This window comes from Pyxicephalus adspersus, chromosome 4 (genome assembly GCF_032062135.1).
Source record: "Pyxicephalus adspersus chromosome 4, UCB_Pads_2.0, whole genome shotgun sequence".
Lineage (NCBI taxonomy): Eukaryota > Metazoa > Chordata > Amphibia > Anura > Pyxicephalidae > Pyxicephalus > Pyxicephalus adspersus.
In genome coordinates this window covers 129,534,905-129,675,541 of record NC_092861.1, presented here as the reverse complement: position 1 = coordinate 129,675,541, position 140,637 = coordinate 129,534,905, and the positions used below count along the sequence as shown (strand labels likewise).

The window sequence follows — 140,637 nt, the reverse complement described above, 5'->3', positions numbered from 1 at the left end:
CCTCCTATTGTTTGTTAATTCCCCCAGCTCCTAGATTGTAAGCTCTTCGGGGCAGGGTCCTCTCCTCCTGTGTCACTGTCTGTATTTGTCTGTCATTTGCAACCCCTATTTAATGTACATCGCTGCGTAAAATGTTGGCGCTATATAAATCCTGTTTATTCTTATTATTAATAATAATAGTAATAATGATAATAATAACAGGCAGGTCCCTCTCTATTGATATAACACAGAAGATGTCAGCATATGCTTCAGCCCTCTAATGTATTTTTTAGGTCAGTGGTCCCCAACTTTTTGCAGCTCGTGGACCACTAAAGCTACGGACCTCGAACCATGCAGGCTTGTGATGCCAGAACCCGTCCACTCTCATATCACAGGTCTTAGCCTGCGATGAGAGAGTAGGCAGAATGTGTCCAAAGACACAACCTGCCCACTGCCCTGAGCCTACGATCTGTACAGGGGACATGGTCTGCAGCTCTGACGGTGTGCCCCCCCGGGGTCCCTTTCCTTCTCCTGCACTCACCAGAGCTGTGGACCACTGCTGGTCTCCGTACTCTTGTGGCCTACCTGTCAGACGGCCAGACCGGGTGTTGGGGACGTCTGCTTTAGGTGATACATTAAAAGTGAAAAAATGATTCACTAATTTATTAAATCTGTCAGGTACTCTATTTTTAAACCTGTGCACCTGAGTTTCCAAAATGTGCTCTCTGTGATTGGATATTTACTCCTCAACTACAAATTGCATATATTGCCAAAAGGCAACCTCCTGATAGTACTTGAAGTGGTTTGAACCTTCTGAGAAATTTGAGACAGTAAATGGGCCATTATGGGGATCCATACAGAAAACCAAAACCAGGTGATGAAACAATAACAGTCAAGGGAAGGCAAGAGGTAAACCATAATATCAGGATAGCCATAAATCAAATCGACCTCAGTAAACGTTAGCTTGTAGTATCTCCTCCCAGTTCAGTCTAAGGATTTTCAGCCTTAAGGACTTGCTTTTGTAACTTAGCAAGTGTTAAATTTATTGACCTTCGATACATATGATTAGTTACAGAAATATTGGTTTCAGCATTATTCCAGTTGTGTCCTCAGCATGATCTATGACCTAAAGTCATCCTTTGCATTGCAATTTGCTGAGTTTGATAGTTAAAGACGTTATGTACAAATGCAACATAAATATACAGTAATATGCACAAATGAAGTTTATTATTGCACAACTGCTTTTTGCATTGGCATGTTAAATGCCTCTTTTCTGCATTGCTAGCAATTGTAAACCAGTCACATGTTAAATGAAACATTGTTATCTAATATTATACAGCCTCACATGATATTGAATGTGCAAGCCCAGGGTCAAAGCACAGCAGTCATTATTTGAACTGCTGTTTTACAATATAACATTTTTACCACCTTGTCCAGCCCTATAATGTTTACAGCGAATGCATTACATCATCACCCATACTACTGTCAGTGGCCTAACAAAATAGAGACATGTGAAGTGTATGTGTTTGAAGGTTATCTATATAGACTTTAATTGCCTTTTAATACAAGCAGCTCCGATACTTATCACTGTTAGAAACAAGCTTGCAGTGGTTTCCTTTTTTGCTGAAGAAAGGCTATGAGCTGAGGCACCTTAATGCTGACAGCAAAAAAATGGAGAACTAATCATTCATTTATGAATAGATAGGTATTGGTGCCCTGTACGTCTGCCCTAACATTTCAGGAGAACGTCATAAAAATAATGTTGATGAATGTGAACTGGGTTCCTGTGGCCCACCAAAAAAATTAAACGTAACGGGTTGTCTTAGTCAAACAATAGGATAAACCATGAAAAGTAAATATGGGATTGGCTTGAAAAAAAAGCCCAAGGTAAATGATTTTGGCCAGCAAATTGCAATCCTGGATTTTTTGTGTGCAGTTTATCATTACCCGGCACAGTTTTCCCCACTGTGAAGACATTTATCTAATTCTATGCACCACTCAATATTTAATAGATTTAGGTAGAATCTGATCAAAGGAAAACCAGAGCACGATTACCTCCAGTTTAGTATGGCTCAACTACATAGCCCTGGACCCTCTGCTTCAAAAAAAATGGCCTTTTCTGATTAATATTTGAATTTTTTGATGAAAATCAATAGGGAAGTGCCATAACTCCACTTGATGTCTTCATCTATTATCATTATTATTATTATTATTATTATTATTATTATTAATAAACAGGATTTATATAGCTTCAACATATTACGCTGCGCTGTACATTAAGGGGAAGGGGGTTGCAAATGACAGACAGATACAGACAGTGACACAGGAGGGGGAGAGGACCCTGAAGAGCTTACAATCTATGAGGTGGGGGAAGTATCACAAAATAGGTCTAATATAATACAATGTCTATTTATTGAAAACCTTGCATGATGTATGCCTAGCATTACATCTGTCAACTAAGACAGGAGCAAATCAGACCACCAAGAGGTCATAGTGAAAGATCTTCAGCCTTAGGGTAGTCTCTCATTAGACAAGGCATTACTAATAAACAAAAAATATCATACAATAAAGAAATCTGAAAAGAGTAATTTTTAAAATAGTAACTAAATTTACATTCGTATAGTATTAACTAAAATTATTTAGGAATGCAAATTAGATTTTGTCTACCTAAAGCACACTAAATTTACAGATTATGGTCCAGGAACTTTTGCTTTAATATTTTCTGCTCCTAAACCATTAAATTGCCCTGGACTATGTCATTGGCCAATCCACTGTGACTGCTGTATGTTACCAAAAATATCACAGCATTTGACAAGTGAAGAAATGAATAAGGAATGCAAAAATATTATGAGGTTGTCCCTGCTATTTTGTATTATTTACCTGTGCAGAAGAAGCTCCCCAGGACCCAGAACAAGAATTAGGTTTATTATTTTAAAGTAGTGATATTATTCTTTATCTTAATATTTTATTGGTTAATAGCTCATATTAATGATTTAACCAGAAAACATTTTCTACACATTCAGCATTTTATTGATCTATTCAAAGAAAGTACAACATGTATTATAATTGCTGCATTTATGGCACTGTATGCTGTAAACAGCACCTTTGGTATGGCTGGCTGAGCAATGCACAACTGTGGCACTGATGTGGAAATATATTAACTTTAAGGAAGTAATTAAGATAAGATGTAGTAGTATATTTCATGTAAAATATTAAAGTAACCTAAAAACCCTTGGAGGCTGAAATGTGTTGGGAAAGTACTGCATGTAGTTAGCATATGCCTTAGCTTTTTTAACTTTTTTGATTGTATTTAATTATTTATTTTGCATCTCAGCTGATATCATACAGCTACTTTCGATTTATGTACAATTCACTCACATTGGTCAGATACACATCATTGCTGTGTTTTTTTACAGTGCCAAGAATGGACCATATCTAACCAATGCATGTTAGAATGGCTGCCTGTATTCTCCACCAATATAACAGGTTCACAACGTAGGAGCACAACTTGGAGACAGTCATCACACTATAACAGGATATACCTGCGTAAAGACCTTCATGGCAAGATTTCCAGGTATTCATTTAATGAATGCTACATTAAATAATAAAACCATATATTTGTATTATTTGGTAATAATGTACCAAATGGAAAAAGTAGGAAACCAAAAGTTTTTACATAATGTAAAACAAATAATTTCTTCTATAGATAAAAGCAAGGGAAATTTAAAAATAAAATTAGAGAAATGGTAAATTCACCTGTATCTCTCTTTTGAATTTACAAAAAAACTGGAAAAAGGTAGTAGAATGAAAACTACTACCATTTAGAGTGACAAGATTAAAATTAGGACATGAAGTAAAAGGATAAGTGGAATTTATTTGATTTATAGAAGAATGAAACATTATAACACATATTAGGGGAAGAGGAAAAAAAATAATGAAATAGCCAAGGCTTGGGAAGATTTCCCAAGACCATAACAAAAGAATTTGGAACACCAGATGATCTTTTCTTAAGTTTTTAAGTCAGCGAGCGAGGAAGAACACAACATGTATTCTAAAACAATAAATATATAGAGGACAAAAACTTTACACATGAATCAGAAAACATGGAAACATGGAAGGTGTTTTAACTGATCTGTTATAGGGGATCAAAGAAGAAGAAAAAGAAGAATACAAAAGAAAGAATATGCCATACAGGAAGGTGCTAAAACATCTATACTCCACTATGCAATAATCAAAATCAAAATAGTAAATGCTACAGGACATGAAATGATGAAAAACTTGAGAGGAGAAAGGGAAATAATGGCTGTTAAAATTTTTTAAACTTGCTTGGAAGAGCAAAAGGGTCCTGAATTATTAGAAAATATCAATATTAGTGTCTGTTTTTAACAAAGCTTAAAATCAAGATTGTAATAATCACATTTATAGGTATCCCACGTCTTGGTGGTACCTGGGAAAAAGACCAAATATACTTGATAAAAGCTATCAAACCTAACAGGCACTGTGGAAATGACATCTGAACCAGCTATTGTAGATCTGACATATTTGGTGAAAGATGCCCATCAAAGATGTGTATTTATTCTCATGTTTGATGTCATTGTAAAGGTTGAAACCCAGAGTAAAAATGCTTTTGGGATGCTACAGAATTTAACTGGTGCTTATGGTTGAGTTAGCATTTTTATAAGGTTTGGTCAGTCAAAAAGCTACAAGAATACTTGAATAATCTGGAAGAAAGCCCTGCTTGCATATAGCATGAAAATATTGTAGCCAAATAAAAAGCATGGCTATAGCAAGGGATGTCGTGCACCGCCAGAAAACAAATTAAAATATATTGATTAAGTAGAACTAAACATGTTGAAGATGAATTAAATGAGAATGTTGGCTTTCTTTGGAAAAAAGAGATTGGAAAGAATTTTGGCAGTGTATAATTTATTTGTTACCTCAATTTAAAAGTACAGCGGTAGGTCATGGGCAAGAGGCGCTAATCAAAAGTTTAAGCAATGTAGATCCCATTCCTGATGAAAAAAAAGGGATGGGCAAAAAGACAAAATAAAAAGAGCCAGGGAATCAGTAAACATTTAGAGGTTGAACAGTTGTTGAAGGAAATTGAATGACAGCTATGTTATTGTGGGTACTTACAAAGGATGACACCTGAAAGACTGCTATACATTTAAAAGAATGGTAATAGACATATGAGTTGTATGCAACGCTTCATGGAAAAGCCTCAACACTGACAGGTAGAAAAAAACTACTAAAAAGGTATGCAACATAAAAAAAGTATTTAAATACACTGAAAAGTAAAAGCTATATAAGATTTTAGTGATTATTTTTTGGCCCATTCTCCAGTTCAGACCTTGTCTCTGGTCTCTTCTCTAGCTTCCTATTTGTCCCTATTTGTCTTCCACTTCTTGTTAACTTAAAATGTTGGATTTTAATTCACCTTCTGTCCCAAAGACACCTGGTCTATATTTATTAAAGCTCTCCAAGACTGGAGAAGATGGATTATCATGGGGAAACATAGGTTATCCAGCAAAGCTGAAACATTTTTTTTTAAAAACATTCACAAATGTTTTTAATCCTGGATTAGATCCATTCCAGGTTTGGTGAAGCACCCAGGTTCTTCCATTTTAGTCTATCTTCTCAAGTCTTGAAGAGCTTTCATAAATCAGGCCCACAGTGAGAAAGTAATTCTCCAGCAGAGATACAAAAGTTGTAGCTTACCAACCAAAAGCCATTATGAATATAAAGTTAACATACTGAACAGAGTTTATATATATATTGACCTAATATTCCCTCTCACATTTTTTGGAGTGGAGTGGCACTTTTGGACAGCAGTGCAACAAAACAAAACAAGATATATGCTACAAAAGGTTTGATCATCAAATTGTAAATACATGAAAGTAAATAGAAATCGTAGGTAAAATCTTTCTTGTCTTCATAAAATGTGCATATTAAAGAGCGCTATTGTGCAAGGGTTTGTTGATAGATTTTATTGCGTAGTATAATTCCAGATGGCCTTTTTATTGATGCTGTTATGAACCTGATCCAGGTGGCTGCCTAGTGAGTTTTATTTGTTTGCTTATCCAGCCATGGATTTTAATGTGACTAAATGCCTTTTTTCTAGGATTATGTGGGTAACATTTACATTACTATTTACCATTAAGGGCAGCACAATGCCCTTCCAACAAATGAGTCAACAAGTTTGAATCTTGGCCATGACACTATCTGCATTCATTTTGTATATTCTCTGACAGTGTTTGAGTGGGTGTCTCCAACATTTCATACAGATTTTGGTAGGTTCACAGAAAATTGACATCAAACCATAGTATAAAGTAAAAAACTGGGTAATATGGTGGAAAGCTATAAATACATTATGATGATACTATTTATCATAGGGCTCCATTTAGATCAGTAACACAATGCAGTGGGTTTTGCAGTGGGTTTTGAATAACAACTCAAATGCATTTTAGCACACCACAATCTGTGTATACTTAAAACAGATATATTTCATCTGCATATTCTACCTATGAATAAATGCCACATCGCATTAATTCATTATGTTGAAGAAAAAAATAAAACTTTTCAAACATAACATGGACTTTAAAGGCATACAAATAACTTACTGGGAACCAAGCAAATAAAAACTCATATACAAAAAAGAAAATCAACACAAAACAATAGTGTATTTTAAAAAAAAAAACATCAATCATTTGGTTGTCTCAGTTTCTCACATATGACCTGAAACAGGCTCAATGCGTTTCGCGGAACAAAATGCCTGTTTCTTCAGGAGCAAAATAGGGTATATCAGATCTATGTCACATATTAGTAGTAATTATTACTATAGTAGTATTATTGTTAGTAGTAATTGCTAGGGCACATTCTAATGCAGTCAAACAACTATTGAGTGACTCCCTATAGATGAATGAAGATGAGTAATCTAGACCCTGACCTTGTCTGTCTCTGTTTTAAAGGAATATTGTTCTACAAGGTTTATATGTGCTACAATTACTCATTCTCTTCTAAGAATACATGTTTTCTGTCTCTAGATTCAGTATTAGCAGAGTAATGAACCAAAAAAAAAACACGTGGGTGGCTGGTCAGAGACTTCAAATGTTTCAAAATCACTGGATCATTATGACAGCTTGGGAGCAAGTATTCTCAAGTAAGCAATACTAGCTTTCATATTGTCTCAGTACAGGTCCCATTCAATAAACTACTATCACCGAAATCCATCAACCTCTCACCGCACTGGCTAGTTCTAAATCACTTCAGCACTTTGCTAAATATTTTCTGGCATGCATGCAGTTCTTTAGAGGCTCCCTCAGGACACATATCATAAGATGGTTTAAAAAATGAATGATTCCCTAGGCTAAACAGATTATTCATTGATGAATGACAGACTTCTCAGGAGTCTTGGGTGTACAAGTGAACTTTAGATGCATAAATTAAATGATTGCCCACTTTTTCTAAGTGCCTAAACCATATACTACTATAGTGTTTAAATATTAACTTACAAGCTATTGAAAAAAAGGGCCATATGTAAGGTAAGATCACAGTTTTGTACACCAGACTGAAATAATGCAGTGATTGCTTTTTTTATTCAAGATCCAGCTGCAACTGCTAAGTAATCATCTGTGGTTTGGAAACTTTCTATGTAAAATAGAAAGATGCAAGGAGTCGGGACTTCCTGACACAAATTTAAACATTAAATATGGTATTCAGCATGGCCAGGCTCTGTGCAAATTTAGCATTATTTTTCAACTTCCTGTTATGTGATTTAGACACTCCTATGCCTTGAGACTTTATACCTTTAGATCTGCAGTGTCAAATCATCTAAAACCCTGCTGCCACTAACGACTATCCTAAAGAGATCTGGAGTGGGATTTGGAGATGTTACTGTGTGGATCTCCTTGTTGGAGAGGAAGTTGTACTTCAGTGCAAGGATCTCCCTTCTTTTTTATTCTTTTAGTGGATCTGGGCTTTCTCCACCTTTCCTGTATCTTGGTCATTACACTACTTTTATTTGACATACCTGTATAGTCCAATGGTACTGAGTGTATAGGGATGAATCCAGTAACAGGCTCTGCACTTCAATTACAGATAACATGAGACTTCCCCTACTACTTGAAGACATTTTATCATAAGGGACAGAAAAAGGGGGCAACTGCAAGCTCCCAAGCAGACAGAGCATCCAAACATTTTGGTCTACGGTGAGTGCTAAGGGCAAACTTTTAATACATATCTTAAGCCTGCAAATTGTAGTATGATAATAGTATCTGCCTAAGTTGAAAGGTGATGCATGTCCAACCCTTCCTTCTTAAAGACAGAATTTCACTAAATAAAATTGCATAGCTTCATGTAGCAGATAATTAATCTTAAAATATATAACCTAATAAGTAAAATCATACCTACAGTGTAAATTACAAATAAAGTTTATTTAATAAATTTAGCTAGATGCACAATCCTGTAGACTATACCAACCAATCAATTTTCAATTGATTGGTTCAAATGATTGATTAATTTTGTACATTGTGATTTGATCCTTGAGCTAATTTATTGAATTATTCTGCAGAAAATCATATTTTTGTTTCAGCAAATGCAACCCAGAAAAAAATGACCTTAAAATCTGAAGCCCCAAATCCATTTCTGGCAAATTTTATATAGTTAAAAAGCCAAAATTCTAATAATGCTAAATATTTTGCACTCTTTTGATTATACCAGTCCTACATTTCCATTATCTCTAGTCTTATGTGGGAACACTTAGAAAGCAGTAAACTGCAAATCACAGCACTTATTTTCACAACTCTGCCCACAATACAGACAATGATTTTGGTTGCTGCTTTCCCCCATGGAAGGGGTCAGACAAAGTTCCACAACTTTGGCTGTATTATGAACAGATTTTGTGATAATAAATGCTGTGATTTGCATTTTACTGCTTGAGTGCTAGTCACTTGCTATCTGATTGCTTGTTATTCTGGAATGGCAAATTAGTGCACCAACTGACGCCTATTTTTTGTTAGAAACTTCAAGGTGTGCAGCATGATCAATTGAATTTAAGACAGTAAGGTGTTCAGAATATCTTTTCTTATTATAGTAAATGAGTAGAAGCCTGTAATTGTAATGTTAACATGTCAGAGTCAATGTTTTCACTGCTTCTACTGCTATGACTTTAAAAAATAAAGTTAAACTCAAACACTTCTATTCAAGTGAGCAAGGTAATAAAGGTCAATTTTATAATTGGCAGGTGTGTGGGTTGGCTGCCTCATATATTGTGTCTAAATCCACTACAATCATCTCTTATCACACTGTCAAAAGCTTAACAGCTTTAACTGCCTGCTGTATTTCAGAATGCCTAGCTAGTGCCGTCCCATTGATGATTCCAGAGTTCTGTTTCCTGGTGTCTGGGCTTCAAGCCAGGTAACTATTTCTAAACAGTAGTGCCAGGCACAGCATAGGACACTCCTCATGCTGATTGGCACCACGTTGAAGTTACCAGTGCATTAATCCGGACAGTTGCTGCAAACACTGTTGATGCAGTTCATGACCGTCTAAAATCTACAGTAAGCAAGCCAACAGTATATGAAATATAGATGACACTACTGCTTTTTCCTTGATCTCATGATGGTGGGCAGTTGAAAACAACGTTGGACACTGGAAAGACAAAGAGGATGGAGGGACTCCTAGCACAAGCAGAATCTTCTAATTCATTTAACAGCAGTACTATGGCAGATGATGTGATCATCAATAAGGTAGGAGGTACAGGCCCATTGCTGTCTGTGAAGACTGTTTTTACCCTTTCACCGAAATATGTTAAACATCAATGGTTTTTTGGTTCACATTTTAAACTCTAAAACATACTGGGATTAATTTACTTTTGAAAATGTAAGCTAATACAGTAAAGATCTTTTACTGTGAATACCCAATTATGTCCTTGTATTTGTCCATGGATTGTAAGAGTGGTCACTTTACTGACTAAGTGAGCATTCATAAAAGTAAAGTCAAAACTATTTTATATTTTAGATTGAGTAGAAAAGTGTTAAAGGTCCTATCAGACTTGTTTGGGCATCTATGTTCTATTCAAGATAATTTTCAATACTGTCTGTCCTGCACAAAATAAATTGACTTTAGATACTCTGATAGCTAAGATACATTGTAAGTAAGTGAATATTTTAGCAAGTAATAGTTTGTCCTTTTCTTCTGTATTGTTGGAAATGTTTCACAACTTTTCCAAGCATCTACCCAGTCTGTTGTTTTTTTCTTTTTCCCATTGTTCCACAGAAATTTGCCTATTGTTTTTGCCTATGACCCACTATATGAGAAAACAGGTCATTTTGATGCAACAATGCGAAAATGGAGGGAAAATGGGAAATTTGCATGTATAATTGCTATGCGTTTATTTGCTTAACAATCACAGCACTTTCCTCAAAGTATTTACTACCATTATAATATAGAGGGCTGCACTAATATCAATCCTGATTCCGGCCACAGCCCCCTGTAAAAGACAGTGATAGATGTGCCATTGCAACAACCTGTCACTTGATAACCCTAAGTGCGGTCACTTGTTCCCATACAATGACATCAAGCATTATTTAACCTGGAAATGGCAGTGATGAACAGTGGATGAAGGGCCCTACTGGCTTGTGGGAAAGAGTAATTTGTGTTTTGGTGGTGGTGAAATAGAACTAATACAAATATACAGTTATGCTTTATTGGCTGGATAAATTTCTATTCAAAAGGCACACACCTAAAGGTTTAGGTATAATTATATTCAATTTTAAATCCATTTCACTCCCATGTTTCCAATTGCTTATCCAAGGACTGGGCACACATTTTACATTTTTTCAAGTTTAGCTTTCTATAAATGAACATAATGATAGCTCTTAAACCATGTTATATATTTTAATTTAGATTAATACAAATTTTATATGAAAGGTACTACTGTTTTATGTTACCATTGTAAAAGGATTACTTTACCAATTTTCATCTGGACCAGCAAATTGCAAAAAAGTCACAAAATTCCTCCTACAGTAAATACATCCCATTCTCTGAGTTAAAATTATCTATTTTTATGATTACACTCTTTATAATATTTTCTATACTTTATGCAGAATGGAGTTATAAAAGCCAGCCTGCACAAGAAAGAATTTAAAGAGACTTTTGAAGAGGCACCCATGTACATTCTTGTGCTCACTTATCTTTGTTATGGAATTCTTATTCTATTTGGGTACTTACGTGACTTTATGAGAGCATGGGGACTGGAGAAGTGTCACATGGCTGAGGAAAGGAAAGAACAGAAGGTAAGGGCAAACCTAGTCATAAGTAAAATACTAAATATGCTTAAGATGCTAAGGGTAAAGCAAGAAAATCTTTGCTGTATAAAAACATTTAAAGAAAATGTGTATTTTGCAGATAAAAGCAGAGAAATCTATGTGAAGTTTTTCATTCATGCAAAACATTATATATTGAGCAGTATTTAGTCACAATGGCCTGCACTTGTTCTTGTAATGGCAAATATGTTTAATAGGTTGTCCAAGCCACTTTTTTATTTCTAATGAGTGCCAGAAAATACCCCAGTATTTATTTCAACACAGGTAGGTCAGACATTCTAATCCAAACACCATGGAATTAGACAAGCTAATGTTGAATGCCCAATATTTGGATTGGAGGTGTGAATGTTTTAGGAGTCCCATAATACCATCTTTAGTGTCAGGAAGTCTGTATAGGTCAGTCCTTCAATTTACATGACTCAAGTGTTGATTGTTCTGAAATTATGCAGCTAGAACAGTTTTTACACCTCCAACATATAACTGTAATTCATTATATGATCTTATCGGAAGATTGTTGTTGAAATGATTGGGTTCCACCAAGGACTTTGGAAGGGTGCACCCATGACACAGGATTCACATAATAAATAGGATTTTCTAAATAGAAAGTAAAGCAAATGCTGTTTCACATACCTTTTCATTCGTTAAAACTTCATACAAAGCTATATCAAGAATGAGAAAAGGAGGAGTCAATGACTCCTGTCTGCAAGGGTTTAAAATGGTGTGTGAAAGTAATGATTTAGTGTTTATTATGCCATAAATATACTGTATAATATGAGATAAACTTCCTATAACATTAAGGTACGATGCAAATACAACTACAATTTGTATATTGTTAGTTGGTGGTTTGGTTAGTGTCTTTCAACTGAATGTATGTGAAAACTGTAAAATAATATATAAAACAGTATCCCATTATTCTCTCATAATAAAGGATTTTGTGCCTCTCTACCAAGATTTTGAAAATTTTTACAAAAGAAACATTTACATGAGACTTCGAGATGCCTTTAGCCGGCCTGTCTGCAGTGTGCCAGGAGCTAAATTTGATCTAATGGAGCGATTGACAGATGACTACAACTGGACGTACAGGTCACCACTCTGCCATAACTACGATTCTATATTTGGCTCTGGTCTGCCTTCTAATTCCAATGCTTTTGTGTGTTAGCCTAGTAGATTGACACCTTTGTATTTAGAATCAAACTGTGACATAAGGTGATACGGCATAATCTACTCACCTGGCTTTGCAGTAAATAAATCCAGCAGCAGAAGATGCACATGGTGCACATCCTTCATTTGGGCATTAAACTTCACACAAGAGTAGGTACATGGTCATATTGTTACTTTTGACATTGATTAGGTAATAAATGTGTCTCTCCTGATGATCAGTTTGTCCCAAACCAAGTCATAACTGACTTGCAGAAATGTAAAGCATAGAGAACCTGTTCTCTACTCCACTCTTCTTTGCCCAGAAAAGTGCCCAAGATGAGACTTCTTTCATTTACACGAGACTTGACTTCATCCAGTCAGGGTAAAAAACCCACTTATGCAAGTTTCTAACAACTGCCCACCTGCTGGTTCTCTAATGAAAATGCCTTACTAATCTAAGCACAGAATACAACTGGGTTTTAAGGTAAAGACAACAGAGACTGTTGATCCAGAAACATTTGATGTATGTATTTGTTTCAACCCAACTATCTAACTACGGTATGTAATCTGAAATTCATTTGTTATGGTAGGCAGCCAGCTTATCCATGTGTAAAAAATGTCTAAAGTAAAGTAAGTTGCAGACTCGAAAAGGACAAGTCTTAATCCAGGATTCATCAATAGGACCTAGACAGAAAAAAGAGAGGTTATTAGAATATTCATGTGGAATATGACATCTAACAATGTGACAATTTAACTAATAAAACAGAAACAACCCAAAAGTATAACCTGCTTTTATTTATTGTTAAACAAACAGACAAAAATACTGATTAGATTTATTATTTGTTGCATTTTAGGTACACTGGAAAAGTCATTAAAGATGTGATCAACATGGGATCGTATGATTATCTTGGCTTTGCAGAAAATGATGCAGAGTCGTTAAGGGAAGTAGAAGGCGTATTAAAAACATATGGGGCTGGAATATGTAGTTCTAGACAAGAAATGGGTAAGGACAGTGACCATAGTATATGAGGTGTAGCTTTAATTAAACTGAATCTGAATCGTATTTTAACATAAATGCATGAAAATGAATTTATAAAGTGCACCATCCCATCGTAGGATGGAGTAGACTATGCCAATAAAATATGTAATTGACCATTGCTCTCACCTGGAGATTGTATTGTAGAAAATGTTGTAAATGTATTAAAAATAAAAACTAAAATATCACATTTACAGAAGTATTCAGACCTTTTGCAACAACAACAACTAAAATGTAGTTCTCATTTCTCTTGGTTGCTGCGCAGATGTTTCTGCACCATGAATGGAGTCTACCTGTGGTAAATTTAATTGATTAGACATGAGCTGGAAAGGCACACACCTCTCATAGCCTATCCGAGAAAAAAACAAGCCATGAGGTTAAAGGAGCTCAAGAAAGGATTGTTGCATAGCACAGATCTGAAGAAAGCTAAAAAAAATGTCTGTTGTACTGATGGTTCCTAAGAGCACAGTGGCCTCCATGATTCTCATTTGCAAGATTGGTATAACCAGGACTTTTCCAAGAGCTGGTCACTGGGTCAAACTGAGCAGTCGAATTAAAAGGACTTTAGTGAGATAGGTGACTGAAAACCCAATGGTTACTTTAGCTGAGCTCCTGTGTGGAGATTGGACTTCCAGAAGGACAACCATAACTGTAGCCCTCCACTGATTTGGGCTTTATGACAGAGTGGCTGGATGGAAAACTCTCACATTGTGAGGAACAAGATTCTTTGGTCTGATTAAACCAAGATTGAACTGTTTGGCCTAAATTCCAAATGTTAGGACTGGAGGAGACCAAGCACCATTCAGCACCTGTCAAATACCAAGCCTACAGTGGAGCATGGTGTTGAAAGTATCACACTGTGGGGATTTTCAGCAATAGGGACTGGAAGACTGGTTAGGGTGAATGGAAAGCTGAATGGAGAAAAGAACAGAGACATCCTCAATGAAAACCTGTTCCACAGTGCCAAGGATCCCAGACTGGGCTCAGGTCAGGGTTCACCTTCCAACATGACAATGACCCAAAGCACACGGCAAAGACAACGCAGGAGTGGTTTAGGGACAACTCTATGTGAATGGCCCAGCTGGAGCTCTGACTTGAACCCTATCAAACATCTCTGGAGAGACCAGAAAATGGCTGTCAACTGATGGTCCCCATGCAACTTGGCTGAGCTTTAAAGAATTTGCAAAGAAGAATGGCAGAAAATTTTCCAATTCAGGGTTGTTGCATCATACCCAAAAAACTTAAGGCTGGTTTTGCTGTCAAAGGTGCCTAAATTAAGTACTAAGAAGAGGTTCTGAATATTTATGTAAATTAGATTTTTTAGTTTCTTTTTAATAAATTTACTAAATTGTCTAAAATTCTGTTTTCACTTTGTCATTATAGGGGAGTGTATACTAATAGGAAAAAAAGAATGAAATGATTGTTTGCATCAGTAGAAATAAATTGATTATTATTTAATAGGCTGTGAATATATACATTTATAAATGTTAATAAAACTAAAAGTCATTTTTTAATTGATAATATTTTTTATGTTTACATTATATATTTAAATAAACAATCCTAATTCATTGGAAATTGCATTCATTAGTAGTCTAATTTCATATTTTCAAATTACATATTTTAATCATTCTAATTGAATGTATTAATAGTTAACATTTTCTATTTAATTTTCCTATTTCTGCTAAATTATTTGTAGCTAAAAAAAATTATTAATTGACTGTTTCTTTTATATGCATTTTGATTCCCACAGAAAATCACATCAACATAGTGATAGTTACCCTTGTAATAAATATAGATTTATTTTATCTCATGAAGAAAACTAATTCACATCACTTGCATTTAATTAAATTTTTAAATCACTTAAAATAACAATTGGTAAAAAATTCCTGTTAGTCCATCAGGCTTCACTGCACTGCCCAGTGCTGTATATTTACCAACCAAAAGTTGATGATTAGTGGAGAGAATACAAAGATGTTTTTTCCAGTTCCTGATCTTTCACAAGCACATACAAAGTTTTATTGACATGCCTGCTGTACAAAAAGTAGGAAACTAGGGGAACCTATACTTGCCTAATCTCTAAAATCTAATTTAACTTCTCCACAACTCTCCCTAGCAGCAGTACAGAGTTTGTGGCATTTGAATCATTGGCCCTCACTGTGGTAAGAGTGTAACTTAATGTATCACATGAGGGAACGTTGGATGCAGGGTCTTTTGGATAAAAAGAGCTAATGGGTAATGGAACTGTCTCTTCCTGTAAGAGGGCACTTTACTAAATGAAAAAAAGCCATACTTTATACAATATGGTAAGAAAACAATATACATATCTAAGATGATAATAGGACCTTTGATACCTGTATCTTTTTTATTATGTACTTTTATCTATATACTGCTATCTTCATTGAAGTTTATATCTCTGATTAATCCTCGGGTCCCAGTGACCTCCTCTGTTAAGTCACTGTTTATTCATAAGTAGGAAAGGAAAGTTATAAAGTCTTGTAAATTACATACCTCACCCCAACTGTTATCTCCAAAGAAAGCTAAGTTAATATCCAAGAACCCCATTAAGAGGTGGTCCCAATCCTTCTGGGATTGCTAGGCCATTAAAATCCCAAATAGTATGAAGCATAAGTGTATAGGCAGTAGGCATTGTGAAGGTTTGAGTTTTTGCAGAAATCCCAAAACCTAACAAAAACAAATGCTACTGATTTCAAATGACATGAGTTCTGTGTTAAGATCTCAGCTATATTTTTCTGAATATTTCACATACAAATGATGTTTTTTAGCCCAAACAACCAATTACTAGCTTATTACTGAAGCAAATAAAAAATATGCATTAACAACAGTTACCCAAAGGCAATCCTATCTTAGTTACATGATTATATGAATGCGGAGTTTGGACTTGGTATATATTAAATGCTACTTGTATGCATCTTTCAAGTCAAGTGGGGGCCTTAAATGGGCATCAACTTGAAATTTCATTTAAAATTTAGTTGATTTTCTCCACACTAAAAAAACCCTTCTTATGGTACAATTTCACATGTAAACAATGACACTGGTTTACTGAAGGAGTTTAGGATGTTCACTTAATAATTTCACTAATAACTGTAAAAAAAAAATTCACTTTGCTAAGTCAATCTCTGCTGACTCCAGCCATCCATTATTTCGCTACTGAAATTATGTTTTTTTTTTTCTTTACATTTCTTGGTGATTGAGTATTAATTGCAAAGTGATTGTTCACCACATTCACTAGGCTAAGTAAAACAAATCCTTTGCAAACTGATAATTTCTTTTAAATACATACTTTAATAAAAAAAAAAAAAAAAAGAATTGTAACAATAGAATGTGAGACACATGGCAAAACAGAGACACAGAGACACATGGCAAAACATGACAAAATATTTCAAAAGACACGAGCTACATATAATTTCTAACAATGTAATTCACATTATCAGAACCAATTCAAAGGATAGACAATGAAATTGTACAAAGTGACTGATCTAAGATCTACAATTCTTTGACAATACTATTTAAACCCTCCTCAGTTTCTTTAAATTAAGAATTTTAGTATTTATATTTTGAGAGAAAAAATCCAGTCAAATAGGAAGTAAACATTTAACGAAAATGAGAGAAAACAGAAACTGAAAAGAAAAGGAGGAGGGGAAGAAGGTAATGTAGGGAAAACCGAGGTGACACAAAAGCAAGGGTAAGGGGATCTCATGTCTCCATAACCAACCCTCCGCAATAAATAATGTAGCATATATACTTTAGAGTGACTAGAGGTGGAAGCAAAATGCTGTTAAGTCCAAAATCTGCATCTAACTGAACCTTGTCCTGTAGCTACCATAAATACCTTTAATACAGGAATTTGGATCCTACACACATACTGTATGATCTCATTGACCCTGTGCAACCACAGCTGGATAAAGGGAGGATCTAAACTCTTACAAACAGGGAGATCTAGCAATAACAATAAAATGTCTAACTATTGATTTTTTTAATACTTTGGAGAAATCGTATTGTGATGTAATAAGAAGGCAAAATCTTCCAGTATGTGGCAGTCAGTAAACTTTTGTGCCAAAAAACTAACTGTGTGCCAAAAAAAGCCTACCCATTGCATCTCCAGCATAGCATGGGAACATACCGAAAAACAATGTTACTGTGCCAGTGTTCTATACTACTAGGACCTGGTCCCAACCCCTGGAATAATAATTTTTTTTCCTAATTTTTTTTTTATATTTCTTTTGAGCAGCCTTTAGTGGGTTAACCCCCTGTGTTCTGGCATTGGCAAATGTTGCATGTTAATTCCAAACTTTCCTTTTAGGACATCTGGGTAAACATCAAGAGCTGGAGGATATGGTTGCAGAGTTCCTGAATGTAGAGGCAGCAATGGTGTTCAGCATGGGCTTTGCCACAAATTCAACAAATATTGCAGCACTTGTGGGCAAGGTACTTATTACACTTTATTGTAAGCAAGTAGAGAACCAGAAGCTGGTAAATTGGTAGATGAGTGATTTAGCAATTAGCTGTATAACATTTTATTATTTTAATCTTTACGGTACGGAATAATGTTAGATTATTTTCATCTCAGGGCCCTTTCACAACTGTGGTGTGAAACCACGTAACTGCCAGCTGACTGCACTGTGGATAATCGGATTTGCATGCAACAACTGCACTTGTCCTTTTTGGTAACCACAATGCAATCTGTCTTGACTGTGTGAAGCTGAATGCAAATAAATTGGTTCCCATTCTCTTGCATAGAAGAGATTGGAATCGAAGCTGAGCCTGCATCAGAACACGATCTGAAATGGCCCTAAAACTACAAATTGTGACAAACAAATTTAATAACTGGACACCCCACTGAGTGAGTGTAAACAATAACTCCAGGACTGAGGATAAGATACATTTTAAAATGTATTTCATTCCTAATGTTCTTACATTGTAATCATTTCACTCATCTCATCCCACTTGAGTTCATGGAAAGAAATGATCAAATGTTTAAAGATTCTCCTTGATTCAAAGCTATGTTCATTTTGTTGGAAAAGTGTCAATCAGATGTGAACTTCTGCTGCTCATTTGCATTAGGGACACCAAAACCAGCCTGAATGACCAATGTTTTTTCATGTTTATTAAAAGAGCACAGCTTTCAAGTATTCCCTAAAATGTTGCTTAATCCTTGTGTCCACAATAATGTACCCTAATGTTATTATTATTATTATGTATGCATTGTTAAAAAAATGCTATTGATTTGTGAATAATGACAGGGTAAAACTCCTAGAGCAACATTAACACAACAATTTATGGTGCCTTATATAGACTGAGAACAGGTTTTAGGGTTTAAAATATCTAGGAATATAGCCACAAATTCTGTATTTGCCATAAATCCATATATTGTAGAGCCAGAGCACAAATAAAATAATGCATTATTTTTAGGGGTTTTTTTAGCCTATACAAAAGTAAACATTTATGTGATTTTTTTTTTTACTTTTTACAAGCTATTTTTATACACGTTTGCAAAAAATCCCCTGTCCCAAAACACAGATTTTATCTGTCTTCCATTCTATATTGTTTGGCATTACAATATGTTTTGCCAGCAGGATTCTGCAAAGATAAACTGATATAATATTATATTGTTTCCAGGGATGTCTTATTTTAAGTGATGAGTTAAACCACACATCTGTGATTCTCGGAGCCAGGCTTTCAGGAGCAACTATTCGAACTTTCCCGCACAACAGTAAGTTTCTTTTGACTGGGTCTTCAGGTCATGCCACAAACTACACCATATGGACAAATTATGTAATAAATAAATATTATAATAGCACTAAATGATAGGCTTTGAATAACCCTTATGCTACAGAAGAAAGGAAAACTTAAAATTGACCTGAACTTACTAAGTATTAATTTGCTATGTTACAGGGCACATTTAGATTTTGTAAATTATCCCCAAGCACTACCCTGAAAAATGTATCTTTTGTTTTGAAATACTATGAAAAATAGCACCATGCACCTCGTCATAGCTTTATACAGCTGTACCTTTTATCATATATCTACTGTGTGGGATCATTTAAAACACTGTTGCCACTGGCTACTAGTCTTAGGAGATTTGATGTAAGGTTTGGTAATACCACTACTGAAGTACTTAATGCTGTCCTTGCTGATATAAGGAAGCAACGACCTCTCCCAATATGGTCTCCTTCGCAGAGACACAATTCTGAGAAACAAAGCACAGTAAAGGAGTCCTGGGGAAGTCTCCTGGATGACTCCAGACAATGCTGGTGACTAATTATTTCCCCTCTGCCTGCTTTTTGGGCACAACTTTAAGAGCACAGTTCCTTTCATGATAGGTTAACCTGGCAGTTTTATTAAGCTTTTATTTTTATATCCAGCGATGACTTAGTGGGTCATTACTAAGCAACAATGCTCATAAATATTAGAATTTCAAACAATTGTTGTATCTGGGGCATAAAGACAGGAGAATACCAGATTTTAACACAAATTAGAACTTGCCACTTTTGAGGATAAATTACATGTATAGCTGTTTAAAGAACTTTAAGTTGTATGCATCCTATGGCCATACATGGGCAGTAAAGTGGGTATAGTTCCAGTTTTTGCTAGGAAGTGCTAATTTTTAACAAGTTGAGCATGATGTACGAATATATAAAAAGTATGTTTCTGGATAATTACCTTTTAACTGTATTATTTTTAGTTTTAAATAGCAGATTTTATTTTGCTTTTAGATATGAAGAACCTAGAAAAGTTACTACGGGAAGCTGTGATCAGAGGTCAGCCACGCAGCCATCGAGCTTGGAAGAAAATCCTTATCGTTGTTGAAGGAATTTATAGGTTGAAAATACAAATACACAAAATCTAACATATATATTGGGCTTTGGAATATTGATGGAGACTATTAGGGGCGCAAATTTACCTAATTGGACCTTCACAAAGGCAATAACTAATACAGATTCAGCCTTAGTCCTACACAGACAAGAACCTAATGTAACCCTATATAAGAAATATAGCATTTGTTACACCAGTAGAATTAGTTCCATACGCCTGCAAAAATCCAGTACTAGCACATTAGGTTGAATTTTTCTACAGAAGCTTTAAAACATGTCCATGTCCATAGGAGAAATCACTTACAATTATTTTACATAAAGGATTACAGTAAAAAAAATGATTGAATACAGTATATAAAACACTAGATCTTGTTTTGGTAAATTATACATTCTTTCTCTAACTTTAGCATGGAAGGATCTGTTGTCCGTCTTCCAGAGATTGTGGCATTGAAGAAGAAATACAAGGCTTACTTATATATGGATGAAGCACACAGTATTGGGGCAGTGGGGCCAACAGGACGAGGGGTGGTTGAATACTTTGGGATGGACCCTGCAGATGTTGATGTAATGATGGGGACATTCTCAAAAAGCTTTGCTGCTGCTGGAGGATACATTGCTGGGAAAAAGGTAAGGAGATAGATTCACATTTTTTTAGGATGTTTGTAATTTTTTATTAAAAATGTTATCTTTTTAATAATTGAAAAACTAAGGATCCAGGTTAAAGTGTATCTATACTTATCCATGTAATGTACTAACTAAAAAACTGAAGCCTAAAAGATCAGTGTTTCTTAAGCTTTTTAATAAAGGGGAACACTTGAAATAACATTTAGGTCTTCAGGGAACCCTTTCTATAATCACTATATCCACAACTCACACTACAATAATGTGGTGGTCCATACGTGGGAATCATTTCTACACTGCTGGCCAGTGGGAAGTATACCACCCTTACAGATAGCCAAAAAGATTGTTAGTGTCAGAGTTAACAGATCTCAGAGGCACAAATTGCTCATTGCTGAAGAAACCTTTAGCAACCCCTGGAGGAACCCCGGTTGATAAACACTGCTCCAAGTCTCCAAACAAGTTCATTCATTCACATTCATAGGTTGAGTGTGTCAGGAGAAGCTTTAGCCTACTTTGGGGCTTTCATTGAGCAAGCTGCTCTTTCTAAAGATTAGATTAGTTTAGCAGTTTCTGTGTGTCATTTTATTGGTATTGTTTGATATGTCCCAGTTGTGTGCTGTCAGGAGGAGAGCCAGGAATATGAAAAATTGCTAATATACTTACCTGTAATTTCCTTTCCCGGCAACTCCCCCTGACAGAGCTTTTCCCTTCCTTGTCCTGTCATGAGCTTGTTAAGAACACCTGCAGGCACATGAGAGGTTACTTTTATAGCTTTGGGTGGTTGGCCCTATGGGGGTCGAGAGGTGGAGCTCACCCAGTTGTGTGCTGTCATATTAACCTTATCTGTGGATATTTTCTCTCTCCTATGTTTTCAATAAACTCATCTCTATATATCAACTATTCCCCATGTTTTCTCTGTCAGGAATTGGTGCAATATCTAAGAAACCATTCTCAAAGTGCAGTATATGCAACATGTATGTCTCCTTCAGTGACAGAGCAAATCCTCAGGGTAATAAAGTGTTTAATGGCACGTGATGGGACTGGTGAGTTTACCGTTTTTTTTCTTGTCATATTTGTATACGAAAGAAAATTAACACTAATCACAAGAATTGTAGATGGTTATGAATGCTTGTACCGTTTGTATTTTTTGAGGTTTTGTTACTTTTAGACAACAAAATAACTATGATTGCGGCCATGCTATAAGATGTTCTATATACAGTATAATGGTAGCAATCTAGTGCTAGACATGTCTTATAGGTGATTTATAAAAGCGCTTTTCTTCAGTGATCCCTTAGCCACCTTCACTACCCATACTTGAAAAAAGACAATCAGCATTGTATTACATTGCATCCGATACCATCAACTGTAAAATGTCTCTTTTGCTTCTCTTTGCCTGTGAGCATTCTTTCTTTGAAGTGTACACTGAACCATCTGAGCATAATTCAGAGTAATGTCTTGTCATTGTTTTATGCCAGGGCAAAATAACTACTGGGTGCATGCATGGGAGTTACATCCTTCAAGCCAGCTAAAATGCCTAAAGACTACAAGTCCAAAAGAGCAGTAGTAGAAGAATAAAAGTGGCAGCAATAGAATGACAAGTTGAACTGTGCTGGTTGCATTGCTGGAAAAAGCCACTTTGAAAAATAGGTTTGCCATGAAGACAGCTTGATCCTTAGGATCCTATTTTTTAGGTTTACTGGTAATTTATAAAGATGCTACTATTCAAGAGTTGAGGGACCTTTTTTTTTTAATCTGTTGTACAGCAATGCCATTTTCTCAGTGATTTAATAAACAGACTGTATATCTTGTATGACATTTGGGAATACATTTTTTAGGGCAAAAGAGAGTAAATCAGCTGGCATACAATACCAGATACTTCAGACAGAGGCTTCATGAAATGAATGTAATTACATATGGCAATGATGATTCTCCTGTTGTCCCAGTACTCATGTACATGCCAAGCAAAGTAGGGTAAGTGCTATAATGCAGCTTTCACATTCTTAATGATCATTAAATATATATTATACTACTTTACAAAATGGTTCATTCCTACTCCTAGGATAACTCATGTAAAATCTCTGTAATCTGATCCTAAACGCAGTTTCAGAAAAACAACACATTTTTTAAAAGAAAGTGTATTCTGCTGCTTTAGGTTACTAGACTTGGCAAGTAATTATTTGGTACTTTTTTATTTGTTTGTATTTAATATTTTTTAACCAAGTTTCGTAGCATTTTAAATGTTAGATGAGTTTTTGGCAGAAGAAGAAGTACCAAGACAGTATTGTCACCTTTAGGTCTCAAATAACATTACTGAAATAAGTTGTTTGGTTTTGACCATTTCTTTATTAGTCATATTCTAGTTTCAACATTTTTTTTTAAAGTATAACAAAAAATGAATGACAAAACATTTTAGGGCAATACAAATTAAAGGTAACAATAATAGGTCTGTCTAAAGAAATTGTCTGGTCAAGAAAAGAGCTTAAAAAGTCTGATTCCACATGTGCCCACTTCTTATCAGTAGGGGCAAGGGCATATCTAAAAACAATAGTGTTCAGGTAGTAAATATATAAAGCCAGAGGTGACAAACGATAGTGCGACCCTTCTCCAGAGTTGACATGGGTCCCCATGTTAGCATCAATAAGGGGGTCAATCCCATGCTCAGTGTAGCATTACTAACAAGATCAAGGAAAAATATTGGGAAAGCTCAAAAGAGGGCAACAAAAGGAAGAGAGGGTGAAGAGAAAGGAAAAGGGGAATTGTGGGGAAGGGGGGTTCAGGTCAACTACCAATGAACATTAACTGATGAAAAATTGTAGCACTAGGATGGTAGTGTGGCAGGCGCAGCACCATGAGGTGCCTTGTGCGCTGTGGCATTAAAGGAATTATGATTTCTGTTTCTCTTTAGTCCGATCAAACTGTCTTTACTCTATAATTCCCCTAATACCGTTCCATAAAAGCAGTAGGTTTAAAGAGCACACCAAATACTTTAGATAACTTCTTTAATAACTTCAAACTTTATTCATATAACACTGCTGATTCTGTAGCAGGAAGTCTATGTACAAACATGTGGAATAAGATATCACAAAATGTTGAAGTTGGATAGTTTGTTTGTTGGTTTGTTTGCTGATGATAATGATGATGATACTAATGCTGTTTGTTGAATGATGTTTATGATGTTTATGGTGGAACTGCAAGCAAACACATGACAGGTTCAGCAGACAGTCCCAATCACTATTAAACTACAGTAATCTATATAACTGCATTAAATACCTTTTTGGCCTTTTGTCTACTCTTATGGAACTCTCTGGCTGGAACTCTTGCTGTTCTCTCTCTCTCTCTCTCTCTCTCTCTGTTAGCACGCTGAATACAGCATGGTTTGCTAGGGAATTTCCCCATAGAACACAGTGTAAGGCTGGTTGTGATTGGTTGAGGCCTCTGCATAGTGTAAAGCTACATACACACTTCCAATTATTATCGTCGGAAAACGAACGACGAACGTTCCTGCACGATATATATGAACGATCGTATAGCACCGATACTGCACATAGAGGTAACGACACGATCGTTCGTAGATATTGTACACACAATAGATACGATCGTTTAAGCGATAGAGGAACTATGTGCACGACAGGAAAGTGAACGGACGTTCGTTCATCACGCATGCTCTGAACATGGACGATCAACGAACGACCGTACACACGAACGATGCTCAACGATCGTCGTCCAATCCGATCCGCCGGTCCGGTCGTTCGTTTCCAGCGACTTTCCTCGTTCGTCGGCGTCGTTGGTTACTTTTTTACGAACGATTTTTTGCCCAATCGATCGTTCGTCGTTCGATTGGAACGATAAAAATTGGAAGTGTGTACGCACCTTAAGACTCACTGTGACTGGCTTATCTCTCTTAGCTAGATAAATGACTCTTAAAGGTATATTTTCTTTTTCTGCCTATATTAACAAAATGCATATATAACTGTTATAAACATTCACAATCATAAAATACAGTGATAACTCTGTATCTAGCTTAAACATATGAGCATATGAGCTGTATAGTGGGGCTGTTGGCAGGTTTAGGTGTATACAGAATATGCTGCACTAATAACCTAGGACAGGTTTTAGCTGGCCAGCTACAGGTAGGGATCACAGTAGCATGAATGAGTGGTCCCATGCCATGGGCATATAATAGTGGATCCAGACCTAGTAAAACCTGCTCATGCAATCCATGAGTATGGCTCATATTTTTTAATTTGAGAGAAACCAGGCCATTTTCTGCTAACTTGAGCTATGGTAGGGGTAGATGACCACTAAGCCTTTGCTAAAACTATTTTGGCAGCTGTGAACAGGTAGGTCAATAATCTAAATTAAGTGCTGATGCAGACAAACAACTTTAAATTGAGTAGTGCTTCAGCTGGATGTTTAAAGTAGGAACAGCCCACTAGAGTGTGCGCCATTTGATACATATGGGTCCAATACTTCAATTTTGGGGCACTCCCACCAAATATGTTACAGCGTGCCTGCCACTGCACAGCCCTGCAAGCATGTTGCTGGCTAATTAGGTATAAACTTTGCGAGGTAGGCTGGCACCATGTACCACTGCATTAACAATTTGTAGTTTCCCTCTACTGCATAGCCATTAATGCTGCAGCATGCCACTGTATCTCATGTTTGTTCTCACTTCTCCTACTCCAGGGCCAAACCAATGTCCCCCTCCCAGCAGCTCACCTATGAGAACAGGGTGAAGTATTAGTCACATTCTGGACTGGGCAGGTACTGATGTTGGTCCTGTTGATTGTCAGTACCGGGTCCAAACCCACTTCTTCCTATTCTGACTCAGAAGTTGTACCATTGCTCAGATCATTTGCAGGCACCAATATGTTATCATGGTCTTTAATTAGAATAAATGGCAGCATAATGTTTCATAACATTTGTTGACTGTAAACATTTGCCTGAATTAAATAGAAATCTTGACAAATTTAAATATTTTACTCTATATTTTATTCACAGGGCCTTTGCACGACATATGCTGAAAAAGAAAATTGGTGTTGTCATAGTTGGTTTCCCAGCAACCCCCATAGCTGAAGCAAGAGTCAGATTTTGCATTTCTGCAGCACATACAAAGGAAATGTTAGACAAAGTATGTATGCCATACAGTATTTATCTGTTACATTTATGTCATAGCATATGCACAGCATTTATTCACTTTATAAAACCAAAAACTTGACCTGCATATTTGGTTGTATGATTAGAATAGTGGAAACAGAGAGTGTTTATAAGGCTCCAACATATTACACAGTGCTATATACTAAATATTACAGAAACTTTTTGATTAATATATACGGCATAACTCACACCGGTACAAGCTGTGAATTACATTTGCTGCCTATTTAGAACCGAATGTTGCTGATAAAGGATCCCTGTACCTAGTCCAGGTGGTAGTGGATAAGAAATCAAATACTTTCCATCTGTATATACATCGACTCCGACGGATTGGCAACTGATGGTGAGAAGAGCAGATAATGAAAGGGCAGCAGTCTGACCTTCAATTAAACACATAAATAGTAGAAGAAAGCACATATGTCTATCGTGTCAAGACCAGCAGGTTATTGGTTACAGCAGTCACTGCTATTACACAGGCTGGAACAATAAAAGTACCTGTTTAGTAATATATTGAATAATTCAATGTGTGCTTTGCAGGTCTTGGATGAGCTTGACAAGATGGGTGACATCCTATATGTGAAGCATTCAAAGAAATCAAGATCAATCAATAAAGAAGTTCATTAAGAGTCTAAAGCTGCACTGAATGCATAGAGATATTTGTTTGGTTTTCAATACAATCTGTATTGTTGTAGAATCTACACAATCGCAATTCATGGGCATAGATAATTTAATTATTTATTACTTTGTATAAAAAGCTGGGACAAAGGTCTGTAAAACCACTGCCTAGTTCCAATGGCAGCTGAATAAAAGTAATATGAACAAATTGGACTTATGGGACGTATTTTAGTTGGGTGCCCTAGAATGCTACTTGGGTTTAGGTATAGGATTCAGGTTTACCACCATATAGGTTGCTTGCAAGATTGGAAAAGTTTATAAATCACAAACTTTTAGTTAGCTGAAGACAGACAAAATCTGTGCAAAACTTTCCTCAATTCTTTTCAAAAACTTTTTAGACGTAATTAGGCTTTAATACCTTGCTTTAACAACTTTGTTTTCACATTCTGCTCTTTGTCTTTAACTTATCTCTTTTTATAAATTATGTTGTTAATGGTGCTGATTTTGATTTTTTTCTAATATTGGCAATTTATCACCATTTGTGTTGTTTTACATCATATTTTGTACGTTTAAAACAAAAAACTGCCTGAAGTCACTGTACAGATTTATTTGAAATTGTATTGTTTTTATACTTGCAGCAATAAAGATATGAGATTTCTGAATATGCTTTCCTCTCTTCCAGTTTTTCAGACATTGGCATCATGTTCCATTTAACAGTGTAATTTCCAGTAAAACTTACTAAAAATGTATCTAAGCCCAAGAACAAAAATTTAATATATTGCAGCCTATTGATCCTTGGATGTGATAGCTGCATTTGTTTCTTTTTTTCCTGTTGGGTGTGATGTGCAAGTCGGACTTAGGTTAGAAAGTTACACATAAAAGAAACCATATGTATTTTCTCTGATCACATTTTGAGTTAATAAACGAATTTGTGGCCAAGCTATGGACAATCAAGTAAAAAATAAAACATTTCAACAGTCAATAATGTTTATACATGGCTTCATTGACCTTTGTAGGTGTAGGATCAATTCGAACTCTAATTTACAGCACAAGCATCAAGGTTGTTCAACCTATAGGGGCTGATTAACTAAATACCAATGTGAATAATCAACTTAAACAGAATCTTTCACTTAGCTTAGTGAATGTGGTGAAAATACACTTTGCAAACAATAGCCAATCACATTCAAGAAAGCAAAATAAAACTGTTTTTTATGCAAATGGTTGGCATATTAAAGTCAGTATAGCTTTAGCTCATTAACTAACCTAAGAGAATTATCCATTGCAAGGAGATTTTTCACTTATATGAACAGCATAGGGCCTCATCCCCACAACATGACCACAGTGTTGTGGGGGTTTACAAGCCAGGAGCTTATTAAAATCTTAATGCCCCCTGTAAAACTGGGCTTCCAGTTGCCTGCCCCCTCACCCCTTAACCTATTCTAGAAGGAGTTAAAGCAGCTCTTGAAATACTGACACCACACAGGGTTAAAAAATGTTAATATTTACCTTTACAGGAAATGATTAAATGGGATGCCCAAATGACCCATCAAGTGACAGCTGTCCCTGCTGGTCAGAAAAAGGCTTTGGCAAGGCATTTAAAATGTGCAAAATGCATATATAGGTCTGGACAGGAGCACAGTGTTTTTGCCGGAATCTGCTGCCAGGTGTCTAGCTGTGGACAGTAAACACCCGGGAGCACACAGCCTTAATAATCTGCTATAATTTCAGTGCATTGGGGGTTTTTTACTGCAAATTTAAAATTTATAAATATTTGGGTACACCTAATGTGGGCACAGGTTTACTTTAAAAGACTTTAGTGATTTTATTGGGAACTTTAAGGATGATCTATCCCACAATTCCACAACATATAATGTCTATTGCCTGACCACATATTTATAAAAAATAATAATTGAAAAGCTGATAAACTTTATGATGTTCAAAAATATAAAATGTATGGCCTTGCTTTATTCAATAGTCATTATGTTATAAAGTTCAAAATATGTACAGTAAAGAATAGGTAGTCCAAAGTAGTCCATTAAAAATACAGTTTATCTGATTCACTAAACAATCTGTATAACTTATTCTTAGGAACTATGGGAGATTAAATTCTATTAAAGCCACAAGGAATAACTCCTAAGGAGACCCAAGCCCTCTTTAGAAGACCTGGGACATGTGCAGGCTACTGCTACTACTTTGAAATAAAGGTTAGTTTCTTTATTCCTCTTTGCACATGTTCACGTTAAACACATATTTTATGGTAATGGAAAACGACCACCAGAGGTCACTCAGCTGCAAGAACAGAAAACAACATAAAAGTTTTGTAACTAACTGCACCAAAGCAGTGATCATATCAGTAAATACTTCCTGTGACCAAATATTCCTAGTTGCTACTATTGTAATAGTCACTGAAAGGGAATTTTCATGTAGCATTTTACAAACTTAACAGCTTTCTATTTCTTACTCATCATTCAACAACACTGTTTTAGTAAATATAAATCAAAGAACAAAAGACAAAAACAACAAACTAATCCCCAAAATGACTACAGTGGCCAACAGGATCACAATAGCAATGGAACAGGGTTTGGGCAGTTACCCAACAGGGAAGAGGAAGTAAGGGAATAAAAGACAGATAATAGTTTACCAGGTAATAGTAAGGAGGAGATATAATATTAGAATTCAGTTTTAGAGACAAATATAATAGAAGAAACACAAATAACAGAGTGGAATTCCTTATCTATAATAAATTTACATTATCCCTGTACATCCGCTGAAATTTCACATTATTATTGCTGACAGAGGTATCTCTTATTACCAGCTATTATATGTACTAGTATTGTATAGGGCTTAGGAAAAGTGCGTCCCAGGGGGCTTTTTTTGCAACAAAGAAATCTGGAATTTAATTTGTCAGACCTTGCAGGTATTAAAATTTTCTTTTCATAAAGTTTATAAAAGTATAAAACAGCAAGCAGGTAAAATTAAGTGCTGTGAAAAAATATTATTATAACATTCAGTTCCATTACCCCTTTAGGTAACCTATACTGGACAGGGATTTAGTCTGTTTACAGCAGATTTTTATGTGAATAAAAATTTATTTTCAGCAGTTGGCAAAATCCATCCAAAGAAACATGTAGTGTTGCAAAATGCATAGGCCGTCGATGCATACTTACTTGGTATTTCATAAGTCTGAAGACCTTGAACAAGCAAGCAACCAGTAAAGTGAATATGTCAGTACTCCCAATGTGCATGCTTGATTGCAGTCAGTGAGTCAACGTATTTAAATTCAAACTTTGAGCTGGGTGGTCTTCAATGATACAGAAAGCTTATCATATCAGCACAAGTCTCTGCATCAATATTCAGTGGATGCAATGATCTGTGTTGACACCCCATGCCTCATGTCTTTTGCATGGACAGTATGTCTTCAGCCTTTCAGTTTAAATGAAAAATCTAAAAAGAATGAGGACAGTTTGTTGTGGAGAACAGTTTGTTTTGGGATATATGGGGTAAATTAAAATAAGAGTGTTGCTTTACATAATTGCAGCAGCACAACATTACAGGTTTGCAGGATCATCCAGCTTCACTGATGAAAGTGTATCCTCTCCAGCCTTGGAGAGCTTTAATAAATCAGACCCAGTGATCTGATGTCAAATTGAAGGCCAAAGTCTGTCAACACAAGCCATTTGAAGATTTTTAATACATGCCTTTGCTCTAAATAGTTGTTGGTAAATACATATCCAGGCTCAATGTATAAAAATTCTGCCAAAGTAATATTCCCCTGTTTTGCTTCTAGCAATCATTAAGATTCCCTAAAGTGTATGTCAGAGCAAAATAATTAAAAAAAATTTAAATACATCTCTGAAATACATACAAATTTTTCTGTGTTTTATCTCTTATAAGACAAGTACCTAATTAGCGATAAGGATCATATGCATGAATCAGGTAACATCCTGAGGGCTATTACCTATATTTATATATTTACAATTAGATTCAACAAGGGTATCACTTAAACTTAAAAACTTTTTGAACATATTGTAAATGATTTTTCTAGGTAGGTGGTTGTGATCATAGCGTTATTATGATTTCAAATACATACTACTTTTTGGTCTAACGGATTTAGTTTTTGCCTCTCACTGCCATTACCTATATTCACCAGCTGGTGGCACTTTGGTTGAAAACTTATCGGCAAGTGCTTCCACTGACTACCAGCAGGTGTCTCCTTACTGTCCAAGGCTTGAATTCTGCTCCAAGGATTACTGGAGGTTCACATATCAATTTTTAAAGATAAACTGAAAGAATATTTTGAAACTTTAGGGTACTATTATCATGGGCCACTATCTTGCAAGCAGGTAGAGTCTGTGCTGCTAACATCCAATTGCCTCATGGAATCAGGAAGGATTTTTTCCCCTGTTGGAGCAAATTGTAGGGGACCCAGGGGTTTTTTTTCCTTCTTCTGGATCAACTATCTCTATAGGGTTTTATATATGGGATATGTTTATTTCCCTTGTGGTTGAACTTGATGGACTTATGTCTTTTTACATCCTGACTTACTATGTAACTATGTCTATATATACTACACAATAAAACAACCCAACAACACTCCGTGAATTCAATCACATCATATTGAACAGTTCTGTTCGATTTTGAAGGACCCATGGGTCATATTTGTAACTACAAATCAAGGAAAGGACCGCCTCTAAAATCAACTATTGTAAAGCTAATTAATCTTGATATGTGGGAGAACAGGGATGTTATCTCCTGCATGGTAACCAACATTTAAAAATAGAAAAAGCCACATTAAAAGTGTTAAGAAGCAACATGCAACAGATAACACAGCTAATAAAATTATTGTGCGGCTTTTAGTTTGAGAGTAAAATAATCTCCACCATTGGGGTTAGAAGCAGCAATAGTAATTAGTAGATGGGTAAAGTCAGTGCTATTAGTGTCAACTATCCAAGAATTGGTAGTTACATTACCCGAACTGGTGGTCAGTAGCAAGCTGTAAATATAACCCTATCTCCCTCTTCGGGGGAGAGTCCTGACCTCCTTCTGTGTCCCTGTCTGTATCTGTCTGCAATTTGCAACCCCTATTTCTTGTACAGCGACGTGTAATATGTTGGCGCTATATAAATCCTGTTTATAAATAAAAATATCCCCCTTCATCCCCCCAGTATTGGTGATCATTAGCAGGCTGTAAGTGTAAATCTGCCCCAGTACTAGTGGTGAATAGAAGGCTGTAAACATAAAACCCCATGGCATTGAAGGTCAGAGACAGGCTATAACAATAACCTCAATACACACATAAAAACATTAGTGGTAAGCAGCAGGCTGTAAAAATGAACCCCCCAGCACTGGTTGTCATTGGCTGGATGTAAAAAAACACCCCTACACCAAACATGGGTGATCATAAGTAAAAATATACTTCCCACCTACAGCACTGGTGATCATTGGAAGGCAGTAAATAAATGCCCCCCGTTGGTGCCAGTGAAATTAACCCTCAACATTGCAATGCCTTATAGCAAAAATGTCCGCCAGTTATGGTCAGGTAAAGTTACATTACCCACCAAAAAACTGGCAGGATGTAACACGCCTCTTCCCATTTCAGCATTGGTAGTAAGTAGCAGGCTGTAAACATATTCCCCTTGGCACTGGCACTCACTAGTAGGCTGTAAAAATAACTTCTCAGCTTTAGTGATCAGTTTCATGCTGTAAAAACTCACCTACCGCTCCCGAAGCTGGCTGTAAGCATAACCACCATACCCACCAAAGCAATGGTGATCATTAGCAGGCTGTAAAAAAAACACCTCCTACCCTCTCAGAACTAGTGGTCATATTGAGCTGTAAACATAACAGCCTACCCCAAGCGCTGGTAGACAATAGCAGGCTGTGAAATAACCCCCCTCCCACAACACTGGTAATGTTTACCAGGATGAAAGAACTAATCCTCAACCCTAGCATTGGTGGTTAGTAGAAGTCTACAAAAATAAACCCCCTCAGTAGTGGTGGTCCTTGGTAAGAGGTAAATATACCCCCCATCTGTTTGGGGCGTTGGAGCTGTAAACATAACCCCCCACCAGTATCAGTGGTAAGCAGAATCAGCAAACATAAGCCCCCTGCAGCGATTCTCAGAAACAGGCGGCAGAAACAACACCATCCCAAGCACTGGTAGAAAGCTGTAATACATAATGTAATATAATAAACACAATTTGGCTTTTTTTAATAGTAGATTTACTGCTATCTGGGCCCAAATATACAAAGCAGTTTCACACCACGGCATAGATTCTAGGCCATTTATAAAATACAGGTTATGTAGTACTGCCAGCAGTATCTCACTAAGTTTTCTGTGTAGGCAGCAGACAGAACTCCATAACTGGAGAAGAAGTTGGTTATATGACTTGATGGGTCACATAAACAGTCACTCCTCCAAACTTTTTTTCCTTTTAGTATTAATTGCAATGTGCTTCATAAAGAATCTATCTACAGGTAGTCCCGAGGGTATTTTATTTGCCCTACCTCTGCTCTGAATCTGCTCTGCAGGAATAGAGTAAAATGTCCTGCCAGACATGAAGTGGTTAAACTTTTTATTGACTTTTTTCTTAGCAAAAGGATTGCTACAAAATAGAGTAATAGCCCTATTTTTGGCTGTAAAATGTACCTTTGGCACCTTTTAACAATGTACAGCTCTGGCACTGATGATGAATTGCAGTAATTACACTTAGTATAGAGGGCACGGCAGCATTTTAATGCTTGTGTAGTCCATACCATAACTTTATGATGCATGGACATGCTAAACAAGGAGAAAATACCATACGTGTTTTCAATGAATAATGCTTTTGAGTTGTAATGGGTATATTTACCTGGATGTAATGTTAATATGATATATTTTCATGGTCATATTACAATCTCTTGGGTTTGCCCCAAGAGCCTTAATGTGCCCAGTGTCCATATACTGCAAGTAGATTTGGGAATGTTTCCCAACTGAAAAATATCTGTAATGGACAAAGTGGACATTCAGACATGGTGGTGTACGGTGGACATACATTCAGCTGGGAAAGAGAAGTAATCCTTAATCTGAAGTCATCACTGTGCAAGTAGCAGAATTATGTACTCAACCAGCTCTGCTCCCAACTCTTGCTTACAAACCTCATATCATTATTATTTTACAGTATTTATATAGTGCTGACATATTACACAGGGCTACAAAGTCCATAGTCATAGTCACTAGCTGTCCCTCAAAGGGGCTCACAATCTAATATCCCTACCATAGTCATATGTCTTTAAAACAGTCTAAGATCAATTTGGGGTAAAGCCAATTACCCTAACTGCATGTTTTTGAAATGTGGGAGGAAACCAGGGAACCCAGAGGAAACCCACAAACACAGGAAGAACCGGCAAACTCCATGCAGATGGTGTCCAGTCCGAGATTCAAATCTGGGACCTAGCACTGCAAGGGCCAGAGTGCTAACCACTGAGCAACTGTGCAAGCATTTGCATTAATTTAGAAAAATGCATAGCTCTTTGTATGAGGAGCTCACACTTTCCCTGTCATTAAGAAGTGGGAGGTTCTCTTTATTTCATGGATGACATATTGCTGTTGCTGGAAGGTTCCCAAACGAGTTGATCCTGATTTTCTGTACATACCCTGATTGCTGTGTCTTCTCTAAATCAGCAATCCCGATAAATGAACTGAAGATTATTAGATAAAACACCTGAACACCAATAGAGTGACCACAGGTAATTAAACTTGCCACCCCCCTACAAGAATAAAGTCAAAGTTTAGATCTGTAACTGGAAATACCTGTTTTCGCTCATGTGACAGGGGAAGGTTTACACATCGCCTGCTTGGTCATACACACCTGTCCTGTCTTCCATACAGAGAGTTCCTGTCAGATAAGACAATATTATATGAGACTCTTCTGAGATAATATATGGACTGAGTTATCTGTGTGACACAAATTCCAGAGGCATAGAAAGCTAGACACTTACCTGTTACCTACTGTTCCTCGGACATGTGATGTCCCATTTATTACAGTATATCTAATCTATCCTTTATTTATCTCGTAGCACAAAATGCACTATGTTCACCCCAAATATTACCTATACCTATGGTCATATATGTAATAAACACATAAAATATTCAAGTAATAACCGTAAAAAACCCAAACTGCTCATCGTTTGGAAGAAAGATTTCTCTCTGTTTGTGGATCTTGCAGATAGCCCAGCTATAGACAGCTAATAATGGCTTTAGCTGTCACTTATCTTTTAATGAAAATGTTTTCTGTAGGTGTGGGGCATTTGCTAATGATTATATTGGGCTTAATGTTTTGAGCAACTGAACATACAACAAAAATTGACAATTTTAAAGGTCTACAAATCAAATACATTCTCTAGGACCAGGTCAAGGGTCAGTTAGAGGGTAGAGGGTCAGTTTGGTTGCAGCAGAAGGAAGGGGGTGCAACAAGGGCAATACCTGCTGAAGAAGTAATTCACAGCTTATGGAACGGGGGGGCATATTGGCATTTTTGCCTTGGGTGCAAAAGGACTCTATCCATATGGCCCCTCTTTGATTTACATCATGTTTGCTCCATGTACATTCGTGCTTTTTGGCTTTTAGGCCACTGGGCAAATTTTGTATCCGTAATGAACTTTTAGACTCTGAGCCCGATCTAATAAAGCTCTCCAAGCATGGAGAAGAAAGACTATTATAGGAGAACTTGGATGATCCAGCAAACCAGGAAAGGATTTTTTAAAACTTTAATTTGCTATTAGTTGGCAAAAATTTCCCGTCCTGGACCTGATCGATTCCAGGTTTGCTGGATCACCCAGGTTCCCCTCTTCAGTCTTGGTGAGCTTTAACAAATCAGGCTCTATGGTAGAACATATTATCTAAGAACATAGTATTTACAAATGCAGCTGCTACATCCCAATACAACAACCCCACTTTAACCAGTTATGCTTTGATCAATGTCTGAATACTGACAAATACCCCCTTTGCCGTACATTCCATTCCTCCCCTGACATCACTGGTAGCTGTGTAATGTGGGTTGAAATGGTCACCTGTTGTCTTCATCAGAAGCCAGGGTGACAACATAGGAGCCCAATTCAAGAAAGGGACATAGTGGAGTCATCTAAAAACAGGAAGGTCCTGAAAAAGGAACTCTTATATGGGATGTTAGTGATTGGAATTGCATGTACTGTAATGCTTTGATGGCACCTGAAAATATACTGGGACAGATACATTCATCACATTTATACAAACACATTCAAACTGATTTGACATTTGAATTTTGCTAATAGGATAGTTACCAATCAATACCCCACACATGGTGATTAATTAGGAATTATGTGTATAATGGCACATTCATTCATCAGAAAGAAGAAAAACAGTCAGGAGGGTTTCTGGAAAAACAGGCTTCTATGTAAAGTTCAGTGCCCATCCCCCTTCCCTTTAAAGTTGTCCATACAAAGATGGTAGACAAATATAACTACCCATCCATGAAATGTTGTGTTTTAACAGCTAGAAAGGTAAACCAACAGGTTATGCTGAGACAGGCCAAAAAGAACCAAAAAGCCTCCACTTAACCAGTGTTAAACTATCTCCTGGATTGTAAGCTCTTCGGGACAGTGTCCTCTCCTCCTCATGTGTCACTGTCTGTATCGGTCTGTCATTTGCAACACCCTATTTAATACGTTGGCGCTATATTTGGCGCTATATAAATCCTGTTTATTATTATCACTGGACAGACAGAAGGTTTGTACATGTTCCATCCCATCACAAATCCCAAAATTAAGGGGATTATTGCTCAATTTGGGATAATAGGTGAAGCCATACAAATCAACAGAGCTCAGTATTGTATGGCTTGTTATTCCAAACTGAAGCTACATACAGCAGCCTATCTCAACTTTATACATGGGAACCCTCAAAATAATTTTTAGGTCTCAGGGAATCCTGACTAAAACCAATTTATTGGGGGTCAGTAGGGAAAAGTTAAATTGGTGGTTGGTAAAAAGACTTTTTCCCCACAGTAGTGGCTAATAAAATGGAGTTACAGTGGAGTTAATAAAATGTCATTAAATTATCAGCCCCAAACACGCATGCTCGGGAACCTGGGTGTCACTCAAAGGGGGAGAAACCCTCACTCATAGTGACCTCATATTGGCATAACCCCACTCAGATCTGAGCCTGCTATGGGAGAGTGGGCGGGTTGAGTCTCTGGACACATTCTGCCCACTTCCCTGAGCCTGGGATTTGTACAAGGGAAAACGGTCCGCGGCTCTGGCCAGGGAATCCCGCAAGCAGGGTTCTTCTCCTTACCCCGCTCAGGGATGCACCCGGCCAGAGCCGCGGACCACCAAAAGTGGCAGACACTTGCAGTGGCTGCCCGCTGTTCATTCTGTAAATGCTTTATGTGAATTTAGCCTTACCTGTGCACTATTTATTATTTTCAATCACTCACACAGCCATTCTCAATCAGGATTCCATGGGTCCCTCCAGGGTTTGTTAGGGGTTCCTTGAGCTTTGGCTGATTGACCTCTTATCTGCATGGTTCTGGGTTCAATGACATTTGACACATCTAGTAGCATGGCACCAATGATCTTTTTAGCTGTCTAAAAGGTGGCATGAAATCAGGTGAAAAACCTGGCAAGGTGCTGAGGTCATCCATCAATCCACCATGCCCAATTGATGAATGACTGAATGGTAACGACTGCTGTTCACTCTTATGGAGGACAGTACAGTGGGATGCCGCTGGTTCATCCTCTCCCCTCCCCTCTCCATAGAACAGAATGGCGCTGTGTATACAGTGCTTGCTCGTTCATCTGTCACTGGAAATGATCACAAAAGATAATTTCCAGTAACAGTGATCTGACATCTGTGCATAGCCTAACACTGCATTCTTCCCACCAACTCCTGAGGAATTCCTTTTTATCAAGGGTTCCCTGGGACCTGAAGTTTATTTTAGGGGTTCTCTGGAGTAAAAAGATAGAGAAGGTGGATAGCAGACTTAGACAATTAATTGGATGTAGAATCAATCAAACAAATTGTAGTTGATCACAAATACGTTTAAAAACGATTGCATTATTGATTGAAAAAGTCAGGAGAAATCACATGGCACTAAAAGCCTTCCCCATATTTCTTAACAACTCCATATAGACGTCTTATGAAAACAACTATTCATGATCATTTCCAGTGACAGATGAATGATCGGCCATGGTGAATTAATGAATAGGGGACCGATGAACATGTCAGAATGAGTCAGACTGAGAAAAGCATGACTGTTCACCCTGAGGAACTATTATCTGACATGTGTATGTAGTTTAAAGCGAAAGTAAACCGAAAAAAAACAACTCATTTTACCTTCGTAGATCCGTCGACCCCCCCTGAAGTTTCTTGGATCAGGTCCCACGTTGTCCTGGTATCAGCCTTCATCTCAGTGCGGGGGAAGCACCGGGCGCTGCTACATCACCTGATCTGGCAGTGCGCAGGCACCGTGTCAGGTGACCTAGATGGGGAAAAAAGGAGCGCATGCGCGAGAATGACATTTTTTTTACCCCATTGATAAAAAAAGGTCCGAGATCAGACATGCGCAGAAAGAGCAGCATGCATGACGTAGGTATTCTTTGAGGCTCTGTGCTCCTATTTTGTCTTGATTGGCACAAAGAAGGAAAGAGGCTTTGCACTTCTTTTTTTTTTAAAAAAAAAAGGGTTTTAAACGCCCTCACTCCTAAAAAAGAAAGTAATTTTAACCTTACAATTAAGGGAAGGTAACCCTTTTATATAAGGTGAAAATTTTAGTTTGGGTCTGCTTTAACCCCCCCAGCAGTATTCCTGAGTGTAACTTGGGGTGGATTTTCCATGCAAAAAGTGGTAATTCCGAGTCACACTCGGGGTCACTAAAAACATAGAAAAAAAAAAACACTTACCTTTTTCCGTTGCCGTCCCCCGGCATCCTGCTGGACCTCGCAGGTCCTGGGGACACGTCTTATTCCTTCGATCTCCAGCGGACGACTGCAGAGATAATGTCTGGGGTTTCATGAGTCGGTGCATGCGTCGGTGCGAGCGTGAGGAGCGGCCAGAAATTAAAAACATTTCTTGTATTGAATTCAATACAAAATAGCTGTATTGAGTCCAATACAAAGAAATCTATATATATTATATATAATTATATTATACATATACTGTACTGTATAGCTATATTACATGTTCCACTATTTTCTTATTGTTTTCTTTAACAGATTTTTATTTAAAAGTTTATTATTAAATTTATTGAATATTTGACATATTTCGGTAAATTATGCCTAAGAATTATAGCCTACAATGTAAAATAAATTTCAATACAAAAAAATGTAACGCTTTCTGTGTGGAAATACGGACAGAATTAGAAGGCTAAGGGGGTTAAGGTATGTAGTTTTTATGAAGTTTGACTGTTGCCAGAGACAAAATCATGATCATCATTGTACAGCTGTCCCCTAATATCATTCCCTTAAGAAAACTAAATTATCGAGTGTGTAGTACAACAGCCTATCTCAAGCTTTCTAACATGGGGATTACCTAAGAATAATTACTATTTCCACAGCCCACATATGGCCAAAAAGATCACTGGTGTCAGGGGTAACTGACCTGGGCAGCACAATTTGCTCATTGCTCATACAACCCCTATCATCCTCTGGAGGAGCCCTGGTTGGGGAAACATTGTCGTCCAACCACTGCTATATCCTATGATGGTGTATGCAGCGGGGAGCCTCCCAGTCGTCCTCCCCTCTCCATAGGAACAGAATAGCGAAGTGTGTACAGTGCTTGTAGTCTGTTACTTCCAGCTTCAGAAATATAACATCTGTATGCAGCTAAATAATTAGGATTCCCCTCACTTTCTTCCAGGGTGACCCTGCCACCAGGACACAGAATAAAAATGTGAAAGGGAGATGCACAGAGTAATGTCACCTCTGGCAGCCATGGCCAATACATACACATTTATACACCAAACTTTTCCTATGAGTTCCTATGAATGAACTTGTCTGACCCCCCTCCTCAGACATGGGGCACCACCTGCCTATACCAGACCTCTGACAGGGCTTTAGGTGTACAAAGGTGACAGTTCATGGAGGATGTGAGATGAGGAAGGGCCACTCCTCCCCCCCGGTGTCACCACACCCCTCCCTGGATAAGCCTGACTGACTAGTTGGCTACCTGTGGCGGACCCATGTATCTGCTTCATGAGGGCACCACAGCTGCGGCTGACACCTTCACCTCCATGGCTGCCGGTGACACCTTCTCTTCAATGGCTGCCGGTGACCCCTCCATAGCAGGACACAAGGCTGCGGGTCGCTGCAATGGGACGCACAAGGCGCCCCGGACTCATCTCAATGGAGTTTGTAAGAGGAACGGCTTCTCCAGTCCCGTGCAGGTGAGAGGCGGCCGGTGCTCGGCCATACAGGGCGGACATCACCCACCTGTCCTGGGGGGAGTTATGGGAGGACCCCAGCTGGGCTTTATAGGGTCGCCATTTATTATATCCTGGGCAGCACCGGCATTGCTAAGGTTAATGTCTGGTTGCTGTGGGTTACCTTGTCCTGCATTATTATGGAGTTATGTGTAAAAATAAACTTGTGGGAAAAGTTCACTAACAGAAAGCAACTTTTTATTGTAAATTGGTGAAGAGTGATATCTGGTTGCTATGGTGTACAGTTTTACTAGGTAATATCTGGTTGCTATGACGTATACCAATATATGGTAATATTTGGTTGCTATGGAGTACAGAATCACTAGGTAATATCTAGTTGCTATGGTGTAAACCATCATAGGGTAATATCTGGTTTCTATGGTGTACAACTCTCTTGCTAAGGAAAGGTAAAATGGGTTTGACCATTTCAGGGTAAAATTTAGTAGCTATTTAGAACATCCTAGGGTGAGGTGCAGTTGCTATAGGTTACAGCACCATTGATGTTTGTGTTTCCTGACATAATCCCGTGGATTTAGCCCTGAATGTGACTTTGTGTAATCATTCTAAAACTATCCCTGTGAACGAGGAAGCAAATGAGGAAGTTCCAGTATTTCAGTTTTCAGCTGGTTAGCTGTAGTGTAATACAGGAAATTCCCCTGGTTGCCCATAGCGACTATTCAGCTTCCAACTGTCATTTCTGCTCTGTAGCTGTTGTGTGATTGAATGCTGAGAACTCCTGAGGGAAAAAGGGAGCATTTGATTGGTTGCAACATAGCTGGGCTGGTTTACACAAACACTTTGCCGGTATCATCCAACCAATGCTGACTGTTTAACAGATACAGAGGAGCTGATGGTTGCTACCATCAACCGCTTCACCTTTGGAAATCCAACTGTCAGATCTTCTCCTGTAAACTGTCACCGGTCTGGTTTTATGTCCCAATCCCTGACTTCTGATTGTTTTTTTGGGGCTGCTTGTGTACAGTTACCATGGTGACCCTACAACAGCCCCTCTGATGGTGACTATTCAGATTGTAATCTGTGGACATCCACTCATTTCTTGTCCTCCTGTGGTGTTTGTTGTAAAACAATCAGTTCCCTGTGTTTTGTCATCACACAAACACAACACAAAAAAATCTAAAATTTCCATTTTTCATAACACACACACACACACACTCTCTCTCTCTGCGGTTCCTTTATCTGTCCTGGCACATGCTATTTACATTCCACCGAGTGTAGCACTGATTGTATGATGTCACATCAATTGACATGGGAAACATGCAAATATGAATTTTATATATATCTCTATATTCAGGGTTCTCTTCACTTGGAGACCAACCAATATTGGGGGGGGGGGACCCAACCATTTTGGGGGTCTTCACACAGAAGTTGGCGGGTCCGGTAAGAATGACACAGAGATAATACCAATGATCGGCATGAGTAGTCACAGCTGTACACCCTGCTGCCCATCAGAACCCCCCCTTCCCCAACTTGAGTAGATGGCAGGGGGGCTGTTGTTGTCCCATGTCTGACCAATGATAGGATGGCGTGGGAGCTGCTGGCATCTCCTGATATCCTTCAGGCTGCTGGTGTTGTCTGATGACAGCTTGGCAACAAGTGAAAAGTTCCAGGTGATGCAACCAGCTATCAGACACTGGGGAGAACACTTGTGTATTTCCTGAAAATTAATCTGCAGCTTTTTTTCCTTTCCCAGTCCTCCCCCCATCAATATTTCCTTTTACATTAAAATCCTATTATGGAACCACTGATGTCATCACCGGATCTCTGTGCTTCTCCATGCAATGTTGGCAGATGTGAGAGACTGGCAGGGTGCTGTACATAGCTGTCTGAAAACATCACAACACCCTGCCTCAGTACTGTTCTCAACCCCCTCCCCATCTAGATAGGGCTTTAATATGGAAATGTTGCCAGTCTAAATCTCTCTAGCAGAGCACTGAAAAGGGGTCGTAATCCTTCTATCCGAAACAAGCTAAAAGTTTTGTCTTTTAAGACTTTGTTCTCTGCAAGTATCACCTGTTTTATCATTGTTCAATCAATACAATCCGTCGGAGCTGATTATTTCTTTGCAAGGAATGGTCAGTCCAGGGGTGTGAAGTCCAAATGAACCCATGGATATGCAATAGGTTCATGTTATGTTTTTTGACCACAGTCATCTTATGTCTGCCATTTCCCTGCTGCCATAGACCATGAGTGGGAGCAATGCTCGGGCTTCCTCATTTGCCTTGTTCTCTATTTACCATTGCCAATGGGATTGCTTGTGTTGCAGTTTTGTTTCTTTGTGTGGGTGCCTGAAGCTGGTCATAGACTGTACAGAGCAGGAATGATATGACCGGCCCCAGGCATCTCCACTATACAGAAACATTCACCCGGGACGTTTGTGTTTACCCCAAAGAACAAAGCACACTCGGTGGAAGACCTGTTTATCCAGGGGACAGCATGAGCAATCAGACCGGCTTTTCTAACCTGTCCGCCCTCTTTGCTATGAGAAGCCTCAGCTGATGTCTGCAGATGTCACCTGATCTGTCCAAAACACTGAGGGCCCCATCCATTGTATAGCTGTGAGGGTCCCAATGCTGATCAACCTTTACCTGCAGTCTGGTTTTCACTGCACATAAGAATCCGGAATTGGAATCCTAAAAGTAACTTATCTCAGCAGGAATGCCCGCACCTCGCCTAAACAAACATACCAGGGAGTTCCATCACACCAGAGACCTGACTGTGTTTGGAAGGGTTGTCGATTTCTAAATCTGTCCATACATGTGAAGATTCCATAGGTAACAAACAAACAGCGGTAAATACTGCCATACACACAATCAGAATACAAAAAGAGGAAATTAGATTGCTACACATAACAAAACTGAAAAAGTTTTTTCTAAAGAGATTGTCACACATAAATGAATAAACTGCATTGTGGCTAGAAGGGTGAAGATGGTGTTCAGTGGTCAAATTGTGCAGGTAGGTCCTAACTGCATCTCATGTATGTGTTCACCTGGAACTATAAATCTAATTCTCCCCATCCATTCATTAATTTATAATTAGTGGAGCTGAGATTCGATTACATATAGCTGTCTATGGGCAGTCTGGTGTGTTGCTGAAATCTCACATAGTTTAGAGTATGGGTGGCAAACTCTGGCCCAAAAGGTCTTTTTTTTTGGCCCCCAAAGGAATCCTAAATATGAACTGCAGCTGGCCCATCGCTGCATTGAAATAGAGCCGCTACTACAATTCCTGGCATCACTCGCGTTTATAGACCAGCGGGCTCTCTGCCTATGCGTGGCCCCACATAGGACTGTTTTATAGAGGCAAATAATGCCGGGAATTGTAGTAGTCGTGCTATTTCAATGAAGAGGAAGGTCCAGCGGCGGGCCACTTATAAGATTTAGCTCCACCTTGGCCACATCTGGCATTTCCAGTACTCCCCATCAGCTGGTACTTTTCCTTGCTATTCCAAGGCATGGACTTGAATGGTTGGATTTTCGTAGAAGAAGTTTGTTATTATTATTAGAATTATTATTATTACTATTATATTAGTAGAACATTGTTATTATTATTGTTAGCCTGTGCAAAAAGGTCACTGTTGTAGGCTACAAATTGGAACGAGGCATAAGATTTTTTCTTAAATAAAATTTAAAAAAACTTCTTATGCCTCGTTCTCAATTATAGGCTTGTTCCAGATTGAATGTGAAGCAAAACCTCTTTGTTTCTATATGAAAAGGTTTTATATCTAATGAGAAGGAAAAACTTCCTCAAATGTTTCAATAAATTTCAAGGTTGGCCCATGACTTTGTCTAAGTTTTTAATTTTGGCCCACTGTGTATTTGGGTTTGACACCCCTGGTTTAGAGGTAAGGACCAAGCTCAACAGCAGGGCCCCTTTTTTGTGGAGGGGTTACTGGGTAATTAACCTGGGGGTCCCCAACTTGTCCAGGGCTCAGAATGACAGGGGTACAGGGAGCTGCAGTGCTGTGCATTTATAACCCCCGCTATATATTTGTCCAGGGGCACAACTTTTTATAGCCTGAGTATTTAAAACAAATTGTTTTTTTTTTTTGCTGGCTAGCTTGGACTGGGGACCCCCTACGTTTTTTTCCAAGGGAACCTATCACCTACCCCAGTATAGGCAATGTGAAAATTCCCATTAGGAAGCACTGATCCTCTGCTATAGAAATGTTTTACAGTCCTATGAGTGTAAATATTTTACTGATTCTTTTATGTATGCACTGCCTTCAGTGTATACAGCTCCATTCTTTTTGTAGGTAGCTGTGTGCTGGTTTCATACATAGTTATGTAGTTGGTAAAGGTGAATAGGAGCCGGGTCAATTACGCAGGGTCAATGCCACTCCCGTACCACCCCACTGTTTACCTGGGAGAGAACTTCTTTCCTGCACTGAATGATCTCATATTACACAATCAGGCGGTGAGCTGAATCACCTGCACACATTCTATGGGTAATGTTATCGTCACTTTCCAGGAATCTCAGTTCTATGATTCTCCATGAAAATGTCAGAGATGGAAAAAAACAGCAAGAGCAAGATTACAGAAAAGTATTACATATTTTAAAAAGTACAGAAATGTATTTTCAGCCAGTTTAAGGTTTTTATTGACAGAATATCAAAGAACAAATCCAGCACCCAAAATGGATTTCTTCATTTAGTGTAGACCTGGATAGGTTTCAGACCCCTATGAGTGCTATCTAAATCTTCCCCCACAGATGGGACAAACAAGATACTAGTCATCAAACTATATTCAATATGTGTATGGATAAACACCCGGCTGTTTTTGGGAGGTTACTGAAAAGTGGGGTCACAATACAGGGGGTACCACCCACTTACAACTTCTTCCCACCCAGGTTAAACAAATTTCTGGGGAGAATACAGGACAGCAAGTAAACTGTGACAGGGGTCCTAATCTTTCTACCCTCTATCTAAAGCTTCATTCAGTCCAAAGCACATACTTGGACTTTAAATTGATCCTCTCCCAGTGCCTGACAAAGTTACAATTAAGGTAGCAAGTGGAGGAACAGCATGATACAATCCTATTCAGCTCTACAGGCTGGTTGAATAGTGGGGTCCCCCACCCTCTGACCCCCAATGGCTGATGTGGGTCCTCCTGCTGATCACTAGTAACTTAGGCTGAGTACACATGTGAAATAACTGTCATTGGAAAGGATCCTTTACAACAACAAAAGACTGCTCAATGCATGAACATGTGCTGTACATATGGGGCAGTTCTGCTTTATAGAGAGGGGAGAACAACGGAGCAGCACCCCGCTGTGCTCTTTCCCCTTCACTTTAATTACAATCGCTCCTCATTTGTGGATCTGCCAGGACACACAACGAGTGCTGTGCACACACCAGATTCCCGTGTGATATCAGCCCTGAGGCGATTAAAGGATGAGATTCATCTGGTGTTTGTACGTAGCCTTAAAGAGGAGTCAATAGGGGAGCCACAGAGGCAGGTGGGGGACATTTGGAAATGTGGAATATAGAGCAACTTTATTACCAGGTCACTAGACAGCTAGGTATACCTTCTTACTTCTCATAATACTTTTGTTACCAATAAATGCTTGTAAACCCCCTGACAGGGTCACTTTAAGTGAGGTTGGAGCTACAGACTACAGCAGGTGTGCTAGCCCTGTAAAATCTTTGTGGTTTACCTATGTCCTGGTGCCAGTCTCTAGGGGCCATTGTAGGCACACCCTGCTTCTTGCAGGGCCAGACTATTTACTCTGGAAGATATCACACAAATGTTTCTTTTAAAATTAGGCTACATACACACGTCAGATAATTCTTGTCTGATTATCGCTTAAGGGCTAGTTTTGGATGAAAATCTAACGTGTGTATGGCACTCTTCCGACAACATTTATGGATCCATCCTGGTGGATACACAACCGACGGACAAACACCATGCACGTGAAGGGGAGAGAGCACAGCAGGGTGCCGCTCACTCGTTCTCCCCTCTCCATAGAGCATAACGGTGCTGTATGTACAGCGCTCGATCATGCATATTTCAGTCTTTTGTCATCGGAAAGGATCGTGAAAGATCCTTTCCAATGACAAAAATCTAACGTGTGTACCCAGCCTTAGCTAGGAATGTAAAGCCCACAAGTATTAGACTTTTTACATTCATATGCAGATATGTTAAACAAGGATTGTCTGAGCAGTGACTGCAGCTCTGTAACCATAATACATCTTTTAATGTATTTTTAATTGCAAGCACTGTAAGCATCTGATTGTGATTTGGTTTTGACCTCTTGCATTCCTTGTACAGCATAGTTCAGACAGGGAGAGGGATAAGCAGCAATAAACCAATCGGTCATGCAGCAGTTTTGTATGGTAGAGCTGGTTGTTTCCAAAAAAAAAAAAACATGAAAGGATAATGCCTGTACTAAGTATAAATGTTACTGTGCGTAGCCTTATGTTGCTTTACATATGACACACCTTATTTTATTACTCAGATTTTCTCTGTTAACAGTGGAGAATAGGCACTAAATGACCAAACTGGCCACATGGTCCCATGGCCCCCAGGCTATATGTTTCTTGAAAACTACTGGTTAAATATTAGAGAACAAATGTTTTTTTTCTTAGAATGTTTTTTCTTAGAAATCACATGTGACAGCTATAAAATGTATGCAGAGTTCTTCAAAGGCGCGTGGATATGACTCATCGCTCATCTGATTAATTTCATCATCGATTTCAAAAGTTTTCTTTTTTTCTTGGTATTCTTGTCTCTGTTATCTTTTAAGAAGAACATTAGGTGAATATATGTGCATGTGTGTGTTGTGTATGTATATATGTGCATGTGTGTGACATATTCAGCACATGGGGGTCTATTTAAAAGCAGTGAATCTGACATTCACTAAATCATTTCCTGGTGGAGAATCAATTACTGCCATTGAAACGCATGAACCTGGAAGATTCTCCACCAGGGTTTGGTATGTATCGTATTCCTTTTTTAGATACTTGTAATGTTTTTGCCCACAAAATAAATCATTTTTTGTCGAGTATAGTGTGTATTATATAGTTACTATTAGCCATCAAGTTCTGCTTCCCCCGCCTCCTAGATTGTTAGCTCTTCTGGGCAGGGTCCTCTCTTCCTCCTGTGTAATTGTCTGTATCTGTCTGTCATTTGAAACCCCTATTTATTGTACAGCGCTGCATAATATGTTGGTGCTATATAAATACCGTTTAATAGTAATATTAATAGAAAGAGGTGGCAAGATTGAGGCAAGCAGCCATCTTTTCTATCGGCTGGTTTGCTGCTGTGATATGAATAGTGGGAGCTGAGCCTACATCTCCAACAATAGAGACATGTCTGAGTTTTTATTCTACAAAGGCAACCAACTATAAGCAGGCAGCGCTGGGCTTTTTTCATTAGAAAGACCAACTTGCTCAGCATGTCATTAGGACTCCCTGTTTTGCATTTTGCTGGTGTAACTTAGTTAAAGTTAAAAGCATCTTCGACTAGTAGGGAGGCTGACTGTGGTGATAATTTTTATTAGGCCATTAATTGAGACTTAGTATTTTTTTATATACCATGGCATCATAGATTTACAGTTTTAAAATACCAGGGTGCCTTATAACCAGAAATGTTCAAGAGTTCCTCTGCATTTAAAAGTTTGAGAAAAGCTGTCCTAGAACAACAACACTGTCCGCGTGTGAATGGGGTGTTGTGAGTGTTTTCACCCTAGGATGGAAAATGTGTTACCGGCGGGATGAAAGAAGAAAAAAACTGACAAAAGAAAAATATTGCAGCCACTTACAGCCTACAAGCAGGCTGATGATGCAAACAAATTAGAAAAAGGGGGGTATTTTTATTCAGAAATGTTTTGTAATAAATTCCTGTAATAGGCACAGAATGGTGGTGTAACAATAGGGTGTCAGTTTTGGAGAACTAAGGTTAGTCACTATATGTTATGTGTCCTGTTCATCAGATAGATGTATCAGTGACAGGTGAATACAGTGCTATTGGTTGTGTGCAGAACTGTTTGAACACCTTTGTAGCTCAAAGCAAAACTTAACCCAGTTGTAGACAACACCATCTTCTCCTTTCTTTCCTTCTACATCCCAATCTTTGGCCTGGCCAGGATGATGTACCTGCCACATAGGCACGGAGTTTCATTCAGTCCCAACACCTGCAAAGGAAGCCAGGATTACTGGGTATACCTAGCAAGAAATTTGAAAGCTGGACAGCAATCGGGCGGGTAAGAATAATTATTGCAGAAGGGACATCTCCCGTCCTTTTCTGCAATAAATAACTGCCTGATACACAACTTTCAAAGTGGGACTATAGTTGCACTTTAGGAAGCCCAGTTGGTAAAGTATTGTAGAAAAGACAACAAGGAAGAATGTTTAAATTTTGTATATTGGCATAAAATACTGATAGCAGAACAATATTTGGCAAAGCCGTATATTCCACCTTCTGAATATTTTTTTTTGTAGAAAGGTTAATCCTGGGTGTAATGGCTGCCAGGCAAGTATGCAAAAAAAAATTCTGAGGTTTACTGAACTTGTGCAAACATCAGAGCTCTGTAGAATCTGAGAACGGTGGATTACCTAGAACCAAATTTAGGTGAAAAAGGTCTTCATGATCTCACAAAGGCTAGATGTTCATTCACAACAACAAACTTTTAAACTACTAATGCCACTGCAACCTGTATAATGACAGTGTTTTACTTTAATATTGCAATTCTAGGCTAGAATAACATAGTTAAAGAATATTTATTCTTAGTATTTATTATTGGACATAGATAGATACACAAATTAGTCATAGAGTTACAGTCAAGTTACTGGATGATTCCAAATTTATCCTGGGGATTTACACTGACCTCTGGGCACTATAGGGTGGTGTTATTTGGCTTTTAACATGCAGATTGTATTTACCAGAGCATTTTTTGTCACTCTACAGAATGGAACAGCAAATGGTGGCTTGTACAAGAGGGAGTTCAAGGAGTCCTTTGAAGAAGCTCCAATGTACGTCGCTGTGCTTACCTACATAGGATTTGGCGTTGTCACTTTATTTGGCTACTTTCGTGACTTCCTGAGAGCATGGGGACTTGAGAAATGTCAAATGGCAGCAGAAAGGGAAGAACAAAAAGTAAGAATGTAACACCCTCTGGGGTAATATGTTGGTAATGTTTTAAATCTTGCAGCTTGTGCTGGTCATTAAAATGACTGCACCATCCATAGGAATCTGTATTTTCCAACTTTCAAATTTCTGTTCAAGATTACAAATTATAGCTCAGCTTTGGTTGGATGATATCAGCAGCTCATAGACGTTTCCTCTGGTCCCACATTATTATCAAATTTTGTGTTTCCTATTATTGTGTAGCAAAATCAACAGGGATGTGCTCATCTTCTTGACTTTTGTTTATGTGGTTTCCTTTTAGCAATCCCAAGTAATTATGTCTAACATGAAAGTCAACCAAAATATAAATTGTCAGCAGCGGTATGTTAAATAATTACTCATTACATGTATGTTTGTATAAATGTAGGACTTTGTGCCTCTCTATCAAGACTTTGAAAACTTTTACACAAGAAACTTATACATGCGTGTCCGTGATAACTGGAATCGGCCGATCTGCAGTGTCCCGGGGCCTCGATTCGACCTCATGGAGCGAGTTACAGACGATTACAATTGGTCATACAGGTGACTACATTTGCCATTACAAGTCTGTATAACAAACCACTAAGTCAGCCTTTCTTGACCTTTTTAAGAATTGGAAACTCTTAAAATAACTTGAAGGATCCCTTTCTTTAATTCCTATATACAACTTACAGTACATTAGTGTGGTGGTCAGTAGGAAGAATGCATCTTACATTTCTGGAAGAATGTCACTCTTACAGATAGCCAAAAAGATTATTGGTTAGTTAAACTGACCTGAGAGGCACAAATTGCCAAACTCTCAAGGATACCCTAGCAACCTCTGGAGGAAAGTTGCTAAGGTTCCACAGAACTCTGGTTGAGAAACACTGCACTATTCAGATATTTATTGTGCTGACAAATTGAACTGCTGCTTATAGTATTTTATTATTTCTTCTTTCCCTTTTCTTTTCATTTGTGAAGTTTCAATGAACATGACAGATAAATTTACTTTAGTTTTGAAATCAAAACCAATTCTTTTTTTGTTTATTTGTTTTTGTTTATTACATTTTTTGTAAAATATAACAACATAACATAAACCAACACAAAATATAAACAAAAAAAGTTACAAAAAATACAATGTACAGCAGCTCAAAGTTACAAACTATAAGTTATGGCAAGTGAACATACAGGTTCAGATGTATTAACAATATGTAGGCAATATAGAGAGACAAGTAACACATTTACAAATTTAAATATAAACTAAACATAAACCAGAGGTTTCTTCAAAAGAAGGAAAAAGGGAATTGACTGTTTAAAACTGATGTTACATGTTCAGGTCAAGTGGGGGCACAAAAACCATCAAGTAAGGAAGGAGTAATATTGGTCCCACATGACCCATTCTAAACGGGAAGATTTTTATTTGTTGTTTGATATGTCCACTTTTGTCTACGTTTGAGATAAAAATTCACAAACTCCTCACATAATAAACAAATGTTTAGTGCATGGCAATGGTGACACAATATCTAAAAAACAAAGATGTCAGAACTCTTCAATTCTTTGAAAATCCCTTTACTCTGATTCCATACCAACACTGTTTTTGGGGGGTGCATTAGTCACCTTTATCGCAGTCACAAACAGTGACCAAATACACAAAAAATCTACTTAAATACATCCTAATTACAAATGGGAAAATATTAGCCCAAGTAAGGACAGCCCACAAACAACCATCACTTTACCACAGCCTCCAGGGTTCCAAATAATACAAATAATTATAAATGACATACACTAGCAACCCTATCATTTGAATGATGAGTGGTATACGTACTTCCCTGCAGCTTTTCCAAAACTAGAATAAAGCCATGGGCAGCTGTAATGGGCCCTAAAGCCAAACATGATACTGTTGAGACTGGTCTGCATTGCCCTAAACCCACCCATTATGTATGCCAGGTAAAAACATTTGAAAAATATGGGTTTGTTTACATCAAAACATGCATCTTAGTGCTTGCATATATCACACATATGCTGACATGCCTTACAGTGTTGTGGTAATTTGCATTGCAGTGAGTTTTCCTTTTTTTTTCTTCACATTTTGATGCATCACTGCACTTTAGAAAAATCAAACACGCTCTACTTTTTTTGGCACACAGTAATGCATCACCATATGACTTCTCTACCCTACATTGCTGGTTTGCACAAAACCTAAATGTTTAAATCGGATTGGTGGGTTTGAGGTAAAAAGGATTGGTTGATCAATAAACCTTAAAATAATAGCTAATTAGAAAATGGAAAATGCTGAGGCTGTCCTAGTGTTGTAAACCTAACCTACTTTCTCTTTTCTTCAGTATATGAGGTCAGGTAGTAATAAGGGAGCAACTGTTATGCAAGGCATTGGGATTTTTATTTGACTATATTGTTGTCAAAGGATTCACTGTACTACATATTTGATATTGGATTGTTAGTACAATAATTTTCACCAGTACCTGAAATATTAATCATGACAGCAAAGGTGGTTTTGACTTTATTAGCATGGTTAACCAAGTGACAAAAAAGTGTTGCTTGTGAACTGTGGGAGAAGACAGGATAAGAAAGGTCACGATACCCACTTTTATTTTAACGGAATACATTAAACTGAGGTTTGAAAAACTTTGCATGAATACCAAACACTTTTTTTCACAAAAAAGTTGCCTATTCATCACAGCTTTAGTTTTTATTATTAAGATATATTTCTGCAATAACAGGGAAATAGTCAGATATTATTTCCCAAAAAAAACATTACATAATATTGGGTTTTGCCTATAGCATTTTCATCATAAAACCTATGTTACATGTCATCTAATACAGCTTAGGGGACCATGATTTGCCCATAGCATTGTCATAATAGGACCTATGTTACCTCTCGTCTAATCCAGTTTAGGGGACCGTGATTTGCCCATAGCATTGTCAAAATAAGACCTATGTTACCTCTCGTCTAATCTCATCTAAAATACATGACCGTGTTTAGCAGTCTGTACTGTAGCTGTAAAATATATCCTTCTTCCTCATACTTAACTTCTGTGTTTTGATACCATATACCATGTGAATGCATCCATGTTATTTATATCTTGCACGAATGTAGAGGATACAGAGTTTCCCTATTGAAATGATTTCGGAATTAGTATAGCCAGTGGTTATACCTTCGTATTGTTTATGATGATATTAGTGAACGAAAACACTATACTTTGTTCTTCCAGTATTTATGAATGTCATCTCCGTTGCCCCTCCACACATACAGCCTATTGTCATGGCTGCTCCAGCAATTAGCATGTTGAAGTTTAGTTGTCACTTAACATCAAAGAGCAGCACTGTGGCAACAATCTTTCCACAATTTCCATATGGCCATCATAAAATAGAGTGTAGAAAAAACTGAACATAGTATATATGAAACATAAGGTCAAAAAAAATCAAAGACAGAGTGTTCAACTTCCTCACAGATCTTTTGTAATCAATATTAGAAGCAAGGTTAAATGTATACCCCATATCGTTTAGAGTTTCACATTTTTCACAATCCCATATATATTCTGGATAAGTGTAGTTTCCCTTTAACTGAGGTTACTTTGAAACTGAGGTTTCTCAACCATTCAGCACTAGACTTGAATGGGGAGACTTGTCCTCCATTTACCTTTAGTGCTGAATGGCTGATTGCCTAAGAAAAGGGAAGCCCTGATGACAGCTCAAGCATTATCAGGGTTTCCCTTTTCTCAGCCAGTTGTGGCGCTTTGCTCTCCTGATTGCTCCTGCAGCCCTAGTGGAGTGGGGTTCTACTGTGTGTGTGTGTATATGTATGTGTATGTGTATGTATATATATATATAATCATGCAGTGCATTTAGCGCTAGAAGCCTAATGTGATTATCATGTCTGTGAAATAATTCTTTATTTCCTGAGAGATACAGTAGGACCTTTGCTTTGTCCCCTAATGTACGCAAAAAAAAAAATGAATGCACCCAGCAAGGACTATAATCTGTAATGAATTACATTTTCATTCCTGGGTTTTAATTATATTTAAATATATATTTGCTCGTGTTATTTTAGGTACACAGGAAAAGTCATAAAGGACGTTATAAATATGGGATCATATAACTACCTTGGCTTCGCAGAGAACAATGAAGAGTCACTGGACTCAGTGCAGAATGTAGTGAAGACTCACGGAGCTGGAGTTTGCAGTACCAGACAGGAAATGGGTAAGGAGGATGACCATGGTCTGTGTGGTGTGCCTGGTTTTTGCCCTGTGAAAAATAGCCGTTGCTAGGTTTTGTTAAATATGTAAACTGCTAATTGCTTTATGTTCTTGGCCTAAGGGAAAACTGCAATTAGGTCATGTGCACATTACATGTTAAACATTGTTACGTACAGACTCTCCTACATGCCTCTCTGTACTTGTTTGAATGATTCATAAAATTACAACAACTTCTCATACCTATAAAACAGATTTAATAGACATGTACTTTTCCTTTTCTTTTCTTTTTATAAGGCCGTAAAAAAAAAAATTCTGTGTATTATGTGTTTACAATGTTACATTATCAACAGACTTCTCAAAACTGTAGAAAAACCTGTTTGTATTGTTGAATGGTTTATTCTTGTGTGACATCCCGTAAACTCTTTGACACAGACACTGGCTAGGTATGGACATAGGTATGTCAGTCTTTCCCAACCTTTTTACCACTTAGGAACCCTTGAAATAGTTTTTTGGTTTTATGGAACCCCTCTAAAATTATTAGAGCTACAGCTGATGGCAATTTAATGTGATCAGTAGTTGTAAAAAAACAAAAACAGTGAAAATTGTACTGACATCTGTATACTGATGGTCAGAATAGAAACGACCCTGATATTGTTGGTCAGCATAGAAATGACCCTGTACATTGGTAGTCAGTATGAAAGTGGTGATGTATATCAGTGGTTATTGTGGAAGTGAATATCCCATTCATCATGGGTGTACACACAAACCCATTCATCGGTGGTCAGTATAGACACAATTGTTTACATTGGTGATCAGTATGGAAGTGATCCTGTAAGTTTGTGGTTAGTGTGAAAATTATCTTGTACATCCGGGGTGATTGTGGAAGTGACCGTTACATTGTTGCTGAGTGAAGACACAAGCCCATGCATTGGTGGTCAGTGTAGATGCAAACCCATGCAGCAAATCTATGCATTGGTGGTCAGTGTAGATGCAAACCTATGTATTGATGGTCAGTGTAGATGCAAATCTATGCATTGGTGGTCAGTGTAGATGCAAACCTATGCATTGGTGGTCAGTGTAGATGCAAATCTATGCATTGGTGGTCAGTGTAGAAGCAAACCCATGCATTAGTGGTATGTGTAGGTTGGAGAATTGTCCATGCTCTCTGTCACTGCTTTCTTCTCAAGGAACCCATCTGTGGACAAACTTCAGAATACCACAGAACCCTGGTTGAAAATGCTAGTTTATAGAAAACCCAGAATGCAAAATTTCTTTCAAAACATCTTTCTAATGAACTCAAAAGCTATTGATCTGTACAACAGCTAAACAGTATTTTCTGCAATGGTTAACAGTAGTGGCCCTATAACTTTTTCATGATCGTTTCCTTTCCTTGCTGGCAACTTACAATCTTCAGCTTTTCTATCAGCAAAAAAAGTGAAGCCCCACTTATCCAGTTGGAAAAGGAATAAAACATGTAAGTGGGTGGGAATTTCCTTTTAACTTTTTAGTGATCTTGCTGCTGATGAGAAATTATCAGCTAGTGTAACATGGCCTTAACTGTTGTTCCCATAGCATGGCACATGGCAAGGTACAGCTTGTTGTCAGGAACTGAGCTTGCTAGGAACAGGAGAGGAAGCTTAGCAAGACATATGTAGAGAGAAGATTCTATATATGTAATAAGCACATATGAACATGTATAATTATGGACCTTGTATAAAAACAAAGATTTTAGTGCTTGTTCACGTAAACAGTGAGGTTGCATCATGGTCGCTGTTTTGTCACCACTGGCAACCCTGTCCATGGTCCTGCTGCTCCTGGTGATGTCTTACTCCTCAGACATAGGGAATTCCCCTATGTGTCTGGATTGCTACCACTCAGGATCACCTACCACCAAAAACACTCCATGATGTTAAATTAGCATGGCAACAAGGGCTAGAGAGCTGCCTGGAAATTGTTGCTTTCACTGTTAAGATTAAAACTGCTGACCAAACTAAAAAACAATAATAAATGTTTTCATATGTAGTGGTGGCCACACTCTCATTAGCTCTGCTTTTTCAGTAATACACCATGGTTGTGTTTTCTGGCTCCACTGTTTGCTTTCACATACTCATCTTAAACTGCAGAACCAGCATGGAATGCTTAGAGACCATTTGGGAAACCCCTGGATCCAAAGGGCAGGTTCCATCTTTTCTTGACTAAAGGACAGAGCATACTGGCAATCATGACATTAAACCCATCCATACTCCGATGCTTGCGCAGTGTTGGCCACAGGATCACATTCTCATGGAGAGGTGATTGCAGAAGGTCACTTGCTGACTTGTCCACTCAGAAATTCAGTGGAAATGCAAAATAAGTAAATTCGAGACCATAAAGAATTGAATAAAAGCTATGTATATAATTCTGCTGCAGAGTAGAACAAACACAAAATCACGTTTTGAGTTAGGTACCCTTTACATTTCTGAACACTGAAAGGATTGTCTAGATGCAGGGGGTAAGGTAAAAATATCTTCTTATGCTCGAGGTATTTATTTGATTCACCAGTTGTTTGTCATTTTGTTAAAGGATGGAGGAGGTCTGACGTAATAGGCAAATATTTAGTTTTAGTACACAGTCTGCTTTACATAAACCTGCAAAGCACACAGTTACATTGTAAAGTATATCCAAATCATAAACTCTTTTTTCTGTTCTGGTTACAACCCGAAGGTATGTGTTTTTTTCAGTTTTGGTTCTGATAACAGTGGACACCAGGACATATAGTATAGCGGGAAGAGGAAATCCCCCTAGCAGGGGCACAGACAGTGCAGAAATCTGGCAGGAGTTTTAACTCCTTATTACATAGTTTACAATCCACTGAAATTAGTTTTTAACTTTTTACAAAATTAAATGCTGTTCTGCTGTTTTTGATCCGATTGTAACACTGTACTAATATTGTATTTCAATAGAACTTCCCCAAGTTATAATGGATGTGTGTTTATTCTTTACAAAGAACATAGTAGACCTATATGTGTCATAGTGCTGGAAGAGAATTGTCTCCATACATTTTCCTCATATTCTGAATTCCACCTCAGTGTATGTGATAGTCCTGTTGTCAGGTGTACAGGCTGAGTTACAATGTTCTGTCATGTGGAATGTCCAATTAAACTCTGTTGAACTGAGTTCACTCTGGGATAATTAGGTGAAGGGTGTTGGCTATAATCTTCCATGTTCCTATTATCCGGGATTATTAAAGCACATGTTAATTACAGTATTCTTTTTCAGGGCATTTGGATAAACACCAAGAGCTGGAGGATTTGGTGGCGGATTTTCACAATGTAGAGGCTGCAATGGTATTCAGTATGGGTTTTGCCACAAACTCTACAAATATCCCGGCACTTGTTGGAAAGGTAATTTTTATTATCTATAAAAGTTATTTATCATCTGATCTGTGCTTGACATGATTAATAATTGGACAGGAGGTATAAGCCTAAATAGATTTAGCAAACTGACAGGTTTCAGTGTTCTTACCAGACCCTTTTTAGCATTTTTCAGTAATCACCTGACTGTTTTTGGGTGGTTACTAAAATGTTAGGTCACAATACAAAAGCAGCCACCTGCCTACAGCTTCTTCCTACCCAGTTTAAAAAAAAATCTAGGGAGGACACTGGGTTTAATTAAAGGTATCATGTCAGTATGGCTTCTACTCATCATAGCCAAAAATTCCTAATGGCACTAGAGGCTGCTGACCTGATAACCTGACTTCGGGAAAAAGGCTAGCTTTATTACAAGTGTATTTTTTGTCCAGGGAGGGGGCTCAAACCCCAAACCAAATTCAGGTAGTCATTCGAAGCGCCATCATCTGATCAAAACTTTTGTTCTACTAGGTAATAGATGTACTTTTTAATAACTTTTCACATCTGCCAGCAATTCAGAGTGCTAACAACTTCCTATTAGGCTGACAGCTCTTCAGTGAAACTACATTTGTTTGAGTTCTCACCTGCTGAACTACAGAATACATTACCTTCTCTTTATTTCAATACCATAAGGGTACGGTGTTCTGCAATGCAGCAGGGAACACCTTAGGGTTGATAACACTGAGATTTCAGTGCAAAAGAGGCAGTGTTGTTAGCTTATTGAATTTCTGGCAGGAATAATAGGTAATTTCCTGTCTTGTTTCTTTAGAGATAGAACATAGGTAAATTTGAAGGTATTGCATATGTATTTTTGTCCAGGGATATACTTAAATATTAAGAATTCATAGTATTTTGGGGATACCTACTACAAATTTGAACAGTGACGGTAGAAACGCCTATAAAAGATAACCCCTCTCAAATGAAGCTAGCTTGTCACAGTAAACTTTTATGTATACACTTGATATTTGTATAACTTATTTACCATTACATACATATACTGACAATGCATTTTTTAGGACATAAATAACATATAGGCTGGGATTACACTACAGTAAGTTATGCACAACATGCATGGAACTAAGGATGCTCATTCATTTAATGGGCTGCCTATTAAAAGCACACAAAAAGGTGCGTGTACTATATTTTGTAACATTGTGCAACCACAACATAGGTACACCAACAAGTATTTTCCCCTGCACCCTTAAAAACTGCGGTAGCAGTTCCTATATCTTCATCCTTGCTGATGAAACATTCATCTTCTAATGTTAAATATAATTTTTTGGAATTTATATACATGTGCAGTTTACATATATATTTCTTGGTGGGAGGGGGGAGAGTGAGACTGAACAGATCATTTAATTCTATCCCGCAAATACGGTTATTTATGTTGTTATTTAATTTGCCTGTCAGTCTGTCAATAATTGCTTGCTGCCTTAGGATTAAGGTGAAACTAAAGGATAGAAAATTTTGTTTATTCCAAACTCCATGCAAGTAAAACTTCAGCTTTATATTTACATGCCATTACCTTGTCATACCTTGGTGTGACTAAACTGTGTTTGTCAGCAATCTCTCTAACACAAGTACTGCTACCAGGGAAATCTCTGCTGTATTTTTAGATAGATTTCCCCAGGTGACCTCATTCTAACTGCACCACATGTACCCTTTGTACACTACCTTTTTCACTATGCTGCAAACAAAGCAATTATTTTTGTTTGAAGAGGATCTGAGCATTTCTAGAGATAATTGGATACTAAAATTTTGCATTGCAGCTCAGAGTGAGCTCTCAGGGGCAGCATAAGCCTCTAGCGTTAGTCAAGCACAGGTTTGCCAGCCCCTATAATTTATTCTATTTATTTAATGCAGAATTACAGTAATAATAACAATCCTTTGTCCAATATTTTTAAGAATCTTGCTGCAATACTCAGCTTTAGTCTGGTGATGTTTTGATAAAAAAAAATTTATTCCGGCAATAGACAGCATTCCTGCTCAAGGTTGAATGACAACCAATGACGTTTGAATCACTTCCTGTGAGTCCAGGTTGTCATTGACATGCCCTTGAGCAGATCATCATGCTAGAGCTGCACTAATGCAGTAAAGAATGTAGCAATATACTGGAGGTGCAGCATGTTACAAATTTTCTGGTCAAGTTTGACCACTGTCAATCAATCACCCGGACATCACCCGGAAATTTATCAATTACACGGTCCCACTGTACCCCTACTTTTTCCAGCTGCATCATGATGGTTTGCCTGATTATACACATTAAAAAGTAATTCTCAGGCGTTTGCTCAATGCACACAGATCTTGTACACCCATCAGTTGGAAAGATTCTTTTCCACAAATCATTGGTCTTTGGTTGAGTAGAGTTAATGAGATTATGCTGATGGAGGATCTCACTTCAAGTCTCTATGATACTACAGAGAAATTTGTCCTGGTTCTACTGGACACTGTACATGCAGTCCCTGGATTACAGATGCCAAGTGGACTTTCCTTCATAGAGATGCTGGCTTATCTGTCAGATCCTTTGATCTTTTGCCTGGTCACTGGCATTTTAGTGTTGGTACAGTTTCTCCTTTAGTACATAATGATGTCCTTTCCTTTTCTGGTGTTCCCTAGATTTGGATATTTGTACATCTGCCAATATTAAGTGTGTTGTAGACCTCCACTTAAATTTTTGTTTCTAATGTGTTCTTCATTTATTTTTTTAATGGTTTCTCAGTATTGTATACTTTGTAAAACAATACACTTATTATTTCAATAAACTAGTAAAAATACTTAAATCTGACTTCGTGTCAGCCTTTTTATAATCCCCTGTACATGAACTATGAACTAGTATTTATATAATGTTGACATATTACGCAGCATTCACAAAGTCATGTCATTATCTGTCCCTCAAATGGGCTCACAATCTAATGTCCCTACTATAGTCATATATATTACCATAGTCTAAGATCAATTTTTTTGGGGGGGAAGCCAATTAACCTAACCACATGTTTTTTTTTTTTTGGAATAAGAATAAAAATTCATAATACATAAGAATTTGTATCATGTAAATCCAAGGACTGAATAAACATACAGTACAAATCCACAGCCCTCTAAATATGTAACTGTAAAGTAATTCACACCAAATAAAATTTAAAATATCCAAAATTATTTTGCTTCACTTGAAAACAGCACTGTGATGGTCATTTTTCGAAAACCGCTAAATAATTTAAAGTGTCCAGATGTTTAGTATCCAGCATTAATAATGCTTAATGTTTGTTTTTATTTAGTGATTCCCTTAAACCAAGTCATTCCATAATTAGACATAAACAACTCTTTTCTAATTTGTACTAATTAGTGACAACACTGAGGCAGAGTTTTCCCAGTAAGCCCAGTATTGTCTGTAGGGACATAAGAAAAATGACTAAGCATTTGGAAATAGTGCCTTTAATGAAAACAGATTACTGTATTTCCAGACACATGTGGTTTTAAAAGTGCATAAATATACACAGTGAGCATAATAACTGTTATGTCATCTAACAGAAAAGCTTTATTTTAATTTAAAAATATCTGAAAGAATGTACAAATTCTGTAATACTGAAATATTCATGCAAGTGGATTACTTGCATGGATATTTCTTTCATGGATACATCCAAGTGAATATAATAAAATATTCCTTATTTTTTCAGTGCAGGTTTCAATCTGATTGGAACAGCAGACTAATTCTAATACTACACTAAAAGATTCTACTCTCAATTTTATTTTTGATGGCTGTTCAATATGCTTTTAACCAATCAGTAAAAAAAGGAAAAACCATGTCTGGGTATTTTCAGTCAAGTTTCTGCAAATATTAATCCATGTGATTAATGATTAAAGCAGAGTTCCAGGTTTAAACAATAACAATAAATAATAAATGAAAACAACCTTGATTAAATACTCCCCTGATCTCTGGTGCTTCTTCTCTGTTGGGCACTGGTGTTCTTCTTGAATGACATCCACCACTCATTTAGTTCATGTCAGAACCATTTTGGACAGCATTGAAAACTACCTAGCACAGACACTGGAGCTAAAAAAGAAGGTTCATGTAACCAACCAGATTTATGGTAGGTATAAGAGAAATTGAAAAAACAAATACATGTGGCAAGGGAGTGGAGGTGAGCGGTTAAAGCAGAACTAAACTGTACGTTCTGTAGCAGGTGCCCCCATCCTATCCTATCCTTTTTTTTTTTTTTTTTCAGCTTCAGCCAATTTGGTTGGCCAGGCCGGAAATGTAGTTTCCACGCAGGTGCCCAGGAGTTAAATGCTAGGGAACCAGGAATTGGCAGGTGTCCCTGGGAACAAGCACTGCGCATGCTCAGCAAACTCTGACAAATGGGCAGTAATCAGGCAGGTAGGAACACTTATTGTGAAGGGACATCACCTCTCCCTTTTTGCAATAGCCTGCCTGGTGCAAGTTTTTAGTCCATTTTAAAAGCTGGATAGGTGCTATAAAGTATACCTACATTCAGGAAAATAATGGTAATATATTGCAGCTTACCACTTGTTTTTTTACCAATTTCTGTTTGATTTGCATAAATTAGGTATCTTGTTTTTTGAGGTTTAAATGCATTTTCTGCATCTACAGAAACATCTTGATCTTCCTTTCAAGCTATTTTCTACAAATCTCCTCACACCCATTTCTTTAAGACGTGAAGAGGAAATTATTAGGACATTGAGAAGTAACAATGCTGATACTGATACAGTCAAACTAGTGAGCATTGTCACTAGGACAGTGTGTTTTCAGGATCACCAGGTTTAAATAAATGGGAAAAAAGCCTTAAATAAAAGTGAATGCAGCCACATTATCTAGGAACTGAAAAGCTGTAATATATTGCAATTATGTTCTTGGGTTTATATAAACCTGTTGCTGAGCTAGACAAATAGAGAATGATCCTGTCTTTTAGCTTACATTGCTGGATTTCCCGTCCACCAGGGATGCTAGATTTTTAAATTGTATGTTCCTATTGTATTTGTGTGGCTTTCTGTAGGCACCCTGATTTCTTCTCACAACCCAAAAACGAACTGAAATGGAATTTAGTGTCTTCCCAAGCTTATCCTGGACTGTGTATGACTGCAGTGGGACATTAAAATGTTGGAAGCAGAGACGAATAACAATGTTACAATGTTAGTATAAAATGTTAGCACTATCTAATACGGTAAAAAAAAAAAAAAAAAAATTATCACACAATAATGGGCAATAATACATCAGCTTAAATATTTTTTTGTATATTAAAGGCTTTTGGTTTAAACAACATAGTAAGGAAATACGCAGTTATTTTAGGAATGTCTCAGTATTTGGGCAATCATATTTCCTGCAGAACATTCCTGATGTGGATCCCCAGTGTGAGATTTCCTTTAATTGTATTGCTTCGGCAGCAATATTAATTTTCTGCTCAGACTGTCAACATGTCTTGGATTCATGGATTTTGGATTTTATGGATTCTTGTCTCTGAATTTCTCTGAAATTTTCAGAATACTTTGCATATACAGTAACTAAATAAATATGTTCTTATGGCTTTATTATGACTTCTAATCTATCATCCCAAGTAGCACAAACTTTGTTAGAATCCTAAACTGCTGGGACATATTTGCTCATCTTCTTTTTCTGCTATTAATGATAAGATGTTGGGAAACAATAATTCCACACAACCTTTAATTTGTTAGAATTATGTAATTATGTACCGTATTTTTCGGACTATAAGACGCTCCGGCCTATAAGACGCACCCAATTTTAAAGGAGAAAAACCTAGAAAAAAAAGATTCTGAACAAAATACTAAAAAATCACTCTGTGTCAATGTATCCCCTTCTAATCACTCTGACACAAGCATCGCGGGATCGGGTGAGTATGATTTTTTTTAATTACCGGTATATTTAACATGTATTCGGTGTATAAGACGCACCCACTTTCCCCCCCCAGTTTTGGGGAAGAAAAAGTGCGTCTTATAGTCCGAAAAATACGGTAATTCTAGGATACAAATATGGCTGCTAAAGCCAGTTCTACCATTATTATTATTAAACTGTATTTATATAGCACCAACATATTATGCAGTGTTGTACATTAAATAGGGGTTGCAAATGACAGACCAATACAAACAATGACACAGGATGAGGAGAGGACCCTGCGCAAAAGAGCTTACAGTCTAAGAGGTGGGGATTGTAGCACATGTACTATCTCTGTTGTATCATTTGTGGGAGTACCTGGGCCAAAGCTAAGAAGATTAAAGACTTTTTATTTACCTAGCACATAGCTTAATTTGCAGTTTCTCATCTAGTTGTCTAATGGAAGACCATGTACGGTATGCTATATAACACTAACTGAACCCTGACTATGAAGTCTCTGTTTTTTGAGGATGAATTTCTGTACAGTATCTGCAGATACAGAGGTCTGTGTAGGCTTGTATTAAAGTTTTTACTTCTTTTTAGGAATTTGTAAACATTTCTGTGTCCGTAGTTTGGGCACCGGTGCACCTCTATCAGATGATGAAGTTGTGGATGATATTTAACGTGAATTTGGGCTTTGCACAGGCAGGGCAAAGCAAGTTCACTTCAATGCAGATCTCCTTGGATTCCAATTTTTTTTATTTCCCTCTGTTTAGTGACAAAGCCCTGTGTAAGATATAAGTTTCTGACACATAGCGCACACAGGGCTATGGAATTCCCTCATGGATGGCCCGGTGCTGCCATGTGGATGTGTCACTTGGACAGTTTTTGTGATTCATGTGGGCCAGTATGTTTCTAATTTATACTGCTGTATATGTTCTTCTTGGAGATTTCATATAATCTTCCATTGTAGAGGTTCTCAATGTCATCAGTCAACTTAAACGGATAAAAGAATATGACTGTAAAAAATATTAACCTGTATATATGCAGAAAATGCAGAATTCTTTAGTAAATCATTGGTTGATTCATTTTTTAACAGAAAAATGAATAGCTTTTTCTTTCACCACCTATGCAGATTTTTTTTTTCAAATTGACAAAAAGATTGAGTGGACCACGATGACACCCAATTCACTGAATGATCAATTCAATGCTCTTTACTGTCTGCATGACGTGGACACATTCATCATTAGTCTTTTGCCTCTTGGAGTTTTGAAGACTTGAAGATGGATCATTCAGTCATAGACAAATAGGCAGTATACATTTTATTTAGCTAAATGCTGAACAGTTGGTGTTCTGGAAGACTGTGGTGAATATATAGGTGGCTAAAACCTGTTTACTTTTAGTAATATTGTTGTTCTAATTAGTGTTTCTAATTATTACTTCTTTTTACAGGGCTGCCTAATATTAAGTGATGAATTAAACCACACATCTTTGGTTCTCGGAGCCAGGCTTTCAGGAGCTACTATACGTATTTTCAAACATAACAGTAAGTACTACTACTTACCTTACAGTTTGCTCTGGGTCTCTAGAGAAACCAGTCTGGTGTTGTTTTTTATTTTTAGTCTGAATACTACTGAAAGCTATGTCCAATGATGCACTTTTAACATTAGTGCGGTTTATGTCCTGCCATTTCATAAAATACATAGGATTTAGGGTAAACATATAATTACAACAAATGAACATACTAGTAGATTGTTTGAACATGAATATGCTGATGGGACGTATAAATCAACACATCTGTTAAGCTCCAATGAAAAAAAACTTGGTTTCAAATGTGGAGGTGTGTTTGGTATATCTCACTCATCTATGGCTGGAAAGCAAAAAGACACAATGTACATAATAGGCCTGAATTATTAAAACTCTGCAAGACTGAAGAAGATAAACTATCATAGGAGTACCTGTGTGATAGAATGTCCAGGAATGAAAACATTTCGCCAACTGATAGCAAATGATTTTTAAGAAATCAATTCCAGGTTTGCTGAATTATTCAGGTTCTGCCATGATAGTCTACCTTCTGCAGGCTTGGAGAGCTTTTATAAATCAGGCCCAATGGCTACCTGCAACTTATCTTTACCGTTGTTAACCATGTATTTTGTTCACTGGGGTTTAAAAATGGTTCTGCTGCATAGAGATTGACCATGAGGATGTCAATTGGTAGTATATGTAAAGTAAAACTTTTATTGTTGCTGTTGTTGTGGTTTATGGTTACTTCTGCATAATAAACCCAACGTACAATAAATTCAACAGCTCATTGGCTTGGCAACTACCCCACATAACCAAAAGTAGGTAGCAGCACTCCCTGCCAAAAAAACTGTACATCCAAAAAGACAACACTAACTTCAAGTCCACTTAAATAATGGTAACTGGATAAAAGCTGACATCTACGTATAGGTTTTTTAGCCAGTCCTGACCATCATTATTCTCTAGACTTTATCACTTCTATGATAAATTCTGGGATTGGTCAAACATGTCATCCTGGATCTCAGTTTGTACTCTGATATATGATCAATAAAATATTGAAGTGGATTTGTGTGTTACATGTTTAAATTACTTGTTTGAATAATTTTTAGGAAAGCTCTTTGCATTTTTAAACAATATTGGAGTTTGTTTGGAAATCATTTATACAAAATAAGGAAGTACAGAAATTAAGTACTAAGTCAAGGATTACCTGTTATAAGCTAACTTAGACTTCAGGCCTAGTTCACTACAGGTCCCAAAACACAGCACATGTGCAAAATTCTACCCCTCAAATTATGATTTGAAAGGTAATAAAAGTCCAAAAGATAATATTAGATCTCCCAGTTGGATTTGTTTGTTCAGTCGCACAACACAATCTGTATTTACCAGAGACTGTTGATCCAGGAACATCCGATTGCCTCATGGAATCAGGAAGGAGTTTTTTTCGCCTAGTGGTTAAACTTGATGGACTAATGTCTTTTTTCAACCTGACCTACTGGGCCTGATTTATTAAAGCTCTCCTAGACTGGAGAGAATACACTTTCTTCGGTGAAACTGGGTGATCCAGCAAACCTGGAATGACTTTCCTAAAGTCATTTGCTATTTACTAGCAAATGTTTTTAATCCTGGACCAGATCCATTCCAGTTTTTTTGGATCACCCAGCTTCACCAAAGAAAGTGTATTCTCCCCAGCCTTGGAGAGCTTTAATAAATCAGGTCCACTATGTAACTTACTATGTATTTACCAACATATTCATTTTGTCCACATCTGTTTGAAGACCTATAATTCAGATTACCATGATTTATGTATTGAATTCACTTAATTATCAGATCAAAAAAAAAAATCAACCCTTGTGTGGAGGGCATAGACATTGAATTTGGAGGCTGAAAAATACAACCTTATGACATGCATTTTAAGAAGAGCCCTTTATTGTGCTTTTCATACATTTTATATATCAGATCCATGACCTTGGCTAATCAGCTGCTGCAGTATGAAAGTTCAGGCATATCTGGCATAGTCAAGTAGTACCTAGTCCTAAAAAATATTCAACTTCGCCTTAAGAGTCTGCATCAGGTGAACATTTTCTGATGTCTTTAGGAACCTTTTAATCATCAGTGCACTTTAGTATTAAGGTTTTTCTGAGCTAAGTTTCTTTGCTCAGGTTCTCACTATTGATCATAGTAGAATGTATGCAGGAAGGACTGAAAACCTAGAAGGAAAAAAAACATCTTTAGATAAGAATGCTTTGTAATTACGTCAGCATAAATGTCAAATTTATTTGAAGAATCATTTTTCAGTTGTAGATATTAACCCATTGCAACAAAGAATTACATTGAGTTCACCTGATAAGTACTAACATCCACTAAATTCTTTTTAACGCTCACCTCTGTTTAAAGTAAGCAACGGAAAAGTTTTTATTGATTGATCAAACACGGAGTTAGGTTAGTGGCCTAATAAGTGAGTTATTATTATTCAGGAATTGAACAATGATGGTTTAGGGAAATATTTATAATACATTTTAAAACTGATTTTCTTCTCTCTTTGTCAGACCCCGAAATCCCAAAAAGCAAAAAAAAAATTTTTAATCTCTTTTTAGAATTTAATTTTGAGTTTTCTTATCATACATATTTATACATAATACTATGATTTCCTGTTACTTGTTGATCAATATATCAGTGGTGCCTGAAACGTAATCCTTCAAAAGAGAGAGTAGGAAAAGTATACAATGTACTTGGTTCTTTCATTTAAAAACGATAATGAAAGCCTTCTCTTTTGCCAGCTTACATCCTAATTTTTAGAGGTTGTCTTCACTTTGCTAATCGATAATTCCTGTTATGTACAAGGATTCCACTTACTTTTGGAGTTTTTCTTTCCTACTGACCCCATATGAGCACATTAGCCCTGTGTGCTAACATGGAGCTTTTCAGGAAGAGAAAATTACAGTACATACCTGGCAATACCGTTCATTTTCTTTTACTTCCTCTTGGGGCTACAGGACAGGAAGTGCAAGGAAATCTCTCAGAAGTGGTTTTAACCTTTCCCTATTAAATCCAAAAGGAAAAAAAAGTTTTGGCTACACTTTTTTATGAACCTTAAGCATTGGCACATTAATGACCTGGTACACAAATTCTTTTGCAGCAGGCAATTTCCCAAAAATATTAAACTAAATATATTTCTAGTAATAAAAATAAAACAAAGATGAACATTTTTTAATTTCTTTGAATGTAGTTATGTCAAAATGGCTCTTGATTGTTATGTTCTTTCTATGAAACACCAAAGAATGCTTTTTTGTGGCTTTTTGATAGAACGTTACTTTGGAACTTTCCCCAAATGGTTTTGTTTTCTTTAAATAAGCACACAATACCATTTTTTTCCAATAAATCTGAGCGTTACTGTTGTGCTAAGGCTGTCTTTCAGACTTAAACTCCTGGTGACACTTGACATTTGACTGTTCCTCCAAATTTCAGGATATGCCATTTACGAGATGTGGCTAGATAAATTCTCGTCTCTTCTGTTTCTTTTTCTTTCCTCTTTCTTCACAACTTTGAAATTCTACTTATGTTTTGTAAGACAATATTTGGACTATTCTTAAAAATAGCCATTTTTAAACAATGTCCTGAAAATGATCACATATGGGTTGAAGAATTTTCAAGTACTGATTATAGCATAGAACTTTACCTCCACGTTTTTAAATGCTGGAATAAATGAACTTGTTGCCTTTTACCATCCATTTAGATATTGGTGGTAGCTTTTTGAAATTCTTTTTGCATTTGTTTTTAATTTTATCAAACTCATTTTAGGGTATTGCTAACCAGTCATCAACGTAAACAGACTTTGTGAAACACAGTATGGGAGAATTTTAACTTGTGGGCAGTGACTGATAACTTGCATTTACCCTCTTTATGCTGTATGAGAGACAAGACAATGACACCCAATGGTGGCATAACTAGGTTTCTGGGTAGAGACCAAAACAAACTGTTCACTGAATAGTCACCCGTGAGTTCTTCTTCTTATTATTATTTCACAGTATTTATTATGCAGTGCTATACAAAGTCCAAAATCATGTCATTAGCTGTCCCTCCAATGCAGCGGTCGCCAACCTTTTTGGTGCCACGGAATACTAAAATTACCGGCTGCTGACCGCGCATGCACAGGGAGCCGGGTGTCACTCAAAGAGGAGAAACCACCTTGATAACCCTACCCACTTCCTATCACAGATCTAAGCCTGCGATGGGAGAGTGGGCGGGTTGTGTCCAGGGACACAGCCCATCCACTTCCCTGAGCCTAGGATTTGTACAGGGGGCACCGGCCAGAGTGGGCACCGGCCAGAGTCGCGGACCACCGGTTTGCGACCTCTGCCCTAAGGGGCTCACAATCTAATTTTTCTACAATCAATACAATAGTCATATGCCATTAACAGTCTAAGGTAAATTTTCAACCCAACTGAAGGTTTTGTTTTTTGTGGAATGTGGGAGGAAACCCACACAAACACAGGGAGAACATACAAACTACATGCAGATAGTGTCCTGGCTGAGATTCGAACCTGGGATCTAGCGCCACAAAGGCTGCCAGAGTGCTGACCCTTGAGCCACTGTGCTTCTCATATGCTGAATAGTTCCTATTTGACAAACATTTTCTCTAAACATTGGCAAAGTAAAGTACAACTTTAGTATAACTTTAAATCAATCCCAGTGGCCAACTAGGTAATAAAGGCAAGTTTAAAAAAACGGTTTGGGGGGGCAATTATCCTGTTAGTATGAGTGTCTAGAGGAAACTAGCGCTAATACTGTCCAAACATACAAACTGACCTGACCACTATTCAAACCTAGGACCCTAGTCCTGCATGGCCAGAGTGCTAACCACTAAGCAACTCATGTTAGTCCACCCTGCTGACCTATCCTCACAGCAGATGCTCGGCAACAATTTTAGTTTTGATGTCACAGGAAGTAATAAAAGTGTTTGCTGCAGAAACATGGTAAAAAACGAATGCCATGCATAGAGATTTGGCAGTAAATGTAAATATTGCCTACAGAACAGCTTTTATAGAACACTCCACCATTAAACATAATGGAGGGAAGAAAACCACATATTCAACATTTTATTATAACTTGCATTAAATACTTAATTACTGAGTTCCACCAAGTGCTGTACCAGTGGACATTATTTAGGTAAATATAGGTGTGTATGGGGGCTAGGAGGCTTAGAGAAAAAAAGCCAAAAGGCACATTTCTGGTGCAGCTGCTGAAAACCCTGCATCCTTCTACATGTTGAAATATAGAATATAACCTGACATTTATGCTGGTAGATGGAAAGGACAACTATACATGCAGGTTCCAGAATAAAAGCAATGTACGCTATATTATTAATTGTTATCATCACTGAACAAACATTACTGTGTGCTATCGGTTTAGTAGGTGAAATTTATCTTTATCGTACTGCAGCTTCTTCTGCACTGCATAGCACTAACTGTATTTATTCTGCAGGGTCAAGACCTGTACTTAGACTTCAATATCTGACATTGAATAGAGGGCATTGTTCTAGTAGAAAAGAAATCACTTTTAATAAAGTAAACTTTCAGCACTGACATCTAAAATGATGATGAGGTCAACAGTTAAGTATTCTGAATTAGCTCAACAATTGGATTTTTCCCAGAATATAGGAATGTTGATGTACTGCTATGATATTTTGTTCCATTATTATTCTTGGTATTATTATTATTATTATTAATATTAATATTATTATTAAACAGTATTAATATAGTGCCAACATATTACGCAGCCTGTACAATAAATAGAGGTTGAAAATGACAGACAGACACATACAGTGACACAGAAGGAGAAGAGGCCCCTGCCCCAAAGAGCTTACATTTTAAGTGGTGGGGAAGCAGCATACAATAGGAGGGAAGATATGAAATGCTGGGTGAGTAATGAGGGTTTAAGAGGCAGAAAATGACGAGTAGGCAAGTTTGAAAAGATGGGTTATTGTACTGATATGAAGCATGCAGATAGAAGACAAAGGGAAAGTAACTTAAGAGCTCATCTCTATTCTGCTTCTCTTTTTACCGTCTGGTCATAGGCTGGGGATTCATTTGGTTGTGAGCCTTGCTATTGCATGATTTATCATGCGTGATAATCCCTACCATTCACCATCATATCACTGGTTCAGTGTCACTGGTCTATTAATACAGCCTTTTTATACCTTTTTACAATGGGGAACCATTCAAATAATTTTATTGTTTTTAGGGAACCCCTCCTTTAATTACTATATCCACAGTTCACAGTACATTAGTGTGGTGGTTAGCAATAAGAATTCTTCCTACATTACTGGCCAATGGGAGGAATGTCACCCTTACAGATAGCCAAAAAGATCATTGAGAGGCACAAACTGCTCTTTGCTCAAGGAACCCCTAGCAACCATTGAGGAACCCTGATTGAGAAACACTGAAATATTTTTTGATATTGTACTGCTAAAATAACTCAAACTTTTCCTAATTTTTTCTATAATGCACTTTTTTGTGCCTCCAATTTGTATTTCTTTTTGTGTTAGATGCCTTCAAGAAATTCTTTCACACATAAAATTCTCAGGTCTATTGACATTTCTGGAGTCTACACAGCGCCTTCCTGAACTCTCGGGCATGAGATGATCTTTTACCATATTGAAGAAATCAACATTTCCAAGGTTATACTGAGGGTATATAACAAAAAAGGTTATACAAAACAGGAATTCCTTCTGATGTCTGCATGTATTTATCTTTCTTCTTTAGAGATAACTGTCATGATTGAGAAGGGAAGCTTTTGAACCAGACTGGGAGTGCGGATGTTTTTAGTGGCTGGGCCCCAGTTTGTGCCATCTGACACAAAAAACTATAGTGGCTATATCGTCCAGGGTGTTACATCTGGATTAATTTACTACGTTATTGTGCAGTCATTTAAAGCATTTAGGTGTTTTTCCATACGGTGGTGAACATCCAAAGGTTGATAAATATAAAAGGCTGGATAATAATAGTTTGTATTTTCAAGTCAATCCAGCAGGAGCAGCTCCGGGTTCTTCTCACATGTTCTCAATGCAGAGTTTACAAACTGTAGCTGATATTTCCATGTACAGCTGATTGTACAAAACTGACAGTGACCTCTCCCCCTTATTTTATGGCTGCTCTTAAGAATGGCTCCAGTCAGAATGGGAGTCCGAAGATAAACTGTTTCTGCAGTGCTCATTTTAAATCTGGGATTGCCCTGCAAATCTTGTGTCAAGTGTGCACTTTGTATTCCATATTTGTGCAACAAAGGAATAATAAAATGAACACAATAAAATACCACTTTCTCTTTCATCACAAGTATATGGGACATTAATATTATTATTATTATTATTATTATTAATAGTAATAAACAGGATTTATATAGTGCCAACATATTACGCAGAGCTGTACATTAAATAGGGGCTGCAAATGACAGACGAGTACAGACACAGGAGGAGAGGACCCTGCCCCACAGAGCTTACAATCTAGGAGGTGGGGGAAGTAACACACAATAGGAGGGGAGATATGTAGTGGTGGGAAGTAGTGAAGGTTTCAAAAGACAGAAGAAGGTGGGTAGGCAAGTTTGAAAAAAATGGGTTTTTAAATGAGCACTCAAAACCCATAAAGGATTCCAGTGAAAAATTTGTATCTTCTTCTGTATGCTCATCTTCCTAAACATTAGTCCATAGTACGGTAATATAAACATTTGTGTTATGAGTTCAACCTGTACTACGGATTTGTGCACCCCAAACTAAAAATAATAGTTTAGTATTGGGTTGAATTTTAGCTTTCTTGCTTTCAGAAGGATTTTCTTTATAAAGGCAAAATGTTTTTTTCTTCCATTTTAGAAAACCGCAATGGTTAAAATGCCTGTCAGGTGTTTAACTCTTCCTTTGTTTAACTGGGGAGATTTTTTTTTAATTCCTCACCCCAAAATACAACAGGAAGTAAGAGGTATTGGTATTCTTCAAAGTGTAACGATTTTTACCATCATCTCCTATTTCAGTAACAACTGTAAAATATTACTTTTACTCTTCATTTCTGTCTACCAGCAATGTTCATCAGGACATATAAAGAAGGAATTTCCCCACTGGAATAAGAGCGTAGACGTTGATGTGGGGGGTTCAAAATTTCAAAGCTTTCACCTAGTGTCGGATGTGTGAAGACAGCACCCACTGTTGTTAGGTTGATTAAAAATGTGACAATGTCTGTACTAAAAGGAAGAGGCTGAATGACTCTGAATGTTATCCAAAGCTAAGGCAGCATACACGTTTCATTTTTGTTGCGTGAAATGATCCTTAGTAATTGTTTCCAGCAACAAAAGAGTGACAGATGAACGAACGAGCACTGTACACACACCGCCTGTTTTGTTCTATGGAAAGAGGAGGGGGAGAACAAGCAAGCAGCGCCCCACTGTGCTTTTCTTCATTGACTTGTACAGCAGTTATTCTCTATCGATCGTTAATGGGTCCATCAAGGAGGATCCATGGATCAATTTCAGCGACTGCTGTACACATGTCAGATTTGTGTTCGATACAAGCCCGGCCATTCAAACCATCTGACGTGTGTACAAGTGGAGCAGTGACCTGAGACCACATTTACAGTGCCCCACTGTGTGGATTAGAAAGTACCACATTTATTGTTTCAGTACTACCAGAAGTGTACATTCTCGGGGATCATGGAAAGCTGGCATGGATCTTTAAAAACATTGGTTTAGAGGAGTTTAATACAGATTATAATGTGCACCGAACAATATAAGAACACGACTGCACATGATGGTATTACCAAATCACATTTTCATTTTAAACATAATAAAAAGTACCTTATTACCGATAAATAATAAACATTCTAGCTACGATCTTTGTGACCATTGTAGGTATTTGGTTTGTCTGTTCAGGTTGTCAGTCAGAGATCCTGTGTTTTTTCTAGTTTTGGATATAGTGGGGAATGTTAGGTTTTTTCTTCTATCTTGGGCTACATTACAGAGAGATCCCCTCACTTCTTGTCAAACTGACCACATTTTACCAGACAAGAAGTCAGGGTAATTCTCCAACCAAACACACAGAAATAAGAATTCTTTTATTTGGAGATGCAGGGGAAAGTTTTAACCTCTGTCAGACTTTTATATTTCTTTCTCACTTTCAGTCTGGTAAATCGCAGTCAGTAATTGAAGGGTAATCTCTCCTAAGGAAGTCTCGGATAATAGAAAAGACTTATGAAACTTTTAATACTTTTCCATTCTTTACAAAACTAAAAACAAAGTATTTTGCCTTGACATGTACTTTACCATCTGCTAATAGCTGCAGTTGTTGACAAGTTAAAGTTTACTTAGAAGCGGGGGTCTTGTATCCTTTACCTTGAAGTAGGAACAGCAAGTTAGAATATAGTCTCACATTCTGTTCTCTTTGCTTAACATTTAGTGCCATCTAGAGGTTTATTTACTTTACTAAATAGCAGATTGGAGTTTGGATTACTTTGCCAGGAACTGAAACATTTTAATGGTGATTTCTAGCTCGGTATATGTTTCTTATGTGGTTGACCACTCACCAATATTACATTTTTAAAACATATATGTTTGCTAACTATTTGGGTACATTCAGTCTTTGTTTTAATATTTGAGCCTGTGGACACGTTATTAAACTAGTGTTCAAATGATACATAAACATCTCTAATCATTCTTCTCAGTCTTCATGATCATTAAATACATTTGAACTTCATACATATGCAGCCCTTCAGATTTATTTAGGACCCCAAAACCCCTAGTTAATATTATGCCAGCAGCCCTGAAAACGTTTGCTGCTTATTTTGTCGGTGATGTATCTGGAAGCAAACAAAATAAATTGTTCTTAAGCAGAATGAGAAAAAACAGACGGAAACTTATTGTAGATGTTACATAAAATAAATCAACCCTGGAACCCCTTTTCTTTTTGCATAATTCTTTCCCATCTACCAGCAAAGAGAGCATTTCTTTTTAAAACAAAACTCATGTGTAGTATGTTTTATGACTTATGACTTTTTAATTCCATACAAGAATGTTGATGATCTAAGTGCAGCTCTTACAGGAAGGCAACTGAAAGGTAATATTTGCAAACTTGCCTGCATAACTTGTGATGATGATGCAACTACATTTTTTAAAGCGCGGCAAGAAGGAGAATAAAGGTCAAAGGTAATATTTGCAAACATACCTGAATAACCTGTATACAATATATGGGTATATTATACATCATTTTTACGTCATTTTATCTCCACTTGATAAATTGCAAGTAAAGCACAATTGAGTTTCAGTAACATAAATGTAAAAATGTCATCATTTCTGTTGGACATGAAAAAGTCTGCTAATATTTGTTGGCGTGTTCTAAAATTGACACGTTTATTTTAGCAATGACTGATCTTACAATAATGTAATGTCCCAAAATATACATGTAATGATTAGAAATTAGGAATTATTCCCTGTAGGATTGTTTATTGAATCAAGGTTCCGGATCAAAGTCATTCTCATAATTACAAGCAGATGATAACACTGAGTGAAATCCAAATCCTTCTAAAATAGGACACTTCTCCAAGTCACTATTGTGCTTTTGTCTAACCAGATGTTAAACAAGCCCACCTTTAATGGACTTGGATGTGTGCGTTTTCAGTTTATCATAACAAAGATCATTGTGGTCTCCTGTCTTGTAAAATTACTTTCACATTACTAAGGATGCCATAAGGTTTATCACCCAGGGATGGCCCTTCAAAGGCCTGAAACCTTGACCACTGGATAAAGGGTATAGCTTGTAGGAGAATGTAAGGAATTTACAGAAATATTTTTCTAATAAATATAAGACTGCCAACACACATAATTACTGACAGTCATTAGGGTTAAGGTGGAGTTAAAGTGCCATAATTATCTTGACAATTATTTGGATAAATTAACTTTCTTATCAGTTTCATTTGACTTAGACAGTGATGTATTATAGACGTATATAGACTTACTTTATATAGACTTTAGACAGTGATTTAAGATTTGGATCAAATCTGACTCTGTAACTATTATACACGTACAGTGTGAAATCTAAGGCATTACTGCCACTGATTGCTAGAATTACAAAACTGAAATATGATATTTGTCACTTCTGTATTGTTTGCTTGAGAAGAATCTGCACTTCTTGCTTTAGCCTAATTAATTTTTGGATATGGGCTTCTTGAATACTTCTTCACTAGTCATCAATGGGGTGGGGGCAGTTCTGACATATGGAAGAAAATCTGTGTTCTTCTACTTTACTTCACCTATACAAACACAGTGCAGAATAAGACATGGTAAGTCATAAATAAGGAAAGATCAGCTGCTGGAAGCCTATTTGCAAAACCAGCAATTTTGTCTTTTGTCTTTTTGGCACAGCTTCCATGGCTGTTATTCTGATCTAATGGCTTCTCAACTTTAAGTTACTGACCTGGGAACAACCATGACTTTGGATTACATTTGCTTGCATGCTTAGTTTAGATCGAAAAATAAAAAAGTATTAATGTCTGAGGACAAGCATGCTTACCAGGGTAGCATTTTCAAGAGGAAGCTAAAACTGGATGTCACTGTGTTCTTCCCAGTCAAGTTTACTTTTAGTCTACCCCTACCAGTCAACCCCTTAAAATGTAATCTTACACTACGACCAGTAAAACTTGAACCTGCTCTCTGCAAATTCTCCTCCATTTATTTTGCATCTGAATAAAACCAGCATCCCCTGTCATTAAATAAATTAATAAAGGTATCCCTAAACACAAGGTCATGGAGGCCAGCTCTTTATAAAGCATAACGTCGTTTTCCAGGTAGTTTTTGTTTCCTCTAGCCAATATTATGGTACACTAGTAATCTGAATATAAATGATTTATACTGACCTATTTTTGGACTACAAAAACTTGTTTTTAAAGGGTGATATACGAATCACAATTTTTTTTTTTTATTTGACAGTTCACAATGTTGTGTTAGAGAACATCTTAGAAGAATATTTCTGGATATATCAAGTTACTAGAGTTTAAAGGAGAAATTACAGAGTGCTGCCTTCCTTTTATCAGGAATCCACCAAGCTAGCAAGTCAATTGAGAGACCCCTGTTTGCCAGAAAATTGTCAGCCTTTTCAATCTAATTACATAGATTGTTTGAAGTTTATTGTAGCTGAAACCTGATTTATCCTGGAATTTATAAAAGACTTTTCCCTTTTGTGGATCAATGTAAACAAACATTTTGGTTAATTAACCTCTTAATTCTGTATGGGAGGAAAGATCTATCTTTAAACTGTGTTTATAGTTCATATTTTTCTAGCAGTCCTTCATTTTCACCAAAATGTATGCACTCCTTTCCCCATACTTTTAAAAATAATTTGTACACATGGCCTGTTTACCCTCACACTATTGTTGACATGGATTGTGTTAAGGCCCATTTATTTAACTAGAGTGCTTATTCCACCAAAAAAGTGCATTTACCATTTTTGACAGTCAAAAACACATTTTTATAGACTTTTGTGACCCTTTTAACAAAAAGGGACCCTTAAAAAACCTTTTAGGTCTTCAGGCAACATCTTCTATAATTACTATATCCACAGTGGGAAGGATATCATCTATACAGATAGCCAAGAAGACCATTGGTGTCACTGACCTGAGAGGCAAAAGTTCCCTATTACGTAAGGAGCCCCTAACAAACTCTGGAGTAAGCTTAGGGTGCCGCAGAACCTTGGTTTGGAAACACTGAATTAGTGCATTAGCACACTGCAATGCATGTAAATTGGCAAAGTTTGTTGGGGTCCCATTCAGAATAAATAGCACCAGATTACAATAATACATATAAACCGCTTTGCTGCGAAGCAATATTGTGAACAGACCCTTAAAGTATATCTAAACAAAAGAAGTGAGAAGAAAAGTGTGTACTCCAGGGATCATTTAACCTGCTATATACAGCTTTATTCCATGCTGGCTTTTTATCACACATTTTGGCACTCAGGCAACAAGTAACATACGTTGGCAATTTAACAAACCTGTAACTATGTTCCATTTTTAGACATTCAAAATTTGGAAAAATTATTACGAGAAGCCATTACAACTGGTCAGCCGCGCAGCCACCGACCTTGGAAGAAAATACTGATACTTGTTGAAGGAATTTACAGGTAACGAAATAAGAAAATAAAAACACATAAGGAACATTTGTGTACTTTTTAGAGCGTGCATGTGGTTATAGGAAAATTGAGAAATGTGTAAAGTTTTATATATAGCGCCCACACAATGCTGTACGTTAAATAGGGGTTGCAAATGACAGACAGTGACAGAGGAAAAAGAGAGGACCCTGCTCCAAAGAACTTACAATCTAGGAGGTGGGGGAAATATCACACAATAGGAAGAGGGATTGGTGGGCAAGTTGTGAAGGTTTAAGGTGACAGAAGAAGACGGGTAGGCATATTTGAAAAGATGAGTTTTGAGTGCTCTTTTAAATGAGCAGAAAGTAGGAGCAAGCCAAAAAAGACCAGGAAGACCATCCCAGAGAGTTGGGGCAGCTCTAGAAAAGTCATGGAGCCATGCAATGAGGTTAGGAGTGAGGATGTAACTTTAGAATTAGCTATTCACCTACTATAAAGCTGTTTTACTTCTACTATAACTTACCTTGAAGCCAGACTATTCATTTTAACACAAAACGTAAAATTGGAATATTTTCACATTTAATGTATTTTCTGCATGTTTTTTACTTCTCAAAGCCTTTCTTGTGTAGACGTCTCAAAACCCCATCATTTCTATTGGGTGCTGCTACATTGGATTTAATGTTAGCAGACTCAGAGCTTTCATTTATGTGAGATTCTACAGTACAGGTCATGTAAATAGTGTAAGGTTAGGAAAGTAAACCCAACGCAGTAACTCCCATAAGAGGAAAGGGCAAAGACATACAAGAAAGGAATGGACTATGAGTGGGAATGGATTCTTTTCAAAGAAGGCACAAATAAATTCTGCATGGAAGCATTTAAATGACTTGATTCTCTTTTGGTTTTACCTGCAGTCTTTTTTGTTGGCGACAAGGGCTTTAAAATATTCCAGGAAGTTAAAAGATGCTAAAGAAATAGGCTAATTTTGATTTATAAACAGCCTCTGGTATTAATCATGAAATTTAACCATATTTTCATGTACTCTGTCTGGAACATATTAAATCAATAGTGCATTCTGTTCAGCCCCATCAATTTTATCCATCAGTCAGGTTGTCTCACTGCTGGGATCTGCTGACATTTTGAGAGTTTCTGGAAGCTGTGACTCCACCAGTGGCTCTAGAAGCAGCATCTAGTGTTATCTGCAGCAGACTGACCTTTATCTAAACACCTGTCAGTCAATTCTAGCACATTATTACCACACTGACCTGCTGGTTCTGAGCAGTCTGGACATTCCCTCTCGAATCAGATTAAACACTAAATAAACATCATTTGGCAAAGCAGAGAAAAACTTCAAGTCCTCCAAGTCCTTTGATCATCTACAGATTTAACAGACCACCAAGGTCTTAATGCGAAATATTGCTGTCTATTATATGGCACCCAGGCTGCTGCACAGCTGCTGTTTTCTTAAGAACTGCCAAATCCCTGTAATGAATGCAGTGGACACAGTTTCCTCCTAGGCTTGCTGACTATAGGCATCTTTCATCTTTTAGAAATGTTTTGAAAAACAGAATAAATCTTGGACATTAATTCAGTGTTTTTAAGCTTCTAACATGCATGAAAATTATCAGTGATAATTCATAATGGTGAGTGAAGGAGGAAGATTACAATAATATGCCCAATTGAGATTATGTGCTCCCAAGAGAGGGCAGTATATTTCTGGCAAAGGGGACAATCCATAATAGTTACCTATAAAACAACAGATGTTATAGGTTTTAACTGATGCATAAGAAGAATTGGTTATGTAGGCACTAGGCTGGGTCCCTGCCAGATCAGAATACAACCAACTGTATTTCATTTAAAAGTTAACATGTAGTGAAAGAATTATAGAAGCTAAACATTGATTAGCTCCCAAGATTCCTGGCTGTTTCTGGCTTTATTATTTTCATCTTTACTTGGAAAAATTATGTAGAAAATGAAGTCAAAGAGGAGTCTGAGCTCCAACTCTGCATACTTAAACCAAGACAGAAATTATTAAAATAATTTCATAACAATAGCAGCCAGGCACCTGGCTTTTATAAAGAAGATCAGCAATGGCAGTATTTATGCATGTTTCAACATTGGTTTCCTTTAAGCCAAATAACACGTAGGCATGGGCAAATTGATTTCTAATCACCTTAAAAAATTGTTAGTCTGGTTTTGCAAAGCCTGCCCTCTGTGTGCGCTCACTGTTCACATTGAAGCACCATACATTGCCAGGTAAAATAGCTAAAAATACTAATTGAAACTACATTGTGGTTGCCAAGGATTCATTGAACTTTGCCTGATTGACCTACCGTCTGATGATGGCTTCATAGGTAAAAAGTCCAATGACACTCAACAGTACCAGTGAGATCTTTTGGTTTCTGTAATGCTTAGGCATTGAGTTCATCCACTTGGCTGGCCTTTCATCAAGAGAAGGTATAGATATTACTCATATTGTGGGCAGTAGTAAACGCTGGGTGTATTATACTTTCCTAACATATACATTTAGTGTATAAGGTCCAAAACCAATAGGCCTGATTTAATAAAACTCTCCAAGGCTAGAGAGGATACAATTTCTTCAGTGAAGATGGGTGAACCAGCAATTCTGTAATAGATCTGGTCCAGCATTCAAAAGCTAATATGTCATTTACTAACAAATAGCAAATGACTTTAAAGAAATCCATTCCAGGTTTGCTGGATCACCCAGCTTCACTAAAAAAAACCCTTGGAGAGCTTTAATAAATCAGGCCCAATATGTTTGGTGGTTGAAAGGGTCTTCCGTCTTTATCAGGACTTAGTAATTTTGAACGATGTGTATTCTGGGCTTACAAAATTGAAAGGATCCTTGAGGGTAATTAGTCAGATGATGGTTAAATCTAACCTGCTAAAGGGGACCCTTTGAACTCCCTAAAATGTGTTAGATTTTTAAAACATAGAATGCCAAATATAAATCTGAACCTTTTACCTTATGTTTCACTCCTTCTCAGACATTTCTTGAGCACAAGGTTGTCTTTCAGCCATCACTCCTGTATCTGCTGCCTTGAGAAAATCATTCTCTCTATACTACTTAAAAAGTTACTAAGAACATTTGCTTCTCTAGGAGATTCTGCACCCCACACCTTCTTTTCTTCCTGTAAGGATTTTTGAGGTCAAAGAGAAGGCTCATAACTGTATAAAAATACAAAGCAGCAGGCCATGTGGTTTTATATAAGCCATGGAAATGTTTAGGTGGTCTCAGAAGAATTTCTGCTCTACAGTATTATTTCCTACCATACCAGCTGGTGGCAATGGGCAGTTCGGATGGCTTTTCTTAATTCTTTTAGTATTTGGAAATTGGTTCAAATGCGTTCTTCTAATGTGCCAGCCAAAAACATTGTTGAACTACTCACACTTGGCCAGGGGTTCTTCTTGCGGCTTGACTGACAGTGCTGTTTTGGCAACATACCCCCAAGTATGTTTTCACATGGTCTGATGCTGGCACATTTATATTAGTGGAAAATGGGTGTCTTTATCAACAGTTCTAGGAAGTTCAGTCTGCCAGTGTTATAGATGTGTTTTCCAAAGTAATACATCTGGTCCTTGTAATGTTCTTCTTTTTTTTTTCTTTTTTTTTTTTTTGTACTATAAGCTTAAACTGCTCAATATAAATAACTACCCATGATAAACGCTGGTCAGAGGTTGTCAGCAACAGGAAATACTACAATGTTCCCAATTTGTTCCTGATCAATATATATCAATCAAAAGAAAAGGAAGTCCGCAGCAATTGAGTTTGGGCGTTAGTTGACAAAATTTTATAATTTTTGCTTATGCCTGTACTGATCTTTCATTCTCTTTTGGTCAGTCAGAAGCATATAATGTGAATGATTAAGAGCATTGCTTTGATCTGCCAGGACAGCAAGAATTTGGTTTGATCTCTGTTGTCTGGTTTTATTTAAGACAATTTTAATTCAGAACACATGAGGCCACATCTTAGGCAGTAAACATTTATAATGATTAATACTATATAGGAGGACCCAAATCAATGACGTTGCAAGACATCTAAAAAAAAACCTCACTTGATGAATGGTGAGTATAAGCAAGTATAATTCCTGAGCCATTGTCCCTGTTTGGTATAACTGTGCAAGTACTCCCCTATGCCAGAGTAGATTTAACAATGTAACCTATTATTACTATTTAAAAACAGTCCATGCAAAGAATGTTGGATTTTTCTTTTGAGTTTAGGCTCTTCACTTAGCTCATTAATTAATTAACCTGCAGGCATTATTAACTTAGTTTAGGAAATAGACTATGAAACTGCTGACTTCACCTAACCAATCTTGTAAAAAATCATGTTTTTTTTACATTTGCACAATTGGGTACTTTTATCAAAATGGAATTTTCACCATATTCTCCAAGGAAAGGTAATTATCCCTCCAGAGTGAACCTAAATTCTTTTAGTTATTCAACCTAAGTCTAAGAAATCCCTAAAGGACAACTGCATAAAAACGCTTTATTAAAGAATGTAAATAAAAAATACTTAGGCTTTGACACAGGTAGGTATTTTTTGCTATAGTTTTCAGTGATCTGTGGTTGCACAGCTAATATTTACTACACATATGGAACAATGGAGTCCAATTAAATTTGGTGCAGATGGACGGCTGTGAAGCACTGTGCTTACAGCTTCCCAACTGCATGTGTTTAGCTATCTATATTGTTAGCATTTGTTTATAGTGGTTGACAGTCACAGGTATGTACAGAACATATTGACAGACGCTGCACGCAGTGTCTAAAGCAGGATCTATTACAGTAGTTGAAAAATTACTAACAATCATCTGGCTCTATGAATTCTCTCATTGGGCCTGATTTGGTAAAGCTCTTCAAGGCTGGGGAGTTACTTTTTCATCAGTGAAGCTGGGTGATCCAGCAAACCTGGAATGGATTTCCTAAAACTCATTTGCTATTTGTTAGCAAATGTTTTCAATCCTGGACTAGATCCATTTCAGGTTTGCTGGATCACCCAGCTTCACTGAGAAAAGTGTATCCCCTGCAGGCTTGGAGAGCTTTAATAAATCAGCCTATTGTTTCAAAAATTCAAGATTAAGGCAGAATAGGGACGATGTGGCAGCTTTGTTATCGCCCCCCCCCCCCCCATCCCCACACATTTATACAAATTTCAGTAGGCACAAAGAAGCTGCTCTGTTTACATTTGCAAATGCATCTTCCATTTTTACTGGTTGTAGCTGTCTATTCCCTCCTTCCTAACTGTATATTCAATGGGTTGTTTGTGGTTTTCACATATGTGCATTCTTACTCTTTTTGCTAAATTCCCATATATCATGATTGACCACTAGAGAGCACAGACACAAAGTTTGCAGTCACATATACCTATTTCATAACTGCTGACAAGCCATCTGCAGAGGGAGAGACTAATAGACTCTCGTTGTTGGAAAAAGCAGTTAAGCACAACCAATGTTCATAGCTGTATGGTTGCTCCCATGTACATTATTATTGTTGTTGTTATTATTAATATTATTATTTTTATTATTATTATTAATAATAAACAGGATTTGTATAGTATGTCAACATATTACGCAGCAGTGTATATATAATTGCTAATTTATCACACAGACAAGGTTTACAAACATTAATGCACAAAGTAATACTTTTACATGCATAAAAAATGGAAAAGAATACATAATACCTAATAGAGTTATGTATATATTGAAAAGTAATGTCCTCCATTACTTATAGGAAAGGGTGTCAGAACTTACCCAGGTATGGGTAAGATTACCTCATAATAATCAGTGCAGGTATACTGGACCTTATCCCTTTACCTTGGTTATTTGTTTCTAACTTTTATTTATCTCTCCTATTTTAGCATGGAAGGCTCTATTGTTCGTCTACCAGAAATTGTGGCATTAAAGAAGAAATACAAGGCTTACTTATATCTGGACGAAGCACATAGTATTGGGGCAGTGGGACTTACAGGACGAGGAGTGGTGGAATATTTTGGGATGGATCCCGTAGATGTTGACGTAATGATGGGAACATTTACTAAAAGTTTTGGAGCCATTGGTGGATACATTGCTGGGAAAAGGGTAAGAGTATATATATGTGTAAATATATATACCGGTATGTAGGAGTAGCCAATCAAAGTGACTAAATATTTAAGAATTTTTTTAACATGGTATATATTATTCCTTAACCACTTCAGTTCATGTACCTGTAAATCCAAACATAGATCAAATAAGAGGTACAGAATATTTCTACTATATGTATGTGTGTCATTACTTGACATGACAGTAATAATTAATACTTCTTTTTACATTGTAAAAGTACCTAAACAATACATTGTTTAAAGAGATGCACTTTTTTGCATTTTTTTTGCAAGTTTTGCTTTAGAAATATTGTCATGTAAAAAGTTATTTTATTGGCTAAAAAGTCTACAGACAAAATTTTTTTTCCATTTTGACCATTGTTTAAAAAACTTAGTTTTACTGTAAATAAAAATCATACATTTCTTTATATAATTTGTCCCACAACACTAAAATAAAAATCAATAAAGTAACACTAAAATGATGGGGGGGGGGGGTTCTGCAAAGCATAGCAAAATTATTTGTGAAAACAAAAAGGGTGTGTTTTTTTTATTTTGTACATTTTTTTTATGTGACACATGCATGTGTATGTAAATTCTTAAGAGATGAAATTTGCAGGTAAAATAATATTAGTCTTAACTCAAATAGCGTATAAGAATAAAGGGGTATGCTTCAATAAATTAGGTATATATAGAAAATAATACTATTTTCCATAATCTATATCTAGAGTACTCAAAAGCTTCCAATGAAAAATTTAGAGACTTAAAACAAAAATACAAAATAATTCTAAAAATAATAAATAATAATACAAGTAAAAATAATTTTTATTACAACAATACAAATGACTAGTGATAAAAGCAGTTGAAACAAATATTCATTCCTGAATAAACAAACATCCATTTGCTGAGATACTGATATAAAACGTGTTTCTAATTACAGATAATTTCCTCTGGGGCTTAATTGACATTATGCAGTGGGTGAACGTCAGTGAGTGGCGTGCTTTGTGGTATTTTAAACCCATTTCTTCAGACTTCAATGTCATCTTATATTATATCCAAAGCTTTAAAAAAAGTAGAAAGCACTGTATATTATTTTTTGTTATTCCTCCCTCTACCATAATTTTTTATTCCTATTTTATATTAAGTATTTAAGAAAGAATAACAAACCAACTGCACACCACGCCAACAGCAACAAGAACAGTGTGATAAGAAAACAAGTGGTATAAATATACAGAACAGTATAATTAGGAAATACCATAACCAGTGTTCAACCCAGATTTTTTTTAAACTGGGTGGAAAGAAATTGTAGGCGGGTGGCAGCCCCTGTATTGTTACCCAACTCTTTAGGAGCTGGGAGAACACTGACCATAACAGTTAAAAAATGACATATTTATCCAAACTTCCTAATTAAATTAGATCTAAGGAGAAGGGAAAAAGAGAAAAAAATGGACGGGGAAGAAAAATTGCCTTTATTTAAGCTCTAGACTACCCTAGCATAATTTTTGTACCTGTTGATCCAGCTAGCAAATTCTTTATTTTTATTTTTCCTGCAATAGAATAACTACCATAAAATTAAGATTACATTTTCCAAAGCATGATAAACAGAACAAAGAATGTTGTCACCCTGTGGGGCAAAGTAGTCTTAGATGAACGTGTAGTTTTGTTGAACATTTCGAAAAGGGTCAACTTCAACAGATGATTTGTTTAATGTACATTATAGTATTAGAATACATACTGTTAGCAATCAGAAAAAGAGCTTTAAAACAAGCCATCCCATACCTTTATACATTAAAAAATGTATTCATTCTTATTACAAATGAGTTGATTTACCATAGGTATTAAAAGTGTTCTCTTAGCAACGTGAGTTATCACCTTGCAACAGAATTTTCACTTTGCTTAGTGAATGGGGTGAATCGTTTCTGGTTTCAGTAATCGAATCATGTGCAATAAAAGCAAGTTTTTTCACATTTTCTTCCACGTGATTGCGTATTCTTTACAGCGTGAAATTGTCACAACATTTAATGATTTCTAAAATTCTGCAGTTGTCTTGCTGCTGATGGCCAGTAAGCTGCCAAGATAATGTTGTCAAAAGGAAAATGGAAAAAAAATAAAATTTCTCTGTTTTTGTTGTGAACGTCACCAATAGTAAATGGTGTGTTTCAACCCTAAAAATTTTGCTTTGCTGAACAGTTTGATCTATTGGTAGATGTGGAAAAAAAACAGGTCTACCGGCAGGATAACTTTGTTACAGGGGAAACTCCGTAAAACTAAAACTTTGGTGTTAATGTTAGTGACAGACTAGCTTTGCCCCACCCCTGACGTCACACTTATGTGTTGATATGTGATTTTTAATGACATTTACCTCTATGTATGGGAAAACGTGTACTGCATTAAGCAACCAATCATTTTGACTTGCAGGGCAGTGTATCTGCATAGTACGATAACACACTGCATCCACATAAAACAGTGGTGGTGTCTTCAAAATATCAAATAGGGATTTCTTTGATTGTGTATGGTAATAATGAGACAGTTACATAATTACCTTTCCACTCCTCACCACAACTCTACAGTGACTTTTTTGAGCCAAATCAAACACAGTGATCAAAGAGTCAACACAGTGATGAGAACACTTATTCAAAGTATAACTGCTGAAAATGGGTTTTTGTTACCCAAACTGCTGGTAGAAAAATTAACATAATGCTCAACTTCATATAGATATAAAACACAAATTAATACAGCTCTGTATTCAATAATACTTTAATTTGTATAAACGTAAATGCAAGTAGTACCTGAATTCAATTGGAACTAAAGTCCCACTTTGAAAATCTCAGGACTATATTCATAGAAATAGTTTATTTGGCAGGGAGAAGAGCTACCCTGTGTATTTAGCCTTTATCATTTTTTTCCTATATTTTAGCGTTTGGGGACTTTCTGGGTAGGAGTTCTCTTACATCTATGTATTGCTGTCTGGGACATTAAAAGACAAACAATAGAGCAAACTAGTTGCATAGATACCCTTGGATGTTGGGTACAAACTTTTGTCACTGTATAATACAGTCAAGAAATGTGGGCTTATATGTACCATGGTAAAAAGTGACCATAGAAGGATAGAAATAATCAGGTACACGCACAATCCATGGCTACTTGGTCAGAGGTAGAAATCCATGCACATATGGGAGAATATAAAACTTTCATGTAGGCAGTGTCCCCAATGGAAATTACATTTAAAAAAAAAAAGCAATAAAAAGCTACAATATTATTGTACTGTATCTCAAAGACTTCATGCTTAGACCCATGTACCCTATTGGGAAACAAATGAAATGAAAGACTACTCAGGTTGAATTCATTACCTGGGTGCTTGAACCCCTTATGCTTTACCATGATATAGAGAATAGCTAGCTTTTTTTCCACAATATTGTGGAAAAGCTAGTAACAAATAGTTTACCAAATATGAAATGTCTTTTGAGCAGTTTTTAAACAGGATCCAGGTTTTGAAATCCCTAAGCATCTTACCTGCTGAGATGGAATGGCCCATCAAGAGCTCAGATGTCGATCTAGCCCAACTCTTTCAGCCATAGCTTTTTCCTCATGCAACAGATTGTTAAATGCCTTGCTTTCCAACATTATAACACACCACCATGACTGAACATAAATTATCCATAAATCTGTGTTTTTCTGCGCAAATGTTTTATTTCTTGGCAAACATAATTTAATATGTTTAAAATGGTTGACACACGGATATGTTTGGAAACCGCTGCAGACAATGTTCCACATCTGTTTGAATTCTCATTGCGGAAACCCCAAGTCTATGGAAAAGCATTTCTAGAGTTATTTTGTTGTTTTTTTTTTTTTTAAAATCTGTAAGTGCAAGGGTGGATTTCTGTAGAGGTAGAGGTTGCCAAAAATATCCCTTTAAAATACCACAGTCTTCCTCTGGTATCAAATCCTGGAGAGAGTTGTAGTAAAGAAACTGGTTTAATTGATTTTGTGTTGTATTTTTCATCTGTTACTGTACAGATGCTTTATTTTACATGGTGAAAATCATATCTTGTGGTTGTGTCCCATCGACTTGTTTGCAAAATTAACTGATTACACTAAACTAAACACAAAAGCTTAGAATGAAGGCTGAAAAAACTAGGCAAAATATTGGAATAATATTGGAGTGAAGGACTAGAAAACCAATGAACAAAAAGTTTTTATGCACAGTGTGATATTTATATAATATGCATGTTTCGAGATATTTGGGTTGAAAAAGTTCAACCTATGAAAACCTAAACAAAAAAAATAGTTTATAAAGTGTAGATCAGTTTGCTACTTGACCTCTGAAAGTAATCAGATGATGTTATATCAGTCCAGTATATATTGTGCTTTTGGAAACATCCAAGCCAATTCTGAAGAAATCTGCTAACATTTAAAAACACTATATTTTGTCCATTTAATGCGGAATGTCCTTATTTGAAGCCTGATTTTAGTTTTTAAAATAAAAACAACCTTTACACCAATACCAATACACTAGCACTACCCTATCTCTGATGCTATCAATAAAGACTTGACGTCTTAACGTCCAAAAGATGGAATCTGACCTAAAGGAATATCTCTAGGTAGCAAATGAAATCAAAATGTATTTTCTTCTTACTTTAAATCTATCCCTACTTTTTGTCATAATTACTAGAGCTTTGACAATACTTCTGTATGAATGTGCAAAATCTTTTCAAAAAAGTTTCTGCTTAGCAACCATACTCCCTAGAACCAAAAGACTTTGGTTTCCAGGAAGCTTCCCAGCAGGTAAATATGCAACTTCTTGTGGTTTTATTTTAAGTTAGGGAAAGAAATACTGTGTACTAGAAAACCCTCAGTCCACTTCTTTGCATTCTCAGATTCAGAGCTGCCCAGTCAGTAAGGACCCTGGAAATACTGGGAGTGTTTAGGATGATTGCCAAGATAAAAATTAATACAGGGCAGCAAGTAGAGTGTGCATTTAAATAACAATTTTATGTTTTACTGGGGTGTATCTTTAATATATTGTACAGGGATGTTAGCAGAACATTGTTAAATAATTCACCCTTGGATATTGAAAGCGCAACTCCAGTTTGATTGAGTTTATTAAATACTCCCCTGGTGAATTAGGCACTCTAAAGATTTCAATTCCTTAAAGCTGAATCTGGTAATTCTAGGCAAGAAAGTGCAACCTATGTACGATATATACAATACAGTTAGGTCCATAAATATTCGGACAGAGAATTTTTTTCTAATTTTGGTTCTGTACATTACCAAATTAATTTTAAATGAAACAACTCAGATGCAGTTAAACTGCAGACTTTCAGCTTTAATTCAGTGGGTTGAACAAAAAGATTGCATAAAAATGTGAGGAACTAAAGACTTTTTTTTAACATAATCATTTTTTTAACATAATCACTTCATTTCAGGGGCTCAAAAGTAATTGGACAAATTAAAAAGCTGAAAATAAAATGTTAATTTCTAATACTTGGTTGAAAACCCTTTGCTGGCAATGACAGCATGTAGTGTTGAACTCATGGACATCACCAGATGCTGGGTTTCCTCTTTTTTAATGCTCTAAAAGGGGTACCACACTAATGTACTGTGAGTTGTGGAAATAGTAATTATAGCAGAGGTTCCCTGAGGACCTGAACGTTTTTTAAGGGTTCTCCCATGTTAAAAAAGGCAGAGAAACACCAATCTAAACCATTATTATTATATTGTGTTTGCCTTTCTCATTCTTTGTTCGGCTGCAATGAGTGTGAAAAATATCATTACAATTTTGGGCCCCTGCCCTTGTGATAAAAGGTGACAATGCTTGCTTTGCGTGCACCAGTCAAACTTATATGCTTGCTGCAAAAATGCAAAATGTACTCACACATCCTCCATCAAACATGTCACTGGACAGCCTCTTCATCTACCACAGTGTTCTGTAAACACACAGCTTTTTTATAATGGTGGTTTTAGTTATAGTAGGGGGAATAATATTCACAACATTTATGGCTGAGGATTTAGTATTGTGTTACATTTTACCATTTTATTATAGCTGCAAAACTGTATGCCTTTAAGTAATTTATTTATTGTTGTGGATTTTGCAGAACTTTCTGAGATGTTGGCATGTGACAGGGTCATCTGGTTCGGGATAGCTGCCTGTTCCTGAGATTCAGGAAGCATGGCCTTGTTATTGCAGGAAAGGGTTCTGCTCCTACGCACATGAATAGAGTAAATGTCCTGAAGAGCACTGGATGTCTAATATATATAATATAGAATGGGTGTCTTTTTAGAGACTCCAATGGGCTGGAACATCCTGGAGAAGGAACTGCTTTCTGTCTCTCTCCAATACCCTCAGCAAGGGGTCTACACAAAGCTATTGTTGATTTTCACCTATCGGATCTGTGATCCATAAAGATTACAACACACTGCACGCACTAACACAAAAGCAACAATTTGTGCTCCAAATAGGCAGGGGTTCCCATCTATACAGTCAGACCTACAGATTGCTGCCTTTTTAGTGAATCCACATTCCCAGTCCTTCTCATTATCTGTCAAGCGTGTACTATTGCTGTGTTCTATTCTCCAGTTATTGTATTGGAACATTACCTTTTAAAAAAGAAGATTCCATTTATTCCTATGGAGCTAAATTTCCCAAGGTCTGGAGCTGACCGCAGCCTTTCCTAACTTTGGTGAATGTTGCTGTACAAATTGACTACCCTTAACGCTTAAAAATAAATAGATGATGTTTAAACAACATCTACTATAAGTACCACAACCTTATGTGAAAAAGCTGAAAAATAATATAACATTTCACTACTGTAAGTATCTAAACCTGCCATGATGGTGATTAGCTTACTGTAATTCCATCTCAGGAGCACTCACAATGAAGCAGGAGCACTATGATCCATTTAGGCTCAGTTATTTTGTAGAGTGCTTTATTTATATTTACAGTGCAGAGGTGTTTTACAGCTCCTCATAGGTCATAGAAAGAGAAGATAAACACTAGTTTAGCTGCACAAACCATAAACTACAACTATCACTTTTACTATTTCCATTTGTGATATGACTGTCACCGTTTTGCTTGTGTATTTTATTTTTTTGAGGCTATTTGGCGTATTTATTTAGGAACAACACCAGGTATCATAATAATCTAATTTCTGTGCATTTTTACCTTCATTAGAGAGTGGTTAAGAGAGAATGAGACCTGTGGTTGGTACATATAAGATTACCTTCCTTTGGCATGGCATTCTTTTAAATTTATTTTCATATTATTTTTTTATTATTCTGAATGTCAGAAACACTTGCTGCGCTGTGTGCACACATGTCAAGGGTAATTTGGAGAGGCCACTAGTGTAGCGGGAGTTACCTATAGTGACTACTCTGGGACTCGAGCTTAGGACCAAACACTGTAAAGGCTGCCTTTTTTGATTAAACACACAGATTTAAGTTGCACTACCATGGAATGTAAAAACCTGTGTTTAACAGCTATACCTGTGTACACAAGCCTTTAGGTAGACAAAGGTTCCCAATGCCCCTTTGCAAAACCCTGCTAGCCACTAAGCCAATCATGCAGCTCAGGGTACCATTTTTAAATATCCTCAGTCTGAGCACATAGTAAAATAATCTTGTGATCTTGATTTGCAGGCAGCTTTTGGAAACACAGCTTTTACATTCCAATGCACCACAACTTAGACTTCAGTTGGTGTGTTCAATTGGTAAATGCTAAGGACCTGCTGACCTGCATTTGATATGCATTATGAATGCCACCTATTCATTTTCTAAATTAAATAGAGCTATAAATACATTAAATGGTTCACTTGCTAAATTTTAAACTGTTGTGCTGTCATTTCTGGGATGTACAAACACTACTACACTGTAATAACGGTATACCAATATTAAAAGCCGCTATTCTTCCTTTGTCCCCACCTCCAGCACCCTAAGTGGTCTAAACCCCTAGCTTGTGGCATGTGTTGTAGTGACAAAACAATACTATGGAATCCAACCTGAATGGTTCACATTGCTGGCCTTCTCATCTGTACTGCCAATACAGTGCTTGTATTCCCACCGTCTTTTTTTTTTTTTTTGTGATGTGTGGGAGATTATGGAAAAAGTCAGAATCCTGGTAATCATATTTGTGTTGTTTATTAATGTGTTTTTTTTTGTCTTAATAAAATATATAAGGGTTCCACTTTATTTCTTTCCAAGTTTAGTTTTTTTATTTAAAAAAAAGGCAGCAGCAACTGAACAGTTATGTCCATTAGTTTAATGAGCAAACTATTTGACCTATATTCTGATTGCTTTTTACTTATATCACGTTACATTTGTGTGCTTTAGTATCATTTCTGGCTTTTACTCCATATCCATGTAAAACCACATTATTATTCACTTTGATTGACACGGGGGCCCTGTGACCTCGTGATGAAAGGTTTGTGGTGAGTTCCCTTCAAAGAAACAAGTATATTAATAGGGCTTGATATTAGATGTAATCTATTTTGGTAAATACCAGGGACAGGGATTTCACCTTTTAATACTTCAGAGGAAGCTGTATGTTTGTTAGCATTATTCATTTACTGGTATGATAGTTTCCTGAGCAAAGCAAGACAAAAAGACATATAAATTACCTATAAAATGTAACAAAGATTTTCCAATATGAATCCGTGTGGAGTTGTCCAATCACTGAATAAATGCAGTTGATGAGCATCTTCTGAACCTTTCATGGAGAGGTTATAAATCCCTTACCTAAGTTACTATAACATATCTAAGTAGGTTTAAAGTGCACCTGTAATACCAGAATTTTGTGAACTGCCAGTGCACTCCCTGCCTTTTTATGACCATCATGCTAATGTTTGAACTTTTAAGTCACCAACCAGAAAAGAGCTAAAAAGACAAATTGATCTATACAGCTAACATTTTACATACAGCAATGGCAGCATTCCTTTTTTATGATGTTAGGTTAAATATTGATTAAAGCTGACAATTTTTAAAGAATAAGTGCCATTTAAAAAAAATTATCTTCTTTGACCTCATCATACCCTGTCCTACAAACATATCTTGATTCCACAACCATAACTTGCTAAAATGCAAATAGAATATACATTAAGATAGTTCTATAGAACTATATTTTGATATATTGCTTCAAAAGTGGTTGCATGTCCACATCCAGATTATGGCAGGCCATGGGACAGGGGTAAGTAGGATGGGGCACTTGTTTTGGTAGTGACACTTGTCCACAAAGTAAAAAAATCTAGTTACAATGGAATTTTGACTCAAGGTTGGAGCAGTTAGATTCTTATAACTGCCTGTAAAACTACCCTTTCCATTCGGTTTTGGTGACACACAGGGTATTGCTGTGATGTTTCTTTCTCTTTCTTGGCGTTATGTATTCATATATTCTTTTCAGACTGGTGAACAGAATAATGTATTCATTTTTTTAATAGGCTTGGAAAGAGTACGTCAGCTTGCAGAGAACACTCAATACTTTCGCCAGAGGTTACGGGACTTGGGGTTTATAACTTATGGCAATGAAGATTCCCCAGTTGTTCCACTGCTTTTGTACATGCCAGGCAAAGTTGGGTACGTGTAACTAAAAACTGTTTTTCCTGTAAAAAAATACCTGAAACTTATATTTAGTTCCGTAAAATTGAATGCAAATAGGTCCCAAGAGGGGTTAGACTTGTGAAAAATGGGAGTGACATATCTAAATATGATCTGAATACTGGATATTTAAACCACCTGGCAGCTTGTTACATCTCTCCTATAGTGGCTCTGTGTGAGATGCCTGTACTTGAGTTCCTAGGTGCCATTCTTCCTGCTGAATTGTTTATTTTTTATTTTGAATGGTGCAAATAGGGCTAAGCACATAAAAATAGGTTTGCATACTCAAAACATATAGAATATAAACCATTATTTATAGAAGGGAGATTTTTTTTTTTGGGAAACGTTTAAGAAGCCATGCTTCCATTATAATTGAAATGTAACTTTTTGGGTAGATTGACTTTTAGTTTAAAGGCTTACAATTGTTTACAGTTGGATTAGTTTTTAAAGATGAAATTAGGAGGGCTAATATGCTCATATTGTAAACCTGTCAGACATTTACTAAGTTACCAGCAGTTGTAGGTAGTAGCATCTTTACATACTTAGGCTATGTACACACTTGCAATATTTGATGTTTGAAAGGATCGTTCACAATCCTTTCCAACGACTGCACAATGCATGAACGAGTGCTTTACATACAGCACTGTTCTGCTCTATGGAGAGGGGAGGGGGAGAACGACAGCGGCACCCTGCTGTGCTCGTTGTACATGATACCTACAATCCAAACCAAATCCATTTAGAACAGCATCAAACTCACATCACAAAGTATATTAAGTATAGTATGAAATAGTATCATAAGACAAAGTATAATAAGTATATTAAGAAAAGGGGGTCAAACACATAGAAACAAACCTTCAAACAGGCTAATATATATGAAAACTATAGTCAAATCTGCACTTTGAAAAAATGCATTCTGATATTGCTTCAGATATGAAAAGAGCTTTACTTTCATATTTCAATAAAACATCCTTCATAAAGATCAGACAAGATTTCCCCAAATAGAAAACTGACTGTTGCACTTTTAAACCCTTTTAGTATTACAGGTACAGTATACCCTACCTCTATAGTAGAAACAAACCAGTTCAGTCAGAACTCTTTTACAAATTATTCTAATATGTTAGCCTAATAGCAACCCAGATGAACCCTTTGTTCTTTGGGTTTCTTGTGTAATGCCACATTCTACAAAGGCGCCATGTCCGCCCCTGATGATAGATATTAAGGATGGTAACAGATGGAAGGCTATCCAATATGAGTTTCCAGTAATCCCTTTGTAATCTTACTAAGTATGATTAAGTCTGTAGAGATCTCGTTGACATCGGGAAAACTAATCTGAGCCATCCTAACCATGCATGTTCCTCCATTAATTACACATAGCAAGGTTTTAGCATCTACCACAAGCTGAAAAGATTTTTCAAGTGGTACGGATCTAACCTGTCTATACAAGTACAATGTCACTCATTTTTGTATTAAATATGATTTTTGCAGAAGTATTTCTATAGGTATACACATAGTGGTATTTTGACTGATATAAGATTTAAACACCAATGATATGGAATTCCATCATGGCTGTTAATGTATTATGTATTGTATAGTTTTTTGTATAATACAGTGTGTGTGTGTATGTATATATATATATATATATATATATATATATATATATACACATACACACAAATGATAATTCCAGACTGATTCCCCTTCTTTTAAATGGGTAAAATATGGTTGGTTCTTCAGATTTTCAGTTTTTCTTTTTGTTTTCTTTTTTCAAAAGTGAATTTTCTGCAAGGGACAATTCAATTAGTTTAGCAAAATTACTAAAATTCACTTTGCAAAAAAATACCCTCTCACATGCACAAAGCAAGGCAAATTATCCCTTGCAGAGATTGGTATATTACTTTTGTGTCCAGATTCCTAGTAGTTAAGACTTTTATAATCTGTTTGTATTTCTTTATAAGAAGAATTGTTTTTCTCATCTGTTTATAGGGCATTTTCAAGGAGCATGCTGGAGAAGAAGATAGGAGTTGTTGTAGTCGGGTTTCCAGCCACTCCTATCACTGAAGCAAGAGCAAGGTTTTGTATTTCAGCAGCGCATACAAAGGAAATGTTAGACACGGTAAGTAAATTAGGTTTATTTACTAACCTGGGGCAGTCCAGTACATTCTAGAAATAAAGTAGTAAATAGTAGTAATAGTCTTAAATTCTTTGTAATAATAAATGGATATAAAAATAGAGAAATGTCAAAAGTATTTTTAGTATCCTTATGATTTCTGCATTTAGACTATATTGATTATGATACCACATCAGAGGTGACACAATATTTATCAGTTTGCAAATACAAACATTAATGTTTATTCCTTTAGCCTTTATACCTTATCTATCCTGGAACACTGTGAAGATAAAATAACATGCAAATGGGGAGACGTAGCAAAACAGGCATCTCAAGAAGAAACAAACCATTCCCATCCTTATCGTAACTTTGATTCTCTCAAAAGTTATTATGTTTCATAATTGCTCCAGTGCATGGAAAAAAAGCCTCTGCACTTTACCTTTTATATTTTTAGCATTCGGTTTGCTGAGTTTAAGTTAACAGATCATGCAGCATTCCTCTGTCCCCATGTCAGGTCTGCGTGTCTTCTAAGGCTATACTTTTCCTTGGTCTAAAATGGACAGATGAAAAGAATCTTGCTGCCTGTGAAATCAGAAAACTCTTGTTCTAGATGTCAACAACTGTGTTCATAATATACTTTAATGAGCTGTGAGCTTTTGGAGTACAATAAAAGCCTACAAGCTTGTTTGAATTAGCAAGAGATTATATCTTACTTGATAAGGACACTTTTTTATACGTACTAATAACCTAAACAATATTGTTTTTACTAAGAATATTGACATAAATGCTTTTAGACTGCACTACCTGAATAAATAATTGTACTTCTCTTTTGTGCTTCTACAAACAAAAGTGGTGCAATGGATGTGTAGCCGAACCAATGGATGTGTAGAAACCAATTATTACATTATTTATCTTGAACCAGCTTGGTTGATGATGAATGTTGACTGGGTGGTATGGGCCAAACTTCATTAGCAAACAACAAGAATGAATGATTGATTGTTTTGAAGCAAAGATTTAATTAGTTTAACTTTTTAGTTATTTTTGTGTAGGTTTTAAACTAAGACACCCGCTGTCTGGCTTCATTAAAGTTACCCACTTGTGATTACATAAACACCTTTATTGCTAACTTCACCAGACATCCCTAGAATCACTGAGATATTAGATCCCGGCAAACCAGGTTTGCACAGTGGCAGACACCAGGTCTTGGCACTGCTGTAATCTCTCTGGTCTCTAGCATTCTGCATATTATTCCTAGGACACTTCATGAATTTTAGTTTTCTTTTCATATGACCTTAATATATGTGTAATCTACAGGTCCTGGATGCACTTGACGAGATGGGTGACTTTCTACGGCTAAAGTATTCGCGCCACCCCAGATCAGACCGCGTTGTGTTGTATGATGAGCCAAATTTTGAACTTGATGCATAAGAAAACTGCTGCTAGAAATCTTCCTCCTGTGGAGCTCCCTGACATTGGATCCCAAAAGCAGCCCTTGTAATGCACATAGTACATGTTCTCCATGGCATTTCAGGTCTGCTGTGTGGATAGTACCATGTAGCAGTTCTCCCACATTTGAACCATACTACCCCTATTACCTATGTTCTATTGCAAACACTTTCAGTCTTAGGCATAGTAGTATAATGGCTAATGCTACAACACTTTATCTTACCTCTGGGTATAACCAAGTTTCTGAATGCCAGCAAACAATGTGATTTAGAAACATGCTGGAGCTAGTGTTGTCTGCAGTTTTGTATATGGAAGGAATTTGGCCATACTGTAAAAATGATGTGTATAGATATCCAGCAGTAAAATGAGGTGCTCTGTTACTAATTACTGTGACGATAAAATACATTGACAAAAATGTATAATTACCTTTAAATTGTTTGCATAAAAGCAGGTTACTGTATTGTAAACAGCAGGAGAATGAGATTAGACCCATACAGGTCAAGCGCAGCAAAGTTAGTATCATTGCATTGTTAGTATCATTTCCTGTCAAGAGGCAAAGTGGAAGTGTTAGCATAGATGTGGGGAAACTGTAGAAATTTGACTGTCTATTCCTGATGTTCATCCATTTTTCTTGAATGTGTGTCTTTTTTTTTCAACCTAACTATGTAACTATGTTAAACAACTTGGAAAGTGTATTTAACAGTGAGAGCTTATTTACAGTGAGAAGGTTTCCAATGATAAGGTTGGGTTAAAATCTGATGGTCTACCTCCTATTTATATAATGAAAATGAGTTTACTAAAACTAGACATATATTGTATCTGTGTGCCATGGTCAATTTTATCATCAAGTGCATTTAGAGTCTGGAAGACTCAGTATTAAGTTATAGAGTTCTTGATATTGTTGCAAAAAAGTACTCCAGCGTTGGTAGTATCTGCCATAGCATAAACAGAAGAAATTTGTCTAATAGAAAAAACACTATGCAAAATGAAAATCTAACTTGTAAAGATTCTGTTGCTAAAAACAAAGCAAAACTACTACTATAGTTTTGAAGTTCATGCACCCTTCATGAATGCCAGGCCTTTTTGACACCCAAAGGTTTCCTGCCCCTTCCTACCTCCTGAAAATTTCTCTTGGTCATTGAGGGAGCCTATGATAGTGATGGCCCAGTAAGAATGTGGGGAAGGAGGTAGCACCAGACTGCATAAAGGAAAGCTTTTAGAAGCTGCTCTGGATAGCAACAGTCCGTACCTGCAGCAAGAATAGCTTTAATTTTTGGATAGAGAATTATGGGGACAGGCTGCAAGTAACATACTTGCTGGACATTGATCATTTAGGTCATGTATTGCTCAGTTCTTCCAATAATCCACCAGTCTGAACTAGATATTAGTCTCGCTACCTAACTTTAAACCTCAAAAATTATACTAGTTAAATGGTAGCGTAACAACCAAATCTTTATAAAACACTGTTGAATTTTATTGAAATGTTGTTATCCCATGATTTTTGAAAAGTTACAAATCCTTTGTCAAGGAAGAACTGCTGCAGCTTTTCTTTTGGGACATTTAAAGTTCTAATATTTATTTGCACTGTAGTACTTGTATGCAAATTAACCTATGTACATAATAACTTTTGTATATATGTTATTTTTGGTATTTGATGCACTATCAAAGCTTACAAATTGCTGTTTAGATGCATTTAACTATAGATCTATTTCATTGTCACATTCTATCCGATGACCAGTGGTGTACAAAAGCTAATGGGTTCTGTTAAAAGATAAATGTGCACAGAGCTGTTGTTTTAGTTGTAAATATATTGTACAGTAATCTAAATTTTTCGAGACTCCTAGTTGTTGGGGTAGCCACAAGCAAAGACTTAATCAAAGTGCAGCACTGTGGACTGATCCAGGTGGGTTATAATCTATGGATCTTGGGCTGTCCATGGAATCCACTCCTTATGTAGGCCAGTTTTCATCCTTTTTAACATGGGGGAACCCTTAAAAAAATGTTCAGGTTCTAAGGAACCTATACCATAGTTGATTTATCCACAGCTCACAGTACGCTAGCTTTGCTTGCCATTGGAATTTTTCCCTTACAGAGAGCCAAAAAGATTATTGGTGTCAGTGGCAAGTGATCTGAGAAGCATAAATTGGTAATTGATTAAGGAACCCTTAGCAACCTCTGGAGGAACCCTGGTTGAGAAACATTGCTCTAGGCCATGCCGTGGCCTAGCTTAAAAATATAGCTAAAAAAATCATTTGGTTTGTTGGCTGACACTTAGCCTTCTGTTGTGAAGTGGTGGTATGCTGACAGAACCTTTGTGTTGCTGTGGAGCTGCTAAGACAGAATAATGTAGACATTCCAGATGACAATCAGACAGGCCCACCACTTAATTTATGCCTCACACAGACCTTGTGGAATCAACTTTTAATTTGATTGGTTTTTATGTTCAATTGAAAGGACCAGACTCTGTTTAAACATGATACCACTTCTGAGTGGACATCCCTCCTAAATTCCCTTACAATGCTGAAACTGACTTTTCCCTGTACAGGGACCAAGTCTTTACTATTAAAGTACAACAGAGGTCATCAGGAAAGGTTTATACCACACTCCTTCTTTAGGATGTACAACATTCTAGAATTCTTAAAATTAGTTTGTTATACCTAACTTTTTCCAATCAGAACCCAGCAGCTGCCAAGTCAGAAATTTGCTGCCCCAAAAAGAGGGACAAGGCAGTCGGGTACATTTTATGTTTCTTAAAGCTATTACTGCATGGTATCCAAAGTGAAACTAAGTGCCTTATAGAAAAAAACTATTACATTTCAGCTTGAAACTTTACTATTTTAATATGAAACTATATTGTACAAAGAGGAGTAGCAGAGCCAAATATCTATTAGTGCTTCTAAGCAGTTTCTATACTGTAAAATACAAGTTTGTTTTAATGCTGCATCTATTTAATAAACCCTGAACACGTTGTGCATATTTCAACAAATAAATATTATTTTGAATATTTAAAGCATATAAAACATCAAACATTTTCATTGTGTAATTATAGTTCATCTGTTTTAAATTAATGTGTACTACAGTTACTGATTTGGATTTTTTTTTCTGTACAGTACCTATTCACATTCTGGAGCTTGTAACAGTCTCTTCCTAAAGTCTATGAAGACCTAAACCATGAACTTTGTTGATTTGCTCTCTTTTGGTCTGATTGCTGTTTTTTTCACCCATTCAGCTACAATAATGGGGCAAGTAGGAAAACTGCAAATAGTAGAATACACAGCTACTAGGGAGAGATTAGGTCTTCTTCCCTGTATTCCCCTTTCTTTCAGCAAGCCAGACTTTTTACAGATAAACTAAGTGTTTATGTGGGTGTCATGCACCTTTATGCACCTAGCCAATTCATTGGACCAGAGTGACCACACATTTGAGTACAAGCAAAGCTGAGCACTCACTAAGGAGCTGTCCAGCACATCCATTGTGCTTTGCATTCTAAAACCAGAAGCACATGCTGTATATAATAATAGCATGTATTGCCATCACTGTGTACATATATTATAAATATACACTGACAATATTTATTTATACATTTTACATAATAAAATATTTTGTAAATTCCTATATAAAAAATAATATTTTCTTGAAAATTCTTTTCTTACTGTAGAAAATAGAACCAGCTGCTTGCCATTTTGTAGAACAAAGAAAATTCAATATAATTACAACTGCAATTCACACTGTATGCCATTTTATGCAAAGGGCTACTCCCGATTCCTATTCAATTCTTCCCTGAACTCCTTTGAAGGTGGCAACTCAACCTGGAACTTCCTTGTGACGAAATGTGTTTAAAGGAAAACCAAAATGTTGGAATAGGCAAAGCAGAACCTAGCAAGAACATCCACAGAGTCTTACCTTTTTCATGCTGCCTGGCCCAATGCAAAAACTGAAACAGTTTGTGCAAGCTTTAACTACGCATGCTTCTCTTCCCATGTGACAACATTTAAACCTGTTGATTGGCCTCCCTGGCACTAAGCACTAATCTTCTGGAAGATGATGGAGTATAACATGTACCCCAATACTCTTTTTTTGGATGTGTTGTGAGAGCTTGGAGAAGTATTACCTGTTGTGGTGCCTTGCTATTAAGCTAATCATTACTTTGTCCAGTCCAAAACCCCAGCTGAAAGTATTTTCGGGATGTACCTTACTACATGTTTCTCTTCCTGTATAACACTCCCAACCCATGTAAAATGCAACTGAAGACAAAAAGGTTGTAAAACAAAACATTCTCAGGAACATTGGGTGAAAGGCCCAAAGTGTTGGAGCACTGTGTTGTTATGCATTCGATATGACATGTACTTTTATAACTGTACATTGTTGGATTAAGGTTTTGTAAGAATAAAGAACTTTGTAATAATAGAGGCTTTAACAAAAGTTTGTTTTCCTAAGTCTCCCAAACCACAAAAGACTTTCTTTTTCAGGACTATATTATGTTAACCACCAAAGACACAATAACATGTAATTAAATGTCAGAACCAGGGTGGCCTACATAAAAAAAGGACAGAAAAAATAAAAACTCTCTAGTAGAAGAAAACATTATTGTAGAAATTATAGGGGGAAAACTCACAGTAAGATTGAGCTATGAGTCCATTGTTACTTTAAAACACTTAAGTGGGTTAGATATTTAAACTTGGAATAATAGAACTGAAGTAATGCAGAACACGTTTTCATTTGTGTATATATGTTTAAAAAATGACAAACCAGCAAAAAAAAGTCATTTGATATTGCAGATTAAAGATTTTTCTCTAAAGCTTTAGGACAAAGTCATACCAAAAGATTTACCATAACATCCATTAACTTGCAAACCCTTTAGTTCACTTAAATCTGTTACTTTTGCTTTAGTTTGAATGCTGACTGGCTAAATAATGTGCCAACCTGTTAACGTGTTACCCCTCTGCTACAGCATGAAGAGTCTCACTGCCTGCCCTCATTTTAATATAAAAGGCATACAAAAATACAGGATGTGGTCCCATCATAATGGGTGCTTAGATGAGAAAATTGGAGAGCAGACATGTTGCCTCTATAAGATTACAAGGACAGTAGATGACTCAACCAACCTTTAATGATATATAACCTAATTAGTGTACCCTATTTCATCCAGAAATGGAGATAAATACTACCAGGTTCTCAATAAAAAATATATTAGGCACAATATAAAACCAGTGAATCTTAAAAATAGTCTTGAAGCCATAATGCTATGTAAAGTGCGCTGTAAGAACTGTTCTTTCTTATTGTCCATAAAGTATAGGCAACCCACTTTCCTGCGTAATATTTTATGACCAGCCTACTATTGTGTTTTCCTTTGCAATATATTTTATAGGCATACAAGTATTGTATACGCAACCCACCATTGCATTTTCCTGTGTAATGAGTTCTCAGTGATGATTGCAGTTTCAGGCAGTAAAAGGAGCCAAGTGTCCATTTTTGGGAAGAAGAAACTAGGGGCTCCAACATGATTGCAGGGACTAAGGCTATATACACATGTGCAATAATTGTCCTTTTCAATGACAAAAGACTGAACGATGCATGAACAAGGGCTGTACATACAGTTTCGTTCTGCTTTATGGAGAGGGAAGGGGGAGAACAATGGAGTGGCAACCTGCTGCGCTCTCTCCCCTTCACTTTCATTCCAATCGTTCGTGGATCCGCCAGGACACGTCAGATTCTCGTCCGATATTAGTCCTGAGGCGATTATTGGACGAGGATCATCTGACATGTGTATGTAGCCCAAGGGATATATTTATCTGTGGTGTACACAAATACATCCCCAACATTTCACCAGTATGCCCCCATTGCAACCCACGCCATAATGTAAATTAGTAACTAGGGATAAGCTAAGTTTTAGTACATTAGATGTTCAATTTGATAAAATTAAAAAAAAAAACTTGTGACTTTTTTATTTAGCTTTCACCAGAAAAAAAATATTGATTTCATAGAGTGGTACAAAGCTATTGGTGGTCTGGCATTCCGAATGATTTGTGATCTAAAAATGAATGTATAGCAAGTGCAAAGCTAGAACAAGGTGCTTTATATGAACGTACGGATATAAATAGCACTACTATTTTTATGTTTGAAGGCACTGAATGCACTATTTCTGTAAAAACGTTTTGCTTTTAATAAGATGTATACGAGTTGTCAAAATTATTCTTTGTAAATAAAAGTTGTATGATATTTTGATACACACTTATATAGCAATGTGTCATTTGTTCAGAATTAGGGATCAAAGATCACTTCTTTACAAAATATATATTTTAATTTTTTTGTGGGTTGATGGCAAGTGAAATGCTTTTTCATAGGTCTCTGTTTCAGGATTGAAAGCCCGTAGCTAATTGGTTCAGCCCCTGGACATGGCATCCTAGCCTGTCCAGGGGCTGAACCCCTGTCAATATTAAATATTACAAAGTTTAGGTGTAACCAATTGTATGTGGTGCCATTGCAGGGGCAATGCAGTTGCAGAGTGTTTTAAAACGTCACCCATGACTTTAGTGGTAAATATATTGTGTTACAAGGTATTTACATGGAGAAGAAAAGAATTATATACAGCCCTTGCAGCTTTTCTATTTGCTCACCCTATCACACATTAGCTTCTAGTATTTACTACTCTGTTCAAAGACGTACAAATATCATGCTACCCAATATCCTTGATGTAATATCTCCTTGACTAGCCTTATTCTAAACAGAACACATGCATGCACAACCTATAAGGCAAAAGGAAATGGTAAATCTCATGGCACCCTGATTGTCCCATCCTCACCCTTTGTAGCTATTTCCAAACTGAACGCTGTAATAAATCTCTTTCCTGGAAGGTGAAGACACAGTAATTGGCATTTCCACTCACTGTTACCAGTGTTACCTGCCACCTTGTTAAGAAAATTTTGCTTCCAACTTTGGCGCTAACATGTAAAAATCAAAAAAGTGCTTTGAGTTGTCATTGCCGTCTAGAAAATGAACAGACCACCCAAAGACCTAATGTATCCTGACCTGGAAATCTCAGCAGTTGTAGATTTAGGAAAAACTCAATTGTGTTAAGATAACTGCAGAAGTCTCTTTTTACTAAGCAAATGCAAGTGACAACACTGCTGTTTTACACCTTAGCCAACATATGTCACAGAGTCCTGTGATTTAGGAAGAGAGCCATGCACCACACACAGTGCACTCTGCCCTCCTCACCCTTCCTCTTCACAGCTTGCTTGTTTGTGCAAAATCTCAGCTTGCTTGTTTTACACACAATGTTTGTCATCAGTGAACAAACATCCACATGGTGGCTCTTACGTGCAACTTCTAGAGGCCTGAAGATCTGCAAATAGAAATAGAAATCACTGGGAATTTTTACTTTTTCTGCAGTCGCAACAAGCTACAATATATCGGACAACAAAATACTATGGAGAAAACTGGCAAAGCCTTGTAGGTACCCACAGACATTTGACAATAGCCTCCATACGTGGCCTTTTTGGAAGGACTAGGTGACAATTTATACCTATTGATCAAACATGTTGCACAGCCTATGTAGCTTTAATTTTAGGAATATTCACCAAGCTTTCCCTCCTTTCCGCAGTTCTAGATTGGTGATACTAGGAATTTTGGCAAACCCATTTTGCGAAACCATGGGAAGAGGAATTTAAAACAAGAGGATTCCCAGAGCTTCATTTAGCCCTGGGAATCCCCCTGTTTGCGATCCCCAGGGCACTAGAGGTTAATTAACCTCTAGTGCCTCGGGGATCGCACACTTTTCTCAATGAATGCAGCCACAGCTGCAAACATTAAGAACAGCGTTCGCCAACCTTTTCAGGTCCGCAGACCACTAAAATCACCGGCTCCTGACCGCACATGCACGGGGAGCCGAGTGTCACTCAAAGGGGGAGAAACCTCCCCCAGAGTGACATCATTATGACATAACCCCACCCACTACCCCATCACAGATCTGAGCCTGCAATGGGAGAGTGGGCGGGTTGTGTGCAGGGACAGCCTGCCCCAACTTCTCTGAGCCTGGAAACTGCTCAGGGTAAGTGTTCCGTGGCTCTGACCAGTGCGTCCCGCCAGTGGAGTCCTTCTCCTGACCCCCAAAATTTTCTTGCGGACCACCAGTTGGCAACCACTGATTGAGAAGATGCCGGGCAAAGGAGAACTTCCTGACATTGTAATATAAGTATCTCCTACAAATGATACATTTGTTACAGATACAAATGTATCATTTGTAAGAGATACTTATATTACAATGTCAGGAAGGTTCTCCTGTGTCCTGCATATTCTCAATGACTGCAGCTGTGGCTGCATTCATTGAGAAGGGTGTACAATCCCCGGGGCACTAGAGGTTAATTAACCTCTAGTGCCCAGGAATCACAGAGGATCCTCCTGTTTGGCGAGAGCTTAACCTCTCGGTGAATCAGAAGGCCGTTCTCGCTTACATTTTCGGTAAGCGAGAAAGGCCTGATTCGCTGCAAGATCGAACTTAATATTCTCACTCGCTCATCCCTAATACTGACCCTCTGGCTTCAGGTGTTCTGACTTTACTGTGCTACATTTTTTAGTTTTAAAGGATTCAGACAGTTTTCACAGGCAAGTTATTTCTGGCTCAATTCATTCTCCATTTGTCAAATTCAGCATATCTTCTGCCTTCTAACAACAAGGTGCTAGTTGGCCCCAGTTCTGATCTCTCCTATTTTCTGCCTTCCCTTACTGCTTTCCCTAAGGCTATGTAGACACACAAAATAAGTTTTGCCCTAGACAAATGATCATCATTGTCTTGGGAAAAATCTAGCTTGTGTACAGCAGTCCCCCAATACTGCACAGCAATTCACCGTAGTGGATCTCTAAACAATCAACCAGGGATGACGGCAGTATTTTTTCAATGTGGAGGACACATGAGGGTGCCCGCTGCTCATCTTCACTTTCTCCTCTCCATAGAACTAAAGAATGTGTGTACAGAATTCATTCAATCTGGTGTCACTGGCAACGATCATGAAAAATTATTTCCAACTACATATAGCACATAGCTTACAAAGGATCAGAAAATCAGGAGTTATGGGTACACAGTTGGAAAAAAAAACTTACCTAAATGGCTTCCATCACTATACTAAAAATTGAGTATTAAATCACCATATGGTTTGCTTACCTGTTTGCTTTGTGACAGAACATAGACATTCAGATACTGCCAATGCCTCTCAATAGCTAAACGGAGAGCTTTTCTTTTTCCTTTAAGCCCTTCTTACACCCTTACAGGATCCATAACCAGTTGGAAATCACCAGTTAGAAAGACAGAACACTCTTCTTACTATGCAAATGCTGAAGACAGTGCTGCAAAAGAACAGTGTAGTTGTTTGAGTGCGTATCTGTACTATGTCAGAACAAGATAAATCAGAACCAACTTGTCAACTTTGCTATAAGAATACATTTCAGTACATTTAGTAGTTGGGGTTTCTTGGAATCACACACAAGTCTATATTTTAAAATCTTCTTCCCTATAAGCTGTAGGGACACTTCTTCCCAACTCTCACCAGCACTGTGATCACCTCTGTGACAAAGTCCAAGTTGGTGCTTTGTGATCTTGTTTGTCTTGTATCAGTGATGTTGTTTAAATCAGCACTGCTTATAGTCTTTTATCCTTCTTCAGTGAAGTCAAAAGATGAAAAGGGTCCTCAGCTTACGCCTGACAATTACCACATAGGCCTCCCTGCAGACAAATACATTTCTCTTTATCAGTTAATTTGCCATTACTTTTTATAGCACAAAACACTAACATTTATATACAGCACTGTCCTCAAGGAATTCCATAATCTAACTAAATGTCCATAATAGTAATTTTAATAATTGGAAAAGAAAGTTTATAAGCATGTGCATATGTCTGGCAAGCAGTGCTAAAGAATGGACATCTGCCTGTCAATAAATTCATTCAAATAAACCTCTGCCTGATCGGAAGTGCCTTATTATAATCATGTGCCTGGTGCCACCATATACCCATTTGACTGGTAGTGTCTCCATATATTATTATAATATATATATATTCTAATGCTAGCGATACACAAAAACTAAAATCCTTTCTCTGATGCCTTTCTCATTTCTATCCATCCAATGTATAGTACTGAGGGTCGTATGTGAAGTTCACTACAGACTGTGATAGTTGTATGAATGGAGACCAAACTACAAGAGCACGTCTTGTCCTCTGCAATTTCCACTCAGCCCTACTGAGGTATATAAGAAAAGAATGACACACTCCACACAAATTCTGACTATTGCCATCCTGTTTTTGGTCTCAAATAGGCCTGAAAGGTCTATGTTTCTAACCTCCAACAATAAAGCCATTTTCTTGGGGGAAAGGGGAAATAAGCATATTTTGCTGTTTCCCCTCATGTAATAACTTTTATGAGACCCCAATATGAGCAGCCTAAGGGTGTTTCCTGCCAAGATATTAGGGTCATCATCACATGTTCTGGTGTGTGTCAGCATCAAAGGCTGGGTTTGGCTGAGGATGGACATTAAAAGCTAGCTGGCCTAGGGGAGAAAAAAAGTACAAATCTGGCCCTGGTCACCACTTCAAAAAATAGCCACATGCCAGACGTTACAGGCAGCATTTGGCCATGTAGGGGTGCTTGAAGAACACATGTCAACCACCCATCACAGCATTCAGTGGCAGTGCGCCAGCCACCCAGGAACCGCCATGGTTGCCACCAGTCTGAGTGAGCCCTTAGAGGAGTGTGTGCCTCTCAGGTCATATACCACTGACACCAATTATCTTTTTGGCTTCCTACTAATCATCACACTAATGTACTGTGAGCTGTGGTTATAGTATTTATAACAGGGCTTCCCTAAAAACCTGAACCATAATTCAAGGATTCCTCCGTGTTAACAAGTTTGAGAAAAGCTGCCTTAGAATATACTGAATGCACTATACCAATACAAAATGATGTTCTCTGTTAAGTGGATCTGCACTGTATGTAATACTTATTTGTGTCTGTAACATGGATGAAGTCAGAGGCAACATATATGCCCAGAACATATTTTTCTATTTCAAATAGTGTTAAAAAATCCCATGAAATATATACCTTTTATCTTTCCATTTTCAAATCCTGTGTATCGATTAGAAAGATAATACAATGATCTGTACAGTACATGACCCTGTGTAACCCTGGGAAATGCTATGCTTGATTTATTGCTTTGTGTATTAGGCCCAATTGAAGTATGGTGGGTTATGAATACTGGAATGCTTTGAGCTTGCAGCGTGATGTATTGAGGTCTCTGGAACAAACTGAAAGGTTTATGTATAGCATGTGAATAAACATATCAGCTAACTCTTTACAGTCATGAAAATCTGATGATTTATTGTTTACCCCTTCACCACTCTACACAGTCTATGTTATACCGCACTTTGTAAAACTGTAATAAAATGAATAAAAGGATAGGCCTCCCTTTTTTATTGGAAGATGTGGATGATCTTATGCCAATGGAAATCTACATTATTATGTTATTTAGCCATGCTGACTTTGGTTCAACAGGGTTTTTTTTCAAATTTGACTTGTAATTGTGCAGAAGATAAAAGTTCTCTTCATTTTACAAGGATTTTATTTTCTTCATTTATTAGAACACTTATCTAAGAAATAAGTATTTTAATAAGTTATTCAAAGGAATAAAACCTCCCTGCCAGATAACCTATTTAACCATTTATCTTCTGCACCTTGGTATCATTGTAGTTTCTTACATTCTAATTTTTTGATTGGGTAAAAATCCAAGGATGCAAACATATCATCAGAGTGTTCCATGCTTTTAGGTCCATTGGTTCCGCCTATATTACAAGCATGAGTAGGAGGTTGCATGACTCAGAATCATGTAATTAAAGGTTGCAACAACAGTGTGAATGCCTGCAAGAGTTTAATAAAATATATGGAAAACCAGTAAAGGTATTCACTTTAACATAATTGAATTGTTCCCTGCCTGATATTTTTTCAGCTGTTCCCTGGAGTTCCTCTTTATATAACATGAAGCTTTATGTTGATGCAGTGTCATGGTGACATCCTCATGATATACATAAAAAGCCATGACACGGCTCCCAATTACTTAAGCTAAACTCCAGGCATACTGCTAAATAAACATATGCAATACACATATGTCAACTGCTCTACCTGCCAGAGGATTTGTAATTTTGTTCAACATTTCTAGGGCTTCATACATGCCTGCCAGACAGTACAGCCAAGAATAAGACCTCACGTTTCTGAACCGTGGTAAGGAAAGACAGCTGGGTCCAAGATCCATCCATCCAAGATCTGCTGATTTGATCTATAAAGGAGCAGTATTACACAAATGAGGTGGTGCCTGTATGCATTCTCTCTATGTTAGAGGGACAGCACTGTATAGACCCCCTGCTCTCCCAGCATTTGTGCAGAAGATTATAAGACACTAAAGACATACAGTAATTGATATTTCTTGCATTTCCTGTATTTCTTTCAGACTTGACATAATTAAATATTTGTGATTTCCTAATCCATACACCCCTAATTTTATTTACGGGAGGGCAAAATCATTGACTGTTCTGTATCTCTAGCGGTTGACATTTAATTTTTTCCATCCAGATATCAGTAAGGATCTCTATGGCCATGCATTGGTTCCCGCCATTCTGAAGCTTCACATGTTTGTGGCACACCCTGCTAATTGGGGGAGAATATATTCAGCAGAGAATACTAGTAAAAAAATAATGGTTGATAGTTTTTTTTAGCTTACCGACAACTACTCTCACATTAAGGTCATCCAAACTGAACAAATATTGTAAAAATGACATGTTTAGGTTACTATCAGTACACATCACATATCAGTATAATCAGAACATACCTATGCACTGGGAGCTGAAGATAATTGCAATTTTCCAGGTTAATATTAATGTTAGCTCTGCCACTACCATCTATTGATCCTCCCTTTAAGTCAATAGGGCTATCCACCCCTAGGGTGACCGATGGGAACATTGGGTAGCATTAGGTTCAGAACCAGATTTAACCTTCATGGGATTATTTATTGTACAGTCTATATGTTTGTAATGTGATCTCTTCCCAATATTAATATGTTGTGAAACTCTCTAAGATCTACAAAACATAACAACATCTGGCCTATTTTATAGGCTCAGATTGTGAGCTTTTTTGGAATTTAGGACCCCCATAATTGCAGTGATTTTTTTGGTTGTATCTGCACTAGACGATGGTAAGATTCAGTGGCTGTGTTGTGTCTTCATTTAAATTAGATATTGATGTTTGACTGGATTGTAATTTCCACATCCCACAAAGTTCATAACGAAACCCAATGCACATTGCAGAACAAGAAAAGTTACAAACCGATGGGATGTATATAACTCTTTGAAAAACTACTAATGTGTTAGATGAGTTAAAAGCTCTCATTGTCTGTGGTCCTAGAGACTATGGTAACCTCATTTCAGCGTACTGACCTGAAAATGGACAGATGCTCTGAATTGCCTCCTTGCCCTGTCTCCCCAGGTGACACAGGCTGGAGGAAGTAAAGGGGATGAACTGCTTTCACTTGTATTTGTTTAGTGAATACAAGCAAATGGTTGGCTAACTCCGGCACTTTTGTTTGCCATTCAGCACTGGTGGGCTCTGCAACCTACTCAACCATGCATCATTGAGCTCTCGGAAATGACACATTAAAAAGATTTCTATGGCTTTTCTTCTCCACAGTTTTACCTGTTTTTGCAAATGTTTAAAATGAAAACTTTTTTTATATGAATCCGCACTAGTTATAAATCAGTAAAAGTATTTTGTATTTTTTGTTTCAGCTGTTTAGCACAGTACTGTTCAGATTGTTGTTAAGCATTACTGCATCCCCAGATAGGATATCCTAGAAGAATATGGCAAATTTTACTAAGGTTGGCCTGGGAATGATAAGGCTACATGCCAATACTTGTTACTATCTGATCATTATTTAGGATTTTTTTTAATCCAGTTGTATTTATAGTAACATGTATGGTGGTGTTGCATTCAGATCTGAATTGTGGTTCCTTCGCACAATCTATATTTCCAATACAAGCACATGCAGGTTTGTGCATAGGGTACCTAAGGAGGGCTGTAAAAAGAACCAAGCAAACCCAAATGTACATAAATCTAGGAGAAGGACTTAGGGAGGAAGATACAATTTCAGCACTGTGAGGGTGGCTTGGACAGTGGGAAGTGTGCACATTATTTAGCTCTACCTTTAGGCCAGAGAACATTTCCTCCCTCCATGTTTACTGATCCCTACACATGATTCAAGCACATCATCCTCCCTACTCTGTTAATGTTTATGTGATTCATTAGAAACAATATCAATGATATGAAAGTGGGTTTAAACTTGTCAGAATCAGAGGATCATATACACTAAGAGAGAGACTGTCTTTTTATGCATCTTGGAGTGTGCATGAAGAAACAAGTTTTACCAATGATGGACTGGTCCACTTGGAGACACTTGGAGCATACTCAGGGTAACTAGATGGCACAAAGACTGAGAATCAATGGCAGGCATAGTCAACAGTGGGCCCCTGTGAAGAACTGACTTAGGGCCCCCCTGCCCTCGTTTGCTGAGCTGAATCCGTGGACTTTGTGCAGAGACACAGTTTGCACATTCCTATATCTGCCCCTGCTGGGAGCACACTTGAGGGTCACTTATACATTGGCCACACAAGGGTTATAAGATAACATGTGAATTGAGAGGGATTTTGGAGATGCTGGTGTGACTAGATGACCCATGGGCTGAAAGTGCACCGGAGGCATTGGTACCCAGAGGCTGGGGCTGGCAAGAAGGACACAGGAGGCACAGAGACACAGGTACGAGGTATGTACTTGGAGCAGGAACATGCTTGGCAGAGGTATAGAGACGTGTTGTTTGAACACCAAGCCGCATCTTGCTCCTCTGCCAAGAGGAGCAAGACTGGAACTAGTAATGAGATAAGCTGCAGGAAATCTACAGGGAATGCTGATAATTAGTGCTATGCTCTCCACTTGATTTTTAGTGGCTTTTTAGTTGCTCCCACAATAGATTATCTCTTTAACAACTATAAAGTTCAATATGGGCAATAGGGAACAAAATTTGGATCTGTGCATTGCCTATGCAGGGCAAGTGTAAACATCTCCTAAATCTTCTATTGAGATGCCTACCTCTTCCTTGCCTACTAGAGAAAAGTGATAATACCTAGCACCATGTCTGAGAGAACAAATGCCTCTCATATTATGCAATGGTGAGGGCCAGCCACTAAGCTACAGAGCTTTTATCAGAAGGTGGGGGGAGAGTCCTTAGCCCTGTGTAAGCATCCATCAAAGTGACTTGGTAAATTAAAGGCTATTTCTGTTTGCTCTGGTGTGCAAACAGAGCAGGATAGGAGTGAAAGGAAGGTGACCCTATTAAGGGCAATGCCCTGCCTGAAAAAGACACATTTTCCCTTTAAAGAAAATCTTAGGTAATCTACATAAGTAAAGCATCAGACAAGCCATAGTAAGGACCTCCAGCTGTCTACCCTTAGATATCCTTTCAGTGTCCCAGGAACACTCAATTCTAGGATTTACATTTACTTTTTGACCAGTTCCAATAGTTAGGAACCCACCCACCCATGCATCTTCCTATTGACCTATCATAATTAATTAAAAAATAGCAAAGTAATCTTCAAATTGAAGCATGGACAGCACCAGCTGCCAATATGTACCTAGCTAAAAATTATATTATGGTATGCCCTAGAGCAGGGGCCCCAACCCCTGATTCGCAGCCCACTAGTGGGCCATCTGACAGATGAGCTCTGGCAGGTGCACCCACCAACAGCCCCGGCTCTGGCAGGTGCACCCACCAACAGGGTCAGGAGAAGGACCCCGCTTGGGAGGGGGCTCACCGGCCATAGTTGCCGACCATGTCTCCTGGAGACATTGCAGGCTCATGGTGGGTTGTGTCTTTGGACCTAACCCACCCACTCTCCCATCACAGGCTCAGACCTGCCATGGGAGAGTGGGCGGGTTCTGGCATCATGACATCACTATGGGGGGAAGTTTTTCCCCTTTAAGTGTCACACGGCTCCCCGCACGTGCACAGTCCAGAGTCTGCAAGCCTCAAAAGGTTGGGGACCACTACCCCAGAGGATCCCAAACTAGGGAGTTAGGACATATCCACAAGGTATTCTGCAATGCAGTATGGACAGGACATACCTTATAGTAGCCTTTCCCAGAAACTTAGATTACATTTGGAAGTGTCCTAGATTTGGGTATTTTGGGGTGTCTAAGAAAAACATTTTAATAAATCAAAGGCACCAAACAAAGTATGGTTCTGCCTTAAATTGATTTAAGCTTATTTATTTTATTTTTTTTGTTGTGTAAGATGGTTTTGGTTTTTATAACTATTTTTCATATTGAATATATTGTAAAAGCATTATGCATGTAAAAAAGTTTAAAAATACAGTAGTAATGTTTTTTGGTATATATACACATACATTTTAAATACCAGGAAATGTTGCTCAGTTTGCCACTGCTAGTAGGTGGTATTACAGATTACAGTGCTGTCAAAACTTCATACTACATAGAGTATGTCTCATCAGAAAAGCATTCTTGTTAAAGCAAATCCAAAATACATTAGAAACATTCCTGCCTTTTAAAGTTGGTGGTGACGCAGACACTTTTCTGTATCTTGTCAGATTGATCAGATATGAACACACAGAAAAGAGGTTTCAATGACCTGAGAGTGTATTCTATAGAACACATGTAATGATGAATTCTTTCACCAAAGCACAGGTCATACTGCACAGAGCATAACTAAAACCTAAGAACTGTCACACACTGACAGGTAAATTCCATTAAGTGGATACTCCCCATGCTATGAAAAAATGGTACAAGCACAGTCCATGCAAGTCTTGTCCATTAGCCAAGTACTGTTTTTTAATGACAATTTTACTTAAAAGCCCTGCTTTGGTATAGAATGTCATTTTTTTTTTAACTGTCATTGCAATGACCTGATGAAGACATTGGAAGCCTGGAAAGCTTGTCTTGAAAAACTGTTTAAATGTGCAAAAAAAGCATCATATGCAGTACTAATCAGTTTCTATTAGGATGTTCCAGGAAAGAAAAGGAGAAGGACTTCCCTTGAAAGTAGGTGTTGTCAAGGTTCGTGAAGAACAAAGGGAAGTCTGTTCTCTCTCATGGAATTTTAGTTCAATCTTACATGGTTGTGTTTGGTTGGTTTTTGGAAGTCAGAGTAAACCCACCCTATTTCCAAACCTGGAGCATGTCCACTATCATCTAGCCCAGGGGTGTCAAACTCTTATACACAGAGGGCAAAAAATAAAAACTTAGACAAAGTCGCGGGCCAACCTTGAAATTTATTTAAAAAATTGAGGCGGGCTAAATGAGTGGCCCACCACTGGAACTCCCTCTTCATTGAAATAGCACCGCTACTACAATTCTCTGCATTGCTTGTGTATATAAAACAGTCCAATATGGGGCCACGCATAGGCAGAGAGCACGCTGGTCTATAGACGCGAGTGATGCCGCTACTACAATTCCCGGCATTACTTGTGTCTATAAAACAGTCCAATGTGAGGCCATGAATAGGCAGGGAGCCCACTGGTCTATAGACGCGAGTCATGCCGGGAATTGTAGTAGCGGCGCTATTTCATTGCATTAGCTGGCCAGCTGCAGTTTGTTTTTAGGATTCCTTTAGGGGCCCAAAAAAGGAGGTTGCAGGCCAGATTTGGCCCTCTGGCCAGAGTTTGACACCCCTGTTATAGCCCCTTCCTCATCCATTTTATGGTCCCTAGCCAATCCTATTCATTCAATAAATTTCATTTTTTCAATCATGGAGGCCCAGCAATACATTGGGGCATTATCCAGGACAGCTGGTGTGCAAAATACTCTGGCTATGAATGCCCACACCTTAAGACCGACACTTACCCATCAAGGCATGTTGATATTTGCATAACTACCCCCAATAGCCAAAAAGTACATGAGAGGAATACAAAGAAAGGGCACTCTTCAGCATTGCATAAAAAACATGGAGTCCTGATGATGACATCATGGGTTGTAAAAAAAAAAAAAGTATGTCATGTAGACATAAAGGTTTGTTACAAAATATTTTTTTTGCATGTAGGGCAATGGTGAGAACCAAGGGAAAAAAAATATAAACTTAAACTTCAGTTTTAACATTATAAAAGTCACGATTGTAATCCACATTGAAAACTATATTTACCTTTATGGTTTAGATATAAAATTCTCTATTTATTCATTTTTAATTTAGCTGTCTTCTAATGATTAATCTGCTGCTTACATTCATTTTAATTTGTACTAGCACTGGGGAAAAGATAAACATATAACCAACACACACATGTGTGTAATTTAATATATTTTATGTGATTTTCCCTGAATGGATCTAGTATTTCAAAGAAAAAATATCAGAGAAGGTGGTGGGAAGTGGTTTCCTTCCAAATATATTGAGAAAGTCAGACCTGATTGGAATGAATCACAGTCGTGTGGCTGGTACAGAGCAAGTGAGTTTAATAAATAAAACCTCTACTGAAAATCTTCCAAGTTTTATTATAAAGCAAGCATGTCAGTTTTTTTTTCAAGGATCTCTTTATTCTTTCACATAATGGCCCGGATGGATATATTAGCCGGGTAGGGACCTCTGTATATTTGTTATTGTCATTTTTATCATCAAAAGTTCATGCTCTGGCAAAACTTCAGAAGTTTTTTTCCAGTGATCCATCAGCAAGTTAACATTTTCAGACACTTACAGAGCAGACATGAAGTCTTTTCTACCAATGTCAGCATGAGTAAAGCCATTTAACCCAGCTCTCCTCTCGCTGCACTGTTAATGTATGGATGATGTATTTGGCTGGATCAGCTGTCTGAGCTGTCACAAGGAAAAGTCCAATTTTTGTAAGAAGTTAGGATAAACATTATTTTTTCTTTGCTTTAAAAGTCTGGTCCTCCTATTTTAGCACATAGTGAATTGCTGCAGCCAATGTATTTTATTTAGGAAGAGCTGTGTATAGATTAATGGCATAGATATGGAGCAAATATGTCTTGCACACAGCTATAGTTTAATGTGATATATTTTGACTTCCCACGCTACTCTCCTCTTCCGTTTCTAATAAATTATTAAATAAAACCTTTTTTGTTTTCATACACTGTTCCTGTAATTTTTTTTATAAAGCAGTGAATCTGACATTCACCAAAACATTTCCTGGTTGAGAATAAATCACTATCATTGAATAAAAAGGACCTGAAATGTCCTACAACAGTGAATCCCAGATTCAGTGACTTAGCCAACAGTGGACCCCTTTGCATACCTGACTTGGGACTTCCGTGCTGAACTGATGGGGTCACTGTGAGGCCCCTCTTGGCTGAGGACAGTCCTGGGTCCTTATGCAGAGACACACCTTGCTCCTCCCTCAATCCACCCCGGTCAGATTTACTGCTTTATAAACAGACCCCTTGTCTGGGTGCCTATCAATACATGTAGTCCCCGAGTTAAGAACATCCGACATATGGATGACTCTCATATACAAACAGGGCTTCTCTGCTCGCTTGTGTGCAGGATGGAGGCTTGATGGGAGGAAGGGGGCAGTTCGCATGACTTCTGCAACATCTTGTAATTCTTAAATGACCAAGACAAACTCTGCAGTTGTTTCTTTTTGCATATCAAAGCACAGCTTGCTCCAGAAGTTCATGAATGTCTAGGCTCCATAAAGTTTTTTTTGCCTTGATTTTTTGCTTCCTTTGTGATTAGCTCACAGAATTTTATACAGTTACTGACACCACACTGCCTAATAATATATTGAGACAAGCATCTGTCCCAATTGGATTTGTTCAAATAATGTACCTGTTCCGACTTAGATATAAATTAAACTTAAGAACAAACCTACAGTCCCTATCTCATATGTAACCCAGGGACTTCCTGTACAATGCACACAGATCTTAATGGTGGAAGGAGCCATCAAGGTGCTATACAAAGCTTCCTAAAACAAGAAACTAGTAGATGGGTGAAAGTCTGTTCACAAGAAACACTTGCAGTCAAAGATTTTTTGTTTGACTTGAAGTCAAGTCAAACAAAAAATATACCATACATCTAAAAATGTAAAGAGTAAAAAATGTAAGTAAGACATTCTGCAATGTATGCAAACATAACTTCATGACAGCTATACTTGTTTTTGATACATTGCTGTGGCATTTAAAATGCTTCTATTGAGAATATGTACAGACATCAAAAGAAACCACATCCATAAGATTATGTATCTGAATATGGTATGTTTGCATAAAAGAAATGGTTATTGTTGACTGATCTTTGTTTGGTGTGGGTAAATTGAAGTGCATAAGGGCTCTGTTCCTTGGGGAGGTGTCCATATTTTACAATAGTACGAATTATAGTGCAAATATACTGATAGCACTGATAATAATAAATATTTATATCACCTGGGTTTAAATGTTTGGCTATAGTAATGAATATCATTGTACTAGCATTACAAAGCAAACTAATCATTTTCAGATTTAGATGCAAGCTAGATAATTGATGCTGCTCCAAACATGGTAGACCTAGTTAGGTCTTGTTTCCCCCCTACTTTGACTGGACAATAAAAGAACCAACGGATGGATGGGCTATTTTTTTGTCATTTTACTCTTTCCTCTTTTTAGCTGGTTGCTTGTTAGCACATGTGCATTGCAGCGCCCTGATTAGGCCCTTGTGCTGTTTCCTTCTCTCTCGTTAGGAGTTCTGTTGTGCATTGGATTGGAAGAGGCTAATATCACGTGTGCTTATACTAAAGCTTAGTTCAGAACAGGTTTTCCTGATCCAGTGGCTGGCACCTTGCAAGCCATTCATACCCCTATACTGCTGCATTGGTTCTTGAACAAACCTGCATTTATACATTTTGTCATGGGTAAATAATACATATAGAGACTGATTTATTAAAGCTCTCCAAGACAATAGACTATGATGAAAGAACCTGGGAAATCCAACAAACCTGAAATGGGTTTCCTAATAATCATTTGCTCTTAGTTGGCAAATGTTTTCAATCCTGGACCAGATCCATTCAAGGTTTTCTGGATCACCTAGATTAACCCATGATGGTCTATCTTCTGCAGTCTTGGAGAGTTTTGTTTAGTAAGGGCCATAGTGTCTCCCCATAGCAAGGGCATTAGGAAGCAGTAACTGCACCACAACTTCACCAGCAGTCTGGACATGGCCTAACCGCTTTTAAAAATACAATTGTAATAAAAAAACACATAAAAGAGAGGAATGGGATGGAGGAACGGGCTAAGTGGGAAGGAAAAGTGGGGAAAAAAAACACAAGTTGAACTTGAATGCACTTATTAACCACCTTCACTAGCCATTAAATAAACCCTAACAAGGAGCTTCTCTTATTTCCCCTAATTTGGTCTCTAAAGTATACAATTCACAGAAAGTTTCTGTAAAAATGTTTCTGCTCCTGTCCAGGTCTTGTAAGTTGATACTTTCCTGTACACTATTGTGATGCACTCTTATCAGTTTGCATTGTTTCCAGCTATCTCTGTGAGAAAAGAATTACCCAGAAACATTAAAGCTGCATACACACCCGTAATTATAGTCGTTGGAAAGGATCTTTCACGATCCTTTCCAACGACCAAGCACTGCACAATGCATGAACAAGTGCTGTACACACATCACCATTCTGCTGTATGGAGAGGGGAGGGGGAGAACGAAGGAGCGGCACCCCGCTGCGCGCTGTTCCCCTTCCCTTGCATTGGGATCGTTCGTCATCCATTGTCTGTGGATCCGCCAGGATGGTTGTTCGGACGATGGACGACGGGCACTGTACACACGCCGGCTTAGGGCCGTTATCGGACGAGAACCATTGAACATGTGTACGTAGCTTTAGGCTAGGTACACACATGCAATGGTTCTTGTCCAATAATCAGCTCAGGGGTGATATCAGACGAGAATCTTGTGTGTGTACAATACTCGTCGTCATTGTCTGAATGACCATTCTGGCGGATCCACGGATCATAGACAATAAACGATCATAATCGAAGTGAAGGAGGAGAGAGAGCAGAGGGGTGCCACTCCTTCATTCTCCCCCTCCCCTCTCCATAGAGCAGAATGCTCGATGTACAGTGCTCATTCATGCATTGTGCAGACCTTTGCCACGAAAAGATCGAAGAAAGATCCGTGAAAATATTGTGAAAGATCCTTTCCAATGACAATTATTGCACGTGTGTACATAGCCTAACAATGCTGCTCCTCTATAGATATATTGAAGCTGGAAAGATAATTCAGTAAGCTCAGTGAATTGCATGAAAATACACTTTACAAAGAATACCCAATCATGTGCAAGGAAATGAACTGGGAAAAATGGGGTTTTGCTTGTATATGGTTGGATGTTGAAATTGGCTGAGCTTCATCAAATTTACCAAGCTACATCTAATATCTCTTAAAGCAGAGCTAAACCCTGGGGATGTTCACCTGTCTCCATTCTGTCGTGCACCTTGTTCCTTCTTCTCTCTTCCCCATTCCTAACTTTAGCCATCTTGATTGGCCGGGCCAAGATAACATTCTGGAACCTGCCCGGGAAGGTGCTTGGACAGCTCAGTGAAATTTGAAAGCTGAACACCAATCAGGCAAGTAAAAATATTTTTTGCAGAAGGGATATCGCAATAAGGACCTGACTGATTTGTAAATTAAATGACACATTTTTAAAAGTCACACTTTAACCCTTGGACAGACATCCAATGGACGGTGGGGAATTGTCTCTGGAAAAAATTTTTCATGTGAGATATGTGACAGATGAACAAATCAGAGCTGTACACACAGAGCCATTCTGTTCTATGGGGAGAACAAGTGAGTGGCACCCCGCTATGCTCACCTTCATAAAAATGTATGGCGGCCGTATCCATCATGACATTGGAGGACCACTGTACAAATGTCAGATTTTTGCCCAAGACAAGCATGACCGGTGACTTAGATCTGGTATGTGTATACAGCTTATATTCCCATAGTAAATCAACCAGAGTGAGTAAGAATTAGGCAATAAGTATTACTGGCTGAATAATCAGGTGAAAGTAAGGAAAAATACTGCAAAAAGGCAATCAATGCAGCAAACTCATCCAAGGACTGGTAAGCTACAATATATTACAATTTTCTTCTTGGGTTTCTAAATATACCAAAGTAAGCATGTTCTATCATGTAACTTCAATGAATAAAAATATATCACAAAAGGTAATTTGATGAATGTTTACAAAACTTCCCAGGCATGCAACATCCCTTTTTGTTCTGTTTAATCAGACGAGCAGCATCTATTCACATTAGCGGACCATCTGGTTTATCAATGCTGTGTGCCTCTCATACCGTCAGGATTTCGCTTGGATTTTATCATGAAGGCAATAGTTCAAAGGAGGATAAAGCAGTCAGTATAAAGGGCTCTGGAAACATGTGTTCAGGTAATGAGAACAAGAATTATTGTGGCAGGTCAAGCTAATGAAGTGGCTGGGCTCCACATCACAAGTCACTTTTATGTCAAAATTATAAAATAATGCAAATCTTGTGCTGGGTTAATGGTTTTCCAGTATCAGTAGTTTATAAAAGATAAATTCATTTTAAAATGTTTTTCTTGGGGCCATTGTAATGTATAAAGTACAAAAGAATAGACAAGTCTGAACTTACATTATAGAACAGATATGCCCAGATGTTGCTAAACTACTCCAATGGAAAACCTATACAAAATAGTAGACAACTATAAAACAACTGTTCAATTGCCACTAACATTCAGGTCTTATTTTGTTGGCAACAAGGAGCCATTATCAATCCTGCAATCACCATGGATGAATAAGCTCTTGCCTAAAAATATTGCAATATTTTTAGGCATTTACATTACTGTTCTTTGGCTAATGACAGCATCCTGTTTGGTAGGTCTGTTCTTTATTGGTGTAGAAAGTGCTTCAAAAACTTTTAAACTAGCTATGTAAAGCTGTAGGAAAGAGTTAAAACTGTCCTTTAGGCTAAGTTCAGATTGCCAGGTAATTTTGAAGTTTGGTATCACTTCCTCACGCCACTAAACTGCTGCCTTGGGGCGTGCTAGGGGTTCATCGGGGAGGCACTACATTTACCATCTATCCAAAGCAGCCCAACAGAGAATGAAAAGAGGTGGCAGTGGGTAAGTGCCATTCATTGCCTCCTACTGCCAACTCTATAAACTGTTTATGAAACAGCATTGATAAGTGGGCCAGTGGTGGAGTTGGCAACCCCATTGTCCTGCCGCAGGTCTGAACCTGACATTTTGGTTAAAATGCCCCCATAGAGAGCAGTTCCTTTTTGTTCCTGATTGGTGTGACACCTGTTCAAACTGTTCCTCCTCTACTTTTATTTTACTATGCTTTGTACTATGTACTATGCTTTGTACTGCCATACATGCAGCAATTTCAGTTTGACCTAGATATGGGCAATCACAAACAAGCAATTCATTATAAATTAAAATATAGAACAATACAAGGCATTGTTCCACAATGTTCAATCAGCTAAGAATATTGATTGAAATTATATTTTGGCAGCTAAATACAAAAAAAAAAATCCATAAATCCAAACAAATAAATAAAAGCTAACATTTATTCCATATTATTATGTCTTCTGCTACACACACCAAAATGTGTTCACTCAGTCAAAAGAATGTTATATACTTTCAGTGAGGCCCATTGACTTGGCAAAGTCGAAATCAATTAAAGCTCACTAAATGGACGATGCTTGGTTTGCAACAATGTGAGGCCACCATTACACTGAGTGCTAAGTCTATAGAACCAGAAAAACAAAAGGGTTAGGTTGCTTTAAAAACGAAGTATAGCATTTGTTATGTCTAAACAGAAAAAGACTAAGGTATGTATACTTTTTAATATTTTTATTTCCGGAGCTTAAAGATTTGAACTTTTCATTTGCAAAAAATATACATTTAAAAGAGAAACTTGTCTGCCGTGATTCAGAGGCAAATGGTTGAACACTGCTTACTGAATCTGGGCGAGGCTGCCACTGTTCACTTAAAGCAAACACTTTTTATCTGACTGTTTACTGGTGGCCCAGGTGTTTATTTAAAGTTGTTGAATAAGTGTTGTACGTTTAATCCCAGACTTCCTCTGTGTCTTTATCATTAGCATTTCTGAGCCTGCTGGAGTCTTTCAGGCCTATTCATAAATCAGGGAAGTTCCTTAATGGCTTCACAATGAATAGAATTAATGAATCATCACTATTATGTGAATGTTGAAGGGATGGTGAAAGGCTTTCTTCTTCTTCCATTGCTCAAATTAAACAACACTTAAATGGAAACCGCAGTTTAACATGTGAATTGTATCTCTGTGTGTTATCAATTCAAAGTGGTCACAATGAAACATGTAACTATATATGTGGGCTTTTTAACAGATAGAATTAGATTGCTTTTCCAACTGTCCTGATTTTCGGTGGCATCGCAACCAAACTGGTACCACCAGGTCCTCGCAAGTTGGCCTGATCCTGCCCAAATCTGATGGGATAATGCAACATCCAGCAATGACTGGGTCATTACAGGATGGCCATGGGAGTTAATAATGAGTGCTTATAATGTAGGAAGAGCTCATTATCACTTAAATACATTTCCAATCCCTGTGCAATGAATCTGACCTCAAGAAAAAGAGTAAGGTGTTAATCTGCCAGGGAAGACATATGAAAAAAGAGGTTGTCCAAGACAGATGTCTTGCTGTCCTATGTGTTAATGTTGTGGACCAGACATCTGTCTGTCTATGGGAAGCTGAGGGCCAGTAGTGTTGAGAAATAAGTAAACAAAATAGAATCTTAAGGACAAAGCATGCCTGTTTTTTGAGTACTCTTCATTGTTCTAAAGATTAACTGCCCAGATGGGATTTGGGATCCTGTCTGCACATATAATTGTCTTCTAATATCAATGTTCAGCTTAAGGCTGCGTACACACACTAAATTTTTGTTGTTGGAAACAATCCTTCACCATCAATTCCAATGACAAACGACCGAAAGATAAATGAACGAGCAATACACAATACAGCGCAATACACGCAATACAGCGCTGTTCTGTTCTATGGAAAGGAGATGGGAAAATGAGTAAGCCGAACCCCGCTGCGCTCTCTCTTCTTCATTTCCATTGAAGATGTTCATCTTCGGTTGTTCATGGATCTACCAGGATGGGTCCATGAAGGGCGTCAGACGGCCTCTGTACACATGTCAGATTCTTTTCCAAGACGAGCCCTGCGGAGAATCATATGACGTGTGTTCATAGCTTAAATGGTTATCAATCTGGCTTTGCAGTGCCAGGGCTTGCAGAGGGTGGCCCTGGGATCAGTTCATAGTAACCAATGTCTGCATGGTAGTGATTCTAGTAGCTTAGTCCACACAGTCCAGACTCATTTATGCAAAATACTGAGGAATCATGTGATTGCAGGGCATCATGGATCCAAACATCTAAATGTTAGTTCCAATTCTGCATCATTTAAGGACCACCCAACACAGCAAGAAGAGGACCTTGCATGTAACCTAAGGTAATCTAGGTATATATAAGAGAAGTTGGAGGAGAGGGGGGAGGAAAGGGAAATCATGAGTTTGAAGTTTTGCTTTAATAGACATCCATTCATTCAGGTGGACAAGGGGACAGAAGAAGGGAAACATGAGTCAGGAGCTTTATTAACCACCCATTCAGATAGCACTAAATAGCTGATAAGAAAGAATGGTCTAAAGAAAACTTGTTATAGAGCTCAATCATTTGATGCTAAATAATGAAGTTCCCATTTGTGGCTATCTTAACCATGCTCATAGAAATGTAGACCAACACTGTGAAAAGATCATTTTTAGGAGTAGCTTTAGACATTGAGATCTTAGGGCAGGTTCACACCTGCTGCTTGCTTGCTCACATGGTAGCAGCATCTGCCCACATGACAGCTGGCAGCAGTTAAAGGTAATAGTATTGCTCACTGCAGCCCCTCTTCATTCCCTATGGGGCTGTTATGTAGTGTCTGCCCATGCGGCAACGTTTCCTGGTATGAGGAAGCAATAAACATACCACAACCTCGCTGCCAGTCTGAATAATCCCTTAGTGCAACAGAGGTGTTGTTAGTATTTTTAGGTTTTGAGGGGTTGTTAATTTTTTATTTGGAATCTAAATTTTAAAACAGTATTCCATTGAAAAATGGAAATGCTCCGTCCTCGGTTTTTAATCCACGCATGAATTACACCAGGGGTCGGCAAACTCCGGCTTTTAGGCCAGCTGCGCCCTAGCCGGTAGTTTGTTACGACCTAACGCCTCCTGGCTGATCTGGCCTTATGCTGGCTGACAACCCGCGGCTCCGGAGCCACGGGTTGCCGGCGGCTCTGCCAGGGGGCTTTGGGAACTACCGAAGCTGCCGGAGCTCCGGTGCCGCCCCCTTGCAGTTGCTCCCCTATTTACCAAGGCCAGTGTTGATATTTCTGCCGCCGCGGTAAATAGGAAAAGCTCCCTGAAGGCAAATTCACTTCAGGGGGCATTCCCTGGTGGTGGGCAGAGCCATTGGGGCGGGTCCGGCCTAGTGTGCTCCCGCCCACCCCATAAATGGCCTAGTGGCCATAAAACTTTGCCGACCCCTGCATTACATTATTCGATCTCACTCTAAAATGTTGGCAATCGGAGAACACCTGCTTGTGATAAAACAAAATCAGTACCTAGAAATAGCTCACAGCCACCAGACTCCAACATAATCTGGAATTTTGACTAAGATTGGTGATGTAGGAAACAGAAAGGAAAAATCTCACTTTAGGATGTACTTTTCTAAAGCGCTTCCTAGGTTCTGGCCACAGTAGATTTAAAAAAAAAAACGAGTTTTTACTCAGGTAAATTGAGTGAACTTTCTTGCTTTAGCACATCTGCAATTTTTGTCAGATAAGCTTCCTGGCAGATTTCACTACTTGCTTGCAAAAGCTTCTCTTAAGGCCGGTTACACAGAGTCCAAGCAACAGAAATTCATTCAGTTCATGGGGAAAACAATAAACATGTGGTCTTTGGACTTTTTCCTTTGTCTAATTTAGAAAGGAGTTGGATAAGCCAGCTTGTAAGGAGCTTGTTTCTTCCCTTAGGATAGGTCTTAAAAATGTGATGTTCATTTGTGTGTTGTATTAGGCAGGATCAAGGGTCTTCTGACTTGCCACAGGCAGGCAGAACAATGAAGAACAAAACATTTGCAGACTTTAGACTATCACTACAAGGACCATTACAATCCTACTTATATCCAAAAAAATACTTGTCTTCAAAGAAAAGAAGATAGACTTTCTGATCAAACATTTTTAAACACCTTACCATCACACCCATATAAACAAAGTGTTTATACACTAATATAAACTAAGTTTCTCCAAACTTATGGGCATTATTATGGATTGATCCAACTTTTTGCAGCTATAACAGACTTTCCTTCAGCCACTCTTCAGCTAAGGGTATCCATAAGATTTTCGAGTGTGTATTTACTAATGCGTACCTGTTCAGTCAAAGTAGCATTTGTTCGGTCAGACTGGGTTTTAGAAGCCGAGAAGACCAGGCTTGTATTTCTAGTAATAGTGGGTTGAGGTCAGGGCTCTATGCAGGCCACTCAAGTCACATAAAAACCATGACTTAAAAAAAGTATGTGTGTCCCCATACCTTTAGTGGAATGAATAATTTCCAACAAGTCAGTATTTATCTACATAATAACAAGGGTTTTAAAAAAGAAGCTTTGACTGTAAGGCATGCATCGGAGTGATCAAAAAAACACTCATGTAATGGGACCCTTAAAGAACATTTAATGCTCTTTTCCCTCAGAACCCCCACTGTATGCAAATCTGGAAAAAGATATACTTACCTAAATGTTGAGCTCTGGGGATCACTGTGTGGCCTCCTGGAGCTGTACCCTATACCAAGCCAGCCAGAATATCTATTTACATCATTTCAATGGAAGATATGTTAACACCACCTCATTGAAACAATTGGAAATTGTGGTGAGAGTTCCATTTGCTGGTTACATAAACTTTGCATAAAATGTTGGAAGGCCCAGGGAGGCCATAAAATAAAGATCTTTAGGTAAATATACCTGTAAATGTAACCTTAGGTAAATGTAACCTTTAGGTTTAGGTAAATATACCCAGTTCTAAAGGGTTAGTGCAATAAAACAGCCTTTATCCTTTACTAAACAATGATGGGGCCTTTTTATGTTATGAAAACGGATGTGGTATTAAGAAACCACCATTGCTTGCATAAATGTGTGTGATCAAACTCAAACCACAGTACAAGCCGTTAAAGAAAGAAAATTAACTTGCCAACCCCCTACTAGCCGTCTATGTTCACTGTGAAATTTAACACATGGGCTAGAAAGAAAAGTTTTTATTAGATGTTTGGAGTACTCCCGTAAAACATGTGGCCTACTAAAGTGCAACAAGGGTCTACAGTGCAGATGATCCATCCTCTTCAAGTCTCCTAGAATAATGTCAATGTAATGTTTCCTGGCACAGAGAGAATTGCAGCTTGTGTAGGATCATCACCTCAACTGGAAACATAAATGAAAACAGATAATGTGTTTTTAAGTGGTGAATTATCATCATGCTGGTAACAGAATGAACAGAATGTGCAGTCTGGGGAAATGTCAGAATTCCTGTAATGGATAAGTCAGGTATGTGAATAAAATGGCAAAACAAAAGGATTAGCATAATGACAAGGCAGGTAACATTTTCAGGTCAAATACTTGTCTTACATGGGGGACCATAAACAAGACCAGTCAGCAGAACAGTGAAGACCGGAAAACAATCATTGGTTCTACAACTGGTACAATGTTGGGTAATGTGACTGAAGATATAGGTAATTATGGGGTTTATACACTCACTTCTTGTCTACCTGGCTGCACAACATCTCTTATGGCAGGTTTGCTATTAGTGAAAACAATGCCTGAATAAGGTGTTAAAACTACTACTCCTAATGTCCATTTAAAGCCTAGGACTGGATGGCAATGCAGGAACTTAACTGTCACTCTATATAATTGGTAATACCTGACCAGGGATCTTAATAGAAGGATCCACAAGTATCATTTTGATTCAAGTTGCCAATTGAAGAATATTGTAATTTACTTTTAAAATCATATTTATATGTGTGTTTTATTCCTCCTTCGGGTTGTCCCATGATTGTATCAAAATGTTTTGTTTTGCGGTTTCTACACACTGTCAGACTCCCAAAACAACTAACAAAGAGTTATTTATAGACAGGTTGTGCAATCCTGTGAAATTCCCTTCAAGCTGGGATGAAAGATCCACCCCAAGAAATATTGACATTACAGAGGCATGAGGTGTGAACCTGGAATCAACCAACAAAATCGGTTCACCCACTATGGTTAGACAATGGGCACACTTTCAAGTTTACTTACTAAAATTACATTGAGGTGGAAATTTGCACAATTTTGTAAAGTCCAAGAGGTAATTAGAGTTAATTATTATAGTGTAAATTAGATTGTAAGAACAGATGTCAGAATGACCTCCATAGTTTATGTTGATCATAGACACTAATATCTCCCCAGGAATGATGGCTGGGATCTGCCTATCATCTGTAACACAGCTCTTGGCTACGGTTTCTAATGCCATTTTCAAAACTACGAAAGAATGGTCTTATAACACCTTTCATCTAACTGTGAAGAAGGAAGCATAAGCCCAACAATTGTGTTAGCTTGGATTTTTACCATTATTAACCCCTAGGCACAGCTGTATTTACCATAAAAGCACTCGTGGGCCATTGCAAAGTGCAGAAGGGATAGAGAGGACAGCATAGTAAACATTAACCCATCACTGCATTCCCTTGTCTGCTTATCTTCGACAACTATAGCTGCGTACACACCTGCAATTTTTCTCGTTGGAAAGGATCTTTCCCGATCCTTTCCAACGAGAAAAGACTGCAAGATGCATAAACGATGCTGTACATACAGCACCGTTCATGCTCTATGGAGAGGGGAGGGGGAGAGCAACGGAGCGGCACCCTGCTGCGCGCTCTCCCCTTCCCTTTCATTAGGATCGGTCGTCGTCCATCGTCCATGGATCCGCCAGGACGGTCGTCGGACGATGGACGACGACCGACTGTACACACGGCAGATTTTCGCCCGATAATTGGCCGATACCGATTATCGGGCGAGAAAAATTTGCCGTGTGTACGCAGCTTAAATCTGTAAATACAGCTCCCAAAAGCAAGGTCCACAATGGTTCTATCTAGGCATATATATGTTTTGTGGTGTGATATTTTTAAACTTTACATAAGTGATGTTTGTATGCCTGCTTTACTGAAAATTTTGCCTTTCCATTAATTTACCCAATAAAGACGTTACTTCCTTTTGTAAAAAGTACTTCTTGTGGGTGTTTCACACATCTGTCCACCAGTTTTATTCACAATTTACAATACAATTCTTTTGGTTTTAAGACTTTTTTGGGTGTTTCTATGTGTTGTCTGTTTCTTTTGAAGCTATTCTTTAGTGGATTTGCTATTATGCTAGGATCATTTTTGTTTAGAAAGATCTATTTCTGGTCCAGCTTTAGCTTTGGAACAGATGGCTTTAGGCTAGGTACACTAGACTATCAAGACTGATAGTGGATGAGAATCTGGCGTGTGTACAGTGCTCCTTGTCCATCGTCTGAACGGCAGTCCTGACGTTTCGATGGACGATAGACGACAAATGATCATAACGGAAGTGAAGGGGAGAGCGCAGTGGGGTGCCGCTCTGTAGTTCTCCCCCTCCCCTCTCTATAGAGCAGAACAGCGCTGTATGTACATTCGTTCATGCATAGTGCAGTCGTTTGTTGTTTGAAAGGATCATGAAAGATCTTTTCCAAGGACAGTTATTGCACGTGTGTACATAGCCTAACATTCTCCTCCACCACACATTAATATGATGCGAATTTCATGGCTGACGCAATGACAGCAAGCTGCCAAGTTAATAAAGCAGCATAGCAACTTCAAACCATAACATTACCATCAACATGATTTACAGTTGGTATAAGGTTCTTCTTCTAAAATGCTGTGTTTGGTTTGAGTAAAAACTTTCAACTTTTACTTTTGCAAAAATGTTTTGAATAATCATTCCCCAACACATTATGAAATCTCTCCAAAACTGGAGAAAACTATCATAGGTATACCTAGGTAATCCAGCAAACTTATAGGTCCAGTAGAAAACTGTTGTTTTGTAATGTTCTTTTTGGATAGCAAAGCTAGCTTATCTCCACAGCAAAGTATTGATCTAAAATAATGTGAATCTTTTCAATCTCTTGCAATATCCATAGACATATACAACTTTCTTTCTTAACACACAACCGCTCATCACATATGAATATCTAGCATGTGTACAATCTGTATATGTTTAGCCTGATCTCATGGAACTCAGCCCACTAGTAAGACAACCCGGTAGGGCACAAACCCCAACCACAGGAGAAACAAAGGAGAAACTAAAATGATCATCTGAAAAGTATACTATGTAACTTTCAGGGATTGCCCTTTTATACATTTGCATGCAGGAAATGTGCTTTGAATGTTGCCACCATATATAGAGCTATATATTATTCTAGGGCCATAGTGTAAAGATATCTAAAAAAGGCAGCTAGTAAATGAGATGTTAACTGTAAACCATTTCTACAAACTGGCCTAGCACATGATCACTACACTATGCATCCTATTAATTGGTAGCCATGGGGTTGAAACTGCGGGGTTGATAATGGGGTGAGAATTAAAGGAAAACAATGTAAAATAGTGCTTTCAAAACTTTGAAGATTATTAAGTTGCATTGTATTTTATTTTTGTTCTTACCTGCCTAATGATTTATTATTCGGCTGTTTGTTGAGTTTCAGACACCCCTGCAAGACAGCACAGCCAAGAAAAAGTTGATTGAATGAGCCTTGTACATAAAGCGTTCTTCAGTTCAATGGAGAGGGGAGGACAAGTTCAAGGCCTCTTCTTTAGGAAGTTAAAATGGCCATCCACAGTCAGAATATTAATATTAATAAACTGTTTTTATATAACCCAAACATATTATGCAGCACTAGACATTAAGTAGGTTGCAGATGACAGACAGATAAAAACAATGACATAGGAGGTGGAGAAGACCTTGCCTGAAAGAGCAATTTAAGAGAAGAGGGAAGTAGCATACAATAGGAGGGGGTGTTTAGTGATTCCCCATAATGGATTGGTAAATTACATTGGGGGACTAGACAATCAGAAAAAGTTTGTCTAGGGCGGCAATTACCTAGCTTGTGCACATCGCTTTAGTCTATAAACATATAGCAGACCCTCACTGGTGCTTGTCTTTGCAGAAAATTACCAAATAAAAAGACATAATTTATGTCTTAGAGTCAGTTTTTTCATTATAATTGAATCATTTCTTTTCAGACTCGCCAACTAAAGGAAAAGGTCAAGGGTGTTAAAACTGTTAATACAATTGTTATTTTTTCTATTTTCATCTGACTACAGAAATGAAAGAATTATAGAGTAGTTATATTATTTGGTTCTCATGTGGGGTAATAAATGCCACAATGGTACTTAGCTGTCACACAGTTGCTACAGTTACACAACAGGCACAAACAAGTCCCAAAATGGTGCTCGGCATTCAGTACATATGGTGCTGACAGTGCAGGAGGTCATATAGTAGATGGCATCCAGTGTGTCTGTAGACACTGACATAATGGGATGTATGTTATGACAATGTACAGTTCAATTAGCATGTCTGCAGACTTTTTACAGTACATAGCCCTCTCAATGAAGTGCCCAGACTACGCACGAACATTGCTGGGCTCAGTTTTCGCTGCCACATTGACCTCTGTGGAAAAACAAAGAATAAAAGCAGAATGGAAGGAGGCAGAATAGAATTATGGTAACTGCTAAAAATAGTGCTCAATTTACGAGTCACAACTGGACTTAACAAGTGACATGTTACTCAGCTAAAAAAGAAACTTGTCTACAGCAAAGAAAAGTTTCTCACATTGAATTTTGCAGCAATATGACTATATTGGGTGTCTGTCTTTTGGCCCATTAAATATATAGTATTTACTGTGATTGTTATATTTTTCATATAAATATATATATATATATATATATATATATTGTGACAGAGTGTTCCAGGAGTGTCAGGGAAAGTGTATGAAAAGGCCCTGGAGCCGGCCAAGGGAGTGAAGGGTGGGTTCCTTGGCCCAAGACTGATTTGGGATAAATCCACCTGCACTCAGGTGCAAGAGAGAGGGAGATGATCAGCCAGTGTGTTGGAGGCTGGAGTGAGCAATCAGAGGCTGAAGGGCAGCCAGAGGGTTCTAGGCTGGGAAGGCAGCTAGAGGGTTCCAGGCTGAAAGAAAGTCTGTTCCAGGCTGTGAAGGGAGTCAGAATCTGTTCCAGGCAGGAGAAGGGAGCCAGAGTAGGTTCCAGGCTACATGAGAGGGGACAGAGTTCCAGGAAAGCCAGCGGGCAAACAAGACTTGAACTGTGAGTGAAACAGTGTTGATATTGAGTGTAAGAGAGACAGGGCACCGAGTGAGGTAGCTAGATGCCCAGCCGGGCCACTGTTGTTTATTGTTTTTACTTTAAAATGCTGGAGAGTGTGCTGTAACACTGGGCTAAAGAAATAAAACTGCTGTTATTTTGGACATTTGGAGTCTGCTGCCTCTTACCTGCCCTGTAAGCAACCTGTTACCATGTGCAACCCCCAGTAATATATTACTATATATATATATATTTGTTGATCGATGCACATATAACAGAGCGAAAATCCTGTGTGCAAATCAATAAATTAGCAAACAGATCCACTATAGAATTTCTCTGGGAGAATGACAAAAATTCAAAATGCGTTTACTATTTTTTCAATGTATTAGTGAAATGCAGCCCACCATTTTTTAGGCAATTTGGACATACCCATTCCATTTAAGGAACCACCAGGCTATACCAGTGCACCTGCTTTGGACTGTGGAAACTGTCCAAAAGTGGAAACTCTCTGCTGTCCTGTATAGTGAACATAGCATAGTTCCTTAACTTGTGGCTTTGTTTCTCTCTGCAGTCAAAACACATAATATATAGTATATATATACATAATATATAGTATATAGATAAAGCATATTCTACATATCTATATGTATAGATAAAGCATATTACAGGACACACCCAGAGTTACCACTTTGCATGGTGTGCACTTTTTTAGCACATTCAACAATGTCTGCATAATTTGTTTCATACACATTAAAGCTGAACTATTCTCAACTTACCTCACTCCATGGCTAGTGCTGCCATTTTGAATTTTGGCAATTGGCCAGGCCAGAACAATTGGCCAGGCCTGCACATGAGCACAGGAGTTTAATTATTCTCAGCACCAAGGTTTGCTGGGATCATGCACTGAGCTGCACATGTGCAGTTCAGTGTACATTCCCTAAAATATTGTAATAAAGGTGTGTAAGTTTGGGACATAGCCTGTCCCTTCTGCAATATAGATTCTGTCTGTTGATGGTTTGATTCTACTTTCAAATATATCCATCCTTGGTTACCTTAATCCTTGGTTTACCATTTTAATTTATACAGAAGAAACAGACACATTTTGTTTAACCAATTCATTTATGATAATCGTTTACACCTATACATCAAAGTACCATACCTAGGTTCTGTCCAGTTACTTTCCACATTGCAGTCTAAGCAGTTTGGCATGGCACAGCTCTCTGATGAGGCAGTCTTAGTACTATCACCTCCAGTCAACTGTAATAGTACTATTTAAATATACATTCACAAGGGGAATGAATAGGATCCTGCCTATATTCATGTAAACTAAAGTTCTGAAGATCGGAACAAGGAAGGGAACAACAAAGCAGGTACAGGTAAGTATAAATATATTTGGGTTTATGTTCACAATAAAACTTGAAATTCTAACACCTCCCCACTCCAAATTTGCCAGAACCATGCATAATGTGGCAAAAAATATTTTTCTTTAATACCAACTTTGATGGAAGAATGATGGATCTGTGTCATTGGTAAAGGTAAATCATCATTAACATCCAAGAGAAATGGTGAGGCATAGCTTGTTTTTCAACACTTATGGTCCAGCTTCTCTCTTTTTTCTCTCTTCTCAAAATGAAGACAAAGGGCCTGATTTATTAAAGATCTCCAAGGCTAGAGAGAATACACTTTTGATAGTGAAGCTGGGTGATCTATCAATCATGATATGGATCTGGTCCAGGATTGAAAACATTTGCAAGCAAATAGCAAATTACTTTAAAGAAATCCATTCCATGTTTGCTGGATCACCCAGCTTCACCGATGAAAGTTTATCCTCTCCAGTCTGGGAGAGTTTTAATAAATCAGGGCCAATAAATGCAAGTCCAGGCATAAATGTAAAATGTGTTTTTTTCTTCTAATAACATACAGTATGTTCCCCAGTATGAGTTGGTTAATCATTTTACCCTGATTTGGACATTAAATTTGTAATGACAGAAGCCATCTGCACCCCTTGATTATAAAAGGTCTGAAAGTAGTTAAAAAAGTATATATGAATAGTGAGTTGGTTCATACCTTCCTCCTGACCCCGGTCCATAAACGTGCCTTTCAATGAAATGTAGTAGTACAGTGTCTGTTTTAAACATACAGTACATTTCCTACAAATCTATAAAACATTAGTCTGTTAAAGCCATAGCCGGCGCAATAATGATGTTGTAAACTAATGATTCCTGTGCCTGGAAATATCTCAGTCAGGAAATAACTTGTTAAAAAGATGGAAAGATTAAGGTGTAAACTGCATGTATTCTCCTAGAACACCAAATGTCAACTTATTCATTGGTGTGTTTATTCTTAGATTTGGTTAGTTAAAGGAAAAAGTTCACAGTCGCCTAAAGCCAAGTAGGCTTTGCACTAGTAGGAAAGGGGGAAATGGGGATCAATTAAAAAGTTGGTGCACACATCAGTTATAGCTTGGCTAAGCTTAGTATGATGCAAAAATGTCTAGCAAAATCCAATACCAATTATACATTTACCATGTAACCTGCTTGCATACAACAGGTGTATAGAATAAGGAAGTAATGGCCATTTCAGACCCCTGGTGAGCTGCAGCTTTCCGCCATGGGCTCCACCACAGTACCATCCACTCCCATTCAATGACCCCCTCCCAGTTTTGTAGTCCATAGAGACAAGTAAGGACTACAGAGAGGACACAAAAAGTCACCAGCTCTCCAGGGTTCTGGTAGGATTATCAGGTACTTTTTTGTATAAAACAGATACAAATAATTGCTATGTGTTATTGAATTTTACACCTAGCACATGTCTGCTTACACTGGTATTAGGAAGGCTTATGAGCTAAGCCATGGATAACACTGCTGCTAGTACTGGGTATCCACTGGGCCCTTTTAGCCCTCAGGGATTCCAGATGCTCAAGGCTAACACATATTGTGTTTGGTGAACACTCAGGAAAAGAGGAACAGAGACATTGGGTCTGATTTATTAAAGCTCTCAAAGACTGAAGAGAATAATCTTTCATAAGTGAACCTTGGTGATCCAGCAAACCTGGAATAGATCTGGTCCAGAAGTGAAAATATTTGCAAATAACTTTTTGGAAATCCATTCCAGGTTTGCTACATCACTCACTGGTAAAAGTATATCTTCTCCAGCCTTGCAGAAGTTTTAATAAATCAGACCCATTATATCTGGACTACCAAGGAATTATAGCTGGAACTGTATTAATCTCTGTTTGCAGTACAGTGAACTAATGTCTGCATGATTTGGATATTTTACGCAGAAAATGAACATTTTGCTGCTGTAAACTGGTTTTGGGAATTGTACCTTGAGATAGGCTTTAAAGTTCAGTTCTAGGTGTATGAACACGGCGCATAAATCCACCAGCAAGAATTCACAGACTGTGCATGGCAAAAGTCTGGAGCTATGTGCCACCCCGGAAGCTTTCCTGCCCTAGGCAACACGTTATTTGGCAATGTAGTAATACGGCTCTACCTGTGAAGGACAAAAATTAGGTATATGAATCTGAAAGCAGGACTGCTCTCTTTTCCCGATTAGTTTGCTGGTTGTAAATCTGACCCAGTGGCTTCAGTGGCATCCATCTAGGAACATACATTGATATTATCTCTAACTTTCCTTATCTGCATATAATTTTGTTTTTTTTGGGTCAGTGTCTCATGGACAGTCAGGCAACCAGCATTTCAGAAAGGAATCAACAATGCCATTCTCTGTGTATCTTTTAGTATTGTTTCCTTTAATTTGCCACTATAGTGAAAACAGACGTAGGAAGCTCACTGCAAGAATCCATAGTGGAGAAATAATAGTATCCAAACAGCCTAAAAACTGCAGCTGGCTGGTTTTGCTGAAACTTGTAGTTGTTCTTAGAAACATTTATGCATGAGACTACTTTAGCTGATTTAAAAAAAGATTAGAATTTGTTTTTCTATTTCTGCAATGGATTATCACCTCAGGGAAAGTCATACTCTCCTAATGATACATCAAGCATTCCATGGATATGAGTTACCATATTTATATGAAAATATGTTGCTATTACTCAAGCAGCTCAGAACCTGAGGAAGAACCGGCTGCCTTAGTAGAAATAAAAAAAAACGCCATTTGGCCGAAGCACCATCTGCAAATCCTTTTTACAATCCCAGGGAGCAGGGGCCACATTCCCACTTCTTATTCATATTTCCGTAACTATTACGAACGCCCACAGAACTCTGACAGCGATGGTACGTGGAAAGCATGTGGCAGAAATTAGGAAAACCACAATGAGACTCCTGTACACACGCTGCCCAGGGTGGACCTCTCTGACCTTTCACACCATCCTTTCCTAAAGTTTATTTTTTTTTCTCCTCTGATTCAAAATATGTTGTGACCTTGTGTCTCTTGTAAGACTTTACATACTGTAGGTATGCTGGGGCTGTCATTTTTTATTTATCCATTGAATGGAATCCTATTTGCTTGCAGGAAATCCTAGCTACTCTATTTAGTCACTGTTCGGCAGTTCACTGACAGATGGGAAGAGGTTCTAAATATGAGAAGGATTCTATAAAATAAACAGTATTTATTAAAAGTTTTAATAAAACAATATTTTATTTTAGCTGAATTAGAAATGATGTCATTTATGTACCCATAATTACCAATGTCCCCTATTTATATATTGCTGACGTGTTATGTAAAAGTTTTATTAGTCATTACTCTAGAGGTCTACTTTATAGCTCCCAAGTTTCTGGAATGAGAAGAAGGACTCCTTTAGGCACATTTGTAGGACACGCCACTGCCATGCTTAAGCTATTCAGACCACAGAGTATTAATATGCAGAAAATGACTGGTCAAACCCAGATATGTTTTTTCACAACAACTTATAAATATACAATAATGTAGAGGTTGGATTAAGGGTTTAGTGCAGTATTACACAAAAATAGTGTTGCCAAGTCTCCGTTCAGTTCAGACAATGCTCAGCTGCCAGTTGTGCACATTGAAGAGATACCTAAAGCTGCGTACACACTTCCAATTTTTATCGTTGGAAATGAACGACGAACGATCGATTGGTCAAAAATCGTTCGTAAAAAAAGTAACCAACGACGCCGACGAACGAGAATAGTCGCTGGAAATGAACGACCAGACCGGCGGATCGGATTGGACGACGATGGTTTACCATCTATCGTGTGTACGGTCGTTCATTGATAGTCCATGGTCTGAGCATGCGTGATGAACGAACGTTCGTTCACTTCCTGTCGTGCACGTCACTTCCTGTATCGCTCAAACGATCGCATCTATTGTGTGTACAATATCTGCGAACGATCGTGTCGTTATCTGCATGTACAGGATCGGTGCTATACGATCGTTCGCCGATATCGTGCAGGATCGTTCGTCGTTCGTTTACCAACGATAATTATTGGAAGTGTGTACGTAGCTTAAAGTTAGTTCAGACACTGCTAATGTTCTATTCTATCAGAAATTAATGTTGGATGTTCTGGCAGATTTTACAATTCCAAAGCCAAACAACCAAAGTAATCCTAATAATATATATAAAACAAGAAACAAGGACAAGTGCAGAAGAACGAAGGAAAGAGCGATATGGTTCCAAAAAAGACAAAGTCCATTTAAATGAAATAGAAGCTATGCTAATGTAATCTAATCTATCGCCTGCTTAGTTTTCTTTGGGCTTGATGGAAAAGGCTAGAGAAGCTAAGTGAAATTCACGAAAACATGGGCAGTGCCTTGGTGGGAATCTAATTCTAATCTTCAATGAACAGTAAATAGAGCCAGGGTTACTACTAGGTACAAGAAGTCTATGTCCATAGGCAACAGACAGAAAAGGCAGTCTTGTACAATGCAGCTGCCTTATGCTGTTATTTCATAAAAGCTTATTTATTTATTTACACAAAATCCTGAACCAGTTAAAAAGAGTTTATTTTGGGTAATAGAGATTTGGCCAACAGAAGTTGTGTTCCTACAGACTCCAACAATTTCTAATTATTTTAAGTTGTTTTAGACAAAACTTTCTCTCTTAGTGTAACCCATGTAGCATACTTATGGTTAATTCCAATTCAAAGATCTTCCCTCACTCATTCAACCCTACAGCTAACTGGGGCGGTCTGGGGCCACCATAAATATGGACCTGGCCATATGGGACAAACTGTGTGTATTGAGGTTGTAAGGCAGCATCTAGGGCCATGCAGTCGAATCTCCAAAGCAAGCTAAGAAACTAAGGGATGGATGACAGTAAAGGACAACTTTACTAGTCCTTCAAAACCCATTTTGATTTTTTTCCTTGTGTGTCCTCAGAAGGGTAATTCACAAAGACAAATTCATGAGAAATACAAAATGTTACAATAGTCCCCAGAACAGAGGATGAAGGGGAATCTTTTATAGCTGATCCACAATCAAATGAAATTCTCCTACTCCTCTCCAAATGATCATTGGCATATCTAAATGCCATTTTTACTCATTTGAAGCCATGGTCATACGATAATCAAGTTCTGGTTTTCTCTATTCGTTTGTATACAGGAGAAGTCCTTCTTGGGGGTCACTCCCTGCATAATGTGGACCTATTGCTGTCCAGCAACAGGATCCCCTTTGGTTCCGGAAGAGAATACAGCAGAAGTAACAGCCTATAAAGTGGAAGGCTGGGTACACATGTGCAATAATTGTCCTTGGAAAGGAACTTTCACGATCCTTTCTGATGACAAAAGACTGAGCGATGCACGAACGAGCATGCTCTATGAAGAGGGGAGGGGGAAGAAAGAGCTGCTCTCTCTCCCCTTTACTTTCATTCCAATCATTCCTCGTTCACGGACGGATCTATGAACGATTAATGACGATTTCTGTATACATGCCAGATTCTCGTTCGATATCAGCCCTGAGGGGATTATTGGCCAAGAATCATCTGACATGGAGGGACTGTGGAGGACTGGCCTTCATGTGAACATGCAATCAAGCAATGAAACATCAAACAAGCAATGGGTTAGCACTTGGATACAGGAAATGAAATTAACCTAAATGGGTGAGTATATTTTGCTTTACAAGCCTGTACCCTGAAGATTGTGAGTGGATGAGAGGAGGTTATTATTTGATGAGAGATTGGGAATAGGGACACCTGTTTTGGTGACAACTGTCTCATAAAGGATTTCCTCTCACTTTGTGGAAACTGCTTTTACTTCCTCTTGTGTTGCAGAACAAAAAAGTACAGCAAATCTTCCATAGACAACAAAATGTCAGGGGTATGAATCAATCCAATATTAAAAGAAATGCAAAAGCTTTGTTTTTCAATATACAGTACTTTAATTACATACATTTTTTTTAAATATATTTTCTATTTACATGTTCCTAAAAAAGATATTCTCCATTCAGATGCTCTCGTTGTCACATTGAGGAGAACACTGAATATGGGACTATAAACAAGGAAGTGTCACTTCTAAATTAGTGTTAAGGCTGAATGGTTGCTTCTATTCAGGGTGTGGAATTCAAAGGTGCCCTAAATATCCTCATTATCTGCACTGTATAAATAATAGAGGCTTCCACACTCTGCCAGAATGTGGCTCTTTGAAAAGGGAGGGAGTAGTATCATTTGTATCCCTCAATCCAATTTCCTCTTTGTTGTCACTTAAGGAATAAACCCACAGGGACTGAATGCTCAGTGACTCATACATCCACATTGAAACGGGCTGTTCAAAAGAACATTCAGACACTTTGAACTATTTTTACAATTAATATTTGTAGCCAAAGTATTTTCAGCTTCCAGGGCCAGTATTAGTAGCTGACATATAAGAAGAACACAGTGCTGTAGGATAGGTCCGATTTCTTTGTTTTATGTGGATTCTTCTTTTACTTTCATACTGGTACCATATGTGGATTTCAACACGTGTCAGAGAATTTTCTCTGATGCTGGATGAAACCTGTTGGGTTCCTCTGCACAATATGTTGGGGTATTTGGATCCAAGCTGGTATATGGGATAGAATACAATTTTTAAAGTGTATGCCAGGGCAAAATCAAATATTTTAGTGTCAGTATTACATTCTGCATTGTGGACTTACAACCATTGTCCATTCCTATTACATCCCTAACTTCTTGCTTGTTGGTTGTGCCAGTATGCCGATTTCTCATTAAGCTTTCCAATGTAAATGAAGCATGGCCAACCTTGGTCTTAACATGGTCATGACAATGTAGCAGGGTCACCCTTCCTCTATTTTATCTTGGTGATGTAGAGACAAGTCTATGCCATTCAAATATAATCCACCAAAAGTGTACACACACTAGATACGATCATTTGAACGATGCAGCAAGTGACATGTACAGGCGAAAGTGTACCATAGAACGATCCACGATCACTGAACGACCGTACACACAATAGATAGTAAACGTTCGTTGTCCAATCAGATCCACCAGGACGGTCGTTTGTTTCCAGCGATAAGCCTCGTTCATGGCGTCGTTGTGCACTTTTTTTGTTAAAGATTATCGGACGATAGGTCGTTAGTCGTTCGTTTCCAACGATAATTATTGCAAGTGTGTATGCAGCTTAAGCCTTCTGCCTTTCCACCCACTATATAGGAGCTAACAAAACCAAGGCTCACATGACTACATTAAGAAATATCTTCCAATTTTTCATTTTGATATAGATTTTGGTACTTCACCAAACGTACATATGTTTTTAGGCTTGGCCCATACACACATCAATGGATACCAGTGTATTACAAAACAGAATTAATAATTGCTGCAATCAGGAATCACAACCCATTTAAAACAGTCCTAATAAACTTTATTTTATCCAAATGCTTCAAAAGAACACAAATTATTTATTTATCGGGTCCTACCTTCAAAACTCTTACACATGTGGAAAAAGTTGCTTTGTGGTCACACCTTTCTAGCCAGCCATGGTTCTAGCCAGCCATGGTTCTAGTGGTGAATGGGGGCGCAGCATGTCTCCCATTGACATGCACATGTAAAGCAGAGCTCAGACCGGCTACTAGACTTGACTAAACTAGTTCCTTAACTAAAACTAAGGAGGGTAACACATATAACAATGGCCGCATTAAAGTGTGGGGTGAGTGGGTGGGAAGCTCTTATTATCACAATGAGCTGACATATCCTTGATTTTCTTTTATAGTTTGCAGAGGTCCATCTAAGAGGTTCACTGGCAGTGCACAATTATTCATCAGATTATCCAGATATGAGACAGTGGAGGAGACAAAAGATGGGGGATGCCACCCAGGCACACAATAGGTGAGTACAGCCTGAACTGGATGGCTCACTGGTTTAGTTTCAATGAGTATAACAACTTGGTAATACAGAACTTTCATTAATATTGTCATGAATACATTTTTCATATCGCTGTGCCCTTTTGCAAAACTGCTAATTTTAATATGCAATCTATCCCATTTATTTATACCAATAAAGTGTCTATTTATAAAGCAGTGAATCTGACATTCACTCAAACATTCCCTAGTAGAGAACCAATTATTGCCAATGAAACATGTGGACCTAAAAAATTCTCCAACAGAGATTGAGTCAGTGACTGCTTTATAAACAAAATTAAACTTATATTTCTGGACAAAAAACATTATAATATATATTTGCAAATAACTGCAAATAAATGTTTT

General features: G+C 37.6%; 2 protein-coding genes across 2 annotated transcripts; both read left to right on the top strand.

Annotated features, from left to right (window-relative positions):
- The first annotated feature begins 8,087 nt into the window (after positions 1-8,087).
- Positions 8,088-27,364, top strand: LOC140329378 (serine palmitoyltransferase 3-like). The gene is made up of 13 exons (XM_072409616.1): positions 8,088-8,186; positions 9,324-9,725; positions 11,085-11,273; positions 12,232-12,386; positions 13,298-13,446; positions 17,801-17,925; positions 19,117-19,210; positions 20,214-20,319; positions 20,720-20,939; positions 21,856-21,976; positions 22,769-22,904; positions 25,935-26,064; positions 26,625-27,364. Exons 2-13 carry the CDS (start codon positions 9,645-9,647, stop codon positions 26,709-26,711), a joined length of 1,593 nt encoding a protein of 530 aa, XP_072265717.1. The 5' UTR covers positions 8,088-8,186; positions 9,324-9,644; the 3' UTR covers positions 26,712-27,364.
- Positions 27,365-39,845: 12,481 nt separating this feature from the next.
- On the top strand, positions 39,846-102,776 carry LOC140329887 (serine palmitoyltransferase 3-like). The gene is made up of 11 exons (XM_072410278.1): positions 39,846-40,099; positions 49,060-49,248; positions 49,646-49,800; positions 53,306-53,454; positions 56,709-56,833; positions 64,134-64,227; positions 77,244-77,349; positions 83,192-83,411; positions 92,700-92,971; positions 94,976-95,105; positions 96,414-102,776. The coding sequence occupies exons 1-11, from the start codon at positions 39,896-39,898 to the stop codon at positions 96,525-96,527; spliced, it is 1,758 nt and encodes a 585-aa protein (XP_072266379.1). The 5' UTR covers positions 39,846-39,895; the 3' UTR covers positions 96,528-102,776.
- Positions 102,777-140,637: the final 37,861 nt, after the last annotated feature.

Coding starts and splice junctions, on each gene's coding strand:
- LOC140329378 (XM_072409616.1), top strand. CDS start 9,645: ATGGAGGGACTCCTAGCACAAGCAGAATCTTCTAATTCATTTAACAGC. Junction 20,940..21,855: donor GATACATTGCTGGGAAAAAG/GTAAGGAGATAG, acceptor TTTCTCTGTCAG/GAATTGGTGCAATATCTAAG. Junction 21,977..22,768: donor AATGGCACGTGATGGGACTG/GTGAGTTTACCG, acceptor TACATTTTTTAG/GGCAAAAGAGAGTAAATCAG.
- LOC140329887 (XM_072410278.1), top strand. CDS start 39,896: ATGTATCTGCTTCATGAGGGCACCACAGCTGCGGCTGACACCTTCACC. Junction 49,249..49,645: donor CAGAAAGGGAAGAACAAAAA/GTAAGAATGTAA, acceptor GTATAAATGTAG/GACTTTGTGCCTCTCTATCA. Junction 95,106..96,413: donor CAAAGGAAATGTTAGACACG/GTAAGTAAATTA, acceptor TGTAATCTACAG/GTCCTGGATGCACTTGACGA.